Source organism: Oryctolagus cuniculus, chromosome 6, assembly GCF_964237555.1.
Source record: "Oryctolagus cuniculus chromosome 6, mOryCun1.1, whole genome shotgun sequence".
Classification (NCBI taxonomy): Eukaryota; Metazoa; Chordata; class Mammalia; order Lagomorpha; family Leporidae; genus Oryctolagus; species Oryctolagus cuniculus.
Window position 1 is genome coordinate 110806459 of NC_091437.1, and position 144179 is coordinate 110950637.

Consider the following 144179-nt stretch of genomic DNA (forward strand, 5'->3'; position numbering starts at 1 on the left):
GGAGTTGAGATGACATCAAGATACCATGAGAGGCTGGATGTACAAGTAGGCACAACACCTTGTCCTTGTTTAATGTGTCTGTTGAAGTGCAATGACTTCTCTTTCCATTGTCTTCAGCATTTTAACTACTCTACCACCTGCTTTGTTTAACTGTGAGTTAACTTGGATATGTTGTTTCAATATTTGAATTGTAGTGTGGACATAATCTTAACCAAGCAAAAACTGATTCTAAGGGGAGCCATTACCAAGATTTCAGTGAAGCTGGTTACATTGTGGCACAACTGTGTTCATTCCCAGTATGAATACTTTTGAGATGTCTCCTCAGATCCAAGAAGTTCATCTCATAGGTCCAAAACATCATAAATGACTGAGCGACAATGTATACTACTCATTTAAAAGTTTTCTCTACATGCCTACTACACTGCCCTTCAGTTACCTTTGTAAATTCTTTGTCTACTTTGCCCAGTGGGAAACATTTGAAATATTTTTGAATTTTCCAAATAGGCTAGATCTTTACATAATGTTCCCTTTGTTCTTTAAAGTGCTGAATTATTTATTTCTAAATCAAGTGTAACTTAAAAACAACTTTTGTTTTGTTTTTCTCTATTTTGACTTCATGTAACCTTTCAAAACCTTATTAGGGGATTTGTAACAAATGTATCTGAAATTTGACTTGGATATTTAACAGTCATGGGCAGTGTGGACTACATTCTTTTTTTGTTTCCAGATTTATTTATTTAACTATTTTAAAGGGAGGGAGGGAGGGAAGAAGGGAGGGAGGGAGGGAGGGAGAGAGAGACTCTTCCACCTGCTGGTTTACTCCCTAAAAGCCTGCAAGAGTTAGGGCAGGACCAACCTGAAGCTAGGATCTTGGAACTCTATCCATGTCTCACATATGGGTAGCAGGGACACAAATACTTGCTACTTCCTGGGTGCCTTAGCGGTGAGTTTGATAAAAAATAGAGTAGTCAGCTGCAGGTCTTGAACTGGAACTTTGATATGGGATGTGGATGTTCCAAGTGATGGCTTAACCTGATGTACCCCAACACCTGCATTGTATTGTTCTTACACCTCTCTTTAAAAACTCTTTTGTTCATGCTTATCATATCTATCTTCCTATACCTAGGTCAACTGGGCTACTTGATCCAAGCTCGATCCCACTGGTCTCTAAAACTCACCCTGACTTTAAGTAGAGAGATATGAGAAGCTAATCTTAACAACTTGTAACTCTACACTTACTCAACTATGAATCAGTACCTACTGCTATTGACCATGTGCTCTGGTTTGAATAACTGCTCCTTTCAAAGTTCTGGGTGATGAATTCAGGCTTTGAGAACCCAGATTCCCTAAGTATGGAAAATAATGATTTTTTATTCACTTTTCAGTCTTGTAAATGAAGACTTGTTGCTTAATCTCAGCTTTGGGGTTAGGGCTTTTGGTTATGTGTTCACATTTTTGATGATCTGTCCAGTCCTGGATTTCTCCAAGGCACAACATTATCTTGTGTTCGATCTTTTAGCACAAGCTTACTTTTCTTTGTCTGTTGCCTTACTTTTTACATATCTTATTTCATATGTCAATATGTATTTTCTTTAATTCACTGAAATTGATATATTCTCCAAGCATATTCCTCAACCCAGGTGAAAAGGCTGATAACAGATTCCATAGGCTACCTTTGTGTTAAAACTTGTTGAGCTGGTTGATTGTGTTCAACACTTGATCTTAGCCAAAATGCTGAGAATCGATGATTGTGTTCTAAGATAGGCAAATTTGTAGCTGATAAACTAGTAGCAACGCATTGCTGGACAAAGAGCAATAAAAATCAAAGTTAATCATTCTTCCACTGCTTTTATGCACTTGGTTGTACATTTATTATGGTATTCATTCAGTTGCAAATAACATAGTTATTTACATGGATGTCCCAACCCTGATAGGATTGTGAACGTCTCTGACAGGGTCTACTCTTATTCTTTCATTCTATATCCCCTGCAGTGAGAGGATAGTTCTACTTTCCAAATGATAAACACATAGTAACTGATAGAAGAAATATGAAACTAGAATTTCCTATTATGTGTTTTTTTTTAAGATTTATTTTATTTATTTGAAAGACAGTTACAGAGAGAGGTAGAGACAGAGAGAGGTCTTCCATCCACTGGTTCACTCCCCAGATGGCTGCAATGGCAGGAGCTTCGCTGATCTGAAGCCAGGAGCCAGGAGCTTCTACCAGGTCTCCCAAGTGGGTGCAGGGGCCCAAGGACTTGGACCATCTTCTATTGCTCTCTCAGGCCATAGCAGAGAGCTGGGTTGGAAGAGGAGCAGCTGGGACTAGAACCAGCGCCCATATGGGATGCCAGGGCATTAAGCTTCTGTGCCACAGCACCGGCCCCTATAAGTGTTTTTTTTTTTTTTTTCAATGGAGAAAAACTTTTTATTTAAGGGACATAAACTTCATACATTTCACAATTACAACTTTAGGAACATGGTGATTCTTCCCATGGTACCCACTCCTCTTCCTCCTCCCTCTCCTATTCCTGTGCTTATTTTTTACTAAGATCTATTTTCAATTAACTTTATACACATATGAGTAACTCTACGTTAAATAAAGAGTTCAAAAAATAGTATGAATAAAAAACTGTTCCTAAACAGTAGAGACAAGAGCTGTTCAGAGACATTGCACTCAGAGTGTCAATTTCACCTCTGTAGATTGTCTTTTAGATGCTTTATTAGTTATCACAGGTGAGGAGAACAAAGAGTATTTATCCTTTTGGGACTGGCTTATTTCACTAAGTATGATGTTTTCTAGTTTCATCTATTTTGTTGCAAACACCATTTTTTTTTAATCACTGTGTAGTATTCCATGGTGTACGTATCACATAACTTCTTTATCCAGTCTTCAGTTGGCATACATTTGGGTTGATTCCATATCTTAGCTATTGTGAATTCAGCTGCAATAAACATGGGGGTACAGATAACTCTTTCATATGCTGATTTAATTTCCCTTGGATAAATTCCCAAGAGTGGGATGGCTGGGTCATATGGTAGGTCTATATTCATATATCTGAGATATCTCCAAAATGAATTCCATAGTGGTTTTATCAATTTACATTCCTGCCAACAGTGGATTAGGTTACCTTTTTCCCTCATTCTGGCCAGCATTTGTTGTTTGTTGATTTCTATAAGAAGGCCATTCTAACAGGGGTGAGCTGAAACCTCACTGTGGTTTGAATTTGCATTTACCTGATTGCTAGTGATCCTGAGCATTTTTTCTTGTGGCCATTTGGATTTCCTCTTTTGTAAAATGTCTCTTTAGATCCTTTGCCCATTTCTTAACTGGTTGTTTGTTTTGATATTGTTGCGTTTCTTGATCTCTTTTGTATTCTAGTTATTAATCCTTTATCAGTTGCATAGTTTGCAAATAACGTCTCTCATTCTGTATGTTGCCTCTTCATGTTGCTGAGTGTTTCTGTTGCAGTACAGAAACTTCTAAATTTGATGTAATCCCATTTGTCAATTTTGGCTTTGATTGCCTGTGCCTCTTGGGTTCCAACAACTCTTTGCTTGTGCCAAGATCTTCACATTCTAGTATTAAGGTGTTGTCTTCTTTTGGGGGTGTCATGTTGTCTTCCATATTCTTTTTCTTGAATTGCTGCATTTAATATTAGGCATTTGTGGAGATACTTATTGGTTTCTTTCTTTCTTTCTTTCTTTCTTTCTTTCTTTCTTTCTTTCTTTCTTTCTTTCTTTCTTTTTTCCCTGTGATGGCTTTTATCTTTGGACTATACCTCTGGGGTTTAGTGGAGTGTCTGCTTTTTCAGTGAATACCCAAAGGTGTCTGCTTGGTGTGGCCAGGGAGCTCTGTTCAATGCTCCAAGGTGAAGGGAATGTCAAAGGTGACACCCAAGTGGGGTATAAATCTCCTATTTTTTTTTTTAATCAGAGGGGTGGTTTGTTCTGCTCTGTAGGTGTAGTTTCTTGCTTACCTCCTCACCTCAAAGGAGACTAGTGCCTGGGTCCTAGCCCCAGTGGGTACAATTTTCAGCCACCCTGCCACAAGAACCACACAAAGGATCTGTGTGGTACTTGGTGTAAGCGTGGATCTTGAAGCAATGACCCTCAACAGGGAATCAGGGAGCCCCAAGCATGTGGAGCTGTCCACAGTAACTGCCCAAAGTCCCAGCCACACACCCTGCAGCCTCCCATGCAGCTACAATATTTTCACAGTCCTGGCACACAAGCCTCCCACAGTCATGAGCACATGGCTCCCTGTCAGTTCTCCCAGCCAAACTCAGGCATCTCTGCTCAGCTGGTTTGCTAGGTGTGAGGTCACGAGCTGGCACAGCTGTTATGTTTATCCAAAATGGTGCCTGCCCTCTCTTGGCTTGTTACAGGACACTGGTGCAGGGTTGTTGGGGAGAGAGAAATGTGCCCCCTCTATTTTCCCCCTGGGTTGGCAAGTACACTGTCCCCGATAGGGGTCCAAGCTGGACTTGCACTAGGCTCTTCCTGCAGCTTTAATGCCAGTGGCTTGGGCTGCTGCAGTCTGGTCTCACCTTACTCTTCAAAGCTGGTGCCGAGTCTTTCAGCTGCTGGGATAGAGTTAGACAGTGAGAGAGAGACAGAGAGAAAGGTCTTCCTTCCGTTGGTTCACCCCCCAAAATGGCCACCACGGCCAGCGCTGTGCTGATCTGAAGCCAGGAACCAGGTGCTTCTTCCTGGTCTCCCATGCGGGTGCAGGGCCTAAGCACTTGGGCCATCCTCCACTGCCTTCCCAGGCCACAGTAGAGAGCTGGACTGGAAGAGGAGCAGCCGGGACTAGAACCTGGTGCTTATATGGGATATCGGTGCCACAGGCAAAGCCAAGTGAGCCATGGCGCTGGCCCCCAAAGTTCTTTTTTTTTTTTTTTTAAAGATTTATTTTATTTACTTGAAAGATAGAGTTACAGAGAGAAGTAGAGACAGAGAGAGAGGTCTTCCATCCGCTGGTTTACTCTCCAACTGACCGTATCATCCGGAGCTGCGCCAATCCAAAGCCAGGAGCCAGGAGCTTCTACTGGGTCTCCCATCCAGGTGCAGGGGCCCAAAGAATTGGGCCTTCTTCTAGTGCTTTCCTAGGCCATAGCAGAGAGCTGGATTGGAAGTGGAGCAGCCAGGTCTAGAACCAGAGCTCATATGGGATGCCAGCCCCACAGGCAGAGGCTTAGCCCCCTCCTCCACAGTGTCGACACTTCTCCACTTTTTAAAACTATCTGTAAGCTCCCTCCCTATTCTTTCATCTTGGATCTCCCCATTTCCTATTATGAGTGTTTATCTCTTTATCTACTACACATTAGTTTAATGCTTTCCATATGGCAAAATACTTACGTAATAAAAATGTGGTGTCACTTTTCAAATGTAGAGTTAATATTGGATTCTACCATTACAACTGGAACATTCAGATTCTACAATTGGAGATGTGTCTCTCTCTAATGAACCCAGTTCTCACTTTTGACTGGATTCACTTGATACTACTCCTAGTCCAAACTTATCTTTGTTCCTCTTACCTTCAAGAGGGTGGTAAACCATTTTGAAATTTCCATTTGGTTCACAATGATGCTCCTAATATCCTGAAGAATATGTGCCGGGAATTCAGTGAATTCCATGGGATTCCCCAGCCAGTGCTCAGCAACAGTTGACGGCAGCAAGGCTTCCCATCCCAAGCCACTTAAGATCCTTTTCTTAGGAATCTGGAACTGGAACTAGTAAACATCTATTTACTCATGTTGCAAGTGTGAGGGTTCATTGAAAACTTTGTGAAAAAAAATGAAGCTAAAAAGTAAATTTGTAAAAAAAAAAAGAAAGAAAAAATACTATAAAAAAAGTAAATTTGTTTTGATGAAGAAATTTTTGAAATCCATGGATAATTTTTTTCTCACAATAAGAGGAGATTTTGAGAAAGTTAATACATAGTGTATATTATAAAAAACCTGCATGGATTTCAATTTTCTTTGTATCCAAATAACTTACCTTTTATAGTTTTCCATGAACTTTTGAAGTACCTTTATATACATTTCCATGAACATTTTAAAGACTCATATCTGTAAAAGGAAAAATGTAAGAAGTAGCTCATTATACAGGATTAGAAATAGAGACTTGAACCCAAGAACTGTGATACAGGCTGTGGATATCCCAAGTGATGTTTTAAGCATTATGCCACAATGCCTGCCCTCTTCTCTATTGAAAGCAAAATATATAAATACGAATACCACGATCACTTCTAATTTCTTTCAAGCATGTCATGTTACTTTTTTTTAACTTTATGCACCTTCCTTTAGCTTTACGATTGTGTCCGTTTAGGTCTGGCAGCACAAAACAACAATTTTTCTTTTTTAAATATTTTTTTTACTTGAAAGAGTTACAGAGGGAGAAGGAGAGAGAGACAGAGATCTTCCAACTTTTGATTCCATCCCCAGTAGGATGTGATGGTTGGGACTGGGCCAGGCTGAAGCCAGGAGCCAGTAACTTCTTCTGGGTCCCCCACATGCAATTCAGGGGCCCATATATTTGGGCCATCTTCTACTGCTTTTCTCAGACACATTAGCAGGGAGCTGGATTGCAAGTGGAGCAGCAAGGCATAGAACCGCCGTCCACATGACATGCTGGGATTGCAGGTGGCAGCTTTACCTACTACTCCACAATGTTGGCCTCAGCTATATTTTTATAATAGATTAAATATCCATGTCTGTGGTCCCATTTTGTTATAGTAGAGCAGTCTTGAGTAAATGCAATTATAGATTCATTTGTATCTATGTGTGTCTTCTGATCTCTTTCTTTGCCTATATGCTGAGCTTGAAAACAGCCAAATCTATGAAGAATGATAATGAAACTGTACAGTGTCTCACTAAGAACATTGGGTAAATAAACACTTGGAGTTTTTGACAATCGTGAAGACAGTGGTCATAAGTATTTCTGTGTGCTTTGAAAAAGAAAGGGCTTGAGTATAGAAAATATTGTTGGCTTTCAGAATGTTTTTGACCATTATTAATTTAATGGTTTCTTCTTCAGTTTTTTTTGTATACTTCTTTCCCTTTCATTTTTAATCTTTTGTTAGTTTACATACTAATCAGAAATTCACTAGGGTTTTGATTTCATTTCTTTTTGTGTTTTCTCTTCTACAATGAGACATATCAACTGTAAATTATATTTGGAAAGGGGAAAAACACTAAAAATGTAATTCATGGAATATACCAGAAATTTAGTGAAGTTCTGTCTCTAGACATCTATGAAAAATGAGATAGAAAATAATAATAACAAAAAGTTATTAGGAAAACAAGATCAAGAGAGATTTGGAGTTCATGACAGCCCCATTTTTTGTAGTTTAGAACAGCCCTTTGATTCTGAACTTCAGAAATGACCTTGTTGCCGGCGCCGCAGATCACTAGGCTAATCCTCCGCCTTGCGGTGCCAGCACACCGGGTTCTAGTACCGGTCAGGGCTCCGGATTCTGTCCCGGTTGCCCCTCTTCCAGGCCAGCTCTCTGCTGTGGCCAGGGAGTGCAGTGGAGGATGGCCCAAGTGCTTGGGCCCTGCACCCCATGGGAGACCAGGATAAGCACCTGGCTCCTGCCTTCGGATCAGCGCAGTGCGCCGGCCGTGGCGGCCATTGGAGGGTGAACCAACGGCAAAGGAAGACCTTTCTCTCTGTCTCTCACTGTCCACTCTGCCTGTCAAAAAAAAAAAAAAAAAAAAAAAAAAAAAAAAAAAAAAGAAAGAAAGAAAGAAAGAAAGAAAGAAATGACCTTGTGAGGGCAGAAAAGGAAAAGAATTTAGAAAATATTCTAAAATTCAGTGCAAATTTTTGGCTATATTTTATTATGTAAATTCATGGGTGAAGCATTTCGTAACTTTAATCACATATTTATAGGAGTCTGTAACCCCTGAATCATTGGTGTAGAGTATATGGAGTTATAATAAATAGAGATACACTCTTGAGTCCTATAAGGAAATTAATGAAGATACTTTTTTCCAGTTTTCCTTTGCTCTAATTCCCCTGTTGATGAATTTAATGTTTATCATGCTCTTTTGCTAAAACTAACATAAATGAACAATTTAGAAACATTTTAGCTTTCTGTATTCACAAATTGTCAGAGAGATGTTTAGCATGGTGTTTCTGCAGGTGGGTGGGGGATGAGATGGTAAACAGCACCGTGCAAAAGCACCCTTCTTCCATAGAGCCTGTGATGGGCCTCAGCGGCTGCCATCACCAACCTGGATGCTGAGAAGCCCACTAGATTTGTCACAAAAACGATCACGGAAGAATCTGAGCGTCCTTGCAGGATGTTCGAAAGTCTGCCATTTACCACTGCCAACAGGAGAGGGCACACTGCGGGCTCGTTAGTCAACAGAACATGAGCTAAAGCTCTCATATGAGCCAATGCCTAGTCCACATATCATCTCTCAACAGCTGCTTTTATCGGCTACTTCAGAGAAATGTAGAAAGCCCCCATGATGCACCTCGTGAGTTCTGCCAAATATATGAAATTATGGCAGAAGTAGTAAGAAAACAGGCTCACCATTTGGCATTTGGTTTAGGGATAAAGATTGATGACCACCATATATCTCCTGTCATTCTATTGCTCTTTCCATTATAAGACGTAAAGACTTACATATAAATTCTATAGTCTATTTTAACCTTCTTAAAACTATAAATGGATCATCAGGTGAAGTGTTTTTTCAGATTCTTCCTGTTTCTTCCTAAAATTATTTCTGAATTGTTAAATTTCTTTTCAAAAAATGTTTTCAAATATTATAGGTCTGAACATCTTTTGTAGATGTATTTCTCAAACTAAACTCATGTCCCGGTTTCTTTGGGTCTCAGAGCCATCTTTGATAATTTCAAAGTTAGAATCCTATCAATAAAAGGAAATAAATCAGGTGTAACTCTTTCAAACTTTCTCAATATTTACCAAGTGTAGAGTAATATCAGATTATGTTTGCAAAGAAAACATTGTACATGTACAGAGTGTTTATGAGACCAGAGCTAATATGTTACTTGGGTCTGTTACATTTTAATAAAGAGAATTCATTTAAATTCTGGGCCCCAAATCAAATATTTCAAAAGAAGTCTCTTAGTATGGTTATTAGTTGCAAAACAAACCTTTACAAAAAGCCTTTAGAAAATGGCTTCGACAAAGCAATGAAGAATCTGCTTGGGTGGTCTTTTCAACTTTGATTTTAGCTATTAAGAGATATTGGCAGATTTTGTGATCTTAGATATAACAAGAACATTGAAGTGGGCTTTGGTCTCTAAAATGATTTTTTAGGTTAGAAACAGCAAGACTCAATATTGGACATGGAATTTACAGAATTCTGGGTGTAGATATAGCTTCAGAAAAAAATAGCATCAGGTTAAATGCACATCTGTCTGAAAGATTTCATGATGTTTCTAGGCCCAAATGACTCTGGCAACATTTTTATAAATAATTCACTTGTAACTCTACTTCCAAATTGAAAGTACAGATTCTCCATGCAAATGAACTAGTTACAATAATAGCAGAAAGGCATTGGTCTTGCTCATATAAGGAGAAGATATGAGAGCAATATCCAGAAGCATCATTTTCCTATGTAAAAACTCATTTTTCTGGGGCTGGCACTGTGGCGTAGTGGGCTAACCCTCTGTTTGTGGTGCCAGCATCCCATAATGGTGCCAGTTCAAGTCCCGGCTGCTCCCCTTCTGATCCAGCTCTCTGCTACGGCCTAGAAAAGCAATAGAAGATAACCCAAGTGTTTGGGCCATTGTACCCACATGGGAGACCCAGAATAAGCTCCTGGCTTCTGGATTCCGATCAGCTCAGCTTCTGCTGTTGCGGCCATTTGGAGAGTGAACCAAGAGATGGAAGACCTCTCGCTCTCTCTCACTCCCTCTCTCTCTCTAACTCTGCCTCTCAAATAAATAAGTAAATCTTTTTAAAAAGTTCATTTTTCTCATTAGAATACAAATGATAGTAATGTTGGGTCAGCATAATAATATTGAACCCAGTCACCAGTTTAGCTATTACATATGTCTACAAGAGCAAGAAATCGAATTTCTCAATATTTCATTTCATGCTGCTCTTAGGTTATTTCAGTTGAGGCAAAATTAGTCTTTCAAGTAAGATACTTAAGATTTTCAATTGTAAATGAAGTACAAATTTAATGGTTTTGACAAAGAGCTCACAATAGACAAGAATTAAGAGCTAAAATTAGTTTATTCGTGCAATGAAACTGAACAAATGCAGAATAGGAAACAAATCACTTGGTTACAATTTTAAAGAGCTTCAGAAAATAAACTTTAAGCATAAATTTAAGCTCACAGATTGCTATTTGCAGCTTACAGAATACTATTTTTAGTTAAACATCAAGAACTAAAACTAAAGATTTTGGTCCTACAAATTAAATGGAAATGAACTTATTTCTTAAAAGCGATTATTGTACTGGATCATGTTGGTGGCGAGGCTGCTTTCTTAAGAGGATAGGCTCCTCTTGCACCCATCAGAATGAAGCTTTCACAGTTCTGCCCTTCAGAGGCTGGGGTGGTCGGTTGTTGTGCAGTATGGGGACAGCAGCCTCACCTTCAGCATTCGATAGAAGACTGCGGAATTGTGCCAACTGGAAGGGCGGAATATTTAAATAATTAGACAATATTAATGTTACACAAATTTCTTTATTTCCTGTACTAGTAATGCACCGGTAGGTATAAAATTGAGCTGAGGATTGAAGTAGGAAGGAAGGAAACCCCAAATCCTTCACTCTCCTTTGTAGTAGTTATTTTACTTCAATTGTTGATGATGGTGCTTATTTCATTGGGTTATTATGAAGATTAAAGGGTTAACACATGTCAAGTACCTAGAATGATACTTGGCACTAGCATGTGTTTGATAATGTTACTTAATGATGGATTACAATGCTTTTCTCCTAGGCTTGTCATGAGCATTGACTCACAAAAATATAAGCAAGTCTCTAATAAGAGTAGTTGCTCAATAAAAGATAATTATTATGATCATCATTATAAAAATAATTGAGATATTTTGTTAGATGATTAAAATTGCAAGTTCCAAGAAAAAGAACAGGAAAATTTTGCCAATTTTCAAAGTATGCCCTTTGAGAGTTAAAATTCATCATATCCTTAACGGAACTTCCACTGACAGTTTTTCCTTTGTTTTAGAAACTTTTCAGAAACGATCTAACAATATGAGATTTTTCCTTATATTGCAGGAAAGAATAGTGGGAGTGCTGAATCTGATTTTTTTTGCATAAAATCAAAATGGTATTATAAATGTACTCTTTCTGATACTATAATAGACCCATATCACATGCAAATAATTTTTAATTAGGAAAATATTATTGAAATATTAATCTCCTTTTGTTGATGTAGAACTCCTCTACTCTCAAGTCTCGTTCGTTCACCTGTGATACTCTACCTGCTCAGAGCTGATGCTGATGCTGTCCTTACAGATGAGCCAGGTCACACTCTCGTGAAGAGGGGGATGAGTCAGAGAGCCAGAGTAGGTCCAGTAATCCAGGGACGGAGGAAGCAGAGTGGAAGGGTCAAAGTTCGTGAATGAGGCTTTTTTGCCCTGAAAGAAAAAGAAAGGTGCATGTCATTATATCATAATATCAAACACTATACCAAGATGTAGTATACATGTTATGCTATCTTTTTATGTTATTTAGAATTTGAGTTAAAATTTAATTGTATTTTTCTACCATATAGCATTTCATGAGTGCTGTGTTTTGAGGCTGTACTCAATAAAAACAATGGAAGGGAAAAGAAAAAAAGGACTACATAGAAATTTTAACCAAAAAAAAACCTTCCTTCTTCACTTGGCTGAAGCAACAATTCAAAAAACTTGTGGTCTTTACTCTTTGACACTTACTTAACTTGCAGTATAAAACATTTCTTGTTTCTTTAAGAATGATGGCAAATTCAGTAATAAGGCAAAAATATTATTGGCAACCATATTGTTTATGTTTTAGTCTTATTTTATTTATTTTCATTATCTTTCCTGAATGATTATTACTGATATATAGGAAATAAACTGATATTTATATGTTAAATTTTTATGCAGCCTACCAGATATTTTTACTGATTCTGTTTTTTTTTTTTTTTTGCTGATTGTTTTAAATTTAAATTTGCTGATTGTTTTAAATGGTTTTAAATTTGCCAAGCACTTGCCAATTATCATATCATCTGAACATAATGATGGTTTTGGCTTTGCTTTTCCAATCTTTGTTCTAATATATCATTTTATTCATTTCATTATTTTATTGCATTGATTGGGACCTTCATTAAATATGTCCAATTGTGATGGAGACAGTTGGCCTTTTAGTCTTGCTCCTGTTTAAAATGGAAAGATTTCAAGTGTTTCACTATTAAGTGTGATGTGATTCAAGTGATGTTCTTTATCAAATTCAAGAAACTCTAAGAGTTTTCTTTATCTTCATTTTGTTTTATCTTAAGGAATTGGCATTGATCTTTAAGACATAATTTTTAACTATCTAACAAGTTGATACTATGGTTTTTCATCTTTTTTAAAAAAGATTTATTTATTTATTTGAAAGGCAGAGTTACGGAGAGGCTGAGGCTGAAAGAGAGAAAGAATGAAAGAGAGAGAGAGAGAGAGAGGAAGAGAGCAAGAGAACTCATTTGCTGGTTTGCTCTCCAAATACTTGCAATGGTTGGGGCTGGACAGGAACCAAGAAGCTTAATCTAGGTTTCCTCAGGTAAATGACAGGGACCCAACTACTTGGGTCATCAACCATTACCTCCCAAGGTGTGAATTATCGGGAAGCTGAAACTGGGAGTGGAACTGGAACTCAAACCCAGGCACTCTGATATAGGATGCAGGCATCTCAAGGGACAGCTTAACAATGTTTTGAGTTTTCCTTAATAAATACAATTTGACTATTCTTTTCATTTAGTTTTAGGTTCTCAGATTATGTATATTTTCTGATTCCTTTTGAGTTAAGTCTCATATCTGAATTTTCTTAGAAAACTATCCATTTTATCCAAATTTTTAAATTTGTTGTCACAATGTTAGTTTTTTTTTTTAACCTTTCTTCTATGGGTCAGACATTCAGTGCAGTGGTTGGGATGCCCAGCTGGGATACCCATCTCCCATATTGGACTGCCTGTTTTAGCTGCTTCCTAGCTCCGATTGTTATTTTCTGCTAATGTGCAGAGCTAGCAGGTGATGGCTCAAGAACCTGGGTTCCTGCCACTCATGTGGGAGACATAGAATGAGTTCCTGACTCTGGGGCAGTTGGAGAGTGAATCACGATGGGAAGTCTCTCTGTCTTTGTCTCTCCAATTAAATGGAAAACGAAAAACTGTGTATGTGAAATACATGAAATTTGCTTCTTTTATATAAATAAATTAAAAAAATTAATGAAGCAACTGAAATTTGTCTTAGCTATTTCCCATTTTGTTGCCAAAATGTCTGCCTTTTTTGTTGGTTCCAAAGAATCAATTTTTCATTTTATTGATAAAATTTTTTCTTATGCTTAAGTCATCTCTTTCTACATTTCATTAGTTTTTGCTTTCATCTTTGTTAGTTGCTTTCTTTTAATATGTATTTTTTATGTTATTGAGTTGTCATTTTTCCTTCTTTCTAAATTTAATACACTTATTTAAAGTTTAATCTTTCCTCGAATCATCACGAACCATATTTAATTTTCATAAAAATATACCTTCTTCACACTGTGAAAGCAAATGACAGCTTTCTGACCCGTGGTTTAATTATTTACTGTTAAAACAATATTGCTAAGCATGGATATATCAGAACACACATCCTATTTTTCTATAGGATTTCTTCTGCTGAAACTGGTAAACAATAACTATGCAAACAAAAACCAAAACATTGGACTTCCTCAAAAGCAGCCAACTGTAAGTTGTATCTTGATTTTCAGATTGTTAAATCTTCAGCCTTCTTACTCCCCACATCAGATATGAAATGTAATGAGTTCATTGTTTACTTCAATCTCTCTCTCACAGCAACATTTTTTCTTTTTTTTCATTGTATGTATCTCATAAATACATTAGGAACATAGTAATTCTTCCCACCTTACCCGCCCTCCCTCCCATCCCTCTCCTGTTTAGTCTGAGAAAGAAAAAAAAGAAAGAGAAAAAAAAAGGAATAAAACTAAGAGACCTATTCCTCAACAATCTAGACAAGGGCTTTTCTGTGTTATTGCTTCTCAAAAATGATTTTGCTTTTTTTTTCTCTTCCTCTTTTCCCTTCCTTCCTAGCAATCCTGAGCATTTTTTCATGTGTTTCTTGGCCATTTGGATTTCTTCTTTTGAAAAATGTCTGTTTAAGTCCTTTGCCCATGTCTTAACCAGATTGTTTTGCTGTTGTTGAATTTCTTGATCTCTTTATATATTCTGGTTATTAATCCTCTATCAGTTGTATAGTTTGCAAATAATTTCTCCCATTCTGTTGGTTTTCTCTTCACTTTGCTGATTGTTTCTTTTGAAGTGTAGAAGCTTCTCAATTTGATGTAATGCCATCTGTCGATTTTGGCTTTGATTGCCTATGGCTCTGGGATCACTTCCAAGAACCATTTTTCATCCATGCTTAGTGAAATAAGCCAGTCCCCCAAAGTCAAATATACTATGTTTTCCTGATTTGTGGCAATTAATACACAGAGTACAAAAAGTGTAATGTGTATGAGTGAAATTGACATTTTGAGATTTGATTGTTATCTATAGCCCTTGTCTATACTCTTGAGGAACAGTGATTTTTCTACTTACTCCTTGTTAAATTCTTTATTTAATAGAGGATTAAGCTTGTGATTATCAAATAAACTGAAAGTATGTCATTGTAAAAGTTAGAAGAAAAAATAAGAAAGGAAGGAGGGAGGTGGGGAAGCATGGGAGGAAGGGTAGGATGGGAAGTCTCATTATGCTCTTAAATACGTATATGTGAGATTTTTAACCTTGTGTAAATAAACAATTTAGAAAAATTTTAAAAACTGTTTCAACATTTCTATAGACTACTGCTCTGTGATCTAAATTAACTTATTTACCCATTAAATTAACTACTTACCTTAGTTTTAACTGCACTCAGTGCATCAAGAACTTTCTGCAGCTTGGGGTTGGCCTGACCAACCTAGAGATAAAAAATATGAAATCAATATTATTACCAATCAAGCACTGGTTAGCTTAATTAAAAATAGTTTCAATTATGATGAGAGGTAAGGTTATTTTTTTCTCTGCTTCAGGGGAGTAAATTTTGCTAGGTGTGTCTTTGTGGGTTCTTTCACTCTACAAACAGTTTATTAGGTGCAACCACAGATAAAGCAACAGTCAAAAAGTTTGGTTTAAATTTAATTATAGACAAAATATTCCAAGTTATTTAAGATAAAGTCTAGAAAGCTAGCAAAACTGTGGTGCAAAACCTAAATCTCTCACTTTTGATCTGTTCTATAACTAGTGATTTTTGCTAGAATATAAGAGCTCAATAAAAGTTAGCTGGAATTAGTATAATCCCAAAATTTACTTATTCAAGCATACCCAATTAAATAATAATATTCCTATAGAACTTTTTAGGTTCTCTAACAGAGAGGATTTGACCAACATCTGCCATTTACAAAATCAATTTTTTTTTTTTACTTATGGGAAAAACAGTTTTCACATTTTTCCCTGATGAGATAGTAAATTGGTAAATTCTCAAATCTCTCAGATAGGAAATTTAGAGGAAAGGGAATGAAGGAATTTGGAACATCTGAAGAACAGAAATTTTTTTTTCAAGTGAGGATCTTCCTATTTTGCCACCACCTGAAGCTGGGAAAACCAGAGAGAAAACAAAACTGCAAAGTACTAGGGAACTGCTTGTTCACTATGTCATTGGTGGAATGTGAAATTTTCCAAGATGAAAACCCAAATGTCTTTTGGTATTTGTCATCCTCTGTTGAGATTCATTTGGTAAGAAAAAGTCGAGTTGTGTAACAATCTGTAGCTCACCTTCAGAAAAACAGCAACAATCGCCAAGCCATCAGCCTTGGAAACAGAGTCAGCGATGTTGGGGTACTTCCCAGAATTCCAATGAACAAGGTGAAGCTAAAAATGGTATGTGGTTAATTAATTATTTATGCCAGTGTAAAAATAAAAAATAAGTTATGTTAATTTCTACCACGTGAAGATGAATGTTAGCTTTGAGATACTCAAATTAACTGAACCTTTACACAGAGGTTTGGGAGAGTTATGTTCTCGATCTGAAAGGGTGAACTCTGCTCTGGGTAGGATAAGTAAACTGCAAGTCCTGGAACCAGAAAGTATCATTTATTTTTCTATAATATTATTAACTATTAAACATTTCTCATTTAAAAATTAACTTTCTTTGGCATGAAAAACTTAGGAAATTCAACGAGCTTTAGGACAAAAATCAAAGTCTTTCTCTCACATGAGGCACTTTGTTCTAAAAACATTCCTAGAAAACCTTGGAGTCTTGGCCAAGATCACATTGTCATGCACACAACAATTTCCTTTCCAAATACTTCTCAGCTCATTACCTCAAGCTTCTTCCCTCTGTGGAACTCTAGACTTGTCCATCGGAGTACCTATATGTAAGTTGTCTTGATATTTGATTGATATGTTCACATGGATGTTTAATAGATATCTTGGGGCACAGCGGGTAAAGCTACCACCTGCAGCACTGGCATTCCCATATCAACTCTGGTTTGAGTCCTGGCTGCTCCACTTCTAATCCAGATCCCTGCTAATGCATCATAGAAAGCAGCTGAAGATGGTCCAAGCACTTGGGCCCCTGCAACCCTTGTGGGATATCTGGATGGAGTTCCTGACTCCCGGCTTTGGTCTGGGCCAGCCCTGGTCATTGCAACCATCTGGGTAGTGAACCAGCAAATGGAACACCTCTCTCTCTTTCACTCTGCATCTACCTCACATTCTCTGTCACTCCGACTTTCAAATAAATAAATAAATAAATACTCTTTTTTTAAAAATAGATATCTCACACTTAATTTGTCCAAAACAGAACTCCTGATTTCTTCCTTGCCAAACCTCTTCCTTTTCCCTATTTAGGAAAAGATAGCACAGCCCATGTAATTTCTCAACAAAAAAATGGGGCAGTTATAATTACTTTCTTGTTTTCTATCATTCATATCTCACAGATTTTACCTCCTCACTTGTTTGTAATTTTAACTCTTTGCATTAACTATTGATTTTCTCTAGAAATCCCCCTCGCCCATAATCTTTGAAAGGTAGGCTCTTGTCTTGTTTTAAGGATGAATTCAAATGTCACTCCTCAACAAATCCTTTTCTTGTACTCCAGTATGAAGCAATCATCATAAATCAAATAAAATTTTCCCATGCTATTTATCTAATTTCTTTCCCTCCCTTTTTACCATCCTTTCTCCCTTTTTCCCTTCCTTTATTCTTCTAAAATACTTCTTTCCCCTATCAAATGTTAGCCAGTCTTTTTTTGACGGGTAGAGTGGACAGTGAGAGAGAGAGAGACAGAGACAGAGAGAAAGGTCTTTCTTTTCTGTTGGTTCAAACCCCAATGGCCGCTGTGGCCGGCGCAGAGCGCTGATCCAAAGCCAGGAGCCAGGTGCTTCTCCTGGTCTCCCATGGGCTCCAGGGCCCAAGCACTTGGGCCATCCTCCACTGCACTCCTGGGCCACAGCAGAGAGCTGGGCTGGAAGAGGAGCAACCAGGAGAGAATCCGGAGCCCTGATCGGGACTAGAACCCAGGATGCTGGCGCCACAACAGCGGAGGATTAGCCTAGTGAGCCACAGCGCCAGCCCTAGCCAGTCTTTTTAAAAATAGTATTTGGCATATTATAGATGGTTGATGATTATCTGTTGAGTGGAAAAGAACCATTAAAACAATATATCAAGAGACAGCACTTCACAGTTGAAATGTCATCTCATTGTTATTTCTTCTGACTGTGCCACTCTAGATTGTGTCCCTGTCCTTAATTGACTGCTGCTGCATCTGTATTTCCATGGTGCTTGAGAATAGTGAGGCTGTCCTTTACTACCGTGCTTATTTAATCACTGTCCTTTTGCCTATACCATCCTGCTTGAGGAATGCTTATTTGTGATTTGTCTACTGAAATGTAAGTAACATTACTAAGTAGTTACATCACAAAAAGCATTGGCCTAAGTGTGCTTTATATGGCTTTCTTATTTCATCTTTTCAACAACCATATGAGAGAGATACTAATATCATATTAACTTGACTCTTAGATGAGATGTTGGGGGACAGAATGATTTCCTCAAAGTTATACAGCTAGTAAGTGGCAGAGCTTTGACTCAAACCCTGACAGTCAGCTAATGAGCTAATATTCTTCACCACCAGGCTATCTTGTCTCTTGAACCTGGTGTGTCATGGGTACCCTGTGGAGGCTTGCTGAATTGAATTGAAACACATGTTGAATTTTATTGTTTAGTGTACCTAATCTCTAATCTGCATTATTTCTACTTTTATAGATTTAGATGACAGGATCATTGATTTAAGTCAGTTGGACACTAGCAATTTTTCTTCCAGAAAGATAACATTAATTTTTGGTCCTATCTCATTTGATTTTACTTTACCTTCAATTTTTTGGTAGAAGAATTGGGAAAAACATATAATAGATTTCTGCAGTGTTGAAAGGTATAAGCTGCACAATATAACAAAATATTTATGTATATCTGTATACTCCAAAGCCTCTTTAAGAATAAAAAATAAACACACTTTAACCTAGCAATCTCTCTTATGAAAATCGGTACTACATGATTTCTTCAGCTTGTGTTTAAGATATATGCACAGATATAGTCACAGACATATTTTGTTTGTAAAGGCAAAAGCCCAGACTGAAGACAGGAGATTAGGAAACTGGAATTCCATCCAGGTCTCCCATGTTGGTAGCAGGGGCCCAGGGAGTTGGACCATATTCTACTGCTTTTCCAGACATAGTAGCAGGGAGCTGGATCTGAAGCAGAGAAGCAGGGATTTGAACTGACACTCCCATACAGGATACTGGCATCGCAAGCAGCTGTTTAACTCACTATGCCAGAATGCCAGCCCCAGCACCAATGGAACAAAAATAAGAAAACATTGTTATTGTTATTGTTCACCAGTAGGGACCAGATAAACAAATTCTGATGTACTCATCCAACGGAAATACTATACTGATATTAAAAGACTATGATAGAATTAAATCTTTTGACTTGGGAAATGACCATAATAATGGTAATTAATAAAAGAGCAAAATTATATGTCCTATACTATTCATTTTGTGAAAGTAAAATTAAAAAATCAACTTGTACATATGGGTAAATTATATTATGTAATTCGTTCATACACAGTAAAAAGCAAAATTTCTCCCCTTCTAATATCTGAGACCCTTTGTTGACAATTTGATGATCACATGCCCATATTTTCTATGTCTAAACAGACAATAGTGTCTCGAAATGGAGCACACATTTCCAGGGGAGGGTAAGTCAAGAGGCTGTAGGGCGATGGTTTGCAGTCAGGGACCTTCACATTCTCATCTAAGCGTATGCTACTCTGTGTGAGCATTGCTACGGTTAAACTTGGGCTCTTGGTGTCTTATTAAAGCATTCCACTCTGGTTACACTCATACTACTGGTGTATCAAATATGAACATTTAAATAAAAAAGGGAGTGATGGTATCTTCCACTTGTAGTGAGAGAAGTAAACAAGATCAGTGCCACCCCCCAAAGTGGACAAGATGTCAAGGTGAGTGTTTTAAAAAGACATTCTCGGAATGGTGAATCTTAGGGTTAGCAGTTCAGTTCTAAGTTTAGTGGCTGCTTACCACATGAAAATTTCCTCTCTATTATCAGAGTGTATCTATGTGTGATTTTTAAAAATTTTATATTGGTTTTAAGTTACTTTAGAGCCATGGGGGAGAGAGAGAGCGAGCGAGCGAGCGAGCGAGAGAGAGCTGCTGGTTCTGTCTCTGCAGATACCTGCCATGGCTGAGGCTGAGCTAGGACCAGAACCAGGAGCTGGGAACTCAGTCCAGGTCTCCTACATGGGAGGCAGAGACCCAATCACTTGAACCATCACCTGCTGCCTCCCAGAGTTGAAACTGGCAGAAAGCTATAATGGAGAGCTAGTGCTGGTAATCAAATCCAGGCACTCTGAAATGGGATGGGGCATCTTGATCACTAAGCCAAATCCCACCCCCTGAGTGAGATATGCTGTAAACTCTCTGAATGCTAGAGTATGTAAATCTGTTCCTTTCTTTCTAGCACCTGCTATAACACATACAACACTCAATAAATGTTGACTTGAATCCAATTATTCACATCTAAATGACTCATGCTATAGCTAAATCCTGGTTTTCTTCATTTTAATGGAGGCAGGGTGTTCCTGACAGAGAACAGAATGTTCATTTCTTTCAAGCCCTTATGGTGGTATCTTTTGTAAGAAGAGAGCTGCCCTGGGGAGGACTCTCAGTGTAATTATTTCTCATGTACTCAATTACATTACCTCTGCAGAGAATTTGGCTCCATCCACTGTGTGTTCAGAACCATAGTCATCTGTCTTGCCCCAATGAAAATGGAACTGAGAAAGTCGGTAGTTGTCAGAAAGAGGGCCGCCTTTCAGCACTGGAAGGAAAGGCAACTTCTGTTAGGCTTACGATCAGAAACCAGCTTATCACAGCATTTGATGTAAGCCAACACTAAATGACATTGAATAGAAATGAAAGTAAACAATATTACTGAAGTTTTTATGTAATTTTTTAATCCCTCCACATCCATGATCATGACATTCATGGGAGTACGTATGATGTATCCCTGACAATGGCACTGGTAAGATATCCCACAAGTTGTATATGATCTTCAGCATATGGGCCAGAATTTCATCTATTTTCTACCTCCAAGACACCATACTGCAAGGTGAGTAAATTATATAATTGTAAGACTTTCATTGATATCTCCTTTAATTTCCAAGTTTATACATTATTTCTTTAAATAAGGTATATAGATAGTATGCATCAAAATATTTAGTAGTTTATTTTTAGTAACAAATTACTCATCTCATATTTTGTACCTGACGAGGACACAACAGTATATTGTGATAGCTTTGTTGAGAACTCCTGGAAATAGGGCTGGGGGTCACTTTTAAAAATTTAACTTTGAATGACCTATCACTTTATTTATTTATTTATTTATTTATTTGACAGGTAGAGTTACAGACAGTGAGAGAGAGAGACAGAGAGAAAGGTCTTCCTTCCATTGGTTCACCCCCCCTCCCCCAATTGGCTGCAACTGCCGGAGCTGCGCCCTGATCCGAAGCCAGGAGCCAGGAGCTTGCTCCTGGTCTCCCAGGCGGGTGCAGGAGCCCAAGCACCTGGGCTATCCTCCACTGCCCTCCCGGGCCACAGCAGAAAGCTGGACTGGAAGAGGAGCAACTGGGACTAGAACCCGGCACCCATATGGGATGCTGGTGCCACAGACGGAGGATTAACCAAGTGAGCCACGGTGCCAGCCCCAATGACCTATCGCTTTAGAGTGTACATCATATGAGTCCTTAAATGCATATTATGCCACACCTGATCAATATTTATAAATGACATAGCCCCAAGGTGCCTAAAATTCAGGCTAAGCACATTATACAAAAGTGCCAAAGTGAGTTTGATCTTTCAAGTCTATAGCACTGTCTTGTGGAATTGTCACTTAACATATTATTCAATAAGCATTTATTAAAAGCTGATTATGTTGCAGGAAATGTGCTAGATTCCAAGGGGTGAGGATAATTCAGTCACTCCATTGTCTCTCTTCTACTGTGATCCCTCACCCTCATCCCAAGCAGACTATGTTTGCTTTTTCACTATCTGCATTCATGGTTCATTCACTAGACCTTTGTAGGAACAAAAAGGCTTACTCACAGTGAATTAAGTGAACATAAAGATAGTGGAATGGCCAAAAGAAATGGAAAGGGAAAAAGTACAGAGATTTCCAAAGCTACCTTCTCCACTTGGCGCACTCCGGAAGTCTCAGTCTCACCAGATTACAGCAATGGGACACACATCAGAAAGACTTAGGATGGATTCTTGATATCAAGCCCCGTTGTTCACGTCTTCCCTGTCAACTCTAAGGAGAGATATCAGAAAGGTCTTCCAACTCACCTGATTGGCTGTCATCTTCAAAATTGACATGGAAGGAATGTCCCACATTGATAATTTCTTTGGCAGAGGCTGGATTGTAGGAGACACTGAAAGGTTTCAGAGAGGTGTCATGTTTCACTTCGCTGCTTTTAATATCAACAGGAGACTGCTTATTTCCATTCGCAATGGGGTACAGCTTGCTCCAGTGCTCAGGACCTACCACAGTAAGGATGTGTACAGTCAAAACGTTATCAAATGCTTGATTCCAGGTTTATCTGTTATAAAGGTTACTAAATTATCATGTTTGCTTTATTTAGGTAGTCTGTTTAGCTTAATTTAAATTCTCTGTTTGATTATGTCCCTTTTTCTGTACTATACTACGAAACAGTATACTTATAGTATACTAAAAACAGTACACTGTGAATATAGTTTTTACAGTCAAACTACAAATATTTTCCTGTGAGCAATCAATTTCTACTACATACTCTTAAATATTGAATAGATTTTATATACATCCATACTCTAAAGGCAATTGCTAAAAACATGCAAAGGAATTATTAATAATTCAATACAGGCAACTCAAACCATTAACCTACATGGTAAAGTTATTTTAAATGCTTAACATTTCTGTAAAAAAGAAAATAAATCATTATTTCAAATCATGTAACAGAAGAACTCTTACCATTTTGGCCATCATATGCCCAGTCAGAACTTGCCATGATCTTCTACTTTGTTTTATTTTTCTGAAAAGAAAAATAATGAATGCCTAGAGTAACTGCAACCACAGATGCAGTAGATACCTTAAGCTGTCACTTGAGGCTTTTTATAGAAACTTCTCTGCCCTTAAAAGGCCACTATTTCATCATCTTTGCTTATCAGGAAGTGTATATACCTTAAAAAAAAAAGGTGTTGTAAAAAAAAGTTTACAAAAGTTACATCAGTTTTAATTGTTTTATTTGCTTATGTTGTAATAGAAGAATATCAAAATTTTTTATTTTATAAAGCAACCACTGTTTCTCTCATAATAGTAGAAAATATGATTGAATATATATAATTATTTAGATTTTCTAAGTAAAAAATGTTCACCTTTTCTTTTCTTTTTTTTTCTTTTTTCTTTTTTTTGACAGGCAGAGTGGACAGTGAGAGAGAGAGACAGAGAGAAAGAGAAAGATCTCCCTTTTGCCGTTGGTTCACCCTCCAATGGCCAACGCGGCCGGCGCACTGTAGCCGGCAAACTGCGCTGATCGGATGGCAGGAGCCAGGTACCTATCCTGGTCTCCCATGGGGTGCAGGGCCCAAGTACTTGGGCCATCCTCCACTGCACTCCCGGGCCACAGCAGAGAGCTGGCCTGGAAGAGGGGCAACCGGGACAGAATCCAGCGCCCCGACTGGGACTAGAACCTGGTGTGCCGGCGCCACAAGGCGGAGGATTAGCCTAGTGAGCCGTGGCACCAGCCTGTTCACCTTTTCAATTTTTACCTGTTCAGGCTTCACACTTACAGGCTGATTTGAGCTGGTATCATTATTTTAATTTAACATTAGATAATAAAATTATTGATAATTTATCATACATTAGTTATGGTATTTTTTATATATAGGGTGGTATTTTATATAGATAAAGATAGGTAATAAAATTACTAATATCTCATCTATTAGTTAAAATACTAGGATAATACTGCTTGATATGGAGCAATATTGGAATTCACAAATGGAGTTTTTATTAATGTTAAAATTAAATATGGCTTGGGGCTGGTGCTGTGGCGCAGCGGGTTGATGCCCTGGCCTGGGGCGCTGGCATCCCATATGAGCTCCAGTTTGAGTTCTGGCTGATCCACTTCTGATCTAGCTCTCTGCTATGGCCTGGGAAAGCAGCACAAGATGGCCCAAGTGCTTGGGACCCTGCACTTGGGAGACCTGGGAGAAGCTCCTGGTTTCTGGCTTCGGATTGGCACAGCTCCAGCCATTGTGGCCATCTGGGGAGTGAACCATCGGATGGAAGAACTTTCTTTCTCTCTGCTTCTCCTCTCTCTGTATAACTCTGAATTACAAATAAATAAATAAATCTTTATAAAAAAAAAACAAAAAATAAAAAATAAAAATTAAATATGGCTCAATATTTACATACCACATCAAATAATTCTGTCTGAACAAGAGCCTTCTTTTGTAGAGTTCTATTTATAAAGTACAAAGCATTTTCATACTATTTTATTTCACTCTCACACAGAGATCTTATAAAATAATTATCATTTTGTAGTTAAGAGATATTAAACAAATTCACCACAACTAGCAGGAAGCCAAGAAGCCAATACAATTCAGTTGCTTTCTTAACAATACAGATGCTCTTACATCTACTATAGAGTTATAATGGAAAGCCTAGCTTACCTTAAACCTGCTCGGAACATATACGTTAGATTGAGGATGGATGTTGAGATATCACATATGACGTATCATTAACCCTGGCAAATCAAAATTCAAAAATTTCTACTGAAAGCTCATCACTTTGGCAGCATCATCAAGCCAAAAAGCCATAAATTGAACTCATGAGTTAGAGACATATTTATCTCTGCCAAATGCCACACTGGTTGAGCTGTGATGTAGGTGATCCCTCTTTATTCTTTTTTTTTACTATGTTCACAGTTCTTTTAATTTAAATTTAAATTTAAGCCTGGGCCAAGGAGACATCTGTTGAGTGCTCAGAAAGTCCACATGGCTTTTGAGAGGCATAGAAATGCATTAGGATGTGTTGGACTATGGCTAAGTACATACTTTCAGTGTTTTAAGCAAACTCGGAGGAAATGCAACATAAAAATAAGCTTTCAAAATAATTTTCTTTCATGTGATCATAGTTGTACCTCCTTCCACGCTGTACAATTACCTGAGATGCCTCAGTTCCTAAAGGAAGAAGGTGCTCAGGAGGAATTTTACAAGGCTGACTTGGAGAGAGATTGTTTCTTCCTTTGCGACTAAAGCAGTGCAGATGGGGCTGCAGTTCATGAACATTCACAGAGTGGGAAGGGATTCTATGGCTTTAGTACACCCAAGAAGATAGTGTTTAAAAGGGAACCTTTTAAAAAACTAAATTTTAAATTTTTTAATTTGACAAATGATATTGTATGTCTCTATTGTGTACAATATGATGTTTTGAAGTGCATACACACACTGTATGGAGGTTGAATTTACTTAATTAACAATTGCTTTGCCTCACATACTTATTTTTGTGATGAGAGCCCCTAACATCTAGTCTCTGCATTTTTCAAGAATACAAAAGGAATGACATTTAGCCTACTGGTTAAGAGTCTGAGGTTCCACATTGCAGGGCCTGGATTTGATACCCAACTCTGGCTCCAGCTCCTGACTCCAACTTCCTGTTAATGTAGACCTTGGAAGCAGCAGGATATGGCCTCAGTAATCAACTTTCACCCCCCTTCTCTGCCTACCATGGGAGACCTGGATTGAGTTTGCGGTGCCCAGCTTCGCCCGCACCTGGCAGCTGTTATCAGAATTTGGGGAGTTAATCAGTGGATGGGAGCTCCCTCTCTTTCTCTGCCTTGCAAAAAGTTATTAAAAAGGGATATAATTAACCATCATTAACTATAGTAACCTTGCTGTACAAAGATCTCTTGCACTTATTCTTCCTAATTCTTATGGTGTATTCTTTGACTAGCCTGTTCAAACTACTAAGTAAATCAGCGTATTTGAAAAACTCAAATCCTTTTTCATTACATGATTGCATGATGATTCAACACTTGAATGTTTTAACATTCCTATGGAATGATAATTTATCTAAAGTTTTAGATGCAAAATTACTTTGAACCCTAACTCTTGTGACCTTTTATCTTTATTATGTGCCTACAGTGTGCTTGTATAGTTTGATAGGGAGCAAATTAAATAGAGGGAGGATGTAAAATTTAATGAGCACCCATAGTTTAAGTCCTAACACACTCCAATTTACCTTTATTCCTTTTTCTCTTCATAAACTTTGCCTCTCACAGTTTAATATCTATATTAAATCCAAGATGTTTTATCTCACATTTCCTTCTCTTACCTTTGGCCTCCTCCCATTATGTTCTTTAAGGATTGTAATCACTGGACTGCTTTTGCATACCAAGAAGAATTTTAATCAACACAGCCTTTGCTCCTCTAAACTAACAGTTTATTCCCGAAAGCCATCAAATGTGCAAGCACATATGGAAAAGGGCTTTTTGCTTTTCCGGAGAGAAACTATTCTGAATAAATCTGTATGCATTTGAAATTGAATCATGAGCAACAAGATTGATGGAAAAACTATATTTTTAGAAAAGTAATGCACAAGTACATAAATACTCCTGCTAGCTAATTGCCTAATTAGGAACATTAACAAGTATCAAGAATGCTAAAATATTTCCCACAATTATTACATAGAATTATTTCACAATATACTCATGTTAGGGAATGGTAGTGTAAGTTCAAAAAGGACTACTTTATTTATTTATTTATTTATTTATTTATTTATTTTTGACAGGCAGAGTGGATAGTGAGAGAGACAGAGAGAAAGGTCTTCCTTTCTGCCGTTGGTTCACCCTCCAATGGCCGCCACGGCTGGCACACTGCGACCGGTGCACCACGCTGATCCGAAGGCAGGAGCCAGGTACTTATCCTGGTCTCCCCTGGGGTGCAGGGCCCAAGCACTTGGGTCATCCTCCACTGCACTCCATGGCCACAGCAGAGAGCTGGCCTGGAAGAGGGGCAACCGGGACAGAATCCGGTGCCCCGACCGGGACTAGAACCTGGTGTGCCAGCGCCCCTAGGTGGAGGATTAGCCTAGTGAGCTGTGGCGCAGCCTAGGATTACTTTATTTTGAATGGCTTCCATCAGTTGTGTCCTTTAAAATTAAGATCTAATTCAATCCTCATAGTAGACCTAGGGAACAGGTTATTATCCCTCACTTTTCTTTCTTTCTTTTTTTTTTTTTTTAAGATTTATTGATTTGAAAGTCAGAGTTACACAGATAGAGAAAGAGAGGCAGAGAGAGAGAGAGAGAGAAATCTTCCATCCTCTGGTTTACTCCCCAATTGGCTGAAACTGCCAGAGCTGTGCTGATCTGAAGCTGGGAGCCAGGAGCTTCTTCCAGGTCTCCCATGTGGGTACAGGGGTCTGAGAACTTGAGCCATCTTCTACTGCTTTCCCAGGCCATTACAGAGAGCTTAATCAAAAGTGGAGCAACCAGGACTCGAACTGGCGCCTATATGGGATGCTGGCACTGCAGGCTGCAGCTTTACCTGCTATGCCACAGCACTGGTCCCTATCTCTCACTTTTCAAGAGGAAATAACTCAGCTGGCGCCACGGCTCAATAGACTAATCCTTCACCTGTGGTGCCGGCACGCCAGTTTCTAGTCCCGGTCGGGGCACTGGATTCTGTCCTGGTTACCCTCCCTTCCAGGCCAGCTCTCTGCTGTGGCCAGGGAGTGCAGTGGAGGATGGCCCAAGTCCTTGAGCCTTGCACCCACCTGGGAGACCAGGAGAGGCACCTGGCTCCTGGCTTCAGATCAGCGAGGTGTGTAGCGGCCATTGAGTAACACCAATTAACTTTGTTGAAAATCCTTTTAATGCCCTAAAATATTTTTAAAAAGCTATCAGTTCCTCAGTATATTACAAAATTTAAAAACCCATTGTTTATCTGATTTTAAATGATAGTTAAGAACCTTAGTGTTTATTATTTTAACTTTTTCTAGTTCCTCACATATTTATTTTTCTCTAATTTATAATGTAATAGTTTAAAATTAAATTGTGAAATCCCATGGAGATAAATTATGAGTTTTAAGTTTAAATTTATAATTAAAAATAATTCTTTAAAACTTTCAAGATAGTCAATAGAAGTGCCCAGAATTTGTTCCTGCTACATGGAAAAGAAACAAAATATCAAATAAATAGCTACATTATAAGATATGCACCCAACACTGGAGCTGAGTAGGATACCAGTAAATGAACTGAAATTCACATAATTGGATTTCACAAGGGAGAGGATAAGAGAAAAGGCACAGAAGCCTATTCAAGGAAATAATAGCTGAAAATTCTTCCATCTGGTGAAAGATATGAACATCTAAATATAGGTCCAAAGCACCCCAAACAGACATAACCAGAAACAATTCTTCCTATGACACATAATTGTCAAATTTTCAAAAGTACAACACAAAGCAAGGTTACTTTTAAGGAATCCCCATTACAATAACAGCATAGTTTTCATCAGAAATCTTTCAGCAAAGAGGGAACATAATTATATATTCCATGTTATGGAAGAAAAGAATGTCAGCAAAAAACGCATTATCTAGCAAACTATCTTTCATAAATAAAAGTTTTTCAAGGCAAATGCAGGGAATTCATGATTACCAGATCAACTTTTTAAAAGATGTTTATTTGTGTCCCAAATTCATACAGAAAGAACACAACTACCATTATGAAAATTATGAAAGCATGAAATCCTTTAAAAAAAAGACCAAGAATATTCAAAATAAAAGAAATTTTGACCAAAAACAATGACAGGACTAAACCATCATTTGCCATTAATAACTTTGAGTGTTAATTAACTAAATTCTGCAATAAAGGCACAGATTAAGTAAAGAACAAAAAGCCAACTGTTAGTGATATGCTGCCTATAAGAAGCTCACTTCAAAAATAAAGACAAACCCTTAATGAAGGTGAAAGGGAGGCAAAAGTTATTCTATGCAAATGTAACAAAAAACGAGCAGGAGTAGCTATATTGCTATCAGACAAACCAAACTTAAAGACAAATACTGGGGCCTGGCATTGTGGCACACCAGGTTAAGCCACAGCTTGTGATGTTGGCATCCCATATGAGCCCCAGTTCAAGGACTGGCCGCTCTACTTCCAATCCAATTTCCTGGTAACTCACCTGGGAAAACAGTAGAAGAGGGGGATGTACTTAGGCCCCTGCCTCCCATGTGGGAGACCCAGATGGAATTGCAGGCTCCTGGCTTTGGCATGGCCCAGCTCTGGTTGTTGTGTCTACTTGTGAAGTGAATCAGCAAATGGAAGATCTCGCTCTCTCTCTTTCTGTATCCTTGCCTCCATGCCCCTGCCCCACTCTGTCTTTTAAATAAATAAACCTTTTTTAAAAAAGACAAAAACTGTAGAAAGAAACAAAGATGATCACAGTATAATGATCAGGATCAACTCAGCAAGAAGATATGAGGAACATGACTGCATGTGCACTAAATTCAGAGCACCTGGCTTCATGAAACAACAATGACTACATCTAAAGGGAGAGCTAACTCCAACACGAGGGCGGCTTCCACACCCCATTTGCATTGCTGGGCAGATCATCCAGACAAAAAAGCCAACAAAGTAGTATTAAAGTCAAACTTAACACTCGTGGCTAAATTGACCTAGCAGACATTTACAGAATGTTCCATCAATAACTTCAGAGTACACATAGAGAATTCTCAAGGATAGGCTATATATTAGGCCACAAAGGGTCTCATCAAATAAAAAATGTTGAAATCATATCATGTATCTTTTCTGACCACAATGGAATAAAATTAGAACTGAACAACAAATGAAACTAATGAAAATGGAAACACAATACACATCTTTTTAAAAAGATTTACTTATTTATTTGAAAGTCAGAGTAACAAGGAGAGAGAGGGAGGAGAGAGACTGTCTTCCATCTGCTGGTTCACTCCTCAAATGGTTGCAATGGTTGGGTCTGGGGCAGGCAGAAACCAGGAGCCAGGAATTTCAACTGGGTCTCCCACATAGGTGCAGAGGCCCAAGCACTTGAGTCACCCTCTACTACTTTTCCAAGTGCATTGGGAGGGAGTTGGATTGGAAGTGGAGCAGCAGGGACTCTAACTGGTGCCCATATGGGATGCCAGTGCTGCAGATGGCAGTCTAACCCACTTCTTCACAGTGCCAGCCCCCAAAATTTATAGGAGACGGCAAAAGCAATACAGAAAGGGAAGTTTATTTAGTTATTTTTCAGAAGGGAAGTTTACAGCAGGAAAGTACCCATATCAAAAAAGAAAGAAAAATGAAAGAAAGAAAAAGAAATTAAGATACCAAATAAACAACCTAACAATGCGTCTCAGAAAAACAATAAAAAATAGAAAAACAGTAAAAACCAAACCCAGAGCCAGTAGGAGGAAAGAAACACTTAAAGTTGAGCAGAACTAAATTAGAAGCTAAAAAAAAAAATTAATTAAATGAAGAGTTGGTTTATGAAAAAATAAGTAAAATTTATAACCATTACCTAAATTAAGAAAAATAGAGCAGATTCCTAATAAAATCAGAGATAAAAAAGAAAGTACTAAAGCTGATACCATAGAAATACAAGAGATCATTAGGAACTATTCTGAACAAATAAATGTGAAAAAATTAGAAAACCTACAAGAAATAGATAAATTCCTGGTTATATATAACTTACCAAAATTGAACCATGAAAATACAGAAAATCTGAACAGTCCAGTAACCAGTGATGAAATTGAATCAATAATAAAAAATCTCCAAAGACCAGTCTAATAGCAAATTACTTCACTGCCATATTGTAACAAACTTTAAAAGAAGAACTAACAGAAATTACCTAACTATTAAAAAAAATGGTTGAATGTAAGGGAACTGTTCAGCACTCTGACAAAGCTAAAAATTTCCTTGATCACAAAACCAGACAAGGACACATAAACAAAAAGAAAATTATAAACCAATATCCTTGATGAACAAAGATGCAAAATTTCTCAAAAAATATTAGCAAACTGAATTCAACAATACACATGTGGCATTTATCCCAGGATGTAAGGATGGTTTAACATACGCAAATCAATAAACATAATACATCAATAAAAGATAAAAATCATGTGATTATGTCAATAAATGGAGAAAAATGATTCAATAAAATTCAAATCCATTGAAGATAAAATCCTACAACAAAATAGATAAAGAAAGATCATACACCAATGTAACAACATTTTGAATGGGGGAAAGCCGAAATCATTTCCTTCATGCTATAGCACCAGACAAAGATGTTCACGTCCATAACCATCTCTAAAACGACATTTTGTGATGATAGGACTTTGACAATTTTTCACCATTGTGTTCTTTTCATCTATAGCATGCCTAGAAAACAGTGGCACTCAATAAATACTTATAGAGAGAAGAATTAAATGGTTTTTAAAACTTAGAAGGGCCAAACGCTCAGAAGAGACTACACCTACACAAATGTAGTTTTCTGAACTCGGAGGTGTTACACACTGGTATGAGGGCATGGGAATGAGCTTTGCTAGAAGTAAACTCATGTTCATATTTGGGCTAAGGAAACTGAGCCTTCCTGTCACTGTTCTATTAAGGGAGGAATGAGGTAACCGACTGTGTCTGTCAATCATTGTTGGGAGACTGAGAATGCTGCTCTTTGCCAAGTATCAAATTTTTTGACACTTTCCAAGTGTAAAAATCTAAATCTTTAAATCTTAAATCTAAGTTTAAGAAACCCTTAATTGTAATGACTTTTATTACTGTAATTAAAGAAAATGTTCAATATTATATTTCTTGCAGGATATTTTATTTTAAAAAGCAATTTTAAAAACTGCTATTGAGATTTATTAACAACTAAGCCATCTGTAATAGATAATTTTAATTCACAACATAGAGGTATTTATAGTGTCTTTCAATTTTATAGTTTTAAAAACATTGAATTTTAAATCTGAGGGTATTTCAACAAGTTCATGAAAAATGAAATTAAAATATAAATTTATCTTGGTGAAAAAATTTTGAAATCCGTGCATAGCTTTTTTTTTTTTTTTTTTTTTTTGGACAGGCAGAGTGGAGAGAGAGAGAGACAGAGAGAAAGGTCTTCCTTTGCTGTTGGTTCACCCTCCAATGGTCGCCGCGGCTGGCGCACTGTGCTGATCCGAAGCCAGGAATCAAGTGCTACTCCTGGTCTGCCACGGGGTGCAGGGCCCAAGCACTTGGGCCATCCTCCATTGCACTTCCGGGCCACAGCAGAGAGCTGGCCTGGAAGAGGGGCAACCGGGACAGAATCTGGCACCCCGACCGGGACTAGAACCCAGTGTGCCGGTGCCACAGGTGGAGGATTAGCCTATTGTGCCATGGTGCCGGCCCATGCATAGCTTTTTAATAAATCACATTTTCCATGAACTTTTTTAAAAAAAAGATTTATTTACTTGAAAGACAGAGATACAGAGAGAAAAAGAGAGAGAGAGCAAATCATTCATCTGATGGTTCACTCCCCAAATGGCCACAATTGGCCAAAGCCAAGAGCCAGGAGCTTCCTCCAGGTCTCCCACATAGGTGCAGGGGCCCAAAGACTTGGGCAATCCTCTGCTGCTTTCCCAGACCATTAACAGGGAGCTGGATTGGAAGAGGAGCAGCCAGGACTAGAACCGGCACCCATATGGGATGCTGGCACTGCAGGTAGAGCCTTTAATCTTCTATGCCACAGTGCTGACCCCACCACAAACATTTTGAAGACCCATCATTTGCGTGGATATCTAGTTGACTGTTGGGTTTATTGAAATTACTGGTTGCAAGCACTTCAAAATGCTCATGGAAAATGTGTATTATAAAAAACGCATAGTTTTAAAAGTCCTCTCACACTGAAATAAACATCTTTTTTTGTTTTAAGATTTATTTTATTTATTTGAAAGAGTTAAAAAGAGAGAGAGGTCTTCCATCTGCTGGTTCACTCCCCAGATGGCAGCAACAGCCGGAGTTGTGCCAATCTGACGCCAGGATCCAGGAGCTTCTTCCCAGTCTCCCACGTAGGTGCAGGGGCCCAAGGACTTGAGCCATCTTCTACTGCTATCCCAGGCCATAGCAGAGAGCTGGATCAGAAAAGGAGCAGCTGGGACTAGAACTGGCGCCCATATGGAATGCCGTAACTTCAGGCCAGGGCTTTAACCCTCTGCGCCACAGCACCAGCCCCATAAACATATCTTTTAATTCCATTTGTTTCATGAACCATTCCAAGCACTGTTGTAAATTCTGAGAAGACGTCTGTGAATTTTTAACCTAATAATTAGGAACCACTTCGTCATGAATTGTTAGCCTGGGAAGGTTAACTGTACCACCCTCATCCCTAAAATGGGAAAATATCAATGTATCTTTTACAACTAGTTAGAAAATGAATGAGCCCATATGTAACCACTATTAAGCAACATATTTCAATAAAAAAGAAAATAATATGCGCAATACTGTATAAACCACAAATATTGCCCAAGCTTCAGAAAGAATTGGATTTTCTCGAATAGATGATTATGTAAAATAAAAATAGTTCAAGTGACCAAAATTCAAATAATTGTTTAACAGATATCCTACATGTAAATATGAAAAGAGGTTAAGTTTTCAAGTGCAAATTTAAGGGAAATGAAGGCCCACTATATCATCATCTTGTCATAATATTTTCACCCACCTTTTTGAGGGTCTATATTCCTAAAATGATATCAATCCGCTGTTGACTTCTCCCCAAATTTTGTTAGCTTCTAAACTCTTTTATTAAAGACTAGGTTTCTTAAGTCCATTTGCAATTGAATATGTCCTTTCTTAAATGAGTGTTTCATAATGTATAATTTACAGACCACCTGCTTCAGACTCATCTAAGGATGATAGTAAAGCACACAGGTGGGACGGGCATTTGTCTCAGGGGTGAACATGCTGCTTCGGATACCCGCGTGCCACATTGGAGTGCCTGGGTCTGAGTCTCTCTGGCTTTGCTCCTGATTCCCGCCTTCTGCTCATGAGCGCCTGGTAGGCAGCAGGTGATAACTTAATTACTTGGGTCCCTGCCACTCACGTGGAAGACCTGGACTGAGTTCTGGGATTCTTGCTTTTAGCGTGGCTCAACTCCAGCTGTTGCAGGCATTTGGGGGAGTGAACAGTCACTGGAAGATTTCTCTCTTTCTCTTTCTTTATCTCTCTCTCTACCTCCCTCCTTCTATCCCTGCCTTTCAAATAAATAAATACTTTTTAAAAATTAGGGGCCGGAAGCAGGTAAAGCTTCTGCTTGTGACGCCAGCAACCTATATGGGCACTGGTTCAAGTCCTGGCTTCTCCACTTCTGATCCAGCTCCCTGCTAATGTGCCTGGAGAAGCAATGGAAGATGACCTAAGTCCTTGGGCCCCTGAACCTATATGGGAGAATTGGATGAAGCTCCTGGCTCCTGGCTTTGGCCTGGCTAAGCCCTGACCATTGTGGCCATTTGTGAAGTGAATTTCTCTCTCTCTCTCTCTCTCTCTCTCTCTCTCTGTCTTTCTTTCTTTCTCTCTCTTTCTGTCTCTCTCTCTCTCTTTCAAGATTTTTTATTTATGTATTTGAGAAATAGAGTTACAGACAGAAAAACCTTCTATTCGCTGGTTCACTCCCCAAATTGGCCACAACAGCTGGAGCTGAGCCAATCTGAGGCCAGGAGCTAGGAGTTGTTCTAAGTCTCCCCATGCAAGTGATGGGGTCCAAGCACTTCTACTGTTTTTCCAGGTCATAAGCAGAGAGCTGGATCAGAAGAAGAGTAGCTGGGACATGAATTGGCACCCATATAGGATGCTGGCACCACAGGTGGAGGCTTAGCTCACTATGCCGCAGTGCTGGTCCCGTAACTCTACCTTTCAAATAAATAAATCTTTAAAAATTTTTAGAGGTGCACATGTGTGTATTTCATTCAATGTGTTACTTCTGTGACATGGCCCTAGCCAATTTAGATGATTAAGAAACATCCCTATTTTTCATTAGTCTTGTTAGAGGTATCTTGAGGCTATTCTCTACCCCTACAATTTATTACCAATGGATACATTTCAGTGAAAGTAGATTTCTGATGAAATCCCCCAAATTTCTGTGTGTGAGTAGCAGACAACAAATAGTTACATGACTTTTATGGCTTCAGAAGGGCTGGCTGCAAATGAGGCTTACTAACCAGCAGCCTAGGTGAAAAATTCACTCCAAGCAGCCTTTGTTGACATCAGGGCTAATGATCCTTATTGTTGGGTCAGGCATCTGGGTTTATTGGGGCCTAGGTTCACATGCCACATCATTGTGTTCAAGTACTGGGGTTGTCTCCTTATATGTCTTTTTTTTTAAGATTTATTTATTTATTTGAAAGAGTTACAGAGAAAGAGAGAGAAAGAGAGAGAGGAAGAGAGAGAAAGAGAGGAGAGAGGTCTTCCATCTGCTGGTTCATTCCCCAGATGGCCACAATGGCCAGAGCTGCACCAATCTGAAGCCCAGAGCCAGGAGCTTCTTCCGGGTCTCCCACGTGGGTGCTGGGGCCCAAGGACTTGGGCCGTCTTCTACTACTTTCCCAGGCCATAGCAGAGAGCTGGATTGGAAGCAAAGCAGCCTGGACTAGAACCGACACCCATATGGGATGCTCCCACTGCAGGCGGCAGCTTTACATGCTACGCCACAGCACCGGCCCCCGTATATGTCTTGTCCATAGAAGATATATGGGTTCAGCGGCCAGCATTTTGGTGCAGTACGTTATGTCCCTATTTATAATGCTGGTGTTACATATCATAATGCTGGTTCCAGTCCCAGTTGCTATGTTTCTGACCTGGCTCTCTGGTAATGCACCTGAGAAGGCAGCATAAGGTGGCTGGAGTACTTGGGTTCCTTATACCCTTTTGGGAGTCCAGGATGAAATTCCTAGTTGCTGGCTTTCGCCTGGCCCAGAACTGGCTGTTGTAGGCATTTGGGAAGTGAGCCAGCAGATGGAAGATCTCTCTCTCTCTTTCTCTGTTGCTCTGCCTTTCAAATAAATAAAGATAAATAAATAATTAAATAAATAAACCTTAAAAATAGGAGTTTAGCATTTTTTCCTAATCAATTATTACTGTTGATATCACTAATTTTGTGAGTTCAAAATTATTTATAACATCCTATAACAAACCTTCTGCATTGATTTTGCTGCAAATAGCAAAATAGTCACCACTGAAGGTGCTATGTCCTGGTTAGGATGTGAATAAGCATTCCTATTAAACATTCGATTTTATGAGCAAATTCATTATTTATAGTGAAGTAATGTATAAATATGATGCTTACTGTTTTTTTAAACCAAAATATGAATGGTAGGCCTAAGAATCTGTGTTTTTAATGACCATTTGCAGGTGCTTTTAAAAAACGCACTTGGACACTTTTACAATCACTTTTCAAAGACACTGAAGGTTATCCTCCTGACTTGCTTTCGTTTAGGAAATACGCTGAATTAACATTCCCTTCAGTAGCCACTTCAAAAGACATCCACTGTGGGGCCAGTGTTGTGGGGCAGCAGGTTAACCTTCCACTTTCAACACTAGCATCCCCATCAGAGTGCTGGTTTGAGTCCGGGTAGTGTCACTTTTGCTAATGAACCTGGGAATGCAGCAGAAGATAGACCAAGTGCCTGGGCCAATGTCACCCATGTGGGAGGCTCTGAGGAAATTCCTGGCTCCTGGTTTCAGCCTTATTCTTCCGTGGCTCTCATGGCCATTTAGGAAGTGAAATCAGGCATCCCATATGGGCACTGGTTTTATCCTGGTTACTCTGCTTCCATTGCAGCTCATTAACGATGTGCCTGGGAAAGCAGGGGAAGATGATCCAAGTGCTTGGGCCCCTTTGTCCATGTGGGAGACCCAGATAGAGTTCCAGGCTCCCAGCTTTGGCCTGGCAGTCCTGGCCTTTGTGGATATTTGGATAGTGAAATGGCAGATGGAAGATTCTCTTGCAAGCTTGCTCCCTCCCTCTTTCTCTGTTTCCCTCTCTCTGTCACTATGCCTTTCAAACAAGTTAATTTTTACCCCAAAAAAGAGTGAACAAAGATATCATTATGTGCAGTCATATCTGCAGTGCTCCTTCAATCTGTAAAAACTTGTTTCATACCTACTTTCAGGTGTTAACATCAACTATAAAATTCTTTGTCTACCTCAATTTCTTTGAGCAAAGCTATTTCTCTACTGTGAATCTGGGTTAATAATAACAATCACTTTAAAGTCTTCTTAAAAAAGAAAATTAGATGGGAGCCAGTGCCGTGGCTCACTTGGCTAATCCTCCACCTGTGGCGCCGGCATCCCATATGGGCGCTAGGTTTTAGTCCTGGCTGCTCCTCTTCCAGTCCAGCTCTCTGCTGTGGCCCGGGAGGGCAGTGGAGGATGGCCCAAGTGCTTGGGCACCTGCACCCATGTGGGAGACCAGGAGGAAGTACCTGGCTCCTGGCTTTGGATTGGCACAGCGCTTGCCGTGGCGGCCATTTGGGGGGTGAACCAATGGAAGGAAGACCTTTCTCTCTGTCTCTCTCTCACTGTCTAACTCTGTCAAATAAATTAAAAAATATTAAAAAAAAAGGAAATAAAAAAGAGAATTAGAGACAAAGCCACATACCAGCTATATAGTGATATCTTTTGCTTATTACTGAGTATACTACTAATAAGGAAAAAGTGGGTGGGCTGTAGTTGAGTAGGTTGAGTGAATGCAGCTGAGAGTTGAGGAGGACAAAGCCTTAGGTCAGAGCTTCCAAGCTTTGCATGGTGAAGTCTGTTAGCTTTGAAACTGCAGGACCTAAACCTCACTTGGGCTTTTTCCAAGAAATAGTGAAGAATACATATAATGATTACAGGTGCTTTTCAAGAATTTCTTTCTTTTAGAATAGTTCCAGATAATGGAGACGTTTGTTATCCTTGTAAAAGTCAGATCTGATTTATAATTTTTTTTTTTTGACAGGCAGAGTGGACAGTGAGAGAGAGAGACAGAGAGAGAAAGGTCTTCCTTTTGCCGTTGGTTCACCCTCCAATGGCCGCCGCAGCTGGCGCGCTGCGGCCGGCGCACCGCGCTGATCCGATGGCAGGAGCCAGGAGCCAGGTGCTTTTCCTGGTCTCCCATGGGGTGCAGGGCCCAAGCACCTGGGCCATCCTCCACTGCACTCCCTGGCCACAGCAGAGGGCTGGCCTGGAAGAGGGGCAACCGGGACAGAATCCGGCGCCCCGACCGGGACTAGAACCCGGTGTGCCGGCGCCGCTAGGTGGAGGATTAGCCTAGTGAGCCGCGGCGCCGGCCTGATTTATAATTTTTAAGAAATCTAAATATAAACCTACCACATGATCCAGCCATCCCACTCCTGGGAATTTACCCTAGGGGAATGAAATCAGAAAATAAAAGAGTTATCTGCACCCCTATGTTTATTGTTTATTCACAATAGCCAAGACATGGAGTCAACCCAAATGCCCATCAACTGTAGACCAGATAAAGAAATTACGGGATATGTACACCTTGAAATGCTACTCAGTGGTAAAAAATAAATGATATCCAGTCATTCGCAACAAAATGGATGAATATGGATAACATCATGCTTAGTGAAATAAGCCAGTCCCAAAGGGACAAATAACATATTTTCTCCCTGACCTGTGATAACTAATAGAGCACCTAAAAGGTAATCTATAGAAGTAAAATTCACACTTTGAGAAGCAATGATTTGAACAGCCCTTGCCTTGACTATTGAGAAATAGTTTTTTTAATGCTATTTGTTGAAATCTTTACTCAACATAGAGTAAGCATTATGTATATAAAGTCAATTGAAAACAGATCTCAGTAAAAAATATTGGGATTAAGGGAGGAGGAAGAGGAGTGGAAGGGTGGGCATGGTGGGAGGAATCACCATGTTACTAAAGTTGTAATTATGAAGTGTATTAAGTTTATAACTGTAAAACTGTATAGTTCTGTACATTCCTATGGCCTTACTTCTAAGGGTATTGTTTAAAAACTTGCCATGGGACCCCAACTCTCCTTAAGCTGGGTGGTAAAAATACCATCTTTTTTTTTTTTAAGATTTTATTTATTTATTTGAGAGGTAGAGTTACAGACAGTGAGAGGGAGAGACAGAGAAAGGTCCTCCCTCCGCTGATTCGCTCCCCAAATGGCTACAACGTCCGGATCCAAAGTCAGGAGCCAGGAGCTTCTTCCAGGTCTCCCATGTGGGTGCAGGGTCCCAGGGACTCAGGCCATCTTCTACTGCTTTCCCAGGCCACAGCAGAGAGTTGGATTGGAAGAGGAGCAGCCAGGACCAGAACTGGTGCCCATATGGGATGCCGGTGCCACAAGTGGAGGATTAACCTATTGTGCCACGGCGCCAGCCCAAAAATACCATCTTAAATGTTAAAGTGATTTACTAAATAAAAGCTTTCTATAAAAAAATTTTAAAAATAAAAAAATGTTAAAGTAGTCATATGGATAGAATTGAGTGTCTGGTAATAATTATTATTAGAATTAAAAAGGAGTGAATGCTCCAACACGGAAGCAGTCCACATAGACTCATAGAATGACAATTGCTGTAAGTAGCATTGTGACCTCAGAATCAGTCCTTAAGCCCTTCTGGTCTGAATGAAAAGCCCATGAGGGCATTTCAGGCATGGAAAGCCAAGACACTGTGGCAAATATATGTCCTATATTAAGGACCTCAGTGGGTGAGACCCTAGTAGAAAGAAGTGGTCATCAAAGAAGGAGGTACTTTTCTCTGAAGGGAGGAGAGAATTTCCATTTTGCTTATGGCCCTGTCTAAATACTGACAGAGTTTGTGGATTCAAAATGCTCCCATAGCCTAGGCAGTTCATGCCAAGAACAGCCCTTATCTTGACTGTTAAGGAACAGTGTTTTTTTTGTGTGTGTGCAAACTGTTCAACACTTTACTTAGTATAGAGTTGGTCTTCTGTGCATAAAGTTAATCAAAAATGGATCTTAGTGGAGAATGGGACTGGGAATGGGAGAAGGAGGAGGATGAGGGGTGGGAGTGTGGGTGGGGGGCAGATATGGTGGGAAGAATCCCTATATTCCTAAAGTTGTATTTATGAAATGCATGAAGTTTGTATTCTTTTTTTTTTTTTTTTTTTTTTTTTTTTTTGACAGGCAGAGTGGACAGTGAGAGAGAGAGACAGAGAGAGAAAGGTCTTCCTTTTTGCCGCTGGTTCACCCTCCAATGGCCGCCGCTGCAGCCGGCGCACCGCGCTGATCCTGGCAGGAGCCAGGAGCCAGGTGCTTTTCCTGGTCTCCCATGGGGTGCAGGGCCCAAGCACCTGGGCCATCCTCCACTGCACTCCCTGGCCATAGCAGAGAGCTGGCCTGGAAGAGGGGCAACCGGGACAGAATCCGGCGCCCCAACCGGGACTAGAACCCGGTGTGCCGGCGCCGCAAGGTGGAGGATTAGCCTATTGAGCCACGGCGCCGGCTGAAGTTTGTATTCTTTAAATAAAAGATTTCTTTGGGGGAAAAAAAGAAGTCTGTAGAGCAAATATCTGTATCTCTGTTTCAAAATAAAGAGGTTTTTGCAGAGGAGGAAGATAAGTCACTTATGCAAAGTCAGATGTAAGCATTAGATGTAAGTCAAGTCTTCAAACTCTGTTGGGAATTGTCTCATTTATGACAAATTACCAAATGAAACAAACAACAGCTTTTCTTTCATTCTTTTTTTGCTATCACAATAGAGTTTAATCAAAAGGGCTGCTATTATCTCAAAGTCACTGTAGTCTCCCTAAATAGATCCCGTAGTAGCTACCTAGACAAACTTGGTCTGGTCCCTGGGTTAGGTGGTAGGGAGAGGGCTATTATCTCTCCGGAATGAATGTGTACAGTGGTTTTTCATATTAGCATAGACTGCCCCTGGCTGTGGCGCTATCACATATATTCCTGCTGAAGCTCCCTCACTGGCCACTCCTCCTTTGTTTCTGTGAAGAACCCAAGCTGCAGATGGCTTCAGTTTCATAAGTGTAAGATAGTGGATGAGCACACCTTTCCACAATTCCATGAAAATCTACTATATTTCTTCCAGTCCTAAGGACAATGAATCAGAGCACAGGGTGGGGCAGAATAGGTCCTCCTTCCCTCCAAGAAAAGAAGGAAAAACTCAAATCAATAAATTTATATTTGTGTAACTTATTAACAGTGACCTACACAGGAAGAACGCACAAGGCTTCTCCTGTGGTTTTTAGGACTACTTCAGCCTCTGGCATCTGAAAACATGGAGAGCCCTCCAGTGACTACGAAGCTGTGACTTCAAAGGCCCTGGACTTCAAACCTCCAGGGTAACCAGTGAAAAGGTCCAGAATGAAAGGTCTCTTCCCCTTACACTTAGTTGACCTGGCCCTTTGGTGAAGTTCCTTAATAGTAATACTTGGCCCTTGCAATTGGTTTTCATTCCTTTAAGACTGTCCCAGATTCTGACTTTAACTAGTTGGTAAAGTTCCACATAACCTTTGTGCAACTGCCTGAAGTTACAAAGTGAGGGAATGACACTTTGGCAACTGCCTTGGTTTTCCATCATCACCCAGGAGGCACTTTGGAACTGGTCTGGTGAGAAAGAACTCCAGGAAAAACACTTTCCCAGGTTCATTTCAATAATGCTTTTAAAATGGATACCCTGGGAGCCCAACAGTGACCTAAAGGCCCTATTGGCTAAAAAAGCAAGCTCCAGGTAGAGTGCAGTTTTTGAGTGTTGGCTTTTTAGAATAAATAGAACTGATTTTATGCAGTGATTTGATCTGGGGAAGATGAATTCCTGGCAATATTCTCAGTTCCTCCTGTTAATAATTCCTAGGGTGCTAGCTAGCCAGGCCTCATGCCTGATGTTCTTACAATGTGGTCTTTTGTTGCTCCAGTCACAGGCTCCAAGAGTTCTCGTAAAGTGCCCAGCAGAATTAGACAGAATTTTATTGTGTGGCTGCTTGCAGCTGGCACCAGCTGTTGCTATACTTTATTATTTTATTTAATTTTTGTGTGTTAAGTTTGTGTTTCTAGCCTTCCCCTCACTTCTGACACTACATATATAGTGCTAAGTTGTTTGCTGGTGAATGTGACATTATTAGTAAAGGGTCATGGATTCTTCCAAGAGAGAATTGGCTATTTTCATAAAACCACTTTCAGGTGTGGAGCTGACTGTTAATATAATGTTGGTTAATGTAATGTTTTTGAAAGGATCATTTTGACTTTGGAATCAGAGGTAACAAATAAAACTTCACTAAGGATTCAAAACCCTGGAATGTAAAGTTGGAGTGGTAAAGAAGAAACAAATTGCCTTTTAGCAGCAGCTGGTTTGAAAAAAAAAAAACAAACAAAGAAATGGTGTCTTTTCATAGATCAAATATTGACAGCAATGTTCTGGCATGATGGACATGCCTTCTGTGTGAGATGAGTGTGACACCCACTCAAAAAACAGCCCACATGGGAAAGAAATGCCAACGATAATAGAAGTGACCTTTTAGTGCCTTGGCCATTGGCATTGCCCGAGGGTAATCCTAGATCACCCGTTTTTCCATTTGGATGTAATGGAGACTGACAGGGCAGGTGTCCTGCCTAAATCAATTGATTTATGGTCAGCTTTCAGCCTCTTTCCTACTTGCCTCTTCCAGCTCTTTTCACTGTCTGTAAGGCTTCTATTGAACTAATACAAAGATTGATGATAAATTGATGAATTTTGGAGAATTTTAGCATTGGTGTTGAATTCAGTAATATTAAAATGCAGCTACTGACATGGTGCTTGAACTGCAGTGCCTAGATGAGGCTAAATGAAGCACAACTTAATCTCTTCATCATAAGATGAACAAGGAACAAAACAAATGGTACCTTGGCAGTTGGATACTGTCTCAGGCACCACAACCTGTGGTTGTTGAAATTAGCAATGGATTGATTTTGTAACTCACAGTGGCTCGCACTGCTGTTGATGTCGATAGCTTGCCTTTCAAACATAATGGCTGTACCCAAAGCATTTAACCCACTCCCAGGAATGGTTGGAGAAAGTTTGTTTGCAATTCAGTGACCCATGGTTTCTTGGGTTGTAAAATAAGGGTTAGGCAGCACTGAATGTAGGAGGGGAGAGAATCACATTTGATCTCAATCTAGGTTACAAGTGGTACTGGCAGAATTCTTTCTCTCTTAAATTTTCTCAGCAGGGGGCAGATCTGTGGTGTAGTGAGTATAGATAGCCACCGCCTGCATCAGGGGCATCCCATAGCAGGGCCAGTTGGAGACCCAGTTGCTTGACTTTTTAAAAAAATATATTTATTTATTTATTTGAAAGTCAGAGTTACACAGAGAGAGGAGAGGCAGAGAGAGAGAGAGAGAGATAGAAGTCTTCCATCTGCTGGTTCACCCCCCAGTTGGCTGCAACAGCCGGAGCTATGCCAATCCAAAGCCAGGAGCCAGGAGTTTCTTCCAGGTCTCCCACGAGGGTGTAGGGGCCCAAGGACTTGGGCCATCTTCTACTGCTTTCCCAGGCCATAGCAGAGAGCTAGATCAGAAGTGGAACAGCTGGGACTTGGACCAGTGCCCATATGGGATGCGGGCACTGCAGATGGTGGCTTTACTGGCTACATGACAGTGCCTGTCCCCTACTTGCTTACTTTTGATCTAGCTTCCTGCTGATGTGCCTGGTAAAGCAACAGAAGATGGCCCAAGTAGTTGTGCCTCTGCACCCATGTGGGAGACCTGGAAGAAGCTCCTGGTTCCTGGCTTCAGCCTGGCTCAGCCTTGTCCTTTGTGACCATTTAGGGAGTGAACCAGTGAATAGCAAATTTCTCTTTCTCTCTCCCTCTCTCTGTAACTCTGCCTTTCAAATAAATAAATAAATAACTCAATTTTTTTTTTCTCAGCATAAAAAAGGGCTGAAAACCCTTCAAAGGGGACATACCCTAGTTATATCCTGGAATAGCCATGTTTGAATTTTTTTTTTCCTTATACTGGATTCAGGTTTACTTGAATGTACGCCTGGTCTCTCACAGATGCCCTTTGGAACAACATTACTCTCCAAACCTCAGCCACAGTTCTCCAACCTGGACTCTGACCTTGTGTCTGATTTATTGTTGGCCTTACATCACAGCCACTGACTGCTGTCTGTCTCCAAACTCAGGACCTTGCCCTGCCCATCTCTTGCCTGCAGGCTCAGCCCAGATTCTAGTACAGGATTCTCTTTGCCCACTCTGTTCCATGACTTGATATTGACCATTGGTTGAGTCCAGGCCTAAATGACTACTTGGTCTGGGAGGCATACTTTGAGGGATTCAAGCCACAGACAGGGATTGCAGACTGGCTTTAGCTAAGAGCAAAGAGCATTGGGTGTTCTCTGGTGGTTAAAAAATGTAAAGAGAATGATCTGCCTAACTGAGAGGAAAGTGAAATCAGGATTGTGAGGCACTTACATGCCACACTAACAACTAATATGAAACCACCAACTCAGCTGACTTGGGTAGCATTTGCATCTTAAATTTCCCATGAATATAAAAAAATCACCTGTGGCTATTTTAATTTATAATATCAATTTAATTTTTTGAATGGGTATGCTCATAGGCTTCTAAATTCAAAGATATAAAGAGTAGAAAATAAGGACATATCTCCCACCCTCTGTCCCAGAGAGGACCAAAGATATTAATTTCATTCATATTCTTTTAGGGACACTTGACACACACACATGGGAATGATTTTGTGTATTATTAAGCACATTGAAAAAATACAAATATTGTACATACATTTTTTATCTTTTCTTAATATGTTATCTTTTATTTTTGTCATATCACTAGGTTAAGAGTGTTTCCTTTCTTTCTTTTCTTTTTTTTTTTTGATTACAATATTTTTATTGATTGCCTTTATTTAGCCAGTGCCCAGCTGATGGACATTTAGATGATTTCTAGCCCTTTTACATGATGTTGAAATTAATGATATTACTTACATACTGAGAGGAACATTATGGGATAAGTGAAACAGTGATAAAACAAACACTTTGTATGTGTGCAGATTTTTGCTCTTCTTAATATACTCTCACCTTCTTTTTACTTAGATTCTTATAATGGTCTTGAAAAGGAGGCATAGGGAATATATATCTATTTACATGAGAAAAAATACATATATAGAGAGAGGTGAGGTGAGAGCTTTCTTTAATGAGAAAGTTAAGCAGAAGGAAATTCATCATTTGGATACATCCCAGGAGAGTGCTTTTTAACAGAGCAATTTTTGCTTCCAAGAAAGTTGAAAAAACTAAAATCTTGTTGAGACAATTTTTGGTCTTTAGTACTAAAAACATCTGCTTTCTAACACATATGAAAAATGAAAGAAAACAGGTACAGGCATTTGGTTTAGCAGTTAGTTAAGACACAGATTGGGCTAACTGCATCCCTCTATCAGAGTGTCCGAGTCCTGGCTCTGCTCCTGACTCCAGCTTCCTGCTAATGTATACCCGAGGAGGAGGTAGTGATGGTTCAAGTACTTGGATCCTTGCCACCCTTGTGGGAGACCTGGATTGAGTTACCGGGCCCTGGCTTTATTTTTTTTTTTTTTTTTTTTTTTTTTTTTTTTTTTTTGACAGGCAGAGTGGACAGTGAGAGAGAGAGACAGAGAGAAAGGTCTTCCTTTGCCGTTGGTTCACCCTCCAATGGCCGCCGCTGCAGCCGGCGCACCGCGCTGATCCTGGCAGGAGCCAGGAGCCAGGTGCTTTTCCTGGTCTCCCATGGGGTGCAGGGCCCAAGCACCTGGGCCATCCTCCACTGCACTCCCTGGCCATAGCAGAGAGCTGGCCTGGAAGAGGGGCAACCGGGACAGAATCCGGCGCCCCAACCGGGACTAGAACCCGGTGTGCCTGCGCCGCAAGGTGGAGGATTAGCCTATTGAGCCACGGCGCCGGCTTGGGCCCTGGCTTTAGACTGTTAACAGGTGTTTGGAGGATTTAACCAGCATATGGGAGATCTCTGTGTGTCTCACTCTGTTTCTCTTTTAAATAAGTAAGTAAATAAGAAAACTTAAAAAAATTGAAGAAAAAAGGAAAGGAACAAGGAAGACAGGAACACTTTCAAGTATGCTGATGAAAAGCTCTCTAGAAAAATTTTAGTGTTGAATCTGAAGAGAGAAAACCAGAGCTCTGAGGACAGTGTTGACAGCAATAAATAGCAAAGCAGAAACCTTAGATCACTGATATCAGAGAAAAACTGCCAAGGATGAAGGGTTGATATGCAGACACACAGAGAAACCTCATTCCAAATTTGCTTTTTTTAACTGTAAGAGTGATCATACTACAGCGCGGTGCGCCGGCCGCAGTGCGCCAGCTGCGGCGGCCATTGGAGGGTGAACCAACGACAAAGGAAGACCTTTCTCTCTGTCTCTCTCTCTCTCACTGTCCACTCTGCCTGTCAAAAAAAAAAAAAAAAAAAAAGAGTGATCATACAAAGCTTAGTGAGCAACCAGACATCCATTATGCACTTATTTAATTATATAGCTTTAAACATTTTACTTCCAAAATAAATGTGTTTATTTATCAAAAGTATAAGTAAGCAAAAAAATGTTAAATCTGTCTAAGAGCTAGTATATAAAATTTAAAATATGCATAACAATGCAACATATAGCACCTGGATCGATATCCTGTAGTAATAACATAAATACTATACTTGGGAAAAGTAACCACCAAGTTCAGGTGATTGTATCCCCTAAGGAGGAAAACAAGGAAAGAAAAGGGAGGCATTGTTTAAAGACTTTCACTGTATTCAAGTTCTTATTTATTTATTTTAAATGAAGCAAGTACACCAGGTAGAAACCAAAGGAACTCTTTTCAAGATGGATTTGGTGAGAGCAGAGGCCAAAGTAAAGCTGGCTGAGGGCCCAGGTTACACTTGTAGTAACATGGGGAATATTTAGCCTGTTAGTTCACAAAGCACAATATAGCACCTTGAACCCCATGAGATAGGAAAGAAATGAAGTGTCACTTGAAACGGTGCCATTTTGCAGGTGGGAGCACTCATGGATTGTGCCTTACTCACATTCCGGTAACAGTTATCAGCAGCCAAGGTGGAGGGGAAGTGCCTGTTAAAAATGGCTTTTGACGTAAGAAAGGCTCTAGCAGGAAGGCCAGGTGGAAGAACAAGAGCAGACATGTCTCTGAGTGCGTGAAACATGCAGAAGGATTCCACTAGTTAACTGGAGGAAGTTTTGATTGAGGTGAGGGTGTGGGGAGACACTATTCCTGCAAGCCGGAGCTATGAATCAATGACCTCATTTGGTAGATGAGGCCTAGGGAAATTCAACTAGCAAAAATAGAAATACCTGTAGTAGCTAACACATAAATAAAAATAAGATGCAACCAAATGTAAGTGATGATATAAGAGCCCTTTTTATTTTGATTGGTGGAGAGGGCTTGAAAGGAGGAAGAAACAGAGTCTCAAACTCAGAGAATGGCTGGCCTGAAGGTAGAAGGGGGGAAGGAAGTGGAACTGGAGAAGCAGGAGAGGTTATTTTTATATTTATCTTTATCTGTGCAAAAACTCAGAAGCTCCATTCAATGGTATTTCATGTATTGTTGACAGTTTAGTAAAAGTTATAACATAGTCTCATTGCATTCAGGCTCATGCTAATGTAGTGCATCTATTGCCACAGACCATCGGCTTCCATGATGATTTCCCAGGGTGCTGGTGCTGTGGTGAAGCCAGTGAAGCTGTCCCCTACAACAACAGCATCACATGTTGGAGTGCTGGTTGAAGTACTGACTGCACTGTTTCCAATCCACTCATTGCTAATGCTCCTGGGAAAGTAGTGGAAGATGGTCCAAGTGCTTGTGCTCCTGCTACCCATGTGGGAGGCCTGGATGGAGTTCTAGGCTCTTGGCTATGGCAGCTCCAGCTATGGCAGCCATTTGGGGAAAAAACCAACAGGGGGGAAGATCTCTCTTTGTATATTACTCTGCCTTTCAAAGAAATAAAATCTTCTTCAAAAAGATACCCTGGGACCTGCTCCCCTCCCACAGATATTCAGGGTAAGACTGGCTGGCTGAAAACCCATTTACTAATATTAAATATGATATATTAATGAGGACACTGCATTCCTTGGAGGGACATGGAGAACATGTGCTGATATTCTATCCTGATCATGGTCCTGGTTGTAGCATTTGGTTAAAAATAAGAAATTTAAAAACAAAACAAGAGGTAAAGATATAGAAAAAATGGTTCAACTATCATTATATTCTTTCAGTCAGTCCTTGGGAACAGATTCCACAGCTTTTTGTCTATTAATCCTTCCAGAAGATTACAGAATATGAAACTTTGTAGCCTTATACCACTTTTGAACTTACTTGCTTGACATATTCACTAACTCTTTGTCTTAAAGGAAAATCAAGCCAAAAATGACAAACATTGCATATGTAAAATATGTTTAAAAGATAATAAAGGAGAAAAAGTTGAATAAATAATGTATGTTAAGCACTTAGTGCAATGTCTGAGATGCAGGGGCTCACTGAGGGGGAGCTCCAATTGGATTCCACTTCCTGCTTTCTTCTCTGAACCACTGCTATTTATCACTGATTCTGCAACTCTGGGCAGGCAGTACACAACTCTGTAGTCTAGAGTTCATAGCAAATCATACACAGAGACAAGATGGTACTTTTTCATTGCTACTGTAACAAATTACCAAAACTTCAGTGGCTTAAAACAATATAAATTTCTGAACTTTTTGCTTCCAGAGGTCAGAAGACTGAAATGCACATTAGTGCTAAATTCAGCATGGTGGCAGCGTGGCATTCTATCTGACAGCTCTGGGTGAAATCTGTTTCCTTGTCTTTTCAAGTTTCCAGAAGCTGTCTGGATTTCTTAGCTCCTGGCTCCTTCACCCCCTTCATAACCAGCAACAAAGAATCTTCTCTCTCTATCTCTTCTCTTTCCCCCTTATAAGACCATTGTGATTACATGGTGCCCATCACCTGGATGATTCAGAATGATCTTTCTATGTCAGGACATTTAATTTAATCACATCTCCAAAGTCTCTCTTGCCATGTAAGATTACTTATTCCCAGGTTCTGAGGTTTATATGTGGACATCTTTGGGGGCCATTATTTAGTCTACCATAGATGGGGAGCACAGAACAGCTTCTCAAGGACTCATTGAATGATGGTGGATAGAGGTGGAGGTGGATAGGGTATCAATAGGAAATAGGTCAAGTGGGGAAAAGAGATGAATTTCAGGCCTGGTGTGATTGGATACACATATTTGGGGGGGAGATTCAAGGAAAATAGTTGCATATTGAACAGAGAAATATGAAGAGATTTTACTTTCTGAAATGTGGGCACAACTGTGTGTGTGTGTGTGTGTGTGTAAAGAGAAATAGCAAGGAGAGTTAGTGGTGGTTGAAATAATGTGATAAACTAATACTTTTGTTACTAATGAAAGAGTATCATTTTTTAGATAGCATTCAATTAACTAGCTGAAGTAGCAGAAAGGTGTTCTAATTGGTCATCTATTAACTCTATTGAATTTTGTAGGCAAATAGCATGTTATGCATTATTTTGAGGAAAATGCTAATATTAACAAAAGATACATGAGAAGAAGTGATTCTGAAGAACTAAAAATATGTGTTTTGGCAGAATTGTGTAGGCTATTCACCTTTAATTCCCCTGTGGCACAGTAGCAGCAAGGTGAGTCAGATTGATTTTGAAGTGAATTTTATTTTTATAAGGGCTATTAAGTCTACAAAGGTTTGCTTAGTCATCATTTTGTGGCATGCCCATTCACTTAAAATGTAAGGAAAATGTGAAGGGAACATTTTCTTTTCTCAGCACTTTTGCTTCACATAGCCCTTTGTTAATTTTATTATTAATGAGAGAAACTCCAGTTTTTCAATAGTTAATTTTAAAACAAACCTTTTTCCATATCTTTTCAACCCTTGAAGTGCCATGCACAGAGCACAACATAATAAATATATCTGCTCATGCAAGTGATGAATGTTGTTAAGTGTTCCATTTGATAATCAGTTAAGAAGTGCAGGTTTACATGCATTCAAGGCACATCTGTGAAAATGTTTCTCCTTTAAGTACAAACTTATCTACTCAGTCTTTTTGCTAAAAGGCCAGTACTGTCAGAGTGACTTGACCACACTCTGAATTCTTTGTACCACCAGATGAACCAATGATTGTTTTTCTCTTGCCTCCTACATGTTGGTTCTTGGTGCCACCAATATTGAATAGGTCAGAGTTCAGGCCCACCTACCAGGAGTTATCTCTGTCACTTGCCCTCTCACTAGGTTCCCATTCATGTCGATTTCATTTCTGCAACCCTTCTGGCATGCCTTTCAATCTTCTCATTCGATTGTCATCACTTCTCACCTGCTGGCATAAAATTGCTTGTCTCCTTGCCTGAGTCTTTTTTTCCATCAGCTCCAGTTCAAAGTCTTACTGAAGTATAATATCCCTGAAGCCAGTTCCGGTGAGCTCATTCATGGTCCATGGACTTTCAACAACTTCCCATGGTTTTGCAATGAAAGGGGAACACCACCACCTCAAATCTACTTTTCTAGGTTTGTGTTTTTACATTCCTTTTGTGTTGTACAAATATATACTTATTTGTCCTACCAGAAGATGTGATCCTTGAAATCAGAGATCCAATCTTTTCAATCCTAGAAATCATTCATCATCTTTCATAAAAACTAAATAAATATTTATTAGATAATAGATTGAGCAAACAAGTGAATTGATTATATTAACTTATTTCCATGGGAGTTAGTGATGATGTGAACAAACAGTTTGAGCCCACTCAGAATAAGATCTCTTTGGAACTGGAATACTAGAATTTCAATCAGAGAAGACTATTAACAATATGCACCAAGTTATGAAAAATCTAGTTTGTCCAAAACATGCCAGAATATTCATACATCATTTTCATGAAATAGATACCATCTCTTTACCTAAGACTTGGTCTAAACTTAGTAGCAGAAAACTGAAACCTCCTAACTGGAGAATAAGTAAGTTTCAATTTTTAATATATCATAAATTGTGACAGAACTTGGAGTATCAAGTTAGCTCAAGCATTAGCCACCCTTCAGTGCCAATGAGGGGCATGTGGAGACAGAGGTCCTGGGTGGGTGTGATGCTCAGATTCTAATCACAGTACTGACAGCAACAACTGCATCGTGGCTCAGAAGGCAGCCCTCTGCTCTCCATCTATGGCCAAGAGATGGATGAGAAAAGCTGCAACAGCTAAGAGAGTAAAGATGAGATGGGGCAATGGGTGGTCAGATACAGTTTGAGGGGAAGATTTAGGTCTTGGTTGAAGATGCAATTGAATTGTTTGAAGCACATTGATCATTATCAATCTATGGAAGGGTAGGGAATGTAAGAGTGTTACATGAGTTATGTGTAAGGATAAATGTTGTTTCAGAAACAAATTACCTGGTGAGTTATCTTACAGGTGCCACATTTCATAACAACATGAAAAAATTGCAGACCCATAAATCTAGAAGCACATAGCATCAGCTCCACCATAATGGATGATGAAAGGCGAGATTAAATGATTCTGAAACTTTGCCTGACCTGATAAACCTCTGTGACTTAAGAAAGTAAACCCGGCTTGGCTGGCCACAGCCTCTCTAATATTATGGCAAAAGGAATTTCTCACATTGCAGGCTTTGGAAACCAAATATGGTTTTCTGTCAACAGTATTCCACACTCATCCATACACAGAGCTTTTGCTTTAAAAATTAGTGTATGGATGAATTGGTAAACCACTTTATTCAGTTTGCTGGTGTTTTATCCTAAATCAACTTCACTTAATTCCATGGCGTGAAACAGGAAACATTCAAATTACGTGATTGGAAAAAAGAAAAACAAATTTAAGGATAAATTCTACTGCACATGAAAATTGGCTTCTTGGTCCTTTTAAGCCAGTGGCTCTCAAATACAAAAATCTTTTTTTTTTTTTTTTTTGGACAGGCAGAGTGGATAGTGAGAGAGAGAGACAGAGAGAATGGTCTTCCTTTTGCCGTTGGTTCACCCTCCAATGGCCGCCACAGCAGGAGCGCTGCGGCCGGCACACCGCGCTGATCCAATGGCAGGAACCAGGTACTTATCCTGGTCTCCCATGGGGTGCAGGGCCCAAGGACTTGGGCCATCCTCCTCTGCACTCCCGGGCCATAGCAGAGAGCTGGCCTGGAAGAGGGGCAACTGGGACAGAATCCGGCACCCCGACCGGGACTAGAACCCGGTGTGCCGGCGCCACAAGGCGGAGGATTAGCCTAGTGAGCCGCAGCGCCGGCCGAAATACAAAACTCTTAAAACAGTGTCCAACCTCACCATCAGAGTGTCTGGGTCGGTAGGTTTGGGATGAAAGCTGAGGATCTGCATTTCTAGCAAATTCCAAGGTGATGCCGCTGCTGGCTAGGAACTCCATAGAGAACCATCACCTTACAAGTATTCCTTACATCCCCTTTATTAGAAGTGACTGAGATTTCTAGAAGCAAGAATAGAAAGACAAGCAAGATATTCAGAAGTCATACCCGGTACTGAGATTGAGGGTAGGTAGTTTAAGCAAAATCAAGACTGAAACCAAGCTCTCTGTTTCACTTTGTATGCTGTGATACCATTTTGCATATTATATAAGACAAAACACTGAAAAAATCCAAAAGATGTAAGCATAATTAAAAATTATTTATTTATTTGTATGTAGGTAGAGGGAGTTTAGAAGAGATTTAAATAACCCTGTCAGGTTCATTGACTCTTCCCCTTAGAGTTAGCTGATTCTGTGGTTTGATCCTGGTGTTTGGGGGTTCTATCTTGCCTATAATCTGAACTTAAGCTTCTGGTTTGATACTGAGCCTACTGCTCCAGGCTGTCCAGGTCTGTCATTCTTAACTATTTTTGGTCATGCATTCTTTGAAAATCTGATGAAAGTTACGTCTGACTCCTGACAACAATTATACTCTAAGGAACATGCATGTGAGCACACATAGGTACACACACACACTCACAATTTCAAATACAGTTTCAAGACTTTAATATCATACACTCCCAAGCAGAAGTCAGCCTCGTTGAGACAGCATACTAAATCACATGTCACTAATCTTGTCTTGCTCTCTGGGGCACTAGAATCCTGACTGCAATAGTCAGGTTAGGTCCACCCAATGCAAATATTTGTCCAAAGCAATACTCAGAGAAGTACTATGATTTACAATTTTATGAGAAAAATAAAATCATTTTCTGAGCGTGAGTGAGGCTACTTGAGGCAGTGAGAATAATATAGATTTCACTATCGCGATAAGGGCTGAATTGCCTCATTGAATTACAAAGCAGCAAAGCTCTGTTATTTACTTGTAGTTCCTCTTTACTGAAGAATGTTTTTTTTTTTAACTTTTATTTAATGAATATAAATTTCCAAAGTACAGCTTATGGATTACAATGGCTTCCCCCCCATACCGTCCCTCCCACCCACAGCCCTCCCCTTTCCCATTCCCTCTCCCCTTCCATTCACATGAGGATTCATTTTCGATTCTCTTTATATACAGAAGATCAGTTTAGCATACATTAAGTAAAGATTTCAACAGTTTGCTCCCACACAGAAACATAAAGTGAAAAATAATAGATGATTTTTTAAATGATGATGAAATCAGATCAGACCTATTGTCATGTTTAATCCCAGTGAGAGTCAAGTTGGGAATTGATAATTTCTTCTTCTTCTTCTTTTTTTTTTTTTTTACAGAAGATCAGTTTAGTATACATTAAGTAAAGATTTCAACAGTTTGCACCCCCATAGAAACACAAAGTGAAATATACTGTTTGAGTACTCGTTATAGCATTAAGTCTCAATGTACAGCACATTAAGGACAGAGATCCTACATGAGGAGTAAGTGCACAGTGACTCCTGTTGTTGACTTTACAAATTGACACTCCTGTTTATGGCATCAGTAATCTCCCTATGCACCAGTCATGAGTTTCCAAGGCTATGGAAGCCCCTTGAGTTCTCCGACTCTTATCTTGTTTAGACAAGGTCATAGTCAAAGTGGAGGTTCTCTCCTCCCTTCAGAGAAAGGTACCTCCCTGAAGAATGTTTAAATGCCTGTATTCATTGTGGCTAAAAGAACAGTAGCCTGCATTCCACAGATTATTTCAAATTCAGCCATCAAACATTCATTAAATACTGGCTGTGTGTCAGTCCCTAAGATGAGTGTTGTGAATCAAAATATGAGTATACTTTTCACTTGTTGAACATTATGGTGAGTGGTGCATTAAGCATGTGATTATAAAGTAAATTGAAAGTATGTTTATTGCAAAAATTAAAGAGAAAAAAGAAAGATAGGTAGGAAGGGGGATAAGGAGAGAGGGAAGGAAGTATGGTTATCTTCTTAGAACTATATCTATGAAATACATGAAATTTGTTCTCCATTAATAAAATTTTAATAAATAATCATATAGTAAAAGAAAAAAGGATTTTGAGGAAAGAAAAGAAGGGAGGGATAATTTCTTTAAATCACGAACTCTCATAATAGAAACTGTATTATAATTCATATACTCTTGAAAATTACATTTATTAATAGCATTGTCTGTATTAATAAGGACATTATTTTGGAAAAATATGAGTGAGGATTGCATAGTGTAGTACAAAAAAGCGACATACAAGTAAATAATGATCAATGGTATTGGCTACTTCCTCAAGGGTGGCACCCAGGCTAATGGAGTCACATTTATGGGGACTATAGAAAGTTCATAGAAAAGGGAACTGAAAAATTATTTCTTGGCACAAAAATTTGAAATCCATGCATAGTTTTTTATAATTTTTTATAATTTGCATTTGAAGACCTTTCATATATATTTTTAAAGATTTATTTATTTATTTGAAAGTCAGAGTTACAGAGAGAGGAGAGGCAGAGAGAGATGCTCCATCCACTGGTTCACTCCCCAATTGGCTGTAATGTCCAGAGCTGCACCGATTCAAAGCTAGGAGCCAAGAGCTTCTTCCAGGTCTCCCATGTGGATGCAGGGGACCAAGGATTTGGGCCATCTTCCACTGCCTTCCCAGGCCATAGCAGAGAGCTGGATTGGAAATGGAGCAGCCAAGACTCGAACCAGCACCCAAATGGGGTGCCAGCACTTCAGGTGGTAGCTTTTAGCAGCTATGCGACAGTGCCGGCCCCGACCTTTCATATATTATTACCCCAAATCTTCAAAACAATTATTGTGGTAGGTTTGCTGTTATTTTCATTTTACGTGAGAGGAAATGAAGTGCCAGAGAAGTAGGATAAATTGATCATATACCACAGCAGAACTGAAGTTCAGGCTTAAATCCAGAGATAACCAAGGTTTTTAGGAGACTTCCTTTAAAAACAAGCGTGTGCTTCACATCCTTTAGACGGCTATGAAAAACGAAAACCATGAATAACCAAGTAAAAACCCACCAGAAAATAACAAATGTTGTCTATGAAGTGGACAAACTTGAAGCCTTAAGCATTTCTGTTGGGAATGTAAAATGGTGTAGCCACCATGGAGAATGATATGGCATTCCTTAGAATGTTAAACATGGGGGGGGTGTTTGGTGTAGTGATTAAAACACCACTTGGGATGTCTGGTTTTGACACTAGGCTCCATTCCTGATTCTAGTTTCCTGCCAACAGACACACTGGGAGGTTCAAGTATTTGGGTCCCTGCCATCCCTGTAGGAGGCCTTGATTGAGTTCCAGGATCCTGAATTTGGCCTGGCCCAGCCCTGGCTATTGAAAGCATTTGGAAAGTAAACCAGCAGATGGTAGGTCTCTGTCTGCCTATCTATCTGTCTCTCTTTTTCAAATAAAAAAAAATAATTAACTAAAAAAGTAAACATAGAGCTACCATATTGTCCAGCAGTTCTGCTTTGCAGTATAAATCTGAAAGAAGGGAGAACAAGGTCTTCACAGATATTTGTGCACCTATATTTATAACACTAATATTCTTGATAACCAAAAGCTAGGAACAAAACATGTACATATTGACAGATTAATGGATAAACAAAATGTGGTAGATGCATACAGTAGAAACTTATTCAGTCTTTAAAGAAAAAAATACATTTGACAACACAAATCAACCATGAAGACACAATGCTAAGTGAAATAAGCAGACACAAAAGGACAAATATTGTATGATTCCATTTATATTAGGTAATTAGAATAGAGTCATAAGATAATGGTTACCAGAAGCTCAGGGAGGGAGGAATGGGGAGTTATTGCTTAACGGGTTAAGAATTTCAGTATAAGAAGATAAAGGAGTTCTGGAATAAACACAAGTGTTGGTTTCACAACAATGTCAATGCGTTTAATGCCATAGAACTAAATGTAAGTTAAAATGTTTAAAATTCTAATTTTACAACAAAAGACTTTTATAACTAATAATAAAAGTGAGTAAAATGAAAGTCTATTTAGGACAAGAAAAAAGCCATAATAAACATTAAAAATGTTAAACACACAAAAAAACATGAAATCAGAAAATAATAGAATATTTTATATTAACTAACTGCCTGACACCATTCTATCAATGCTCTATCTGCATTTCAGGTCCATGGAATCCTCAACTGTCTTCAAAAGGCAAAAAATTTATATCATTTTCTATAGAGAAAACAGAAAGATACCTTAGTCTTACTTTTGGCATGGTTGATTAATTTTTGTTATTATAGTGAGATGTAGAATACTTCATACACGTTTGAAGTATTGGTACAGACTTGTGCCTTAATACACAGGATTCATTAATTTTGTACACTTTCCTCCAAAAATTTAAATGCATGATGTTATTTTAATAGTAAATAAAACACCCTCAGATATATTCCTGAGGAGATAGAACTTCTGACTTGATTAGGTGTCCAATGAGAATCAGATTCTCTGCCTACAGTTTTACATACTTGTTGAAGTTATTTTCATGGATTAGTTCTGTCTCTGTACATTTCACAATCTGTTTAACAACTATACATTTCTGAAGCTGGATGCCATTAGGATACTTTCACATTTTGTTGTGACTGTGGCTGTACATATTTATTTTGGCACAATGGGTGCTACCCAGGATGGCTAGATTATTAACATACATAAATTACTGTGAATCAAATAAATACATACCATTAAAGCCAAACTAAAATTATTCTCTATTATACTTTCTGCATCTGAACCTCGAAAATGCCTGCAACCTCTATACCACCACGTAACACAGGAAATAAGATGCTGGGAAGTCAGAATAAAATGATAATAGACTTGATTGATTGAGGTTAAATATTTTTGTCAGTGTATGACTACATGAACATATTTCTAGGGCCCTACAGGAATCTTGGAAGAGGATCAAGCAAGTGAATGTTTCTAAAGCTTCAGTATCATTATGTTCACAAAACTCCAACTCTGATTAAGTTGATCTGAGTCCAATAATGTTGCTTCTTCTTGCTACTTTTCCACCTCAGATAATTATCAACTGCTGCAGTAAGAACAATGATCAAAACCCAACTAGACAGAATACAAAAGCAGCTCTGGCTGAGGAAGGGTCCACGGTGAAGAATTCACCTGTACCGGGACTGCACTGCTATATCATGTGTTTTATTGCCACTCTCAGAAAATTGACAGTGCCAGCTCTGTCCCACTACCACTTCTAATTCTGTCCCAATCAGCTGTCCTATATTACCTATGGTTCCATAGAAGAATTGTTTCTTTTTCTCTCTTTTTAAAAATAATAGTGATTACAATAAGTAGAACAAATGGAAACATTAGCACAAACGTTGGCATGAGGGAAACAATGAATAAAACAAGTAACATCATCCCAAGAGACTTATGTGCTCTAAAGAAATTTGAATCTCCTTGAGGGAAACTTCAACAAGACAGATGAGCCATGACAGCAACTCTGAGAAACAGATATATTTTTATCCAGTTCTATAATCCTAGTTTTTAACATGGAGTATTTAGTCCAATTACTTGTAATGCTATTCTTATAGTTTTATAGCTATGATTTTGTCATTTTACTGATATTTTACTCTTTTTATGTTCTATGTATTTTCTTTTCTTTCTTTTGGATTCATCAAATACATTTTTCAGCATTTCGTGCATTACTTATTATATAATTCTTTCCATTATTCTCCTACAAAGTTAGATTATGTCATGCATGCCTGAGTTTACACATTTTAGTATGTCATTACTTTTATCATTTCCCAATACTGCTAGGATGCTATAATTAGGACACTATATACCACTATTTTTCTGAATCTGTATATATGAAATACATGAAATTTATATACCTTAAATAAAATTTAAAAAAGACTTATTGTAAAACATAATAACTTTACAAAAACTAGCTTTTACTATAAATCTTTTTTTTTTTTGAGGGCTTAGAAACATCATTTATTAGCTATGACAGGGAAGATGAACAGTAACCATTGTGAAATAGGATGAAAACCATCTTCTTATTTAAAGGCTTAAATGTGAATCGTTTAAATATATTCATTAAAAGATAAAGATTGACAAAGTGAGTATAATAACAATATTCGGCTACCTCTTGTCTTTTGGACATTCACTAAATATACTGATTCAGACAAGTTCAAATAAAGACTCTGTTAGTGGCCGTACACAACACACAGATGCTCAGCTAGATGAAAGGCAGAACATTTTGTTACTTACAGCTCCAAAGGGCAGAAGGCAGCCAGGCAGGGCCACACAGGGGAAGGTAGCTGAGGACCGAGTACAAGCAAACTCTAGTGGAAGGTAGTAACTTATATAGGCCAAGCAAGGTAGGGTGAGCTTATTTCGTAGGTTCCCCATTGATTGGCTGATTTGAATAATTTTGGAGGGATCTGGGACATGGAGGATGTAATAGTTGTTTGGGGTCTGGCCCTGTGATGATTAGGGCAGGTAAAGAGGGACTCCAAATGTGAAAGCCCGATAAGGGAAATGGTTGCAATGTGGACTTAATCAGCTACTCCAGAAGGGGAACTGAAAACTAGATCAAGACAGCACATAAAAAGGGAGGAAAACACATATAAAATATATAGTAATTGATATCTTTACATACATCAGCTTTTAGCTCAGTTATTTGGGGTATTTGAGTGGCCCAAAGATTTGAGATTTCTAGAGAATAGAGGATAGGGTCTGCAAAATTTTCCAGTGATAGAATAAATTGTGCACAGGAAACATGTTATTATGATAGTACAAAGAAAGGAACCAAGTAGAATCATGAAGGGTTCCTGAAGGCTGGCTTGTAACCAGAATCCCCATTTGTTTGATGTTAACAAGGAAAGTGAATTAGTTCTGACAAGGGCCTCCGGGAATCTTTTATTTGTACTACAGGTGTATTAAACAGATGAGTTATGTTTGTTTTTATCATATTATTTAGTGATCCAAGAGTTCTAATTGAGTGGTCATTTCATGATATTGTTGGCCTACATACAATAAGAAGCACTAATAACATAACAAACACATCATTAACTAGTCAATAGATAATTAAAAACAAATTTATGGTCAAATTTTTTTTTACCAGGGTTCCTTGGCCTTGATAAATCAGGCCTAATATCTGTTATACTTAAAAAAAATAAAAAGTATTTGGGTTCTGGACATTCGTAGATTATAGTCAATGATTTTTTGATGTTGAGTTATAGCAATGGTCCCTCTGACCATTACAGAAAGTCCTAGAGTACTGGGAAATTCTGATAGTATAGGCATTATTATGGCACATCAGTGGAATTTGGCAGAGACAGAGGAAAAATGATTAACATTTATATTTATGGGAAGGCCTAGAGAGGCCAGAATGCATCAATGTAGTTCCTGCTTGGAAGTAACAGAACAGGAAAATTGAGAAGACGAGAATTTTTGTTTTTTGTACCATAATGTAATTCTGTGATTTTATATTTTGATGAAAATTTATTTATTTGAAAAGGAGGGAGAGAATGAGAGAGAGAGAGAGGGAAGGAGGGAAAGGGAGAGAGAGAGGGAGGGAGGGAGAGGGAGAAGGGGGAGAGAGAGAGAGAGAGAGAGAGAGAGAGAGAGACTATCTTTGATTTACTGCTTCACTCCCTAAATGCCTGCACTGGCTGGGCCAGGCTGAAGTCAGGAGTCTGGAACTCAATCTAGGCGTCCCACATGGGAGGCAGGGACACAAGTACTTGAGCCATCATGAGCTGCTGCCCAGGATGCACATTAGCAGAAACTTGGATCTTCAGAAGGGAGTAGACAGGACTAAAGTCCACCCTCTCTGATATGGGATGTTGGCATTCATAATGCCAACTTAACTGCTTTGTCAAACACCTGCTCCTGGATGCTACTGTTTTTATTGGAAAACTGTATCTCACTGCAGGTTATCAGGAATTACTAAAGAATGGAATAAAAGGGAGACAGTGATTTTTCTTAAGTGTATGCAAGGGTAAAGAGCTGTTTATTGGGTAACTCACAGGAAACATGAAAGTCATTGTTACCCACCATAGGTTGAGGGGAGAAGATATAGGGAAGGTGACAATTTAGAAAAGGTTTTAATTTCCCAATATTTTTCATCCCTTGGGATAAAGCAATTGGGTAAACGTACGATGTAGGATATGTGGAAGCAGACTGATGGCAAATCCAACAGTTAAGAATAGTCAATGAGTTTGGATTCTACTTGCCATGTAGTCTTTTGAAGAGCAAGTTCAATAAAAGTTGTTAGGGTAGGAGCAACTTAAATGAAGGTTGGGATACTAAATATGAAGGAAAGAGAATGAAGGGAATGAATGACTGATCTAAGCAGTTGGAGGCCAGCAGAATTCTCCTGTAATACTTAGGAGAGGCCAGAGATGGAGATGTGGTAAGGTTACTCTGCAGCATTAGAGGTGAGTGGCAGTATCTTAGAAGCGTGAATCTTGAAAACATGGAGAAATTGGCCTTGGTCCCACAGGAGCCTAACCGAATGAGGTTGAATTACAATTATAGGGGGGAAGAACTCACAGTTTTTGAGTGTAAGAATATTACAGTGCAATGTTGAGCTGTGGTGTAAGCAGACTCCAATGCCTGGAAAGTCAGACAAGGTAGGTTCCACCAAACTTAACTCAGCAGTATAATGAATAACTGGAGAATCAACAGTCTGGAGTCTCTTGTGGATGTTGAAACTTTCAAAGTTCCAATGTAGTCAGAACTCCTGGCAGGAAGTCGAGAGGTAGTTTGGGAGGAGAAGTCATCTCTAACAATGAAGTATTAGCCTGGAATGATGGAGTGCCAGAGTATCTATCACACATAAATATTTGGGTTGCTCTGCATCATATTTTTTGTAGCTCTATGATCTTATATGATTCTGAATATTTGCTGTTGATGTAAATTAGTGTAAAAGATTTGAACCAAAGCCAATAAGTCCTGGGCTCTGGGTGACTCTCAGGGCTATAGTTGAGATCACATGTAAGGACTCAGTGTATTAATGGAATTTACAATTATTGGGATAAGATACTTGAAATTGTAACATTCTATAATCCTAAGTGCCATAGATGTAATATAAGGCATCTGGTCATTTTGAGGTAGCAGAGGTTTAGATGGAAGTTAATGAGCATTGAATTTAATGGAAGAGCTCATGGGAAGCTATGATGATTGCTTCTATTAGAGGCTAAAATTTGGAAATTCAGATGGAATTGTGGATTAGGATCTCTGAAGTGGTTATCATAAAAGTTTCCTCTCCCTGAAGTGATATGCATTAGCAGACTGTGTAAAAATGGTACTTTAGACAGACTGCAAATGTCTGAAGTAAAAGACTATTATTAGGAGAGATCTCTGTGTAGGTGTTGGTTAACCAGGTAAAGTCTTGAGAAAGCAAAGGCAATCCCATAGTTGAGAGGAAAAGAATGATTTGGAAAATGGCTGGTAAAATGCTGAAAGGCAGATGTTATTGTCATGTTTATTCCTTCAATGATTTATCAAGTTTCTATTATGTAACCATGTACCAAATGAGGTTCAGAGTTCATACTCCGTCTAAGATGACAGAGGTAGAAAAGCTGGAGCTAGGATTCAAGACAAGGTCTTCTGACTTTCCAGATACCATGTTCTTTCCTTCTATGAATGCTGGTGAAGGAGTTCTTGAATGAGATAGAAAATTGGACCAGATAGCTGACAGGCTTTGAGACTGTGTTCCATGAATAGCATTGCTCAAGTGCTTTGATTTGGTAAATAAGGCTTTGATGGCTTCTGGCACTCTCGGAGTGCTCACCCATGACATCTGTCTGTAGACACTTAAAAATGGAGCAGTTGTTCTTAAAAGTTTCTGAAATAACTGAGCAGTGAGTGTCAACTTCAAACACTCACAGAGAATGTTTTAATATCCTATTCTTATGTAAATGCCAGGACCAGGCTGGATGAAGGTCACTGGTCAGGACACAGGCTTGACATAGAGGATTTGACCTGGGCAATATTTGAACTCCATGGACAACTACACTTGTTAGGGGTAATGGCAATTGTGATGGTCTGGAATTGAGGCAGACATTCAAAGGAAGGAACAAGATCTTAGGCTGAGACTCCAGGAGTCAGAAATGTTATGAAAATATAGTTTTAAATTTACTTTGAGCCACAGATTGCAATCTCTTTTGTGAGAAATCAGATTGCTGTTTAATTTAACACCAAAAATGACTCATTCTAATAAACTCTCTATATTTTTAGTCATTTACATGTTTATTTATTAAAGGCAAAGAATATACCCAACAATATCCATCTTTATATGTTTATTGCATTTTAGAATACTGATATATTCTGAAAGAATATGTATGTACTCAAAGAAGCTTCTTCACACTTCTTCAAAGTTTTAACAGGAATGGATCAGCATGGTCAATATTTTTCAGAGGATGTAATATTCTTTCAAGGTAATAAAACAATGATTGACCCAATGGTCAAAAGGAAAGGGAACAATGAAAGATTTCACTTGAGGTAGCAGCTGTGAGAGAGCAAAGCTTGGCACATGAGTCCTTCTTTAGGAGGGCTACTGATAGAAATTTCTATAGTCTTTGAAACATGATGCTTAGAGAAGAGCCAGAACCTCTATTAAATCAAATGCAAAGAAAGGAAAGTTTATTAGGGAAGTGTGATGTGTTTTCTCCTACACATGCCAGGAACTCTCCTAACTCATAACACTACTTCCATCATTCCACGGCACTCCATTAGAAGACATTTTAATCATTATAATAAGATTTTTACTGCCAGATCCATTCTGTAAATGAAAAATATAATCCATAAATAGCTGGAAAGCAGTCATGTTGATTTCAAGCTCCTTTCTTTTAAAAATATCTTTTTTTGTGGTCAGTTAGCACTGTTTGAACTAATCAACTCTTTTATTCTCTAGAACCTGTTTTCATTATAGATGTGGGCAAAATCATAAAATTCATAAAAATAAGTAGGATAGAATTTTTTCTACCTCCTCAGCAAGGGAAGAGTAGGTGTTGGAAAGAAAGTAATGGGGATGTTTGAGAAACGTTTCCTTCATTTGAACTAAGTACCCATGCATTACACAAAATGCCAGACAGAGGAACTAATCAAAAGGCTATTGGGACACCTTAGATATTGGGACCAACTCTAGGTTTATTCTTGTGCTTTCATGACACCAGGGCTTTGATGCATTTAGAACAGCCTCTTCCTCAATAAACACTGACAAATTAGATAGTCCCATAACTCCATGTATGGTGTATAGTACACTCTATAAATGTGAATGTAATGTTTGCTAAGAAAAGTGCAATTTATTGCACATTGTTCCAGCAAATGATTACTTTTATAATTGTTAAAACTTGAATTGGATTAGTATCTTATTTTCATGTGCAAATGAAGCCTTATGAAATAAACAAATATGACCAAGAAAGTAACAAGGTGACTGTGTTTGTGAGTCAGTGATGTTCTTGATGCTTTGTGTTGCCCTGTTGGACCCATGAAATAGTAATGAACATTTGTTCTGAATTAAAAAAAAATTCCTTTTTGCAAAGCTATTTCCTCATTCTCTATGCATCTCTTAACCACTCGTCAAAACCCAGGTAGAACAAGAGAAGAAAGAAAACCCAGAAAATTTGCAAACTCCATGTTCAGCTTTTAATTTAGAATTGCTTAAAAATATCTGGGAGATTATTTATCCCACATTTTTAATAATCATAATCCTTCATATGTGAGTTACCATTGAAAAATATTCACTCTTTGGTATGATTTTCTGAATTAGTCCTGAAGTAAAAGTGTCACTAAACTTAAGCATTATTCTTCTATAAATAAAAAGAAATTACTCATAAGTCTCAGAGGGTAGGAAGAGGTGAGAGCTGATTACTCTAAATCATCATTGTGAAAATTGCCAAAGCTGCAAATGTATGTACAATTGATCTTACTCTTGTGTTCCATGACTATAGAATTCAGATGAAGCTCTGATAACAGATTTTAACCTACAATTTGCAAGTCTCTCAGGATTTGGGACTCTCAAGGTAGGGTTTAGGTGACAGTTTTATCTTCAGACTAGTGACCCCACTTGAAATTTAAGTCTGGCTTCAGGCTATATTTAATACCCAGTATCAGATCATCATCATTAGCTACCTCTGACCATCTTGCCTTTTATGAAATATGATCACATTTTTATATAACAGTGTTTGCTTCTACAAAAGGAAAGGTCAAAAAGATTCCATCATGTGCTTTAGAGGATAAATGGTGAATTAAAGCAATCTAAAATGAATAATGTAGAAAAAAAGTCCCTCTTCTATAGCGACAATTTTACATTATTAGTTACTTTATTCAGTATCATGTGCTCATAATATGTTGACAAGTATTAATTATTAGAAGCCCTGAAGTCAGAGGCTCCACAGTGAACCAGTCAGTTGTGGTTGTAGACCATTCACAAAGATCCCAGTCTCCCAGAATGAGTTTGCTTATTTGTGAAAGAGGAGTTATAAATATCAACTGCATCGGGTGTTTATGAGGCTTGAAGATGGTAATGGTTTTAGGTATTATCACAGTGTCTATAATCCAGCAAGTTCTAAATAGGCTGTTGTTGCCATTATTTTTTAAGACTATAGAGACTGTGTACATTTGTATGCATGTCCTTTGTGTTAAATTGCTTTTTCTAGAATGTTTGATTAAGAATGTCATTTGTCCACAAATAACAACAATTTTGAGGGTGGATTCCATTTAGATTCAAAAAACCCTGCTAATTTTTGTTTTGTTTGTAAATATAGTGACTTTTCACAAAATCCTTTGCTTACCTTCAACAAAATCTTCTGAATTCTAATATACTGTATATTAATGGGACACTGTATAATTCTAGTTTAAATAATTTACAAGGACTGTAATTTTTTTTTGACAGGCAGAGTGGACAGTGAGAGAGAGACAGAGAGAAAGGTCTTCCTTTGCCATTAGTTCACCCTCCAATGGCCGCCGCGGCCGGCGCGCTGCGGCCAGTGCACTGTGCTGATCGGATGGCAGGAGCCAGGTGCTTCTGGTCTCCCATGGGGTGCAGGGCCCAAGGACTTGGGCCATCCTCCACTGCACTCCCTGGCCACAGCAGAGAGCTGGCCTGGAAGAGGGGCAACCGGGACAGAATCCGGCGCCCTGACCGGGACTAGAACCCTGTGTGCCGGGTGTCGCAAGGCAGAGGATTAGCTTAGTGAGCTGCGGCGCTGGCCTGTAATTTTAACTATTATACACACATTATACAACATCTATGTAAATTTTCTATGCTTTCTTTTTCTGTTCACATTTATTAATTTTAATTGGCAAACTATTTTGTATATTTATTGGGTATAAGTGATGTTTTGATCCACATATACATTATAGAAAAATTCAATCAAGCTAATTAACATATAAATCACCTCACCAATTACCTTTTCTGTTGAGAAAGTTAAAAATATATTCTTTTAGCAATTTTGAAATACACAATACATTATTATTAGCTGTAGTCACCATGTTGTGTAATAGATCACTAAAGTTTATTCCCCCACTCTAATGAAAACTTTGGACCCTTTGATCATTGTCTTCTATTTCTCTGTCCCTGCCCCTCTCTCCTAGCTCTTCCTATTCACCTCTGTATTCTGTATTTCTAAGGGATCAACTTATAAAAATTACACATATAGTGAGATCATGCGGCATTTGAATTACTGTACCTGGCTTATTTCATTTAGGATAATGCCCTCAAGTGGCAGAATTTCCTTTTTACTTTATTAAGCAAGTATAGTATTCTATACTGTATATATGCCACATTTTATTGAGCTATTCACCTGCTGATAGACACTTAGGTTGCTTCCATATCTTGGCCACAGTGGGTAATGCTGCAATGAACATGAGAGCACAGGTATCTCTGACATTGTGATTTTGATTCCTTTGGCTGTATACCCAGTTGTGGGATTGCCTGACCATATGGTAATTCTATTTTTAGATTTTTGAGGAACCTTCATACCACTTTCCAATATAGCTGTACTAGTTTATACTACAACCATTGATGTATGGGTTCCTTTTTCTCACATCCTCACCAACACTTATCATTCATCATTTTGATAAGCTTCTTAACAGGTGTGAAGTTTTTATTTGCATTTCCCTGATTATTAGATATGTTGAGCTTTTTGAAATATATTTTTTAGCCATTCATATCTCTTCTTTTGAGAATTGTCTGTTCAAGTCCTTTGCCAAATTTTTTAATTGGGTTATTTGTTTTCTTGCCATTGAACGTAGGCATATATGAACACATTGCTATCTGAGATACATCTAGGTAAGAAACTAGCACCTCAGTTTATAACATCAATTCAAGGAATTATAGCATTATAGATTTTTCATTTAAAATGGCAACTATCTGTTGGATTTCTTCTTCCCTTATTCCTTCCCTCTCTTTTCTCCTTTATTGTGACACAGTACGTGGTTACCTTTCAATTCACCAAAGTATACTATTGGACGAATTTCCAAATTTTGTTTACAACATTTCAAAATTTATATTTGAGGACCTGAAAAACCTGATAAAATTTCTTAATTTCTCTAATATTCAGTCCTCTAAGTCCCTCTGTGATTGCCAAACTCCCAGAAAGTATCTCAAGAGTTATGAAGTTTAAATATAGATTGCATAATTAGGCCAGGAATGAATTCTAGCTCATTTCTGTCAAACTTTATGGCTATGTCTGCTCTTCCTAGAGAAACCAGAAACAGAAAGCATTCTTCTCCATTATCACAAAGGTAGTAATAAGGATAGCCACTCAGGAGTACTCAGGGGGAAAATAAGGAGTAGGGATAAAGTTTGGGTGTTGCAACAAATGTTTAATAAATGCTTGGCCAGTGAATATCTCTACGGTGTGTGCTCCCTGGATCTATTTCCTGATTTGTGATTATGATTTTTTTCACAGACCATCAATCTTCTTAACCTTCTGGCTGAGAGTGCCAATACTCAGAGGTTTAAGCTTGGTTCTAAAGTAGCTTGCAGAGCATGCTCAGATGTCTTGGCACAGGGACCGACTTTGTACTCTAGGAAGCCTTCTGTCCATGGTGTCAAAGAGGTTTAAGAAATCAGATTTGTAAAAGAGAAAAGGAAGCTGCCAGTATTGGAGAGGGCTCGGGGTCACTTACAGTCAGCTGCCAGAGCCTGTATAGGGCATTCAGTAATAGCACTGTGAAGGGAGGAGGGACAGAAAGATCATCTAACTACATAGACTTGTGTCCATAAACAGCTGGCAGAACAGGCTCTTTTCTCTGCCCCGGGATTACAGAGACTTACGGTGAAGAAAAATGTCACTTCAGATCCCTCTACTATTAGCTGTTAAAGGATCCTTCAGAATGGATGCAATGTATAAATATGATAATGTTAGATAAATTATAATTCATAGTGCTTTATGAAAGGAAATTTTATGCACAGTGATTTATAATTTTCCTGAACTTTATATTTTGGATAATAAACACAACTATCAAGGAAATGTGTGATTCCATTAACCTAGTATAAATACATATATATATAGACACATATGTATATACACATGCACATATTGGAAAAGGTTATGAAAATGAGATAACTGAGATCAGGAAGGTAATTACAATGTACACCAGTGTTATATATTGAAATTATTGGGCAACTTGACCCTAAAGGATGCTAACTTTTGATGATTCCAGTCCCCAAAAGACAGATATCATATGTTTTCCCTGATCTGGGGTGCCTAATAGAGTATTTAAAATGTAATGGATAGGAGTGAAATTGACGTTTTGAGATTCTATGATTGTTTGCAGTCTTGTCTCTACTGTTGAGGGACAGTTTTCTTTTTCCTCATAGATTTGTTGAACTCTTCACTTAGTGTAGGGTTAATCTTATGAGTATAAAGTAAGTTGAAAGTAGATATTTGTAAAAATTAAGAGTGGGAATAGGACAGAGAGGAGGAAGAAGGGTGGGAGCATGGGCAGGAGGGAGGGTTGAGTGGGAAGAATCACTGTGTTCCTAAAACTGTATGTGTGAAATACATGAAATTTGTATACCTTAAATAAAATTAAGAAAAAAAGGTTAATGGTAGGAGAAAATATCTAGACATTTATAAGTAATATGAGAAATGTAAATGAACTTAAATTAATTCATTCATTTATTCAAAATATAGTTTTTGAGTTCCTATAACACTATAGGCATACATCTAGGTACATAGAGCCCTCACCTAAGAAAGTTTACAACTAGAGGAGAAAACATGCTGACATATGATAAAAGTGCAATGTGACTTCTGCTGTTGTAAAGACACACCTTTTTTTCAATGTAGGAGTTTCTATATCATTCTAGACTGGAGGAGGTAGCACCTGGATAAGTAAGTGAACAAATAAAAATAAGGAACCTCATCAGTGGGAAAAAATTGTAAAGGCATGAGACACGAGAAAGCATGTTGGGTATCATAGTTAGAATTTTTTTTTTATTTTTATAAGGAATAAAACCATTTCTAGTTAATGAGAAAAGTAACAAATTGAAAGAAAATTGTCTCCCCAAATCCTCAGGAAGCCTGAAGAACCAAGCACAGTATAGAGCTGAAACTAAGAGCGACTGGCTAGCTAGAGCCAAAGCTGATGGACCCTGGATGCCTCCAGTGCAGTCCTGCCATTACTGGCCTCATCCTGTTGCCGGTCACTATTACTTCCTGTTCAGAGACCATTGTCCCTTGACACTGGATTCCACCACTGACAGAGTCACAACAGATATAAATTTGGCATTATCCTTTCTTTGCTGATGTCATTCACTCCAGAAATAAAAAAACTATTCTAGGGCCAGATTGTGACATAGCTGGATAAGTCACTGACTGCAGTGTTGGCGTCCCATAAGGACACTGGTTCGAGTCCCTGCTGTCTGATTTCTCTCCAGCGCCCTCATAATGCGCCTGGGAGGACAGTGGAGAACTGTCCAAGTGCTTGGGCTCCTAAGCCCACATGGGAGACCCAGATGAATCTCCTGGTTCCTGGCTTTGGACTAGTCCAACTCTGGCTGTTGTGGCCATTTGGGGAGTGAGCCAGCAGATGGAAGACCTCTCTCTGTGTATCTCTCCTTCTCTGTCTGTAACTCTGCCTTTCAAATGAACAGAATAAATTAAAAGAGAGAGAGATAGAGACATAAAGCAAGAGAGAGAGAGAGAGAGAGAGAGAGAGAGAAATCCCTGCCCCCCTCCCCTTTTTTAAAGTCGCTCTCTCTGTAGCTCTGTCTCTATCATCTATAAGGATATATTCTTTTGGCTGAACTGAGGGTCTTCTGCTGCAGGGAGCTCAGAAAGGGAATAATAACCCCTTCCTCCTTATCTTTCAGAGTAAGAAGCAGAGCTCTACTTCCCATCAATCCTGGCATTCCTTCAAATAGGAAGGCTGTCTGGAATCTAATTATTAAGCAGTTGTTCCTCTGCTCTCTGTTTAGTGGTGCTGGGGCTGGGACTCTGCAACTACTTTTCTTCCTTGCCAGTTGGACCACTATCAGATTCTACTAATAGGAGACACCAGCAGAAGAATAGAGGTTGGAGAAGGAAAAAGGGACCTGTTTCTCCCTCTATTGCTACATGTTCCTGCCAGGAATCTAACTTTAAAGTGGGATGCAAACATCTCAACACTACCTAGCTAAATGACTTCTCCATTCCTGATTCCAGCTTCCTGCCAATGCAAACCCTTGGAAGTAATGATGATAGCTCAAGTAACTGAGTTCCTGCTACCCATTTGAGAGACCTGTATTGTTTCTAACTCCTGGCTTCAGGCATTTGAAGAGTGGACCAGCAGATGTAATCTCTTCCACTTTCTCCCTCCATTTAATTGTCTCTGAGATAAATAAAAATTATGTAAATAACTTTAAAATGAAAGAAAAAATATAGAAAAAATATGGTTAGGATTGAAATTGAGAGTTCATATGAATGCATTATGTTTAGTTAGAGGAGAAAGATGTGTGTGTGTGTGTGTGTGTGTGTGACTGTGTATATGTAGACAAAAAAAGGAAATTGTGCAAGAAATTTTGTATCTTGGAGGTATCAAATAGTCCAAGAAGTTTAAGCCTGTAGATTCATTTTCTCTGAAAATCACGGTGGTAGATGGATGGTTGGCAAAGTATGGGGCTTAGATGACTGTTGTGAAGAGCAAAAAAAGATACTAACGATAATAGAAGAGGATTTTCATAGACTTACTAGAGCATGATTAAATTCTTTTATGTGAGTGCCAAATTAGTATTTGGGAAAGAATAATGTCAACCAGTTGGAAGACATTTTTGGAGTTTCCTATAAAACTAAACCTACCATATAATCCAGCAGTTTGGGTCCTTGTAATAAACTTAAATGAATGGAAAACATGTCAACACAAAAACCTGCATGTGGAGGTTTACAGCAGTTTTACTATGACTGCCAAAACTTGGAAGTAACTGTGATGTCCCTTTAGTTAGTGAATAGATTAAAAAAAAAAAAAAGACTGTAGTACTGTGGGGAGCAACTCGGACTAGACTAAGTTACTGGAATTAAGACTTATTCTATGCATCTGTTCTCCCACAATATGGCGCTGAGAAGGGAGAAACAGCTTCTACGCAGCTGCCTCCAGTTCAACCAATAAACTGTAGGACCTACTCCTGATTGGAGGAGAGCAGCGTACTCGGCGTGTGGGTAGCAGAGTTGGGATTGGTGGAAGAGGACTATAAAGGAGGAGAGAGACAACATGCACCAGGAACATCTAAGAGGAACATCTGAGGGAACACCTGTGCAGCCCCCGAGAGAGCCGGCCGGCAGTGTGCCGCTCCCCCGCGGAAGTGGGGAAAAGTGGCAGGGGGAACTGCCCTTCCACGGAGGTGGAAGGGACAGTAGCCAACCCGGGAAGAACCAGCAGCAAACCCGGGGATGGCCGAGCAGACGAAAGAACAACGCAGGGTCATGTGTCGTTCCTCCTTGAAGAGGGGGAGCGACATAGTACATGAAGACAATGCACTATTATTCACCACTAAAAGAAATGAGCTCAGAAGCTGTGAAAAGACACAGAGGAAGCCCTAATGCAGGCTACAAAGTGGAAGAATCCCATCTAAAGCAGTGGCGTACTAATTATTCCAACTTTATGATACTCTGCAAAAGGCAGAACTATAAAAAAGATCAGGGTTTATAGTGAATAAGTGGAGCACAGAGAATTTTTAGGGCAGTGAAACTGCTCTGTGTGACCCAACATGGATCACATGATACGGTGGTCACATGCTGTATATTTGTCAAAATCCATAGAGTGTGTAACACTGAGTGTGAACTGTAATGTGAACTATGGATTTTGGATGAAAATGATGTGGTAGTGTAGATTCATTGATCATAACAGATGTACCACTCTGTGCAAGAGGTTGATAGCAGGAGAGTTGTGCATGTGTGTTGGTAGAGGTACATGAGAAATCTATTTTCTGCTCAATTTTCCTGTGAAATTTAAACTTCTCTAAATAACGAAGTCTATGTTAAAAAAACTATCAATCAATTTTTCCCCCCCACAGGTAGAGTTATAGACAGTGAGAGAGAGAGAGAGAGAGAGAGAGAGAGAGAGAAAGGTCTTCCTTCCATTGGTTCACCCCCCAGATGGCCGCCATGGCTGGAGCTATGCTGATCCGAAGCTAGGAGCCAGGTGCTTCTTCCTGGTCTCCCATGAGGGTACAGGAGCCCAAGCACCTGGGCCATCCTCCACTGCCCTCCCGGACCACAGCACAGAGCTGGACTAGAAGAGGAGCAACTGGGACTAGAACCCAGTGTCCATATGGGATGCTCGCGCCGTAGGCGGAGGATTAACCAAGTGAGCCACAGTGCCGGCCCTATATCAATAAAAATCTTAAAATTTTGCTAAACTCTGTTCTTGAAGCAGAGACAAAGATAATGAAGGCTCCAGAAAAAGTGTAAATACCATTCTTCAATCTCAGACTGACACAGCATTCTCTGTGAAAGGAGTAAAACAGTTCATCTCAGGGATGACCATGGCCTTTGGGGAGACCTCTGTAGAAGGCCTTAGTCAAATGTGAAATAGTCAGGCCAAACAGGTCCTTTCTCTCAGCACATGAATTTAGAAATGTGAAAAATCAGTACTGAACACTGGAGCAGAAATTGATTTCCAGAACTTGATTGGCCACGCTGAGAGATGATGAGTCATGAGCAGTTTAATTAAGGTGTAAACAGACACACTGGGGAAGGAAAACGAAAGTGAGTAATGGTACATAGCCCCAGGGAGGGTAGAGTGGAAGTAAGTTAATGACAGAAACGTGGAGACCTTTGCTGAAGGCACAATTCACATGCATTTTTACCTTTCCATTCTGCTGGATAAGGCTGTCTGTTGTTCCTGTCTTGAATTTATTCAAATAAGGTCCTGTCAGACTTAATCCTAGTATCCTTAGAGTTATCCTCCATCACTTGAGCTGTCTAGATGGAGTCTCAATTCCACACATGCAAAAGAATCCAAATACCATGGTTGCTACAAAAAGTAGAGAACACATTGCAATACTGGAACAAATTCGAACCATTTTGTGAATTTATCATCTCTCCTGGTCAGAAAATGTATTTTGAGAGGAGTGTATATAATGATCAAACATTTTTGCCAAGACAGAATTACTTTAACTCTTTTCTACTTCATCTCCTCTTTCTTAAATATATGAATTCCAATAAGAATATAACTTAGTTGAAGAATAAAGCAAGAATTTGAGAAATCAGACCATTTTATGGTTGCTAAACTCACAAATCTTTATGATGACCTTAACATATATGTTTTATAGGTGGTTTAATTATTTCATTATAGCATGAATGAATCTTCTTAATGTTTATTTTTTTTATTTGCATCTACTTGAAAGAAAGGAAGTGCAAGAGTACAAGGCCAAGAGAGATTAATCTTCCATCTCCCGGTTCATTCTTCAAGTGCCCAAAACAGCTAACAGCCAGGGCTGAGTCAGACAGAGCTAGGTGCCAAAAACTCCATCGAGGTCTTCCACATGGATGACAGGGATCCAAACACTTGAGTCATCATCTGCTGCCTCCCAGGGTACAACAGGAACCTGGATATGAAGTGCAGTTGCCAGAACTTGAACCAGCACTCAATCAGTAACTCACTACCCTGGGGCAAACTTTCAATAAAACATAAGCCATGAGTTGTTTTTCTAGTAGTGATTCTTTGTGGTTGCCAAATTATCCACATGCTCTTATTGCTTGTGTTTTATCTCCTGAATGCAAGCAGTGTCTGTTTAGGGATCCAGCCTGACTTGACAACATTCAACTTGATTGTAACTACCATCTTGTTCTTTTGGTGATCCTGACTATCATCCCAAATCCTATGGGATAGGCAAAGTTCTTAAGATAACCTACCACTCCTATATGTTGACTGGAATGTTGTATAAATGTTAGGATTTCTCTAAAAATACAGGCACATTCTGGTTGGCCATGGGATAACTTTTTCTGCCTTAGGGTGTGTTGATCCTTCATCCTGTGGCCACCCAATAAATCCCTAATAAGTGGCACCTGGATTTAACTGCATCTTCCTTTGGTATCACAGCACTTTCTGCCTTGGGTGGCCAATTCTCATATACTGGGTTTTCCCCAAGCAGCCTAACACATAAATGGCAATCATTCTCTCTTGTATTGTGGTATATTTCTCTATCTTTATTTTTATGAATGTAGTTTCATTGATAAGAAATAGACTCATAGTGAGTTGAAAATTAAAACAGGCATGCATCTAAAATGTGTGCAGTACTTGTCCTAGGTCCTGGCTGCTCCAAAATGAATGGCATGGTTTCTCTTTTCAAAGAAATTACAGTCCAGTAGAAGAGAGCAAAGTGTAAAAAATTCAATATAATGTGACAACTATTATAATGTAGATGGATGCCAAGTGCTAAGCAGCACAGGGGGAAAAGGAGAAACATTGAGGTGTGAAAGACAAAGATGAGGAAAGGAGATACTTTAATTCACCACACTATTGCTGGGTTTTGCCTGGGGAATTCAAGTTGCAAGGTCTTGAAATGTAAGTAGGATTATCCCTGGGGAACCTGGGTGACATATTAATGGCTGCAAACTGAATTGAGTCTCATTCCAAGCAACAAAAATAGCTTCTTTAAAACCAGTGAAGGGGTGAAAATGTCTATATTCAGGAACCGTAAGAAGTTTGGTTTGTGTGTCCCTTACATTTTCTCACAAACAGCTACGTAACAAAACAGCCCAAATCCATTAGCTTATTAATAACGAATTTTTGCTTCTCCTGGGAATGCTGTATCTATCTTTTGATTTGGCTGCATTCTGTTGATTTAAGCTGGATTCACTTGGCTGGGAACTGGCTGGTTTTAAATGGCCCGGGCTGGGAAGACTTAACTCTGCTCTATGTCAACTTTCCTCTTCCACTAGGCTGGCCTGGGCTTGTTTTCATGGTAGATGCAAGGTTCTCATAGATAGCTAAAGCACACAAAGCCAGACTTGTAACAAGCACAGCACCGTGGTCTGTAAGGCAAAGCAAATCACTAGGCAAGGGCAGAAGCAGAGTGGGAACTAAAGCAGCAGATGCTATATAGGCACACTGCAATGTATGGAGGGACGGGGAATTAGGGTCATTTCGGCTAACTCCATGTTACTATGTAGGGATGAAAGGAGCATGTGGCAGAGTGGTGCAATATGAGTCTGGGAAGTTATATAGGACCCAAGGCTTTGCTAATGGAGATGAGAAACATGGACTGAAAGAAAGGCTTGAAAGAATGAAAAGCAGAGCAGTGGAAGAATCAGTTTCTCACTTTAGGAAAATAACTTTGGCAGCCACAGAGAGGATGGGTTGGAGGGATCCAACCTTTTCCTTGTAAACAAATATCTGATATGGAACTCTGCATAGTTATCTATTTATTTATATCCCACTTCATTCCAAAAAAGACATGATGCCACAACTCTTCCATAGTTACTATCAAAAATATATGAATTTATGCCCTGTCTACTTTTAAAAAGAATCTGAAGCAGCTCTATTTGAATTCTGTCCAAAGGCCATCTTGGAAGTATGTCGGTGTCTGACTTAACAGAGCTACCAGCAAATGAAGTACCAGAGCTTCTAGCCAAAGAATATTCCTGGAGGCGAAATAAACAGAGGTGAATTTGGCTGTTTGAAAACACATGTAAGCTCTTTATTTAGAACTCTGATTCCATGGTGGCTGAAGAGAAAGAAAGGTATGGCAAGCAGGGTGAGTTCAAAACGAATATCTACCATTCCAATCATCTTAGAAAACGCTGCAACAACTTCTGCTTAGCAAACACAAAAATAGGCTGGTAAAACTGAGCGCCTGCCTGCAGCAAAAAGCTGATAACCAAGAAGGCCTTGTAGAGATTAAACAAGTAACTGGCAAAGCTGAGGTTGCTTTTCAGCCGGTTGTTAAAGTTGGAACACATTTGAAATGGTCTACTTCGCTTTCACTCTTACATCTGCATATGAAAGCAAAGTAGAAGTGAGCCTTAGCAACGCTTTCAGATTTTCATGGGAAATTCTTTCTTGGATCTATTTTTTTTAACCAAAACGAAAATTCATTTCTATAACTTCAACATTAGTCAATGTAGCAAATGCTATCGTTTCAGGGTTAAGAACCTTTCTGCTACCCTTACATTAACCTTACATACTGAACTGAAGATGCATTGTGTAGATGTTTCAGAGATTACATGTAAAATAAGCTTTTTGTTCTTGAGTTGCTCACTGATATGCACAGAAGAAGGCAAATAGCCACAGATCTCACTAAGTGCCCATACCTAATTATGAACAAAGCGCTGTGAAACCATAGCTGAGAGCAAAAGCCTCAGTTTTTCTATAATACTGCCTTTTGTCTCAGGTTTCATAATCATAGGAAAAAAGGTAACATAGGAACAAGTGTTCTCACTTGCAGTGTACTAATATGTCCAAAAGTTCATTTAATTGTGGACATCTGATACTCAGACAACAGGCAAATTCTGGCTGGTACTAAAACATAGACTTCTTTCATCTGAAGGGATACCAGAAAGCTTGTACCATGACATGGCATGTACATGTAGCTTAGATGTTGGTCTTTCATGTTTACAAAGATGATACCAACAGCTAGAGCAACATCAGCCCTCCACTTGCTGGTGCACCCCCGCCCCAAGGTAGATGCCAGTTATCCCCATTAAGTTACTCATAACAGCTCCCTCAAGAGTTCAAGTTTAAATGATAAATTGTATGATCATTATTCTAATAGTAGCAGCAAACCATCAAAAAAGCATAAGCTACGGGTTGTTTTTCCAGTAGTGATTCTTTGTGGGTGCCAAATTATCCACACTCTCTTACATAATGTCTGAGCGTCTTTGATCAGGGATGTGAACTTACATAGTGCCTGGCCCATGGTTAAGAGTGTTTGTGATACTGCAACCAGTTTTCTTAGAGCAGAGCTGAATACTCTGTGTAGAGATCATGACCATCGGGACCCATCAGTGCCCAGCACTATTCAAGAGGAAAGCTGGCTCCAGTGACAGCTTCATAGCTGCAACTTTGGCAAAGGGACAGAGATATACTCCCGTTAGTAAACTTTGCACCAGAATTCTAATTCACATGCCAACTGATTAACTTCAATAATGAATTTGTCATATTTACTGAAATATGCTGACTATACTTGTTATGCTTCCCAAATATTGCTGAAAATAAATGTTTCAAAGATAATTTTATAAAGTAATGAAACAAAACATTTTGTGCTTGTTTTTATGGGGAGTAGGGTATTTTGACCCCCTGTTCTTTTTTCCTGTCAAAAGTCATGCATTGATTTTTCATGAAGATTGATGATTCTTCAATTAACTATCCCTTGGATACTTTAAAAGCTATGGGTCACTCAATCATTCTTTGGCTAGTAAGTTTTTATGGTTTGAATTTCTATAATGACTGCCATTTGGAATGGGTTTGAGTTCTAGTATGACATGAACAACTAAAAAGAGAGATGAGGGCCTTAGACTCATACGAGTTACACAGAGCCCAGATTTGCCAGCCTACAGCTGTATGACTGGAGTAAGCATTTACCTTTTTAAACCTATTACATTATTTGTTAAATGAGGATATCAGGGTATAACTCATTATGTTGCTGTGAGAATCCTTACATATAGTAGGTGTTCAATAGATTTCTTTCTCTTTGCATGATACTAGAGAAAATATAACTTACAAGCTTTGAAATGCTCATGCTTATAAAACTCCATGCAATAAAAAATTCTTTGACTATAATACCTTAGTTCACAAAAATATCCTAGAGGAATGTCACCAATGGTTCTCCTGTATTCAGGTTTTGGAGACACTTGCTAATTCCAACAAAAGTGTGTATCTGAATGAAATTTTAAAAACTGGTAGGCTGCTTTACAATTGTGCACATACAATATTGGATTTCACATTTGTTGATTAGCTTTAACATTGTATTTTTAAATTAGCTGGAATTACTTTTTAAAAATTAAATCATACAAAACAGCAGGCTACCCCTGTGAGAGAATCATGGCCCATAAAATATAATCGAAACTGGCACCTTGTTCCGGAATATATTGCAGCATGTGAGGAAGATTTGGAAGGGTGAACTTGGAAAGCATATCCAAAAGGGGAAATTCTTCAGAGGACATATATCTATTATAAGGTTCTCATGATATAAGTCAAATGTTTTTTTTTAAAGTGTCACTTGGGGGAACAAGTATCTCTCGTGTTGTGAGAAAACATCCTCCATAGTAAGCCCAGTGGAAAGATATTTGATGAGGACTGGAAAGGAGACAAGTATGCATGGAAGTGTTAGAGGTGGAAGAGGCACACACAAGAAGCAGGGTGCTGTTTGACATGGGGTAGAAAAGCAGGTGCTGCATGTCAAAGGGAGACTTTGAAGAGGGAAACATAGAGTGACACCCATTCAAAAGGCGAACTGTGTCCTAAAAATATCTTCTAGTTATTTGTACAAATGTCATCATTCCAGGGAATCACATGGCCACTCTTTGTGAAATGATGTTCCCATATTTCTTCAATTCCTGTTTCCTTTTTCTTTTTCTTTTTTTTTTTTTTTTTTTTTTTTTTTTTTTTTTTTTTTTGACAGGCAGAGTGGACAGTGAGAGAGAGAGACAGAGAGAAAGGTCTTCCTTTGCCGTTGGTTCACCCTCCAATGGCCGCCGCTGCAGCCGGCGCACCGCGCTGATCCGATGGCAGGAGCCAGGATCCAGGTGCTTCTCCTGGTCTCCCATGGGGTGCAGGGCCCAAGCACTTGGGCCATTCTCCACTGCACTCCCTGGCCATAGCAGAGAGCTGGCCTGGAAGAGGGGCAACCGGGACAGAATCCGGCGCCCTGACCGGGACTAGAACCCGGTGTGCCGGCGCCGCAAGGTGGAGGATTAGCCTAGTGAGCCACGGCGCCGGCTCAATCCTGTTTCCTTTTTCTATGAAGCATTAATCACATATTAGTATGCCTTATCATTTACTTTTCAGTTCTGTTTGTGGCCTATCTCTCCTCACTGGAATGTAAGTTCCAAGAGGGCAAATATGTCCATTTTTCCTTTTGTTCACTTTTGTATCCCTGGCATATGAACATAAGGACGTTGTAAGTGGATAAATGAAAGAATATCTGTCTTAGGACGGAAAAAGTGATTTCTTCCAGGAAAAGGGAATAACGCATGTTAATTTGGTTCAAGAAAATTTACTGAGATTTGTGCTCACGGATGGATATTTTCTAAAACTGAAAAGCCTTATTTTAATATATTCCTAGAAAAAGCTTTCTTAGAGGGAATCTTTTGGTAAGCTGCTTTGGGGACAATTAGTAATTTTGTTTTTCTTTCACAGTGTAAATATTACTGATATAGCAGATCTTTCTCTACTTGATACAAAAATATGTCCCAGACATGAAAGAACCAAAAACTTGTATGATTTTAATCTTCAAGAGGGAATCCTATGAGAGGTCACAAATACTGGGAACAAGGTCAGATGGAGAAAGAGATACACACAAACACATGGTATGGAATGCCCCATGCTTTTGGCAAAGGTAGTTCCCATCTTTGTTACCACATCCTCCCCTCCGCAACAATATAAAGGACATAGTTATGAACACTGGTAAAATATTTATAAATTTTTTATGCCGAGCACAGGCATTCAGTTAAGGGCAGAGGCATACAAAACTAAGAGTTAGGTAGGAATGTTACATTCAGAGTGTAACATTCAGAATTATGTGGGAATGTAACATTCAGAAAAACACATCAAATAACATTAGCTATTGTGAATGACTTAGGTCAAAAGTAGTAGTAATCAACCATGTTTGTTTGTGATTTATACTAATCTAGGTATTTTTGAAAGGTTCTAACTACCTCTTAGAGATGATGGTGAAATTTCAAAGTAATAAAAGGCAATCAGCTTCTATTTTATGGCAATGGGGGCATGATCTCTAAATTGTAAAGGGTAGAACAAATGAAAGGATTATAAGAGAATACAATGAACAGGTGTATGCTAACAAACTAAATAACCTAGTTGTGATGGGCAAATTTCTAAAAGGCCACAAACTACCAAAACTAATTGAAAAGAAAAGAAAGTCAGCATAGTTTTTTATTTATCTACTTTTAAAGATTTATTTATGTATTTGAAAGGTAGAGTAACAGAGAGGAAGAGGCAGAGAGAAATCTTCCATCCACTGGTTCACTCCCCAAATGGTTGCAATAGCCAAAGCTGAGCCGATCCAAAGCCTGGAGTCTGGAGCTTCTTCCAGATCTCTCGTGTGGGTGCAGGGTCCCAAGTACTTTGGCCATCTATTGCTTTCCCAGTCCATAGCAGAGAGCCGGTTCGGGAGTGGAGCAGTTGGGCCATGAACCAGTGCCCATACGGGATGCCGGCACTGCAGCCATATGTCTTAATATGCTCGAGGTATGTGCCTGTATGCATTTAAGTTTTCTTCATTCAATGAACAGTTATTCAGGTTTTTAAAATATGTGGAAAGCAGAACTGATGGAATTTTATTGAAATTTTTAAATATAATTGTGGCTATTTTTATATTAGCCTTAGAAAAGTCAACAAATGGTAAGTTTTTAAAGATTAGCTTCAATATAGAATCTAAAACCATATTAATAAGTTTTTTTGCACTGTTACATTAAAATCCATGTTTTCTTGCACTTGGATTATTTACCCATATATCATTTTGTAATTTTCTTTGGTTATTTGGGAAATATTGATTCCCTGAGTTCCTAGTAAACTGAGTCCAATAATATAAAAATTATAAGCTGTAACTAAGTAGAATTTTTCTTAGAATGAATGGTTGTTTCAACATTTGAAAATCAATCAACATAACACACTATATTAATATACTAAAGGGTGAAAATAACATGATTATCTTAATTGATGCAGAAAATCATATATTAAAATCCACCACCCATTCATGTTAATAGCTTTCAACAAACTAGAAATAGAAAGAAACATTCCCCATCTTATTGAAGGCCTCTACAAAAACCCATAGCTAACTCACACTAATGGTAAAAGACTGAAGCTTTTCACCAAAATCAGGAACAGGGTAAGGATGTCCACTCTCGTCACTTCTATTCAACATTGTATTAATGATTAAGCTAGTACATGAGGCAAGTAAAGGAAAAAAAAGCATCCAAGTTGGAGAGAAAAAAGTAAAACTATTTCTATTTTAGATTACACATACCTTATGTATATGTCATATTTTAGATGACATATACCTTATGTATAGAAAATTAAAATTCTAGGGAAAACACAAAATAATAACTATTGGTGCTAACAACCTTGTTAAAGTCACAGGATACATGATGATTACATAAAAAGTTAACTATGTTTCTAAGCAATATCAATGAACAATCTGAAAGGAAATAAAATCACAATTCCATTTATAATAGCATCACTAAAATAAAATACAAATAAAGTCAATAAAAGTAGCTTAAGACTTCTATTTTGAAATTTCAATATATTGCTGAAGGAAACTAAAGAATGCCTAAATAAATAGATAGGCATCCCATGTTCATGGACTGAAAGACTCAATATTGGAGCCAGTGCTGTAGTGTGATGGGTTAAACTGCTGCCTGCAATGCTGGCATCCCATATGAGGGCCAATTTGAGTCCCACCTGCTCCACTTACAATCCAGCTCCCTGGTAATGTGCCTGGGAAAACAGCAGAATATGGGTCCCTGCACCCCTCTGAGAGACCTGGAAGAAGCTCCTGGTTCCTGGTTTTGGCCTGGCCCAGAGCCTGCTGTTGTGCCATTTGCAGAGTGAAACAGCAGATAATGTAAAATCTCTCTGCCTCCACCTTCCCTCCTGTAACTCTTCCTTTCAAATAAATAAAATAATCCTTTAAAAAAAGACTCAATATTAAGATGGCAATACACCCCAAATCAGTTCTACATAGTCAATGAAGTTCCTATCAAAATTTCAGAAGTCTTGTTTCATAAACAGACAAGAAAATTCTAAAATTCATATGGAAATGCAATAATAACCTGAACAGTCTTGAAAAAGAAGAACAAGATAAAAGACTCATGCTCATCAATGTCAAGCTTACTATACAGCTATAATGCTCAAAAAATGTGAACCGAAAAAGGACAGAAAATTAGAGCATTGAACATAATTGAAAGTTTAGAAATAAATCTTGCATTTATGATCAACTGATTTTCAACAAGGATGTCAAAAATATTCAATGGGGAAAGAATAGTCTTGTCAACCAATGGTGCTCAGGTAATTGGATATCCCTCTGCAAAAGTATTAAGTCGGCCCACTGTCTCACATCTTAAAAATTAGCTACAAATGTACCAACACATAAATTTAAGAGCAAAAGCTATAAAATTCATAGAATAAAATATAAGCATAAACTTTTATGACCTTGGATCAGGCCATAGTTTTCTTAGATATGACAACCAATCAAAAGCAAAAACAATGAAGATAAATAAATTAGATTATATAGTTAGATAATAAATTAGTTTTTTTTAAAACTTAAAAACTATTGTGGCTGGCGCCACAGCTCAGTAGGCTAATCCTCCTCCATGCAGCGCCGGCACACAGGGTTCTAGTCCTGGTCGGGGCACCGGATTCTGTCCCAGTTACCCCTCTTCCAGGCCAGCTCTCTGCTGTGGCCAGGGAGTACAGTGGAGGATGGCTCAAGTGCTTGGGCCCTGCACCCCATGGGAGACCAGGAGAAGCACCTGGCTCCTGCCTTCAGAAAGGTGCAGTGCGCCGGCTGCAGTGCGCCAGCCGCGGTGGCCATTGGAGGGTGAACCAATGGCAAAGGAAGACCTTTCTCTCTGTCTCTCTCACTGTCCACTCTGCCTGTCAAAAAAAAAAAAAAAAAACTATTGTGCCTTAAAAAAACACCATCAAGAAATTCAAAGGACAACTCACAGGATGAAAGAAATATTTTCAAATTATGTATCTAATAATGGATTAGTAGCTAGAATATTTTTTAAAAATCCCCTTGTAACTCAACAACAAAAAAATTGAAAAATCAGCAAATACTTTGAATAGGTATTTCTTCAAACAAGTTATAGAAATAGTAAACACATGAAAATGTTCAACAGTAATAATCATTATGGAAATGGACATCAAAATATGAAGACATCACTATATACTAAGATGACTGTAATTAAAAATTAGAGAAATAGTAACTGTTGCATAGGATGTTGAGAAATTGAACTCTCTTATTTTGCTATTAAGAAGGTAAAAGTGCAACTTATTTGAAAATAACTTCTTGGGGTGGGCATTTGACAGAGAAGTTAAGATATCTGCATCCCATATGGGAGTGCCTGATTTTGAATCCTGCTCCCAGTTCTAGCTTCCTGCTAATGTGAACCCTGGGAGGCATGAGGTGATGGCTCAAAGAATTGGGTTTGTGTCACACATATGGGAGACTTGGGTTGAGTTCCTAGCTTCTGCCTTTGGCCTGACCCAGCCTCTTCCATTGAAGGCATTCGGGGAGTGAAACAGCAGGTGGGATCTCTCTCTCTCTCTCTCTCTCTTTCTCTCTTTCTCTCTCTTTCTGTATCTCCTCTCCCTCTCTCTCCTTCTCTGGCTCTCTGCCTCCCAAGTAACAATAAAACAAGGGAAAAAAATCCCTCAAAAAAAGTTAAATATAGTTACCATATGACTACTGATTCAACTGGTAATAATCCATTTTAAAGAGGAAATATAGGCCGGCGCCGCGGCTCACTAGGCTAATCCTCCGCCTTGCGGCGCCGGCACACCGGGTTCTAGTCCCGGTCGGGGCGCCGGATTCTGTCCCGGTTGCCCCTCTTCCAGGCCAGCCCTCTGCTGTGGCCAGGGAGTGCAGTGGAGGATGGCCCAGGTGCTTGGGCCCTGCACCCCATGGGAGACCAGGAAAAGCACCTGGATCCTGGCTCCTGCCATCGGATCAGCGCGGTGCGCCGGCCGCAGCGCGCCGGCCGCGGCGGCCATTGGAGGGTGAACCAACGGCAAAGGAAGACCTTTCTCTCTGTCTCTCTCTCTCTCACTGTCCACTCTGCCTGTCAAAAAAAAAAAAAAAAAAAAAAAAAAAAAAAAAAAAAAAAAAAAAAGAGGAAATATATATTCACATAAAAACTTGTATGTAGATGTTTATATGACCATTTCCCATAATAGCCCCAAAGTGGAAGCAATCAAATGTTATGAATTGATGAATGAATAAATACGACATGATCCATCAATACAATGGAATATTTTTGGACCTAAAAGGAATTAAGTACTTATAAGTAATAAGATCTTGATGAATTTTCAAAATACTATAATAAGTGAAAGAATATAGTCACAGAAGACCATATAGTAAATGACTCCATTTACATAAAATGTCCAGAGTGGATGCATCTGTAGAAATAGAAAGTAGACTATGGATTGTTCAGGGTTGCATTTAGAAAGAAAATGTGAGTGACTGCCAATAGCTGTAGAATTTTTCTTCAGAACGATGAAAATGTTCTAAAATTAGATTCTAGTGATGTCTTCACAACTCTGTGAATATATCAAAAGCCACTAAATTTCACAATTTAGGAGGGCAAATTTTATTTTATTTATTTATTTATTTTTTTGACAGGCAGAGTGGACAGTGAGAGAGAGAGACAGAGAGAAAGGTCTTCCTCTGCCGTTGGTTCACCCTCCAATGGCCGCCGCTGCAGCCGGCGCACCGCGCTGATCCGATGGCAGGAGCCAGGAGCCAGGTGCTTTTCCTGGTCTCCCATGGGGTGCAGGGCCCAAGCACCTGGGCCATCCTCCACTGCACTCCCTGGCCACAGCAGAGAGCTGGCCTGGAAGAGGGGCAACCGGGACAGAATCCGGCGCCCCGACCGGGACTAGAACCCTGTGTGCCGGCGCCGCTAGGCGGAGGATTAGCCTAGTGAGCCGCGGCGCCGGCGGAGGGCAAATTTTATAATATATGAATCACATTCTAATAAATAGAGATATAGTGATTGTCAGGAGCCCATAACAAATGCTTAAAAATCAGTAATATTGGGCTGGTGCTGAGCGTAGTGGGTAAAGTCACTGCCTGCAATGCTGGCATCCCGTATGGGCATTGGTTGGAGTCCAGGCTGCTCCACTTCTGATCTAGCTCCATGCTGGTGACCTGAGAGGGGCAGTGGAAGATGGCCCAAGTGCTTGGGCCCCTGCTACATGCATGGGAGACCTGGAGGAAGCTTTTGGTTTCTGGCTTTATTGGCCCAGCTATGGCCATGGCAGCCATCTGGGAAGTGAAGCAAGGATGGATGATCTCTCTCTCTCTGTAACTCTGACTTTCAAATAAATGAATACATCTTAAAATATTTCAAGAAATATTATTTATTAATTAAATAATAAGTAATATTAATTATTTAAGAAATATATTAAGGAATATTTTATTAACTTCATTTTCTATCATTTTTTCATATGTGAACTAGACATAGACAATGCATCTTGGTTTAAACAAATAATTTATTTAAGTCATTGCTAATTTAGTTTTTGGTAATCCACAATATGTTGCTAATATACTAAAGTTGTGACCAAAGCTATTGGAAGTACAGAAATCAATGAGATATAATAGTTTATGAAACTACCCAATGAATTAAAAACTACTTTAGGGCCGGCACTGTGGCAGAATAAGCTAAGCCTGTACCTACAGTGCAGGCATCCCATATGGGTGCTGGTTTGTGTCCCAGCTGCTCCTCTTCCAATCCAGCTCTCTGCTTATGGCCTGGGAAATCAGTGGAAGCCGGCCTAAGTGCTTGGGCCCCTGTACCTGCATGGGAGACCTGGAGAAAGCTCCTGGCTCCTGGCTTTGTACTGGCCCAGCCCTGGCCTTTGCAGCCATCTGGGGAGTGAATCAGTGGATGGAAGACCTTTCTCTCTGTCTCTCCTTCTCTCTGTCTGTAATTCTACCTCTCAAATAAGTAAATAAATCTTTTAAGAAGCTTATTTTATAAATTAAGAAAAAGATTAGATAAATAACTGGCTTGACATTATTCTTTCATACATACGTACACTAGTAAGTGACAAAGCAAGACTATGAACCCAATTATATATGACCGGATGATGGACCATTATTTCATGCTTTTAACAGCAGCACACTTGTAGATAAGAACTGAGTGGCAGTGTAATTAGGGAGATTCACAAGGAGTTGAGCTGTATGCTGAGAATGTTACTTATGGACTGACCTCAATATTGAAAACATTCCCAGAGTTGTCACAGATTCTGCCTGTGACCAGATACTATTTGATAGTCTTCTCAACAGCATAAATGAAGACATAAAAGGCACATTTGTTGTTGACACAAAGCTGGAAGTCATGGTATGTTCAAAGAAAAGAATTAGGATTCAGAAAGATTTTACTAGACTGGAACTATGGCCTGAAATTAATACAGGGTTCAGGGGTAACTGGATTAGCAGGAATTCACATGAAGAAGACTTGGATATTTTAATTGACAGCAAGCTCAATATGATTCAAAGGTGTGAGCCAAAAAAGCTAAGTCACTCTTATCATGCATTAAAAGAAATATGGTGTCCAAGAAAAGGAATGTACTTGGACTTTGGGCACTGACATTGTTGGATAAATTCTAAATTATTTTGTTCAGCTTTAGGTAGCTATTATTGAGAAAAATTTTGGCAAAGTGGAGCATGTTTAGAGAAGCATGGCCAGGAAAATAAATCTGTGTTGTGAAGAACGAAGGATGTGTAGTTTGGAATAGGAAGACTTGGAGAACGCCAAGGGAGGTGGAAAAGGGAAGTAAAACTGCTATTTTCAAAGCTTTGAAGGAGAGCCTTAGGGCTCATGGTTCAATCTCATTCTGCAACTGTAACACCTATGAAACAGGCAGTCACATTTCTGATACATTCCAAATATTTGAGTTGTGGAAAATGAAATATTTTGCAACTTAATAAGCAATTGCTCATTGGAGCTATTCAAGAGGAATCTGGAAGATCACTGGTAAATAATTTAGAGGATATACCTGGAACTTCACTGAAGGTTGGTTCAATGACATTTAAGATTCATTTGAACTCAAATAACTAATAAAAATAATAGTAAATTGTTATGGAATCAACTAACATGAACTGAGACAGCCACTATAGTAAATATTCTGCATGCATTATTACATTTAGACTGAAAACTTAATGATCTGATGCTCTCACTTTATAAATGAGAAACTGACAGGCTGAGCAAGTTTCTCAAGAATATGTGGCTTTCAGGTGGTAGATCCAGCTTTCCAACTCAGCACAGCCTGATTTCAGAGCTTTGACTCTTAACTCTTCCAGTCGCTCTGTTTTTTAATGTTACAGTATGTTGATTATATTTGTGAGGTAATTTGACTTGAATTCTATCTGCTAGAGTGAACATATATGGGGGAGGGTGTTGTATTGTTAGACATCTGAATGATTCAAGGTCAGTAGGAACTCTTTTATCTTTGTGGAGAGTAAATACTGGGCCAAGGGAATTTTAGGATTGACACGTTCAGTGTTTAAAAAAGCAAACAGCTTAGCTCATATTTTCATTCTTGGATTATTTCAAATGAAGCAATGCCAGAGTACACAAAAGCAGATAGCTTGGTTTCAGATTTTCATTCCTGAATTGAGATTTCAATATGCATGCCATGCTAGTGGGTGCCTACCAAAGAACAGAACTAGCTACACAGATGAATTTTCTGCAATATGCATGGCGATTTTATTTGCCTATAAATAATAAATGCATGGCTAACAAGTGCTCTCTGCATATAGCAGAAAACATATGTTTAACATCAATTTGTAGGCCCTACCACAAAGTTTGTCTTTGGCAGCAGGGAAGAACAGTAGTGTTTTATTTCAATGAATTCTTATTTGTTGAGAATAAATTTGAGACAGTGAAACCAGAAATCAGTTTATTCATTCATTCAAGTAAAGAGATAAATGAGTAACAATAGATTTCAATAAATGGAAGAAAGGATATGTATATGAAGGTCTCTTAAAAATTAAGAGGAGAAAATTTACTTAGATGGAATGGTCAAAGACTGTCACTCAGAATTGGTAGCTTTTAAGCTGAAGCCTGATGACAGGAAAGAATCTGCACCCACAGAGCCTAGGGGAAAATACAGGATATGGAAGCTTAAAAGGCCCAAGGTTAAGAGTTTAGTGCATTCTAGTCACACACAGATGTGACAGATGGCAATGGTCCAGATGAGGTATATCTGTTGCTTCCATGAGGATGATAGCAGTGGAATGCAGGGAAGTGGATACACGGGAGGCATGTTTCAGAGGTTGTAACTACTCAAAGGATTCTATGGCTTATGGGATAACCTTTGTGTATCACACATGTGTACAGTTGCAGAATCACTATTCTAGTTCCACAAAATTTCAAGAACTCTTCAAGACAGTCTTTTATCAAAATCTGGAATAGAAGCAATTCCTTTTCCTTCATGTGAGAGAAGGTAACAACCTTCCTGACAACTCATTTGTTAGTAGCTCCCTTCCTCTCCTTCCCTCTTTCCTGGTATTCCTTTCTACTTGCCTGCATACCTTCCTCCATAAGTGTTTTTTACACAACTACCTGGAGTCAAACACTGGGCTAGATTTCAAACATAGAGTTATGAGCAAAACAGTCCTCATTTTTGCCTGAGATTTTATTTTAATTAGGAGCTGAGAACCCAGGACAGAATTTGATCAATTTTATATTTCCTTTTCCTTTTGTTTTAATCATTATGAGACAATTATTAAATACCAGAGTAAGCTAAACACTTTACATGTATGATTTTTTAATTTTTATTTTCTGTGAGAATTTTCCACTTGAATACTAAAATTTTACTATAAAGATAATATTCAATGGGTTGCTTGTTTCTTGAGTCTGTATTCCCTCCTTTTGAACACACAAGTGATTCACAATCATTTATAATGATTCCTGCAAACCCAGTGGACATATATGGAATCAGCCTTAGGGTTCAAATATATCCTGAGAACAAAAGGAACACACACCTCTCAGAATTCAAAAGGCAAATATTGCCTTTAGATTGGGATGATGGCTCTATGAGACTAGTCCATTTTTAAGAGATGAAGTACAATAACATCCTTTATAAGTTTTTTGTAAAAAATTTTTAGTGCTCAAAGTGTTCTTTTTTGTCTTTTAAATTCTCTACTTTGTGACCATTTAATTTTGTTAACACATAAAATTGTATATATTTAGGATGCAGAACTTGATGTATTTAAAAATATTATTCATTTGTTTATCTGAAAGGCAGAAAAAAGAGAGGGAGAGAGGGAGAAAGAGAGAGAGGAAGGAGGGAAGGAGGGAAGGAGGGAAGGAGGGAAGGAGGGAAGGAGGGAAGGAGGGAAGGAAGGAAGGAAGGAAGGAAGGAAGGAAGGAAGGAGATCTTCACCCATTGGTTCACTCCCAAAATGGCCACAACTGTGGGACTGAAACAGTCTGAGACCAGGAGCCTAGAATTCCATCCGTGTCTCCTACATGGGTGTCAGAGGTACTTGAACCATCCTCTGCTTCTTTCCCATGTGTATTAGCAGTGAGCTGCACCTGAAGTGGAGCACATAGAACCTGAACAGGGGCCCTTATGGGATGCCAGAATTGTGAGCAGTGGCTTAACCCTCTGCACATAAACATATCGGCACAACTTGATATTTGATATGCATATACATTGTGAAATCATTACCACATTCCAGTTAATTAGCATGTTTATCACCTTTACCTGGAGGAACCATTTGATCAAAATTATCCTATTCATTCCTCCCCTCAGTCCTTCTCTGCTTCTATGAATTTGATAATTTAGATTCAACATGTCAGTGAGATTAGGCAGTTTTTCTGTGTTTCACTCATTTTCTTAGTATAGTGTCCTGTAGCTCAATACATGTTGTTGCAAATGTCAAGGCTTCTTCATACTTTAAGACTAAAAAATATTCCTGTGTATATCATATTTTGCTATTCATTCATCCATTGAAGGACTTTTAGGTTGTTTCTATATCTGACTATTATGAATAATGCTGCAGTGAGCATGGGAGTGCTGGTGTATGTTTGCAATCTTCTTTTTAATTCCTCTGGATATATAACTATAAAAGAGATTGCAGGATCATGTGGGAGTTATATTTTTAAAGTTTTGAGGAACCTCCAAATCATTTTTCATAAAGCTGTACTAATTTACATTGTTAACAGTAGTGTATACATGTTTCCTTTCATCCACATCCTAATCAACACCTTTTATCCTTTGTCTTTTTGATAATGGCCATCCTAACAGATGTGAGGTGATATCTCATTGTGGTTTTAGTCTGCACTTATTTGATGATTAGAAATATTGAGTCTTTTTTCATTTATCTCTGGGTTCTCCATTCTTTTTCATGGGTCTATATGTCTTTTTTTTTTTTTTTTTTTTTTTTTTTTTTTTGACAGGCAGAGTGGACAGTGAGAGAGAGAGACAGAGAGAAAGGTCTTCCTCTGCCGTTGGTTCACCCTCCAATGGCCGCCACGGCTGGCTCGCTGCAGCCGGCGCACCGCGCTGATCCAAAGGTAGGAGCCAGGTGCTTCTCCTGGTCTCCCATGGGGTGCAGGGCCCAAGCACTTGGGCCATCCTCCACTGCACTCCCTGGCCACAGCAGAGAGCTGGCCTGGAAGAGGGGCAACCAGGACAGAATCCGGCGCCCCGACCGGGACTAGAACCCTGTGTGCCGGCGCCGCAAGGCGGAGGATTAGCCTAGTGAGCCGTGGCACCGGCCTTATATGTCTTCTTATTTTATGCTAGTACCATGCTTTTTTGATTACTACAGCATTGGAATATAATTTGAAATAAGGAACTGTGATTTATCCAGCTTTGTTTTTCTAATTCAATAGTGTTTTGGGGATTTGGGACTTTCTATGATCCCATGTGAATTTTGAGATTGTTTTTTCTACTTCTGTGAAAAGCATCATTATAATTTTGATATGGATTACATTGAATTTTTAGATTATTTTAGGTAGCATGACTTTTCTAACAATATTAATTCTTCTGATCTGTGACCATGAAATGTCTTTTTATTTATTTGTGCCATTTAAAGTTTCCTTTATCAATGCTTTATAAATTTTAGAGTCCATATTCTCCATTTCCTTTAAGTTAATTCCTAAGTATTTTTGTTGTAAATGGGATTGTTTTCTTAATTTCCCTTTGGAATAATTATTGATGCATAGAGACTTCAATGCTTCTTTGCATGTTGATGTGCTTTGTGTGTGTGTGTAGATTCTAGGAATATCTACATAAAAGATCATACCATTTGAAGACAGTTTATTTTTTTTCCTTGTGATTTGGATGTGCTTTATTTCTTTTTCTCGCCTTATTGCTCTGACTAGAATTTCCATCATTATACTGAATAGCAGGGGTAAGGGTGTACGTCCTTGCCCAGTTGTCCCAGATCTTAGAGAAAAATCTTTTAGTATTTATCCATTGATTTCAATGTGACTTGGGAGTTTGCACGTATGATCTTAACTCGTTGAGGCAAGTTTCTTCCATGTATATGTTTGAGACATTTTTTAAAAAGATTTATTTATTTATTTGAAAGTTAGAGTTACACACAGAGAGAAGGAGAGGCAGAGAGAGAGAGAAAGGTCTTCCATCTGCTGGTTTACTCCCCAGTTGGCCGCAACGGCCGGAGCTGTGCTGATCTGAAGCCAGGAGCCAGGAGCTTCCTCCAGGTCTTTGATGTGGGTGCAGAGGCCCAAGGACTTGGGCTGTCTGCTACTGCTTTCCCAGGCCATAGCAGAGAGCTGGATAGAAAGTGGAGCAGTTGGGACTTGAACCAGTGCCCATATGGGATCCCGGCTCTGCAGGTGGCAGGTTCACCAGCTACGCCACAGCACCGGCCCTGAGACATTTTTTTTTTTTTTTTGTAATCATGAAAGGATGTTAAATTTTGTTGAATTTCACTTGATTTTGGTATACTTCTTTAAATATGCAGTTGAATTTGGTTTGTTAGTATATTTTTGAACCCATGTTAATTGAATCCGTAGTTCTTTTCTCATGCTCTCTTTGGCTTTGGAAACAAGTTTATGCTGACTTAATAAAATGAGTTTATCCTACTTTTTGGGGGGGGAAAGTTTCAGAGGGATTGGTATTAGTTCTTGACATATTTGGTAGAATTCACATGTGGAACAAGGTGGTCCATGGATTTCCTTTGTTGGAAGTGTTTTGCTTTTGATGTTGATTTACTTATTTGAAAGGCAGACTGACATTGAGAGGGAGGGAGGGGGGAGGGAAGGAGAGAGAGAGAGAGAGAGAGAATCTTCTAACTGCTGGTTCACACCCCAAATGGCTACTCAGGGCTGGCATTCCATCCAGGTCTCCAAACTGGGTGACAGGGGCCAAATACTTGGGCTGTCATCTGTTGCTTACCCAGTGCATTAGCAGGGATCTGGATTGGCAGAAGAGCAGCCAGGGCTCAAACCAGCACTCCAATATTGGATGCTGGCATCACAAGCAGTGGCTTGATCCACTGTGCCACAATGCCAGCCCCTGTTAGAAGGCTTCTGATTACTGATTTAGTCTTCTTGTTATTTGTTCAGGCTTTCTGATTTTTCTTGATTCAGTCTTGGTGTGTTGTATGTTTCTGGAAATATATATGTTTCTTCTGTTATCCAAATTATTGGTATATAATTGCTCTTAATAGTACCTTATTATACCTTATATTTCTCTGTCATCTATGTTTAATGCCTCCTTTTTCATTTCTAATTTTATTTGAGTCTTCTATCTTTTGCTCAGTTGGTATAGGAAAGAATTTGTTGATTTTCTATCTTTTCAAAAAGTTAACTCCTAGTTCTATTTTTCTAATATCCATTTCATTTATTTCTACTGCATTTTTATTTCTTCCCTCCTTCTGTTCACTTTGTGTTTAGTTTGTCATATTTTTCTAGTTCCCTTGAAGTGTAAACTTAGGTTGTTGAATTGGTATCTTTTTTCTTTAATGTAGTGAATCTGTTGTTGTACCTGAGCAAGTGTTGACAGAGGAGCACCGCACACTGATAGATTTTAGAGTCCTTTACTGCCAATGGCTGAGAGTGGGCTCATGCCCCAAGGAATTGTCAACCCTGAAGTCCAAAGCAACAGGGTTTATAAGGCAAAAAACAAAACAAAACAAAACAAAACAAAACACAAAAACGGGGCGGGGGGACACTTGGTTGCCAGGATCAGGGGGAATACATGGTTATTAGAGTCAAGTTGACCTAAGGCCTGTGCAAAATTAATGTCAATTACAATCTTGACAATAGACAAACTACAATCTTTAACATTAATCCAGGTGCAGCCTATCTGTGTTAACTTTGCGTGATCATACTAGGGAGGTTCTGTGTTCTGCCAAGTGGGATGCAGTGTACTGTTAGATAATAGTTTCAGACCAGAGTCTCATGGTGGGGGGTGCTTTCTCAAGATGGAGTCTCAGGTGCTCTAAAATGGAGTCCCTACTGACAAGGTGTTACTTCACTACCAAAGTACTTCCCTCTTAATGTTTCTTTTGCTTCATCTCATAAATTTTACTAAGTTACATTTTCATTTTGTGTGTCTCAAGGTGTTTTTAAATTCCTTTTAATTTCATTTTTTTTTACTTGTTTGAGTGTTTTGTTTAGTTTCCACATATTTCTGAGTTTTCTGGTTTTTTTTTCTATTATTGTATCTAGTTTCATTCCACCTGTGGTTGGGGAAGGTACTGGGTAAGACTACAACTTCTAAAATTTGTTAGGAATTATTTTGTGAAGTGTGCTGGAGGATATTTCACAAGCAATTGAGAAGAATGTGTGTTCTGCTGTTGTTGGGTGGAAACTTCTCTGTATGTCTGTTAGGCCCATTTAATCTGTAGTGTTGTTCAAGTCAGCTGTTTCCTCTTACACTATTGTCAATTTTTCCTTTCAGATCTGTCAATATTTCTTTATATATATATATATATATATATATATGTACTCTGATGTTGGGTGCATATGTATTTATAACTTCTTGGTGAATTGAATGTTTTATAATTATATAAGACAAATTATATATAATTTGTCTCTAATGAGAGAGTTTTTTTTTTAAAGATTTATTTATTTATTTGAAAGTCAGCATTACCCAGAGAGAGGGGGAGAGAGAGAGAGAGAGAGAAGTCTTCTATCTGCTGGTTCCCTCCCCAGTTGGCGGCAATGGTCGGAGCTGTACTGATCTGAAGCCAGGAGCCAGGAGCTGCTTCTTCTGTGGGTCTCCCACATGGGCACAGGGGCCCAAGGACTTGAACCATCTTCTACTGTTTTCCTAGGCCATAGCAGAGAGCTGGATCAGAAGTGGAGCAGCTGAGACTTGAACCAGTGCCCATATGGGATGCTGGCACTGCAGGTGGCAGCTTTACCTGCAACACCACGGCGCTGGCCCCAAGAATTTTTTTTTAACTAAAGGTTGTTTTGTCTGATGTAAATATAGCCATCTTGGGAGCTGGTGCTGTGACACAGTGGGTTAAAGCCCTGGCCTGAGGCGCCAGCATCCTATATGGGTGCCAGTTCTAGTCCTGGCTGCTCCACTTCCGATCCAGCTCTCTGCTATGGCCTGGGAAAGCAGTAAAAGATGGCCCAAGTCTTTGGGCCCCTGCACCCACATGGGAGACCCAGAAGAAGCTCCTGGCTCCTGGCTTCAGATCGGTGCAGCTCCGGCCATTGCAGCCAATTGGGGAGTGACCCATCAGATGGAAGACCTTTCTCTCTCTGCCTCTCCTCTTTCTGTGTAACTCTGACTTTCAAATAAATAAATAAATCTTTTTTTTTTTTAAAAAAAAAAAGAATAACTATAGCTTCAGAAAGAAAAAAAAGTGGCAATAGTAAATCTTTAACTATCAATAATTACTTTGAATGTAAATAGATTAAAATAACCAAAGGGCATGTAGTAGCTGTGATTGGATAAAAAAGTAATATCCAGGGATACACTATCTATGAAATATAAGATATAAGAACAGACTGAAAGTGAAGGAATATGAAAGAATATCTTGTGCAAATGTTAACCAACAGAGAGCAGAGATGGCTATATTTATTTTTTTTTTAAATGCTTGATGGTAATTTTTTTTTTAAAAGTTTTTTAAAAAAACGGCCCCTATAGTTATTCTTTTCTTTTCTTTTTCTTTTTCTTTTTTTTTTTTTTTTTTTTTTTTTTTTTTGACAGGCAGAGTGGACAGTGAGAGAGAGAGAGACAGAGAGAAAGGTCTTCCTCTGCTGTTGCTTCACCCTGCAATGGCCGCCACGGCTGGCTCGCTGCACCGGCGCACCGCGCTGATCCGATAGCAGGAGCCAGGTACTTCTCCTGGTCTCCCATGGGGTGCAGGGCCCAAGCACTTGGGCCATCCTCCACTGCACTCCCTGGCCATAGCAGAGAGCTGGCCTGGAAGAGGGGCAACCGGGACAGAATCCGGCACCCTGACCGGGACTAGAACCCTGTGTGTCGGCGCCGCAAGGTGGAGGATTAGCCTAGTGAGCCGTGGCGCCGGCCCCCTATAGCTATTCTTAATAGTTTATTTTTTTTCAGTTTCTTTTCAGGGTTATAGATAATTTTTGCACCAGCATTAGAGTGTATTTTGAGCATGGCATTATGGTGTAGTGGGTAAAGCTGCTACCTGCGATGCCAGCATCCCATATGGATGCCAGTTCATGTCTTGGCTGCTGCACTTCTGATCCAGCTCCCTGTTAGTGCACGTGGGAAAGCAGCAGCAGATGAGCCAAGTGCTTGGGCCCCTGTCACCCATGTGGGAGACTTGGATAAAGTTCCTGGCTCTTGGCTTTGGCCTGGCCCAGCCCTGGCTGTTGTGGCCGTCTGGGAAGTAAACCAATTCATGGAAGAGCTCTCTTCTCCCTCTCTCTCTCTCTCTCTCTCTCTCTCTCTGTGTGTGTGTGTGTGTGTTTCTCCCTCTCTCTCTGTAACTCTGGCTTTCAAATAAGTAAATAAACATTTTGAAAAATAATCCGTATTTGACACTATATTTACTTATATTTGTGAGCTTTATGCTTTCTTATGCCTAAGCATAGCTGTTTATTGTGTTTCAATTCCATTTGAAGAACTCCTTTACATATTTCTTTTAAGGCAGGTCTGGTGTGACAAATTCCCTCTTTATGTTTGGAAAATATTTTAAAAATTTCTTTTACATTTATAAAGTATAGCCTTTCATGGAAAGGAAATAAATTGTTTTATTGGTTGGAAATAAATTCATTTTGTCAATACTTTGAATATATCACTCTACTCTTTCCTGATCTGTAAGATGTCTGTTGAAGGATCCACTAACAGTCTTACAAGAAGTTCTTGTTTATGTCAAAAGTCACTGTTCTCTGGATGTTTTAAAAATTCTGTTTGTCTTTGAGTCTGCACAGTTAAGTTATAATGGGCATAGGCATCTTGGTGTTAATCTAATATTTAGAGTGTGATAGGATATCTATTTGTTAATTAGATTTGGGAATTTCTAGGTTATTAGTTTCTTTAAGTAAAGTAGTTCTCAGTTTTCTCTCTTTTCCTTTTTGAACACCACAATGTAAACATTAGTTTGCTTTGATAGTGTCCAATAAATACCATAGCCTTTCCTTACCTCTTCATTCTCCTGTTCCTCTGACAATAATTATAAATGATTTGCCTCCAAGTGCACTGATTTTTCCTTCTGCTTGATTGTGCCTGCTGTTGAAGTTCTTCACAGTATGATTTTTTTAGTTCAGCCATTGTATTTTTCAGTGCCAGATTTTCTGTGTGGTTCCTTCTTTTCTTTATGTTAAGCTTCTTCTTTTGTTCTTAAGCTCAGGAAATTTATTGGCCCAAACCCAGTGGCAGAGTTGTCTTGGTCCCAGGTGTCTGTAACTCTGAGTTCCAGCTTTTGTTTGCAATGCTTTGTGACCTTTCTAACTGTATTTTAACCAACCAAATACGTAAGCGTAAGCATCGAGTGAACAACTAGTTGCTCCAGCATCACTGTCTTGCTAACCTGGAGCTTCTGAGCTCATGTTAGTGGAAAGGGATCTGAACACATTTGTGCTTCCCCTTCACAGGGTGTTATGGTCTTCATATATTTTATATATATTTTAAGAGAAGTCATAAAATGGGGGTCATTGAGGGCTGTATCAATGACCTAATAGTTAGCCTGAAACTCTGACAGCTAATTTCCATTTCCTAATGTAGGAAAATCAAGACTTTTTCTTTGTTTCCATTGTTCTGTTTTAATGGTAGCTACATTGAAATGCAAGGTTGAGCTTTTTTCTCATTTTTCCCTCCATATTTAGCCATACATATGAACTCTGAGCTTGATAGCTTAATTATATGAAGAAAATATGTTTGCTAGAGCCATAATAACTCAAATTATTTTTTTTAAGATTTTATTTATTTATTTGAGAGGTAGAGTTACAGACAGTGAGAGGCAGAGACAGACAGAAAGGTCTTCCTTCCGTTGGTTCACTCCCTAGATGGCCGCAATGGCTGGAGCTGCGCCGATCCGAAGCCAGGAGCCAGGTGCCTCCTCCTGGTCTCCCACGGGGTGCAGGGCCCAAGCACTTGGGCCATCCTCCACTGCACTCCCTGGCCACAGCAGAGAGCCTGGAAGAGGGGCAACCGGGACAGAATCTGGCGCCCCAACCGGGACTAGAACCCGGTGTGCCGGCGCCGCAGGCGGAGGATTAGCCTAGTGAGCCGCAGCGCCGGCCTAACTCAAATTATTATGCCCTGTTTGCTTTCTGCCTCTATTTCCACTCCAGTCCACATGGCCAATGTAATCTGCATAAGTGAATCAGGCTGTGTTTCTCCTTTACTTTCTAACTTGGCATTGCGCCAAAGTGAAAGATAAGCCATCCACTATGGCCGATAAGGCTTTGCATACCCCCTATCTGACATCATCTTACATTATCCTCTGCCTGGATTGCAACATTCCAGCCATCATGGTCTTGGAGTTCCCACTACTAGGAATGCTCTTCCTTGAATTCTTCGAATGCTTTTTTTTTTTCTTTTTTTTTTTTAACTTTTATTTAATGAATATAAATTTCCAAAGTACAGCTTATGGATTACAATGGCTTCCCCCCCATAAAGTCCCTCCTACCCGCAACCCTCCCCTTTCCCACTCCCTCTCCCCTTCCATTCAAATCAAGATTCATTTTCGATTCTCTTTATATACAGAAGATCAGTTTAGCATACATTAAGTAAGGATTTCAACAGTTTGCTCCCACACAGAAACATAAAGTGAAAAATAATAGATGATTTTTTAAATGATGATGAAATCAGATCAGACCTATTGTCATGTTTAATCCCAGTGAGAGTCAAGTTGGGAATTGATAATTTCTTCTTTTTTTTTTTTTTTTACAGAAGATCAGTTTAGTATACATTAAGTAAAGATTTCAACAGTTTGCACCCCCATAGAAACACAAAGTGAAATATACTGTTTGAGTACTCATTATAGTATTAAGTCTCAATGTACAGCACATTAAGGACAGAGATCCTACATGAGGAGTAAGTGCACAGTGACTCCTGTTGTTGACTTTACAAATTGACACTCCTGTTTATGGCATCAGTAATCTCCCTATGCACCAGTCATGAGTTTCCAAGGCTATGGAAGCCCCTTGAGTTCTCCGACTCTTATCTTGTTTAGACAAGGTCATAGTCAAAGTGGAGGTTCTCTCCTCCCTTCAGAGAAAGGTACCTCCTTCTTTGAAGACCTGTTCTTTCCACTGGGATCTCACAGAAATCTTTCATTTAGGTTTTGTTTGTTTGTTTGTTTGTTTTGCCAGAGTGTCTTGGCTTTCCATGCCTGAAATACTCTCATGGGCTTTTCAGCCAGATCCGAATGCCTTTAGGGCTGATTCTGAGGCCAGAGTGCTGTTTAGGACATCCGCCATTCTATGAGTCTGCTGAGTATCTCGCTTCCCATGTTGGATCACTCTCCCCTTTATTTATTCTATCGGTTAGTATTAGCAGGTACTAGACTTGTTTATGTGCTCCCTTTGACTCTTAGTCCTTTCATTATGATCAATTGTGAACTGAAATTGATCACTTGGACTAGTGAGATGGCATTGGTACATGCCACCTTGATGGGATTGAATTGGAGTCCCCTGGTATGTTTCTAACTCTACCATTTGGGGCAAGTCAGCTTGAGCATGTCCCAAATTGTACATCTCTTCCCTCTCTTATTCCCACTCTTATGTTTAACAGGGATCACATTTCAGTTAAATTTCAACACTTAAGAATAACTGTGTATTAATTACAGAATTCCATTCATTAGTTCTATTACTTTGCCCCCTCAAGGAAACTATCTATACTGATCATATCCAGAGAAGATTCCTCTTTCTCAGTCTCACCAGCAGTTTATGCCCATCTCAGGGGTTTATGCTAGCATGTGTCATGAACCATAAGTTTTATCTCTCTACCTACTTTTGTTCAGCACACAGCATTAGAATGTCAGCTTAATGAAAGGTGTCTTCCTCTTGCTCATTGTTATACTTTCAGAGCTTGGGACATAGAAAGCAGTAAATAAAATGATGAATGTATGGATAGATGATATTCTTTCAGTTACATTCTTTATATGTATCTTTAAAACCTAATGGATTTTGCCAAAGTATTCTGTTTGGAAATCATTGAATGTGGTATATCAAAGGTACCCATAGGAACTTCAGAAGTAATAATTACTTCCTTAGCCACCTCAATCAAAGGATGTAGAGAATTGTTCCAATCATTAAAATAAATACACTTCTGAACTATAATGACTTAAAATTTATGGAATGAAATATGGTGTCCTCAGAAATTTGTTTGTTGACTGACAAAGAAAGACTGAAGATTTGTGCCAAGATCTGAGGTGTCATTTCTCTATGTATATAGCAAAATCCAATTGAAAGATATGTTCAAATAAACCATAATTCATTTGTAAAATAAATTATGATAATTTATATTTTATTTGAGTTAAAAACTTACATTACAGGCTTTTTTCCTTTGTCCTTGTGAAAAGATCAATGAAATTTCTTACAGAGAAGCTAAGAATGAACAACTTTTTGTACTTTATCACTGCTAAAGAAGGATTCTCCTTAATTTCCCTGAAAAATATGAACTTAAAAACAGTCAGCATTAGACATTAATAATACAAAATTTCAGTGTTTGTGAAGAAACGATTGTTCCTGAATCAGAACTATGAATTAATTTTTTTAAATTATTAGTATTGGGATTATGCCACTTTTTAATTGTGCCAAGGGGAAAGTATGCACAGTAACAGACGCACAAGGTGGCCATTTATTTCTTTCATCACCCTGTCCCAGAAAGACAGTGTTGGTGATTGCAATCTTAGTACTGAACCGCGGTCAGCAATGCCCATTATTCATCCCCTCAATCAAATATCAGTGTGGGAAGTTTGTAACTTAGGCCGAAGATGAAAAGATCTGACCACCTGTTCCTCTCAGGCTCAATTCTGATCCCTGTGTGGAGGGGAGGGGGGAGAGGAAAGAAAAAGAAGAGGAGGAGGAGGAGGAGGAGGAGGAGGAGGAGGAGAAAGAGAAAAGGACATCTTAGAAAAGTAACTGTGAGTGCTAACACAATGATTGCCAAATGAAGAATCCAGCCCTGTTTATTTTGGAAGAACCATGTGCATCAATCTGGCTGTGAGCAAGGTATTCATACAAATGAATACACTTTGCCCAACAGGGCCAGGGAGCTTCATCTATCTCATTTGAATGGAATTTCTCTGTGTGAATTGTTTGTCTTCCCTACCCTGGCACCTTCTGAAAAGATGAACGTTTTTAATGTCAATAATAAATGATGGCTTCTGTGAGTGAAACTAAAAACCAACAATTTGGTCAAACTTGCTACCTTAGAGGATTCTGACAGTATAGGGGGATAAACTGTCCTTAGGGTTAACCTTAGTAGAAGCTAGGAGTTTAATGAGGGATTAATGGAGGAGGTGGCAGGATAGATCTTCAAGCAGCAGGACATCTCTAGTCTCTGCATCATATCATTCCCCAACCGACCCACATTTTTTTGACTGGTTGTTGTCTGTCTTTCTTATGTGTCAAGTCTAGATGAAAACTTTCTTGTCCCTGAAGAGATGCTTTCCAAACTTTCCACTTCATTGACATTTATTAACTAACAGTGAGGTGATCTGCTCTAAAGAGTGAGACATGCGATATCTTGATTGCTGTAAATAAGCTTCTCTAACATTTCTGAAAATTGCAATTTACTCTTATGTGCCATGCAATTACTTTTCTTTTAGTTATACTCTTTTTTCAGTATGATACTCTGAAAATTGAAGACTATAAAGAATAGCTCTGGCATCTCTTAAGTCATATTGTGTTTCAAAGCTAAAATATATATTTGATGTTTCAAGATAATATACTTAGTGTTGAATCTAAATTCTTCAAACGTTTCTGAATTCACATGATACTTCTGATGTATGAAGAAAAACACATTTTACTCATAGTTAATATAGATGTGGAACTATAAGTCCAAAGATCTCAATTCTAGTTACACATTGAGTTGGCTCCATGAAAACATTTATATAAGCATGTAACAAAATACATCTGTTTTAAACATCAATATTTATATTGATCTTTCAACATTTTTAGTTTTATAAGACTTCATATCTTTAACTATTTGTATTGCATTGTGCTTTTCAAGGATACAGGAAAATAACACTGTATCTTTTTCTTGGGAGGTTTTGAAATGGTATGTGAGAAGATATATTAAAATGTTTGTTAAAAGTATCCCTGTGCTAAAACAAAGAGAATGTTTATGTCCCAGAATACACAGAAACAGATAGCTCAGTGTAGGTATTCACTCTCAAATTAGAATTTCTCTTTCCTAATTGTGTGCTCCTTTTCAGTGAATAGGTATTATAATCACCTCAATGACTATGTAGTTTACATATCATAACCCATAATTGCATTTGTATTTACAATGATTATTGTTAACAAAGAAAATCTCAGATTTGAGAAAATCTATTTAGGGATTTAATACTAATTTTAAATTATTTAAAGATCAAATCACATGCCAATACATTTGTAAGATTTCAATTGACTGCAACTTATAAGAGTAATGAATAATATATCGTAGTAATAAATTATAAATTTCTTCAAAAACATTATAATAAAGGGGATGGATTAGTTTGAATAAAACAAAGTAACAAACTTCAGAGTCATATTTGAAGAGAAAATGCATTTTAAAAAAAATGGCAAGATGCTCCTTGTCATGTAGAGGCAAAATCAGAAATATCCATTAACCTTTTCTAAAGATAACAAAAGCTAATCCTACCTTAATCTCCAGAGTTTGAAGTATGCTAAGACACAATTTATGGAATTTTAATAAGCATGGTGCCATTGTTTAGTTGAAAGCATTTTGTATTAATGCAGCATAAAATAATAGTTTATCTTTGAATCAGTGGAGGAAATTCAGGTATTGAGTAGCATTTCCTATGGAAGGAATTTTATTGTTAAAGTACTGAAAATGGTTCATATTATTATATTAATATTTTGAACATTTAAAAATAGATTTTTAACATTTACTTGTCTGAAGTAAATAGGATAAAATACCTATGTGGTACATTATGCTAATTGAAAGATTCCCATTAGTTTCAATTACTAAAATAAAGAAATAATGATATTAAAGGCTATAAAAATTTAAACAATCAATGCAGCTATATTCTTCTGCCTAATTATTTGGGAATTTTTATTTATTTATTTGAAAGGCAGTGTTACACAGAGAGGAGAGGCAGAGAGAGAGAGAGGTCTTCCATCCATTGGTTCACTCTCCAATGGCCGCAAGCCCGGAGCCGTGCTGATCTGAAGCCAGGAGCCAGGAGCTTCTTCCAGGTCTCCCACGTGGGTGCAGGGGCTCAAGGACTTGGGCCATCTTCTACTGCTCTCCCAGGCCATAGCAGAGAGCTGGATAGTGGAGCTGCCTGGTCTTGAACTGGTGCCCATATGGGATGCCGGCGCTTCATGCAGGTTGTTAACCTTCTGTGCCACAGCACCAGCCCCTAATTATTTGGGAATTTGATGAAAGGAGATATCCAATGTCACTTAATGTCTTTAAGATGTTGCTCAGTTTTAATTAGGGTTCATTCCCCAGAGGTTTTTGTGCTAGAAGCCTGGTCCCTGGTATGGTAATGTTGATAGGTGATGGAACCATTAAAGGCGGGGCCTAGTGGGAACTCCTTAGATCACAGGGGTTCCTCACTCATGAATGAATTAATGCTGTCATTAATTTGAGTGGGTCAGATATCCCGGGACTGGATTAATTCCCCTGAGAGTGGGTTGTTATTGGTGAGTCTGGCGCTTACCCTGAATCTTTTTTCTCACTCACCCTATTCAACAGTCTTGTGCGCTTTCCCACCATTGTCATCCATCATGAGGTCCTCACAAGAGCCCAGCAGATGCAAGCTCCATGTTCTCAAACCTCTTACACTGAAAGCTAAATAAACTACTTTTCTTTATAATGTGCCTAGCCTCAGGTAGTTTGTTAGAACAAAACAAAATGGCTTAAGAAAGATTTCATAATATTAGACTTATCGGGGCCAGCACTGTGGTGTAGCTGGTAAAGCCGCTGCCTGCAGTGCCAGCATCCCAGATGCGTGCTGCTTCTAGTTCCGGCTGCTCCACTTCCAATCCAGCTCTCTGCTATGGCCTGGGAAAGCAGTCCAAGTCCTTGGGCCTCTGCATCTGCATGGGAGATCCAGAAGAAACTCCTGGCTCCTGGCTTCAGATCAGCTCAGCTCTGGCTATTGTAACCATCTGGGGAGTGAACCAGTGGATGGAAGACCTCTCTCTCTCTCTGCCTCTCTATAGCTCTGCCTTTCAAATAAATAAATGAATCTTTAAAAAAAAAAAAGACTTATCACACTGTGCCTTGCAAAATGGCACTTATAATTTGTATTTCTTCCTGCATTAAACTTCTCAATTCTTAAATAGTCATTTATTCAATGAAGTTTATAAAATGAGATTAATGATAAGTGCAAATTATTAGTTTTCAAGTAATTCCACATATACTTCTTCATTTGGTGCTAGGCATAGAGTGAAGTGTTCAGGGCAGTTATTGTTATTCTGAAAAGTTAGCTCATCAGCCTATGGTAACAATGCTTTATAGGGAAAGCTAGAGGTGGAACTGAGAATCTTTTTCCCTCACTTCTCTAGAAGTGATGTTGGTCCTTGGATTTTTCTCCCTAGGGAAGCAAAATAATTTATGCCCCAGTGAGAACAAAAATCCCCACCTCTCCAATATAAGTCAATGCAGCTTCACCAGTGGCCTTGTCTTGAATAGGAATGGCAGCAGGGAGCAAAAGCAAGCAGGTATAGAAGACAGCTGGTCTTACAGATGACAACTTTTATGTGTGAAATATTACTTACTACCCAGTCTACACAATTGTTGATAGAAACTGTTCAAGTTTATCAGCGCTAGAAGAAGAAATGGCAAATTGAGACAAAGGGAATACTATACAGATATACTATATGGCACACAGGTGGGAAAGAAGAAAGCCCACGAAAGGAAGAATGAAGATGCTGTGTAGCTGAAGCAGAGGGCTGGTGAATTTGGATGACAGGAAGGGCATAAAGCTAAGAAGCAAGTAGGTTATATTTCAAACAAATCCCAAATGCCATTTAGGTGAGTTTACTGTTACTTAAAAGCTTTTTAAAAAATTATATGTCAAAGAAGTTTTAAGACTTATAGGAGTTATATGATATTTAGTTCATATCAGCATGCAATAAATGTCAGTTAATTTTGCTAGATTAATGCATGTTGGGCATAGCTGATCACATATGATTAAAAAGATTAATGTTGACTCCCACTATGGGAAGGATCATCTGGTGATTAGGTCGAGCAGCTCAAAACAGTTGAAGGACAGAATGAATGCTGTGGATATTAAATTTTATCTCACGCAAGCAGGATGGGTCCTTCAAGGGATGTCTGTGGGTTAGCACCCACGCTTTGTGACATGCACAGAAGGCACTGCTTATAACCAACAAGGAACAAGGATTATTTAGGATAAATAGCACTGAATCGTTGGGGGACAAACCACATAGAAACCATGGCAGCATCTTAAATACAAACATTAGATATTACTTTTCTGCCAATTTCAAATAATAGGGCAGAGAGAAATCAGGTGAAATGAACAAGGCCAGAGAAAGGCATTAACTTTGCTGAGTGAGTGCTAGCTACACTAGCCAGAGCTGTGATAGTGCCTGACATACATTATCTCAATGTTGCCTTCATTTACAGATGAGGTACCCGAGACCAAAAACATTTTAGGCAAATGTCCACTTAAATGCTTCTGAAATGTCAAAACTGAATGAAATTCTATTTGTTAATAATCCAAGCAAATAACATCGAGGTATTGAAAACTAGACTTGATCAGCTATATTCGAAATATATCATAAAATTTAATTGATTTTCCTATATTTTGGATGCTATTATTTATTTTAATTTTAATTTTAATTTTCATTTGTTCCATCCACTGATTCACACCATAAATGGCTGATGCTAGACCAGGCTGAATTCAGGAGCCTGTAAATCAACCTAGGTCTCCCCTGTAAGTGGTAAGGATCCAAATACTTGAGCAATTACCTGCTGCCTCTCTGGTGTGCATTAGCAGGAGGCTGGAATCAGGAGTAGAACTGAGACGTGAACCCACGCACTCTGATGTGAAACATGACATGCCAATGTAACTAGTGCCTTAAGTGCTGGGCCAAATACATACTCCTTACTACTGTATTTAAAATGAATTTTTATTTAGGAGAAAATAGTTTGAATTCATGGACTCTAATGATCAAATCTGTACTCCTACTCTCAAATAAAGTGACATTCTCAGACGATACACTGCAGGGAGGGACAGCAATTGGACAAAGCCTCAGTCTGTTCTACAAATTGGCCAGGAATAGTAGCCAAAATACAAATAAATTCTGGTCAATGTGGCCCACCTGCCACTGGTGACAAATACAGGAGTATATTATCTTTTCCCATTGAATATGGTTAGACAAGCCTTGGAAAAAGCATCATCATTGTTATTTATGATAATGACATACATTAATTAAAATTTTTAACTTTTATTAGCCATTTTCATGTCTCTTTCCTGGAGTTTATTCCATAAAAATAAAAATGTAGTACAAAATAGGTACCACTATTATATGTAAAATATTTAAGCAAAACAGTGCAATTACTTCAAATCCTAATTTATGCTTTATTCTCAGAGGTGAATAGTAGACTTCTTACTCATTGTTTTCTAAATCTAACATAACAGAAATACTAAATGGTATCAATGTGCAGAAGATCTGAGTTAGCTATATTACCTGTAATAAAATGTTAAATTCTTAGCAAAATATGTTTGAATGATAACACCTTAGATCTTTTACATTTGTGATTCTTAGTTGAAATACTACCAAAAACTTATGTTTACCCAAATTTTCCTTCTTGCTTGTTCTCTCCTATGCCTCATCCTCAATACATGTACATTAACTTTTTTGGAGGAAAATCTTTCAAATTGCCCAATGTGTCACCATTCCTATGATGGCACTGGGAGAAAGACTGTATTCCATGATAGGAGATTATTTGTGGTTTAATCATTGCTAGCTCTTTTATCTTTCCTGGAATTACTTATCTCAGTGTATACCAAGCAGCTTTGTTTTTAAAGCCAAGTCCAGAAATTGCAAAATCATGGACACAGTGTAGAACTGTCTCTTTGCTCTGCTGAAATGAAATTTAGCAATTTATACACAAATGTGCTGAACTAAATCAATTAAAACATAGATGCAGCTGAGGTTCTTGAAAATTATATTTGAAGATAAACTCAAAGTTTCTAAAATTTTATTGTGGTATAAAATTACAAACATAAGTTGTATTCCAATTTTTGATTTTTATTTACTTATTATAGGAAAACACAATAAGGGAGAGGCATTTGGGTCAGCAGGTAAATCACTGCTGGGGACATCTGCATTTCACATCAGAGTGCCTGGTCTGAGGCACAGCTATTTTGCTTCCCATCTGGCTTCTTGTGGATGTAGACTTTGGGAGGCAGCAATGATGGCTCAAGCGCTTGGTTCCCTGCTAATCAACATGGAAGGCTCCATCTTAGTCCCAGGCTCCTGGCTTCAGCTTGGCTTAGGCCTTGCTGTTTCAGGCATTTGGAGAGTGGACCAATGGACAGGTTATCTCTGCCTTTCTGTCTCTGCCTTTCAAATAAAAGGAAAAGGAAAAAAAAGTAGAATGAAAGCACCAATTATCATTGTCTTAAGGCCAAACATCTAAAGCTATTAAAATACTTCACTTTGTAAGTTCTTTTTTTTTTTTTTTTTTTTTTTGACGGGCAGAGTGGACAGTGAGAGAGAGAGACAGAGAGAAAGGTCTTCCTTTTGCCGTTGGTTCACCCTCCAATGGCCGCTGTGGCCAGCGCGCTGCGGCCGGCACACTGCGCTGATCCGATGGCAGGAGCCAGGAGCCAGGTGCTTTTCCTGGTCTCCCATGGGGTACAGGGCCCAAGCACCTGGGCCATCCTCCACTGCACTCCCTGGCCACAGCAGAGGGCTGGCCTGGAAGAGGGGCAACCGGGACAGAATCCGGCGCCCCGACCGGGACTAGAACCCGGTGTGCCAGCGCCGCTAGGCAGAGGATTAGCCTATTGAGCCGCGGCGCCGGCACTTTGTAAGTTCTACATGCTGTAGGATTATTTGAAATTATGTTCCATTGTGCACATTGTTCATTTACAAATAGTACATTTCAGAATTCTCCTTCTATAGAGATAGATGTCTGACATAGCAGTTGAGATGTCATTTCAGATGCCTGGTTCCCTACTGGAGTCCTTGGGCTCACAGCTTAGCTCTGCTCCTGATTCCAGTTTCCTGCTAATGTGCATCTTGGGAAGACTAGGTGATGGCTCAAGTTGCGGGATTCCTGACACCTGTCAGGGAAACCAGGATTGGGTTCCCAGCTCCTGGTTTTGGCCTGGCCCAGCCCTTGCTGTTGCAGATATTTGGAGAGTGAACAAACAGGTGGGAGATCTGCCTCTATCTCTCTGCATTCCAAATAAATGAAGTAAAAGAAATAACTAGTATACATAGATAGTAGTAATATGATACATTTTTAGATTGGTCCTGATATACATGTTATTGTATGACTACAATTCAAAATAACATGAATCTTCTTTACCATATGTCTAACCACATGCTCCAGAGACACAGCGATTGCAAAAACTCAACGGATTGGAATGAGATTATGGTTTACACATAGAAATACTTGCACAATAAGAAATATAAACACCTCAGTTAACACACTACAGCACTACCCAATCACAGTAAAGCAGAAAGCCGGCCTAATAACCCCAAGTCTGTGGACTTTCTGGTCAGTGACGTGGTTGAGCTCAGAGTCTGCATTTGTTCTGCTGCGTTTGCTTGAATTTTCCGAACTGCCTCGGTTCCTGCTGCCACTCTGCTATTGTGTGGATCAAATAATCCCTGGTCACAAAAATACCCCAGGGAGTGACTCCCCTGGCGTCCAGGTTATGAGTGTGGTCAGTCATTCCACATGCCTTTGGGATGAGCTATCTTTGCCATGATGAGAGATTTCCTTTTCAACTTTTGTAATCCCCAGATACAAAATACTATCAATAAAAATCAGAGCAATTAAGGAAAGGTATATTGAAATCTTTTTCAAGGCAGCACCAAAATTTTCCTCATTATCTTCTAATAAACTATTGCTGACTTAGAAGAAATTTTACAGTGTATTCCTAGAAATTAATATCTTCTACGCTGCCACTTTGATGTAAACCACCATCAGACATTTAAAAATAGACTCTTCCATGAATACATTGCATCTGACAGTTTTCTTCCTCTTTGTGTAGTTCACTGGATTCTGAAACCATTTAGCAGGGGGAAAAAAATTAAAAAGCTATTCTGTAAACCTTTCCCTCTTTCTTTTCTTCCAACCCTTCATCATATCTTTGAGAGTGAGATCCTAAGTTTTGAGCCTTCGCTTCTTTATGTGGGGACTTCCAAGACTTGAGGGTCTTCTCTGCTTTTCATAGGGGAGTACAGGGTATGGCCAAGTCAGTCCCAGCCTCCGATTCTGCCTGAGCCTGGAATCCAAGCACCTCTGGCTTCGCTGCCCTCCGGAGATCCAGCCCTGGGCGTCCTGCCCACCCAGGGGACCCGCTAGGTTGTCAAAGGCCATCCTATGCAGGTCCAGGGATAGGGCAAGCTCCTTAAGGATAACGGGACTAGAAAGCCTGCACTCCCAGCCTCTTTCTTTCCATTCTTTGTTCCTAGGGTTTTCCAAGCAGCCTGCAAACACGGGGAAACAAACGTGTGCCTTCCAGCCTCTGTAACCGGAGAGCTGCATCGGAATCAACTGGCAGAAGCGTCCAAAGAGCGCGGCCAGCTCTCCAGCCTGAGAAGGAAGCAGCTTCCAGGGGAGGCTGCAGGAACCGCCGGGATGCACTGCTCCAATGCCCCACGCCGCCCCCCTCAGCACTCCCGCAATGCACCAGCAGGGAGCGAGGACCAGGCGAAAACCGCCCGCATTTCTGCACGTCGGCCGGTTAGAAAACACTGGAGTTTTCGGAGTCGCGACTGGGAGACCGGAGGGCCCGGAGCCAGGTTTCCAGGGAGAGGGCGGGCAAGGGGTGCGGGCCCCTGGGGCCACCTCCATCCCGCTCACCCCGACAGCTGTCCCGCTCTTGGAATTCGTTGGCTTCCCCATACCACCACAGTCCAATTTAGCCCCCTGCCCCACCCTCGCTGACCTAATAAGGCCATGCAGAGTGCGGGGGACCCGTATAAAAGGCGCGGGCTCTAGGCGACTCTGCACGACACTGGGGAAGAGCAGTCATGAGTAGTCCGGTGACAGGAAAGGCCACGTCCAAGGAGTGGGGCTACGCCGACCACAACGGTGAGTGTAGGCAGGGCTGTGGCGGAGGAGCCGGGGCCAGGTTCAGAAAGCCAGCAGCTCTGGAGAGAGTGCTGGAGTGCGGGCAAAGGAGTGTATGAGAACCAGCCGCTCCTGAGCCCTCCCCAAGTGCGGAATGATGCTGGTTTCTGTGCCTTGGGCTCATTTGTTCTTCCCCCGTGTGGAGCTGTTAACTTCCCTTGCAGGAAATGGGGACTCACAGAAGCTCTGTAAGTTCACGTTGCTTCCAAGGAGGTCCAGGTCTGAGTGCCTCTCATTCCGTGATATCAACCAAACACTTAACCTCTCTGAGCCTGCTGTAGGCACAAGAATCTCTGCCTGTGCCTAACCCATGGGAAAAGGAATGGGGGTGTGCACTGAAAACTACAAAGTGATGCCCAAGGTTTTGTGGTCAATGTGACTTTATTGACCTGTTTGTTGCAAGGTGGTCTTGGCAAAATTGTGATGAAGTTCATTTCAAAACAGGACTTTGAGGCTGTGTTCCTGAGCAAGCAGAGGGAATACACAGTGGTAAATACAATCTCCAGGTACATTAGTTACAAATCTATGAACAGGTATTGAATGTTTTGCATTGCCTAATCTGAAACCCAAGGCCTTTTGGTAGTCACTGTCTCACTTTCTGTGTATTTTGCTGGTTTAGTCAATTAGAAAGAGGCCTTGAGTTCTATTTTTGCCAAAACATAAATCCTCTGAATTTTATTTCCTAGGTCCTGATCACTGGCATGAACTTTTCCCCAATGCAAAAGGAGACAACCAGTCACCCATTGAGCTACATACTAAGGACGTTAGGCACGACCCCTCCCTGCTGCCGTGGTCAGCGTCCTATGACCCTGGATCTGCCAAGACCATCCTGAACAATGGGAAAACCTGCAGAGTTGTATTTGATGACACTTACGACAGATCTAGTAAGTACCACACTTAGCTGGGGGCACACAGATGCTCCCAAGGTCTGTGCTGTCAAAATGATTCATGACACAGTAACAGAATTAGGGAGAAGAGGGAGAGTTTCAACTCTGAAAATATAGATGATGTTTGACTTTGCTTTGGCTGTAAAGAAATATATTTATGCCTTGAAAAGGAATGTCTCACCCTCCAATCTTGGTCACTTTGTTGTCACAAAATGGCACAATGCCCCAGCTAAGAGTTAGCAATGCATTCCTGAAATGGAGCTTGATGGGGCAATGATAGCAATAAATCCAAATGAGCATTCCTTAGACCCTGAGGGTTTACAGCTGAGAGTTCTTGTGCTCCTTGACCATGACCCCAACTCCCAAGTTTGGAGAGATTACATTCTACAAAGCAAGAAATGAAACAAAGAAGCAAAGTAGTCACTTTCTTCTCCTCTGCTGCCTGCGAGGGGACCAATCCCGGAGAGAATAGGGCCATTATATGAATCAAGATAATTTGCCTTCTTGCTTCTGTGGGCTGCTTCTGATGAAGGGATTGGGTGAGTGCTTTTGAAGTATCTGACAATTTTTTTCTTGAAGTATGTGCGCGCGTGTGTGTGTGTGTGTGTGTGTGTCTATGCACGTGCTCGCGTGTGTGTGTGCGTGAGAGAGAGAGAGAAACAGAGACTGGAATATAGCATGGTTAAAAAAACTACTTCAACTACATAAGTAAGCAAGTCACAAATGAAAATCAAGTAAATTAGAAATGTTTTATTGCACTGTAAATGAGATAAGAAATCTTTAATATTTTGATACTTTGTGTAAAATAGTCTTTGTAACGACATTTCTAATATATTTAAATGTTTCTTATTGATGTACATAAATGAAAATTTCCAGTGTTGTAATAAAGAGTAAAAGAGTAAAGTAAGTCCGACTTACTTGGAGGTTCTACGTAACATAATAGAAATTGACTCTAATTAGTTTTTTTTAAACTTTTATTTAATGAATATAAATTTCCAAAGTACAGCTTATGGATTACAATGGCTTCCCCCCCATAATGTCCCGCCCACCCACAACCTTCCCCTTTCCCACTCCCTCTCCCCTTCCATTCACATCAAGATTCATTTTTGATTCTCTTTATATACAGAAGATCAGTTTAGCATACATTAAGTAAAGATTTCAACAGTTTGCTCCCACACAGAAACACAGAGTGCAAAATACTGTTTGAGTACTAGTTATAGCATTAAATCTCAATGTACAGCACACTGATTCTAATTAGTTTTTTCATGTTGCTTGCTGTCTTTTCCTTTTTTCCCCTTCACCATTTAAATCCAGTTACACTTTGGAGGAACAACAGTGAAATTAAATATATCTTTTAGTTTTAACTGTATAAAAATGACATTTCTGTAAGCAAAAGTAGATGAACATTGACAACTTCATGTGGTTCATTCTAACAAATTGGACTCATGTACAGATAGTAACTATTTTGACTGGACAGGGCAAATGTTGATGAGTTAAACCACTTTATTCCTACATGATCAAGCTCATATAGGCCTAACATTATTGTTTTAGATCTATGCTATGGCTTTCTATCTGCCACTTAGCATGACCAATCCTTTCTAAAAGAGCTACTCTCTGAATTCTATTTTGATCTAATTTATTTTGCTAAGCTTTACATTTAGGGTTTCTGCAGTTTCCAATCTCCTCTGGAAGGTATCTGAATCTCTACGTCACTCCTCACGCTGAGACCAAATTAAGTGACCAGTTGAGGTATTTATACAACCCCAAATTAATGTCACTGAGAATTACCTAGCTTAACAGTCTGCACTGAGTAATTTCTTTGGAAATTTCTGAGTCTTGCATTTAATCTAATTTGAAAAAGCATAGGCTGAATTCACTATGTATGAAAGTTCTTGCTTGTAATCTTGAAGAAAAGTATAGTAGAAAACAGGACACAAGGAAGGAATTCACATTTGCACAGTGATCACTGTGCGGGTGCTGTGGTGGGCACTAGTGGTGTGCTTAATCTTATTTAATCTTCACAGCAGCTCTGCAAGTTTGGGATTATTATCACCTTCTTAAAGATGCAGAAAGGAGTTCAGAGAAGTTCAGCAACTTGCTTGAGGTCACGTAACTAGCTTTGTTTGAAGCATAAATCTGTCTAGCTTTCAACTGTTCAGTTCCTTCCTCTGCATCACACTATTGACCTTAACTTTGATGTATGTATCATTTTTGACAATCTGTTATTTTAACTTTATTTTTATAAACTTTAAAACCATATTCCAAAAACCAATAAAATAATTAAATGAAATAAAACATAAAAAGGACTATGAGTTTCGCGTCCATTAAGACACCCAAATCTCACACTAGAGTACCTGCATTTGATTCCTAACGCTAGTTCCTAACTCTAACTTCCTGCCAATGCAAACCCCAGGAGCAGTGGTGATGGTGACTCAAGTAATAGAGTTCCTGCCAACAACAAAGGAGACCTGGATTGCATTCCCAGCTCCTGGTTTGGCCCTTGGTCAGCCCTGGCCATGTGGGCATCTGGGGGGTGAATCAGCAGATGGGAGCCTTCTGTCTATGTCTATCCCTGTCTTTCTGATTCTCAAAATGAATAAAGAAAGAAAGAAAAAAAACATTTTTTAATGTCCCAACTTCATTTTGTGAGGAGTCCAGTTTACTTGGACAAGGCTACATACAACCCCCTTGGTCCATCAAGCAGGTGTAAGAGCACCTGTTTAAAGTAGACTCTGCAAGAGAAGCATGAATCCACTGCTGACCGAGCTTCTTTGAATCACAGTGCTGAGAGGTGGTCCCCTTCCTGGACCCTACCGACTTCGCCAGTTTCATCTGCACTGGGGCTCCTCAGATGATCATGGCTCTGAGCACATTGTGGATGGAGTCAAGTATGCAGCGGAGGTAAGAACTATTGTAATGGACTCTGGGTCTCACACAGTGAAAAAACCTGAGAAAGTAACAACTACAGCAACAAAACAGCCTTCACTGATTTTCCTTCAAGCCTGTATTTGTGAGAATGGCTATATTTAAGCTGCTCGACTTTCTAGGGTAGATGGTTACAAGGATGTAGCTGAGGTAGCACCGTGTTTGAAGACTTTCAATATTGTCTGCAGAAACTGGAGAGCTATATAATATTTTTAAAAAGCCCAGTTCCCTAAATGGAACTGGAATAATAAGGATAGTTAACACTTGTCTGGTGCTTGCATGTATTAACTCTGTTGATCATCTTAGCAACCTTGAGGTAGATTCTGGATAAGGAAACTGAGGCACAGGAACATAACAAAGTCACACAGTCAATGAGTACTAAACTTGGTGCTATACCTTATGTAGACCAGCTCCAAAGTTCATCATCTTACCCAGAGTTCCATGTCATAAGGAGATAGTGTTCTAGAAAGAGCTTTCAGTAATTGTGACTAATACTTATGTCCTAATATTTTAATGAAGGGTGTGGATAAATACATATATGTGTGTTAGACACACATTTTGATAAGATATACACATCCAATTGAATGTGAGCAAATACTCTCCTCTGTCTTATTTAACTAATTAAAGAAAAGCATAATTTGTAGCTCCAATCAGGGCTTCAAACTATAAAGGAGGAAGACAAGCTTTCTACAGGTTCTGTTTATACAGTCAAGCCTGTATGTGTTGATAGTTGCCCCTGGAAGCGAGGATCAATTCATTTTTCCTGCCTCACTCTTTTCTAAGGGCAGGCTTAGATAGCACATGGTTAGCATAGGGACTGTCAGAAAAACCTGAGGCACATGTGGGCATTCTTCTAAGAGGAAAAATCAGGCAGCATAACTGTTGGTTAAATTCAATTCCGGAAAACCCAAAGTATTTTACTGTGATCATTCCATTTGTCTACAATCAATCCAAAGAACCAGTGGCAGGATAAATTAACTATTGAGAAATTGAGAATACCTTCTAGGCATCTTCTACACAAATGGGGAAAAGTTAGTATATTTCTTTCTGACATGGGCAAGGCCTTCAATTTGACCTTTGTATATAGGATTATCTCACACTTTTGACTTTGAATAAAATATTTTTTAACTACTCTGTAACTCAGTATGGGAAACTTGATTAGCTTAGCTGGTGCTCATGTTCTAAATTAAGATAAGGTTGCCACTGTGTTCCAGAGCCCTAGATAAAAGGAGGTAGATAGAGTTAGACACTTTTTATTTGAACTTGAAAAATGTCACCAGAATATTGCATGTTGGTATTTGTAATTTTGTCATCTTATTTGAGTGTTGTGCAACTTCAGCCTGCCTAATTGTTTGGTTTGCCATCCTTAGTCCAGCATTTACCTTATAACCTGTGCTTCACCATTGTAGCTTCATCTGGTTCACTGGAATCCAAAGTATAACACTTATGGAGAAGCTCTGAAGCAACCTGATGGAATCGCTGTGGTTGGCGTTTTTCTGAAGGTGAGGTGAAAAGAGACTCTCCTTTTTCTTTCAAAAATTAATTCCTTATCAATGCTCAGAATAGCATGACTTTCATTCCCTCTTTTTGCTGAAAGTGCGGGGGGTGGATCTATTCAGTCTCAATATCCTTTTTATTATTTGTGCAACAAATCCAAATATTTCTGCTAAGATCAGCTCAAAATGTTTTGCTTTTCTCCGAAAGTGTTCCTTTTGCTAGAGTCCAGTAACCCTAGCACATCTAAATTTTCTGAAAGTGTGGGATGTGTGTATGGAGGGGGAAGGGGATGGTGGGGAGGTTGGGGACAGAGACTTCAGAGGCAGGGGAGCTTATATGGTTGTGCTCAGAGCAACGGAGGCATTTTTTTTTTTTTTATCATCTCCCACTATTCCATTGCAATTGCACTGGAAACCAGAAAAGCCAATGTTGAGAACCTCAGTGGTGCCAAGTCCCTGGCTAGACATCCCCTTGGCTTAAAGTTGCCACACCCACATGATCCCAGGCTAAGATAGCACATGGAATGTGTGTGTTGTTGAGCCAGCCTTGGTTTAAAGAGGACTTAGTGTCATTAACACATGAGTTTAGTGGTAACATAATCTAGAGTGTAAGCCAGAGGTGAAAATCTGGCTTCTTTCTTTTTGAATGACCTAATTTGTTCTATGTTCTGAATTCATTGGGTCATTTTCAATGCTTGGCCACAGCACAACAGGAGGTGGAGCAGGTCTGAGAGGAAAGACAATGAATTTAGTTTTGGATACACAGAGTCCATTCTAGCTCTAATTCTATTTAAAAAGTGGAGTGACTTTGCAGAGAAGGTCAACAACACAGTAATAGATCAACATGTTATTTTGTGGTTTTTTTGTACTCAGAGGCCTGGAGTTTAGATCCGGAAATCTATACTATGTTTAGATCAGGAAATATAGCCTCTGAAATCTTGAGGGCAGAGGGAAATAAATTTATGTTTTTGCTTAGTACAAGATATTCTGGCAGATTCATAAACATCAATTGCAGACATATCAAAATCAATTTTTATAATTTTTTTTATTTGAAAGGCAAAGTTAGAGAGAAGGACACATACACACACATATAGGGCGGGGGGAGAGAGAGAGAGAGAGATTGAGAATCTTCCATCCACTGATTCACTCCCCAAATGGCCACAATAGCTGGGGCTGGGCCAGACAAGGAGGGAGCCCAGAGCTTCGTCTGGGTCTCCCATGTGGGTGCAGGGGCCCAAGCACTTGGGCCATTTCTATTGCTTTTCCAGGTGCATTAGCAGGGAGCTGGATTGGAAGTGGAGTAGCTGGATCTTGAAGAGGCACATGTATGAGATGTTCATGGCACGGGCAGAGGATTAACCTGCTACCCTATAATGCTGGCCCATCAAAATAAGTTTCAAGGCAGATGTAAATTATAGGGAAAGGAAAATACCACATTTGGATTTCTATTTTCTTACAGATAGGACGTGAGAAGGGAGACTTCCAGATTTTCCTTGATGCACTGGACAAAATTAAGACAAAGGTAAAAAGAAATAATTTTCCCTCCTAACATGTATAGCAGTGAATATTCATCTCTTTTTTACATTTTCAAGTTATTTTCTTTCACCTAAAATCCATTTATAAGTTTGATGGATAATATATATATGGTATTATATATATATACACACACGTGTGTGTATGTGTGTGTGTGGATTGCATTTTTATGGCAATTTCAAATACATCCATTTATTTAATTTTCACAATTCCCCATTGGATAATTCCTTTCTTAACAAAGTGGATGAAAGTCAGATGTTAAGTGGCCACTTCTTCCTCCCCAACACACAAACACACGCATGTCTCATGCATGCACACACACAACCACAGAGGTACTAAACTTGAGCAATGGTGGGCTTTGCAATTTTGGTGTTGCCTTTCTAGGTAGCACTTACATACTTTAAAATCTTAACAGTAGACTCTTCTAATTAACAGACACATTTTAAGGACTGTTCTAATCAAGTGCTGTGAAGTTTTATCACCAGAAAAAAATATCGCAAGTATAATATTCAATAAAAATGTGAGCTTGGTTTTTTTTTGCCATCAAGCATGAGACATTACTTTACATGAAATAGTTCTGTTAAATTTTAGATGCAGAATGAGTTTCTCCTTTTTCTTGAGAAGTGACAGAATTTTGGTTCTACACACAGTTAATAAGGAATAAAATATAAACGTGATTGTGTCAGATTAAGTCAAACCAGCTTAACCTCTTTGCCCCTTATTTCTGAAAGGCCTATACTTTGTTAAAAAGCTTCAATTTCCCAATTTCACAAGGAAAATTGTGAGGCCGTTGGTGGGGCTCACCGCACCTGCACTCTGATCTCTCTCAGGGCAAGGAGGCGCCCTTCTCGCACTTCGACCCCTCCTGCCTGTTCCCTGCCTGCCGGGACTACTGGACCTACCGCGGCTCCTTCACCACGCCGCCCTGTGAGGAGTGCATCGTGTGGCTGCTGCTCAAAGAGCCCATCACCGTGAGCTCCGACCAGGTGAGCGGTGCCTAGCATGCGGCACTGAGAGCACTGGCTGATAGAAGATATAGGTGCTAAGTGTAAAACAGACAGCAGCTCGACGGCTGACTGCGGGATGGCTCCACAACCAGAGATTTCATGCTTTGCTCCGGTTTATTGGAATCAGCTATTTCAACTTTCTAAAAGTTGCCTTCCTGAGGATACCACAAATGCAGATCATTTAGAGGTGACTGAGAGAGTGAATGTTATCTGGGATTATGCTCCATAAACATGTAAGGGTTTAGATTGTTCTGAGTGAAACAAATACATATATATATATATACACACACACAAACAAATGCAACAAGTGAAACAAATATATATATATATATAAACAAATGTAAAAAGTTCAAACATAGAAGTTTATATTTGAACCGTATTTGAACCGAAACAGTGAGTTCTGGATGGGAAAGGAGACGGTATATAGAGGCTTGAAAGGAGAAGGATTCTAATGGAAGGGATTTAAGGTATTTGTGTGGTGCCTGTTGTTTCTCCAGTTTTGCAGATAGATACCTTGTAGCTCAGCAGGTGAAATACTTTGCCTGTGACCTCACAGCCAAGGGCAGGAACCTAATCCCAGCTCTGGTGTGAGTGCTTGCAGTACTTTTTGGCCTCTCTTCTCAGACCTCCTTTCTTATTGTTTGTCTAAGGAGTGTCTTTGCAACCTTTATTAAAGGGACTTTCAAGGAAAACTGTTTAGGAAAATATAAGTGTGGAAACATGGAGAACAGATTAAAGTGAGTCAACATCACAGGAACTCAGAGGATAGAACATGTCTATCCTAATGAAATCTGTTTGCTAGTATACCTGCCTTGCTTAAGGTGGCAGGTTTTTTTTTTTTTTTTTTTTTTTAGATTTAGTTATTTGTCTGAAAGTCCGAGTTACACAGAGAGAGAAGGAGAGGCAGAGAGAGAAAGGACTTCCATCTGCTGGTTCACTCCCCAACTGGCCACAACTGTTGGAGCTGTGCTGATCCCACACCAGCAGCCAAGAGTCTCCTCTGGGTCTCCTGCATGGGTACAGGGGCCCAAGGACATGGACAACCTTCTACTGCTTTCCCAGGCTTTAGCAGAAAGTTGGATTGGAAGTGGAGCAGCCGGGATTCGAACCGGCACCCAAATGGGATGCCGGTGCTGCAGGAGGCAGCTTTATGCCACAGTGCGGGCCCCAAGGTGGCAGCTTTAATACATCTACCAATTGAGGATACAAGTATAGATGCTATTTTTATTAAAATGTCAGGTCTAATGATTTTGTTCGTTGGTATAAACTATTTTGAAAGAATAATGAGATTTTCCTAGGGAGAAGAATTAAAAATAAAAATCTATACAGAAATATAGTGTTATTTGTGAAAACTTCCTATTTTCTTATCCATTAAAAATCAGCTTAATATTTTAAATGTAGGATGACTGATTTCTTTATGCTTATAAAATGATGGACTGCATATTCATACAATGAAGACCTACTAAGCTTATTCTTTTGCATTTTAAAATTTAATTATTTGACTTATTTTTAAGCAGAGAGATGGAGAAGGGAGGGAAGGAGGAAAGGAGGGAGGGAGGGGGTGCAGAGAGAGTGAAGTGGTTCATTTACCATACTCACAACAGTTAGGACTGTGTCAGGCTTAAACAAAGAGACAGGAACTCAATGTTCTGTGTTAGTGGCAGAGATCTAACGGCTGTAGCTAGCATTGATGCCTCCAGCATGTGCATTAGCATAAGCTGAAATCAGAAATAGAGACAGGACATGAACTCCAGTATGGAATGTCACAGTCCCAAGTGGCATCTTAACCAGTACCCCATGCACCTGCCCCAGCTTATTCTTACTTGCACTGAAGTATTAATATTTTCATCCCCTTCAATAAAACTGTAGACTTTGGGGCCAGCATTGTGGCGCAGTGTGTTAAGCCACCATCTGCAGCACCAGCATCCCATTTGGACACTGGTTTGAGTCCTGGATTTCCACTTCCAATCCAGCTCTCTGCAAATGAGCCTGGGATGGCCCTTGCACCTATGAGGGAGACCTGGATGAAGCTCCTGGGTCCCAGCTTCAACCTGGCCCAGCCTTGGCCATTGCAGCTATTTGGGAAGTGAACCAATGGATGGAAGATTGATCTCTCTCTCTCTCTCTCTCTCTCTCTCACTGTCTTTCAAATAAATAAATAAAATCTTTTTTTAAAAAAAAGGTGTAGACTTCACATTGACCCCCTTGAGTTGAATTGTTTAAAAATTCAGGAGCAAAAGATTTTGACTAGAGAGTATGGTGATCCTGTATAAAATAAAACAAAATGCTTTTATACATTAAAAAATGTATAGTCCTCAGGCTATACATTTTACAGGAATGTAAATAGCTGCGGAGTGAACACTGAGGCAGGTTTTGTGGTTTGCTTGTCTTGCTGAGGAAGCTAGTGCTTCCAACACTGTTGTATCATGTGTCTGTGAAGTATGAGTGTCTTGCTAACAGTCTGTGACTGCCCTCTGCAGATTGCCAAGCTGCGGAGCCTCTTCTCCAGTGCTGAGAACGAGCCCCCAGTGCCCATGGTGAGGAATTGGCGTCCTCCACAGCCCATCAAAGGCAGGGTGGTGAGAGCCTCCTTCAAATGAGGCCTCGGGATCTTGCCCTCTTCAGGAAAGGAAACCTACTGTTGGCGAGCATGGCTCCTTGTCTCCTGGTGCTCCTTCCTCCAAGCATATTTGATGTCTCTCCACTGAGCAAGCAATGTGGGAGATTTCAAGATACCAAAGTTGCTTTTGATAAACTCTGATGTGAATGCACAAGTTTCACACTTGACCTTTGTAATATCACCTTTCCTAATAAAAATACTATTTCTAGTAAGAAGAAACATGGAAGAATAAAAATACGAAAAAAGGCTATTGGACACCATTTTTTGGTTATCTTAATTTCACAGATCTTCAGTTTTCCTATTTTCATATTAAAAATTATCAATCTTGAAGCAATGATGAGTAATTCTATATATGGGAGTAGATATGTATGAAGATTATGTAACAATTAAACATAGGCCAGAAATTAAAATGGCTATGAACACCAAACATTGAGATGATGATGTGTTTTACCTCTTAAATAGCACAAGGCCTATCATCTATTAAAATTTAGCTGCAATTAAGGTTATCTGGCTTTGATTATCAGTGAAAGTAAAAGACCAAATGTTTTATAAATTTTGATCCCAAATTTTAATTTCTTCTTCATAAAGTTGGTTGACTCTATCTTAGTAATTTTCTTGACCTGAAGGAGGGCCATTTTTTTTTTAATTTCACTACTTTTATCTTTGCATGCCTATTAAAATAAAGACTGCCTCTGATGTATTTTCAGCTCAAGGCTGGAATCATTGATTCCTAATACATGATGGAGTGAATGATGGCACTTGAAGTAAAAGCAGTTGTACTGATTCCAAAACAATAAAGACGTGAAAGCAAAAAGTTGGGTACTGTGTTTTATCATGAAAAAGCATCATAAATGACAAAAATGAAGTAGAACTAAGAACAGGGAGTTTTGCAAGTTAGTTTGATAACTGAAGGGTAGCAATATGGGACTCAGGTTCTGAGGTTGTATGCCACATTCTTTAAGAAGGAGCTCAGGCAATTAGTGAGGGCTTTCTGACAGAACTGCAGATAAGAAGAGAAACGTGTGATCACACATCTGAGAGTATGAATTAGTTTCCAGAGGCCTCAAAGTTGGATTAAGTTTCAAACTGAGGTTCAAACTACTGCCATGGGCCCTACTTAGGGACACAGAATCAAGTCAGACTATAAACTTTTGTATCCATAAGCATGCAAATGCACTGGGGGTGACATTAGCCTAATACTGTAAAAGTCCATCTATGCTGTATTTAGACCTTTAAGACATTTAATGTCTTTATCTGTAAAATCTAATTTTGCAGCTAGTGGCTTTGATACACCTTTCATCACTTCATTGGCCAGCATGCTTACTGACTTTAGAAAATGACAACATTAAGGTCACCGTCTCAAAGGAATGAAAACGGTACTGAGTCAGGAGTGTCCTGAGATGCCGGAAGTCAAGTCACATAATGGAGTCCTGTGGGGCTAAAGTTATTTAATAGATTATCACTTGGGTGAAGTAAAACCAGGTTGGTCAGTGCGAAGTGGATGTGTTAATTAAATCCCTTGAAATTAGTAGGCATGGAACTTTGATCATTAGTGGTAATATGCCATTTGATTCTCTCAGGGTACTTAGTAATGCTTAGAGCACTGTAAAAACGTATCCAATGTTCATTCTGTGTGTGGGAGGAGCATTTAACCCGGTACCAGCTGTGTATGGTCCTTCCAATACACAGGCTGGACAAGGCTTGAGCTCTTGAGGGAAAACACCAGAACAGAAAAGGCTGTCTCCCAAAATTGCACACAGGAAGGGGTGGATATGGATCTTACACACTGACATTCACCTTACTCCCTATTCCTGAGTGTAGCATGTAACAAGCATTCAATCAATATTTGCTAAATAAATGATGTCATGACCATAGATGAATCCAAGAAAAATACTCATCTGTTTGAATAACACATAGCACCACTGATCTTGTTGTTATTGCTGCTCATCTTAGTTTTAGAGCTCTTTTGAAAATCATTTTATTAGCTTCAGATGAGAACTTTGCAGAACATATTTCCCCCACCTGGAGCTTACAATGATACCTAACTAAAAGCTTCCTCCTATTTCCCTGTCCCCAAAGTGCTGCTTTACAGTAAATATCCATACTCATGTTTAGTGTTGAGGGTCATTATTCTGATCAAGCACAGGTCTCTAAACACCCCAGGCAAACATAGCCTAAAAAGGGGCATGGCTGTAAGATGCCATATTGCAAAAGTTTAAGCATCAGTCAAGCTTTGTCCATCAGGGTATAGCTGCTACAGCTATCTTAGAATTTCAAAACAGGGCAGAAGCCAATTTGAACTAACCATTTTCTAATACTCAGATGATCACATCCTTAAAAGTCTATGAATGGGTAGCATCAACACAAATTTATTGAAATGTAATATTACTAGGCTTTTAAGGTTCACTTCTCTACCCTTTTAATGGAAAAACAGAAGATATATTTGTAAAATGGCAACTAATTATTCAAGGTCATTGATCCAAAATTCTTTAAAATGTACCAGATAGATGAATGGGAAGTATTGTACAAAACTTCAGCTTTCAGTATCTGACTGTAATCATTTATGCAATTAGTAAATGCAGTTCAAATGAGTCAACTCTAAATAAACTTGGATACATGTGAAAAATTAGTATGTCAGTCAATATGAATTGGCACAAAAAATTGATCTAAAAGAAACATATATTCAAAAACCACATAAGGAGTACACATATAAAAGTTGACTATGTTCTGATTTCTTCTAATGCCCTCTGATTTGATATTAAAGAGGAACTCTGGACATGAGTAAAATATATTACTTTGGTAGAGAAACAGAAGAGATAAGAATAGTTATAACTGTGAATATCATATTTTTACAATTTCAAATCTAATGCTTGTAAGTTTAATGATTTTTAAAAATTACCCATAAGGTAGTAATTTAAAGACAGTATTAAAATACAAGTAACAAGGCAAAATTGTTTGCATGTTCTTTTCATTTAAGCCACTAGATGGCAGCAAAATATTTTAAAACTTCATATAAGTCACTAGGTGGCAGCAAAATAATTACAAGAATGAAATTAAGTTCTGCTTTTTTTATTCATGTTAATCGCAGAGCAATGAGGTTTTTTTAAAAAAAAATTTGAACTGAAATAATATTTTTTCTTAAATGTTTATAATTGATTGTTACTGTTTTTCTTCAAAAGAAAAGATGGCAATGTATTCTTATATATTCTTGGAAATCTTTATAGCCACAAATCAAGTCTGAGGGAAAAAAGGATAGTGGTTATTCAACTGAAAAATAAATGAGAAACAAACATGTGAAGTTTCCAAGAGGAGCGGGATCCAGTCATATAACACTTGCTGGATATGAAACCTCTGTTCCTCTTCTGAAAATAGGATGATACCAGCACCTGCCAAGAGAGTTAATGCATGGAAACCTCTAGAATTGTCATTTTGACATAACTCTTAATAGGAGTTAATTGTTATTTTTGTAAATATTTATTTGATTTATTTGAAAGCCAGAGTTACAGAGAGAGAGAGAGAGAGAGAGAGAGAGTTCTTCCATCTGCTGGTTCACTCCCCAGATGGTTGCCATGGCTAGAGCATAGCCAGTCTGAAGCCAGGAGCCAGGAGCCAGGAGCTTTTTCCAGGCCTCCCACATGAGTTCAGGGGCCCAATAACCTGGGCCACCCTCTTCTGCTTTCCCAGGTACATTAGCAGGAACCTGGATTGGAAGTGGAGCATCCAGGACTCAAACCAGCACTCATATGGGATGCCAGCAATTCATGCCATGGCTTTAACCTGCTGTAGCACAGTACCAACTTAACTGCTATATTTTATAAATTAACTTTGCTGTAACTAAAGAAATGCTAATGGTTTATTCAATACCTAAAATCACGTTTCTTTTTTTATGTATCTATTAGTAATCACAACCCCACATATTGTTAATTCAGGTGATATTAGAAGAGTTACTATCATGGGCTGCCTTCTGTTTCTTATTGTGGGGAAATGGTATTTTGAAAAGAACAACTGTTGTCCCACAGGAAAAGGAAGCTGTGCCCACATTACACATCAGCAGGTTGTTAGAAGAGGCTTTTTGGAGGAGGACCAGATAATTTTTCTTGAGGAATCTTCTGTTCCAGCAATTCCACACTTTACCTGAGGAGGTGTTTAATTATAAAAAAAAATCCATCAAATACACTAAAGAGAGAATCATAGCATTCTTTTGTTCAATAACATCTTGATTTTTTCAAGTCATAGTTCCAAGGAGTACTGTCTGAAGTGGAAAATCTGTCTTACATTCAGTATAGAAAGTCTACTGCCATGAAATTGATTTTACATGAGTCTGGGCATGTCACAAAATCAGTCCTGGATGAGATGAACAAGTCACACCAGGGAGTAGAGTTTATACTTTAGGGGCTGATTCAACTCCAGTTGAACTACCGGAGATAAAACAATTTAGGTATGCAATCCAGGACCAAGCGATTGACTAGAGTGCTAACGAATTAATTTAGATGTGAAGATGTTTGGCAGGTGCAGGAATCTGACAACCTGACCAGGTAGAAAATCACAGATAATCAACAGGAGTAAGAGCGAGTCTAACGAACTGTGCAGCCACAGGGGACCAAGCGCACTGCAGCAGCATAAAACCCAGTGATTTAAAAGCTAATTTTAGCCAGGTGAGAATTGACTCTGTGCAGTAAACAGGGCATCAGATTCTCTCTTGTATTAAAAATCATTCCCAGGTAGAGGAGTCCAGAATTTCAGAAAAATAGTTTTGCCATTAAATATACATGTTCTCTGCTCCAACATGTCCATAAATTTCTGTAATGCTCTGTCAACTAGTTTGAAATTTGGATAGATCCAAACAAGTTTGTTCAAGGGAAGTCATTCCCTTAAGGGCAACTTGAGTCCCATGGAAGTACAACACAAATGGACGTGTTTGAAAATACTGGGCTCGTAGAATTCATACTTCTGTTCCTCTGTGTGAGCAGTTTACACGTGGCCCAAGGCAGTCACAAAGGCCACCTAGATGGATTAGGACCCCGAAGAGGGGGATTGCTCTATCCAAGTACAGCCAGTGTAAGGGCTGGTCCTGGTGAAAGGAAGAATTGAGAATTAAGAAGTAAGAGAGCTGCAGTTCAGTGAATAGTTAAGTGGCACAGGTTCTTGCCATGGGAACTAGTATAGGAATAACTGTAATACTTCTAAATTCTACCTGTAATGTAAGCTAATTTGTGTGTGTGTGTGTGTGTGTGTATGAGAGAGAGAGAGAGAGAGAGAGAGAGAGAGAGAGAGAGAGATAGAGAGGGAATAGTGGGTAAGGAGGTTTTATGAAGGTAAGGACTTTGTCTTGATATACTGCTGGAGCCTGAGTACCTAACACAGATCCTAGTGAAATCTCAAAAACATTTACTGAATGTATGAATGGAAGGATAGAAGGGTGGAGGGGTGGATGGCAGGCAGGAGTGTGATACAATGAGACTCCTGCCTAAAATACAGAATGACAGCCTTGGTGCATGTGCTTCTGGAAGCTCCTGCCACATCCTAGGAAGAGACCAGCATCTCACAGAGTCTAGGAGGAATGCACAGATATTACTGCAACCAGGTTTCTCTGTAAAGTTACTATGAATGGAAGAAGAGACACAGCTTGTTGTCTACCTGAAACTTAGCATTTGCAAGTTTAGATTTTAAAAACTAATTTAACTTACTATAGGAGGGACATGTTTCAGGAGATATAAAAGAGGGTTCTTTACCCGGATATTTATCTCTTTTTGCACCCATGCGTCTAATTCTAAAGTTGAAGAGGAAGGTTGGCAATGAGCCTGGACGTTAGACTCCAGTGATACTAATTGGCATGAGTCATGCTGGTGCTTGAGTTTTCCCGCTTTCTTTTCTGTAAGTTTGGCTTAAATTTCTTGTTAGGGTGTTAGCTCCCCATTTCATTTAGTTCTGTATAATGAGGTTTATAGCAATTCCAAGTGTATATTACATGCACTTCTTTCTGACTCAAATGCTTGTTTCATGATCAGAGATGAGCTATCACCTTTTTGAAAATGCAGTAAACATTGAAACTCTTGCATAGTTTTTTTTTTTAATATACAATTGCATAAACCTTTTGAATCAAGTCTCATATATTCAGTACTTGTAATTACAACCTAGAGGCCACTTTGTAATATGGTTGAGAATTTTTTGGAAAGAAAACCTTACCATTGACTATGAATGACAGAATTCAGGGTCTATTTTGGAAGTGGTGGTTAGAGAATGAGGGTGCTACTTTGTGAATAAACTCATATTGTGATATGTAAGTCTCTGGCTGTCTGCTATAAACTGTTTTCATTTAGTGGAGTGTTTTAGTGACATTTCATCAGAGAAGGTCTAATGTCTTCCTCTTATTTTGTTTTCTCTAACAAAAGGTCTGTTGTCAAGATTGCAGGGTGTACTAAATCTCTTGTCCTTAGGATCTTAATTGATATGAAGCATTGATTAGGTCTCCAGAGGGGTGGAAAGTTTCAGAGGAACTATGAAAAAACCTTAAAGCACAAGGAAGAAATTTTACAACTGGAGGATAGTGCTGTTAGCTGAATAAATTCATTCAATATTTGATATACAGCTCTTATAGTATATACACTTCAAAAAACCTCTTTGTGAAAGGATTTTATGCTTTTTAAAAGTGTCTATGTATCAAGTATGGAAAAAATGAAAAGGTCAAGGAACTATGTAGCAATATCAAGAAGAAGAAAAAGTCAGAAAAGTGTAACCTTCAAATATACCCAAGAGAAATTTTACCGAAGATAGCTGTGGCTGCCAATGGGAAGGGCTTATCTGGCTTGAACACAGTGTTCAACCCATTGCATGCAAGATACATGTGCAATAGTGATATTAGCATGGCTTGCAAGAAGGTGCAGATAGCAGAACCAATAGTACAGGAGACCTCAAAACACAGCTCCAGGTCCCTGAGCCACTTGGCCACAGGGCCAGCAATGGGATTCTGATTATTTTTGGATAATGTAGGCCTGTGGAGCACAATTCTTGATCACCATCATCATCAATAGAGAATTCTTAAAAATTATATACATATAATGTTGCATTACTGTATATATTATAATATCTAAGCAATGAAGAAATTTTCAGAGGGTGAAAATTAACTAAAAATAGATGTTCTCACAGTTTCTTTCTGCCATGGAATGACTGATGCTGTGTAGCCCTGAATGGATACAGACAGCTTGTGCAAAATTGTATGGTATTGAGGTCAAGTTATAGAGTCTCTTGTCAACCAGTCAGCTGAGTTCTGACCATGCCTTTCCACTGTCTAATTCACTGTCTCACTGAGTGACAACTACTTGAGGGTGAAGTAGAAGACAATGATTCTCCCAGTGATCTTAGCAAAATGGTGCACAGGGAAGCCTGCCCTCAAAAGTGAGAGGTGAAGCACACAATTCTGACTTACTTTCGGATGGGTGATTTTTTAATTGGTTTTAACTTTTTCAGTTTTGGTCAATGATGGAAAAAAAATAGAAGAGGAAAGAAAAAGCAATTAATCTTATATCATAGGTAGGTGGAGAGAAGGGACACTTACTATACTCTTCCTTCTATCCATTAAAATATTAAAATGGCATTCATTTTTTTCATTCTGTTGTATGTTATCTTCCAGTCAGGGTAGCCATTTGACACAGTAGTTAAGACAACAGTTGGGATACCCAGATCCCATATTGGGATGCCTGGATTTGGGGCTTGACTCTACTCCTGATTCCAAATTCCTGCTAATGTGCACCCTGGGAAGTAGCAGGTGATGGTGTGGGTAGTTGGGTCTTTGCCACCTGTGTGGGGGTTCTGGTTTGAAAGTTCCTGACTATCGGGCATTTGGGGAGCTAACCAGCCAAGAGGAGCTTGTTCAGGACACTGGGAATCTGAACTCCTGCTTGACCAGGAAGAAACACATACTTATAATGCCTGCCGTTCCCCTTGCAAGTAGAATTTGAAGTTGTTCATGTTACTCAAACAAAGTCAGAACCTATATGAAGAGATGATTTCTAAGCAAAAGAGAAGTTTAAACCTGTGATAAAGCTAATGTTAACACAATCAAGCTATTATGCCCTGGTAGAAAAGTCATCACTGGAAGTGTGTTGAAGCTGAGTGAACAGACAGTGAGCTTAAGGTACAAATGCAGGGTTTCATTTTTTCCTACCCAATCTAATATACAAAAGAGTGAGAGAATATTATGGGAAACACTATCCTAGAATTTTCATTTTGCTAGCTACATACACACAAAGGTAATTCAAAAGGCTTGTAGAAAAATGGAGTCAAAATATAGGCTTTTTTGGTTAAAAAAATTTTGAAGTTCATGCTTTTTGCCATAATCCATTTTTCACAAGTTATTTGAAGACCTCTTATATATAAGCTTTTTCTGAACTTTTCAAACACATTGCCTTATAAATACTCTTAAGGTAGGGTTTCACACTCTTGGCACTATTCACATCTTGGACTAATTTTTTTGTGAGGGACTGTGCTAAGCATTGTAGGATGTTGAGCAATATTCCTGCCACATACTCACTAAATGCCAGCAATACCCTCACTCCCATTGAAAAGCAAAACTGTCCCCACACTTTGTCAATTGCCCTGTGGGACAAAACTGACCCTAGCTAGGAAGCAATGCTCTAAGGCCAGGTGGACTTTTACTGTCACAAAGAATGGATATTTCATAGTGCCACATGTAGCAGTTGTCCTGGCACACACAATATTTTGTGTGTGATTTTCGTATTTCGATGTAATTGTTCCACTTAATACATTTCAGTTGTGGTTGAAATTGGAACTTGATAACAGTGTTTGAATCCATTGACTACTTTTCAAAACTAAGTAGATGTTTTTATAGGTGCAGAAAAGTTAAATGTTACTAGGTATCATGAAAGAACAACACCATTGAGGAACTGCACTTTTAAAAGCCTGAAAAGCAGTTTACTAAAGAAAGTGAAACTGAACTTTATTAGATGGAGAGTTAGTTTTATCTTCTGCCACCAAAGTTTAGAGGAAGTGTGGCAGAAAACTGTAAAAAAAAAAAAAAAAAAAAAAAAAAAAAAAAAAAAAAAGCCAGCATGTTGATACTACGTTTTGTTTTTAGAATAAACCATCTTAATAATGAAGTATGGCAACTTCAACTTCATGAGCTGACTGTCTCAAGCTCTTGAAGGCACAAAGCTGGTTCTTAGGAGACCACATAGTGAGGACTGAGAGCTGCAACGCTGGAGTAGAACTATGTGGCTTCACACCTGGCTCCATGGTTCCCAGCTGAATAAGCTGGCTCACTTACTCCTCAGTGTCTCTGGCTGTAAAGTGGAGTTATGTGACACATTCCAAACTGTATTGATGCATAATCAGTATTCAGTAAGTGCTAATTATTTTATAGAATAAGAGCTTCAAAAATAATGAAATAATTGAAGATTTTTTGTTTCACTCAAGTTAGAGAAACCAACGTCAATCTATCATTTTACATTTGGAAGTATTTTAATGACAATTATACTACTTATTCAATATAGAAAAAAAGTTTCAGAAATATAGCTGACATCTTCTAGATACTCCTTCTTAGAATAATGTTTGAGAGCCAGAATGTCTGTTCCAATTTGCAGCTAGAGTAAGTGAAGTTCAGAGGGATAACTGAGCTTGCTCAAGGTGAGGCAGCAAGTAAGTGCTGGAACCAGACTATGAACTCTGGTCTGTGTTATTACAAAGTTGGCTCCCATTGACAATCCTGTGTCTCGCTACTGAAATGACAATACTCCTATGGCAACAGGTAACGACATGCCAGACATTGTGCTGACACATGAGTAACTCACACAACTTCGCTATTTCATTGAACACTCTCCAGCCCTGGGTACCCCTGTTACATTTCACACATGGAAACTGAGGCTTGGGGAAGTGAAAGAAATCATCCAAACTTGTGCAGTAGATAAATCCTACAATCCATTTGAAACTCACAAAACGTGGGCTCTTGGCTATTGTATGATACTGTCCCCTATCATACCATAGAATAATGTCAACTTATGCAGAGGCTGAAAGGGAAATCAGAGCCAGGATTAAATGGCTTTATGTGTCAGGAGTATGAATTTTTTTAAAGATTTATTTATTTATTTGAAAGGCAGAGTTTCAGAGAGAAAGGAGAATACAGAGACAAAGAGAGATCTTCCATCCACTTGTTCACTCCCCAAATGGCCACAACAGCAGGCCTGGGCCAGGCCAAAGCCAGGAGCCAGGAGCCAGGAGCCAGGAGCCAGGAGCTTCTTCTTGGCCGCCTTCCACTGCTTTCCCAGGTGCATTAGCAGGGAGCAGAAATGAAAAAGGAACATCTGGGACTCAAACTGGTGACCATAAAGGATGCTGGCATTGCAGGTGGTAGCTTAACCTGCTACACCACAATGCAAGCCCCAGATGTTTTTCTAAGTGGCCTTAGTAGATGTATAAAAGCAAGGAAGTAGGGCACAGTATGACACTTGAACCAGTTTCCTCATCTATAAAATAGATCAGAAAACCTCTACACTTCTGTTAATTCTGAGGTACTGTATTGTTGCAATTCGTATTATTTCCTTTACAACCTCCCACTGGCATCCTGGTACAATTATAAAATCCTTCCCTGCCTGCCTCTGACTTCGCAACTTGTCATCTCTTCCTCTCTCACAATGCTCCAGCCACAAGAGTTGCTGATTTAGAAAGTTCCTTGCTCAGATTTTTACATTTGCTGTTTCCTCTGCCCTTCTGGTTCCTCAAATGGCATTCCTTCAGTGGACTTATGGAGTCCACCCTGGCATCTAAAGCAGCATTTCTTCCTTCATTAGAATCTACTTCCTTCCTGTTTTATTTTCTCCAAACTAATGTCAGAAATTCATTTTTGGTTGTTGCTCGGTTGTTCGTTTATTATGTACCACCCCATCCATTTCCATGTAAGCTCCATGAAGACGAGGCTCTTGCTGATCTGATGTATGACTGATGCCCTTGATAAGATATTCTACATGAGTGAATGGATGATTCATCGTGAGGAGTCCATATTGTGCATAAAAAATAGTAAGCACATGATAGGAGCTCTCAAAAAACATGAAGCAGTAATGATGCTAACAAATATTCATTACACTCCAATTACCGGCCTTATGCCAGATCCTTTACATACATTATATCATTTAGCCTTCATCATCACTCTCTGAAGTAGGTGGTATTATTATTATTATTATTATTGTCCTGGTTTTTCAGAGGAGGAAATTGAATCTTTAGCAAGATCAATCAATTTGTCTGTGGTGCTACTGAGTTCACCTGGATTCAAAGCCCATCTAATTTCATCCCAATGTCATTTATTAAATGGCTGGCTTCTGTATAGTGAAATTGCTGTTACCTCCGTTTGGATTGTTAAGACTTCATAATCCCAAAGAGTAGCTACTACATGTGTCCTGGGGCTCAGGCTAGGTAAAGGGTGCTAGGTGCCTAGGAGACAGAGGTAAACAACGCGCTACAGCTCCCAACCTCAGGTGACTCAATTTAATAAGGAAAATGAAATATGCAAATGTGGTAGAATGGACGTTTCCAAGGCACAAATACTTCGCCTTCTTCTGGTGCCCTGGCTCAAACATATAAACACATGTCATGTTGCTGGAGGCGCATGCCTCTGAAATTCTCCCCTTGCACCTCACCTCACCCAGGTGTTTAATTTTGCAATCATTTCATTGTCGTCTGTTTAGCACTGTGTAGGAGGAACTGAACAGCCATCCCTTATTGAGGGCCCAGAGGTGGCAGGTGATTTATATGTATCACTAGGTCAATTCTTACAACAACCCTGAGGTGGGTGTCATTATTTCTACTTTACCAATGAGCAGCCAACAGCTTACTGGGGCCAGTGGATTACAATCAGATGATTACAATGCAGTGTCTGATCAGAATGCAGTATCACAAATACTAGAATAAAGGAATTCATTCAAGGAGATAAGGGAGCTTCCAAAAGCCAGTAGCTCTTAGTTTTAATTGATCTTTAATACTACCATTGTTAGAAATATGAGACAAACCGAGCTTTTATTAGGCTTTTAGTTAAATATTTAATATGTCATGCACATTTCCCTTTGTAAAAAATCTAGTATTCGCAAAATCTTCACTGTTTTGGAGAAAGCAATTACATTTACTTTCATATTTTTAATTTTCACCAGGATTAACAGGTTGGAAGCATTTCATCATAATAATTGGATCACAGATGTCAGGATTTTTTAAAGCCCTATTTTTTATTTTTCTGTAATAGTTCACCCCACCCTGCCTCCTGCCCTGGGGCGGAGAAAGTGTCTTTCTTCAGGTTCTATGTAGTTTCTGAAATGGGCCAATCTTTCCCTCTAGGAGAAATGCAGATATAGGGTAAGGATTATTTTTAAAAATCCAATAAGAGAGTAGTGTCTTGAAGCCAGTGAATACCGACAGCCTGCTAAGAATGCCTTCAGCAGAACCAAGTTAGATTGAAGCTGATTAGTATGAAGGCAAAAGTCATGTCTATTACAAAAAAAGATGTCCAGAAAAAAAAAAAAAAGACAACCACTGTAACACCAACAAAAATGGATAAGAGAACATTTGTATCTCCTCTGATTTACCCAAATGTAAGCCCTTTCTGACATGTGGGGAGCCAAGGATTCTCTCTCTTTCTTTCTCTTTGTCTCAGAGCTGGGGTCAGGGGCCAGCTGCCCCTGAGAGTTAACTTTCCAGAAGGGAGAGATAAGAGAACAATCCCCTGGAGTAAGAATGCATTCACTGAACAGTGTTTGGTGGTGTTTGAAGTTTAGCTATTTAATAATCAGAACATGCTCCTAGTTCCTCCAGGTTGGTAAAGCCACAATTCAGGTCAGAGGAAATGAAAGACAAGGATTCCTGCTGATCTAATCGCCTGGCTACCTTCTCAGTTGCTTCACAGCCCACTCGACATTCAAAGATTTTGTACCCAACTCTTAGCATTTCTCAGTGCCATATCCACAGGGCCAACAGCAGACGTTTGCTTGGAAGATCCTGCCTTCCTAATTAAGTAATATTCTAAAATTATGCAAAGAATCACAATTATTTCACTATCAACTGAGAGACTATGCAGCTATAGAGGCATAAATAGCTACAAAGTGCACTTTATAATGTCTAGAAATTTAGAAATACATTGCTGCTCTTTTGCCTATGAATGCCCTGTGACATCTACCAAAAGCCCCAATACACAGAAATACACAGTTTTCTAGAGCCTTAGAACAAATACACCTCAATGTCAGTCATATTTGTGTTGAATTGACTGAAATAAACAGTAAATAATGATTTCCGGACCAATACTGCAGAAACTTACTCTAACATGGCATCCTTTTATTTAGCTATGGGTTGTTAAATATAAGTAATGTGATATCAAGGCTGTAAACTGATTCCCACCTTCCCAATTTTAACCCTAATAACATACCCTCAGAGATCCCGAGGACTACAGTCCAGAGGCCCCTGCTGCCCCTATGATTAATTAATTTTTTTTTTCTCTTGTAGCAAAGTCCCTTGTAGGAAATGCATTTTCTCTCCCTCTGAAAACAGGTTGACATCCCTTAAGCACAGGTAAGCAGCATGCGGTGCCTCCAGTCCATCGCGCTGTGAGGTGTCCACCAGAAGGTTTTCTTTGAAAATCAGAATAGAAAAAATAGGCTTTAGGTCAAAGAAAACGTTTCAATACACATTAAGCTATTAATCTTTTTCCTAATGCTGTCGGAAACGTGCTGTTTATGAAGAAAGAAACGACTAAAGGCAGAATGCCCAGGGCCCACAGCAGTCATAATGCTGCCTGGCCTTTCTGTGGAATTATTTGGAATGATTTCCCACTATGCCAGATGCACATTGCCTTCGCCAAACAGCCAAGGTTCTCTCCTCTTTGGAAGAAATACTCTGACCCGATTTTTCTAAGAAAAGTGATTTCTATTTTAGAAGTTTTGGTTAAGTCCATAGGTACTTAAGTAGGAAGTCTCCTGTCTCCACGTTAATTCTGCATGATAGGAAGGCAGACAGAGGAGGGAGATGAGCACTTCAGGCAAGGCCCTGCCAGCCTAAAAGGAAATGCAATTTCTCAGGTTTGCCTCGGTGCCGGCTGCAGGAGACACAGCAGGGAGTATTTCTCGCCTTCTTCCACGGCTGTCCAGCAGAGGGCGCATAGCTCCCAGCACCCAGGGCTGCTCGCTCCCCAGCGCCTCAAGGACCGTATCCCTATTTGCCCCAAGGTCATAGCTCCTAACCTAGCTTGCCAGCCCCAGGCCGGGGACACGGGAGAGCGAGGCCTCCGACTTGGAGACCTCAGCGCGAGTGTGGCCGATGGAGTGGGGCCGGATGGCTCCGAGGCCACCAATGCGATCATAAAGTGGACAGGAGATGAACGGCGCCGGGGGCCCGGGTCCCGAGCAGTCAGCGGCCGCCGCCAGCGCCCCGGAGGGGGATGGGTGCGCGTAAACGCTCCGCAGCCCGGGTCGGACGGAGGAGCCCGGGAGCCTCCGCTGCCGCCGCCGCTGCAGCCAACGCGCGCCGGAGCTGCGAACCTCGCTGCCCGCCCAGGGCCCCGGCCCCTGGGCCGAGGGGGAGCTGGGCGGCGGGAGAGGAGCTCCCAAGCCTGACCGACGCCTGCAGGGAGAGCATTTTCCCCGCCCTCGGCTCCTGGCCAGTCTGGCCCGCCCCAGCGCAGGGAGATCACCTCCGCCCGTCACCTCCCCCGTCGCTCAGGTCCACCCGGGGTTCCCTCCCCTGGGCCGCCCCCGAGCACGAAGTTGGCGGGAGCCTATAAAAGCCGATGACGGTGCGACCCGCGGACACAGAGCGCAAGAGGAACCCGAACGGCCGCTGCTAGACCGGCCCAACTCCGCCCTGCCCCGACCGCCGGCTCGATCATGTCCCATCACTGGGGGTACGGGAAGCACAATGGTGAGTGAGGCCGGCGTCCGGCGTCCTGGGCCCAGACCCTTGCCCACTCCGGTGGCCGGCCCGGGTCCCGCAGCGCCTGCACCTGCTGTTGGCAGCGGCCGCGGGCCGCGCGGGAGGTGCAGGTGCGCCGGCGATGCCCCCTTCGCCCGGCTCCAAGCCACTGTCGAGGAATCCGCGCGTGTGCAGGCGGAGCGCAGGGCCCTAGGGACGGGGCGCAGCTCGTTCCTCTCTGGGTTTCTGGAGCCAGGGCCCTCCTAAAGCCGGCTGCCAGAGAGCGGGCAGGGTTGTAACGGTGCAGTTTAGTTGTTGACCGCTGAAAAATTAAGGGACCCCCCCTCCTAACCCCAGACATCCCCGTCCGCTTCAGCAGCACCACCTGTGGCCAAGGCTCTCCGCACGACCTGTCCCGGGGCGTTTTGCTGAGCTGAGTTTTCCCTTCGTTTCTCAACCTAGAATGTTAGGGGTATCGGGCACCCGGACCCAGGCTTCATGAACCCCACGGGTCTGGGATCTCCCGGGAAGCGGAGCCAAGAACAAGATGCGCCTGGGGACCTCTTGCGCATCTTTGAAGAGTGCAGGGCTTCCCGGGTAGTTGGGACCTGACCACTAATGGAGCGAGTTCCCCGAGCCTGGGCGGCAGCTCTGTCCTTCCGTCCCGAGCGACGACACGAGGAAGGAGGAATCGGACCTGCTAGAATGGCTTAGTGAGCTTGCACATCCCAAATTCCAACCAGAAGCCTTGATGATATGAGTGTCTGCCCAACTTTAATTGCTTAATTTCAGTAAAAGGACCCTGCAAATAACTAGTATTTATATGACACTAAATATTGGTCTAAGAGCTTTACATGCGTGGATTCTAATTCTTACAACAACGTGTATGAGGTAAGGGCATAGTATTATATGACCCCATATTATAAATGAAGAAACTGAGGCACAGTGTTTTCCCAAAGATATTCTGCTTTTCGATGGTGCTGCCAAAATTGGAGCCGAGCAGATGGCTACAGAGTCATTGCCCTGTTTTAGGGGTCTGGGTGTACCGTTCTCCACACTGTGGGATTCATACTCTTGGTCTCATCCCCAGGACCTGAGCACTGGCATAAGGATTTTCCCATTGCCAATGGCGAGCGCCAGTCTCCTATTGACATCGACACTAACGCGGCCAAGCACGACCCTTCCCTGAAGCCTCTGCGTGTTTGCTATGAGCACCCCATTTCTCGGAGGATCATCAACAATGGTCACTCTTTCAACGTGGAGTTTGATGACTCTCACGACAAAACAGGTCAGTGTCTTGTAGCTTACGGCTGTTTTCCCAGCTTGATGGAGGAAATCAGGAGTGGTGGAAATCCTTTAACCACTACAGTCTGTCTCCATACTCTCAAAGGCTGCTCTGATCATCTTCATTAGGTCAAGAGGCTCCTGAGAAGTAGGCTAATTGCTCTGAAATGCCCCTGGGCTGTTTCTCCCTGGTAAAACTCCTGACTTCTATGTAGGGCGTGAAATAACTGTGACATGCTTGTGAAAAGTAGCAAAGGCAAGATTTCTCCCCCCACCAAGGTCAGCAGTGGCAATGATGAGACTCGCAAGGTATGGATTTTTAAAGATTCTTTATTTCTCTTTCAGGGTCCATACCTAAACATTAAAAATTACGTACCAATGAGTGTTATCTAGAAGGTAGCAGTGAGAAGGATGATGAAAACCTGACAATTTAAAATATTGAAATTCTCGGAAGACCTTGTATCTGTAAATACTTCTTTATATTGGTCTAGTGTGATGAAGGTGTTGGAGTGTCTTGGGATCTATCCAGAAATTTGTCCTGGAAACTAAGATATGTTAGAGTTGGTGGACATACATGGCCTGTTACTGACAAAACCAATTACTATAACTGATTTATAATAGAGCTGTTTACAGGATACCAACTGAATGCTTCTTCTTCTTTTTTTTTTTTTTTTTTTTTCCTTATTTAGATGCCAGAGAACAATCCCATTCTAACATAGTAGCTGCCTTCCTCCCTCATTACTTGGTTTAATTGCTGGTGCCCTATTTTCCCGAGCACTTTTCTCTGAATGTCATTGAATGAAATGGTGCTACAATCAGATGATGTTTGGTTTGGTGTGGGCGTGGGGAGGTGTTGGGCAAACAATGAGAAAAGATAGAGGAAACATTCAGTAAGGTTTCCCAAGTTTTGCAATAGTGACCCGCAGTATTAATATATTATACAATGTGTAATTATTACCATTAGGTCAAGTTGAGTTTTTTTCAGCAGTGATCTATATATTCAGTCCAGTTTTTGGAAAAATTCTTCTTTCCACTTTCCTTAATTCTTGGGCCACTTGCCTGTCTGAAAGAGCGTCTCTGGAAGTGGGGCAGACAGTGGAGATCCCTGGAGAAGTGTTTTCTAGATCCCTGTGCCTGTGTGCCCCCCTCCCGAGGATGATACAAACACGTTGTGGTGCAGGTCCCTAGCGTGTCGGGGTCCAGTGGAAGATGTGCACTCAAGCAGGCCTTCAGAGACGCTGCCATTTATTCTTCATGGGGACTCCTCCCACCCCAAGAAGCAATGCTAAAGTGATTAAACAGAAGGAAAATGATTTCTTTCTTTCTTTCTTTTTTTTTGCTTGTGAGAAATACCATTTATTTATAATATGGCAAGGCTGAAGGTCTCTTGGTATTGCACATGCAGAATGGATGCTATAAAATTTCACATTTAGTCATTCAAAAGCCAACAGAAGTAAGATGCTTTAGTCTGTAGCTGTTAATTTTTTTTAAAGAGTCACAGGAAAATCATTATTTTCAAAGGATGAACTATCCACAAAATTATATACCTCACTGGATGCTACATAGAAACTTGGAAACATGAGGAAACAAATGTCTAACAAATGCAACCAGATGAAGTAATTCCCTTACAAAACTGATGAAAGAAATTATTCTAGTCCCATATTACTGGGAAGTAGAATTCAGCAGATAGGCTGGTGCCTGGGAGGTTTAGCTGATGCCAGACAGACCTGGATTCAGGGATGATGGTAACTGAACCTTTTTAAGAGTTTGTGATTTTTGTTTTGTTTTGTTTTGTTGCTGTAAACAAAATTGGGGTGAGAGTGATACCTGCCACAGGGGAAGAATGAAAGCACCCAGCCCAGTGCCTGGCCATCCCTCGGTAGATGATCTCTGTGGTTGTCACTTAAAAATTTTATTTTGATATAGTCCAAGACATCCTGCTGATGTTATTAAATACGTACTGATTCTATAAATGAAGTTATTATACGTGCATAATAAAAACTCATGTGTTTTACCATGAGTATACTATGCTGTTAGACTTAAGTTTCTTTAATACACAAAAGTATAGCAGGTTTTTAAAATATTTTGTGTTATGTTCAAGCCACATATTATCTATCTATGGTTATCATTCAGAGAATTTTATTCTAATTCTATAAGAGCAGTAACTAATTAGAGCTAATCGCCGGGGCGCAGGATTCTGTCCCGGTTGCCCCTCTTCCAGGCCAGCTCTCTGCTATGGCCGGGAATGCAGTGGAGGATGGCCCAAGTGCTTGGGCCCTGCACCCGCATGGGAGACCAGGAAAAGCACCTGGCTCCTGGCTTCGGATCAGCGTGATGCGCCGGCTGCGGTGGCCATTGGAGGGTGAACCAACAGCAAAAAAAGGAAGACCTTTCTCTCTGTCTCTCTCTCTCACTGTCCACTCTGCCTGTCAAAAAAAAAAAAAAAAAAAACAAAAAAAAACAAAAAAAACTAATCACATTCTTTCAATTATTTGTTAAGAAGTTGGCAATGTTTGGATTGTGAGACAGAATAAAATCAGCTGGTTTGGAAAGGACTGCCAACCCAAGTCTGTAAAGACACATGTATTTGTTACCTATCTAGTTCCAATACAAAAATATCATTACTCACACCGGTTAGATGTGTGATAATCTAAGCATCATGAGGGCAAGGAGGCCTGGTCCCTCTCCTGCATTCCCAGAGCCCATACTGGGGGATACCCAAGTAAAAAGATACAGAAATAATAAGACACTGACAGTCACTTAGATAAGGACAAGGAGGAAGTACTCTAAGAACTATGGAAACATAAAGGAGGCTTAGGAATTGAACTGTGTAAGACAGGAAAGACTTTCTAGGGTGAATAAGGCTTCTGTGGATGCATGAATATTGATCCCTTTGCTAAGACTGCAAACAAAGGAAAGTAGGAAACAGGAGTTCACCAGATGTGCTCTAGAAAGAAAGAAGATATGAAGGGTCTTCAAAAAATTCACAGAAAATGCATATTATGAAAAAATGTGAGATAGAATTAAACATGTTAGTCTGTTAATTCTGTTTTTCCATGAACTTTCTGAAGCCCTGTCCTTTAGTAAAAAACAGGGTCAAGAATGGATATGAGAAAAACTTGTGAATGAAAGATTTCTTTGTAGCTTTGCCCATATCTCTTCCACATTTTCAGTAACTTTGGTCAAAGATGTGGACATATTTTTGTCTTAAAATGTGAATTCTAGGGGCAAATGCATCTGCAAAATAAATTTTCATAAATCATACCATGTGGAAAAAATAGCCTTTGGAACATTTTTTTTTCTTTAAGAATCGTAGACTCTCAAAGCTGGAACAAATGATAGAGATACTGTAGGCAAGCCCACTTAAAATAAACATGAGGAAACAGAAAGCTAAAGAGTTTAAATAACTTGCTAAGTTGCTTCCCTCCTAGTTTGCTAGAGAGTCTAAATGGCAATCACTTAAAAATAGAATTAGAATAAAATTCTTTGGCTGATAACCACAGTCAACATTCAGCTTGAACATAGCAAGTATTAAAAAACTGACACTTTTCTGTACAGTTACATCTAAAAATGACTTATTCATTTTGGTCACTTAATTTTTTTATATTAGCAATTTAGCACCCTTTATTTGGATCTCTTTTGATGATATACTTAATGTGTTTAGAAACCCTTTACCTCTAACTTTTCTGCATTTAAAGGCATTGGTTCTGACTTTTTGTGCCTCTCAATGATATTGTAATCTTTTAGGACTTCTCTGGATTCAGATTTTCCAGTTATGTCCTAACTGTTGTCTTATATCCAAATTTAGGAATTTAGGTATCAGGAACTGAGCTGATCAAGTTTATTGCTATGTTAAGCTTGTGCAAATTCTTTTAAAATATGGAGTTAAGAGGCTTGGGTTAAAGCTGTTACCAATCTTCTAAATTCCTTTACATATAAGCCACCTTAAACTAATGAAGAATTGCTAATCCTGTTAGTTTATTTTTAATTATTAAAAAGTAACTTTCCCTGCTTTTTGTATATGTGAGAGAAAAGAATAGTAGTCAAATTATTAATTCCTGCTAGCTTATTAACTTCAAGAACTCAGTTTAAAATGCTCCTGTTTTATTGAAAATTTAGGGAAAAATATTAAAAGTTAACATCTGAACTATTGGGCCAATTCACATGCAATTCTCAAGTCATTCCTGTGTTTTAGAAATTGAAATACTCATATCTGTAAATGTTAGTTTAAGAAGAAAAAAAAAAGGAAGCTGAATGAGTTTCTGCTCGTTTCAAGCATCATTGTCAGTGTGACACAATGGATCTTCACACAAGGGCCCTGCTTGATATTTAGGGACTTGCTTTTTGGACTCTAGAATTTTCCCTCCATAAGCAGTCGTAACAAATGAAAGGATTTGTCATGCACATGATAAATGGTCTCAGAAGACCTCTAAATGTCTAGAAAATGGACACAATCATTCTAAACACTGTAGTTACTGATGTTCGCATCACAAGAGCTTCTTTTTTTTACTCCTGTATAATTGTTTTCCAGTTTAAACTGAAACTTTTGTTCTCTTGAATTTTGACTCTATTTGCTCTAATGAGAATGACAGCTAAACATCATACTATTATAATGGAAGTGGAATATGGATGTCTTTTTCTCAGATTTGTCTATATTGGCAAATATAGGTTATTTGTTATGGCCAGCAAGCAAAACAGTAATACATGATTTAAAATTTTTCAGGTTATTCCAGATTGTTCAGCTTCTGAAAAATGCCATGTTTCCTGTAGGATTATGCATTTGAATGAATGAGATTTTAATGAGAATGATTTTAATTAATTGCAATCATTCATTAATGGGAAAAATTTCAAGTTTTAGTTTAAAGATTAATGGGAATAGTTTATTTGTATTTTGGATTTAAGGGAGATATTGATATTCACTAGTGCCTTTAGTTTGTTATTTGAATGCATCTTAATTAAGAAGTAATAATAACATTAGAAAATATTTAAAAATGTTAAATTTGCAGTTTTCAATGTGTGTGAATAGTCTGATTTATTTCAATGTTACTAATTGTTATTTATTTTGCAAAATGTTATTTGATAATTTTCCCAAACAATGTACTTAGGAAGAAGTATTTTTCTATAATATTATACTTAATTGATGTTTACATATGTGTGTTTCTCTCTTTATCTTTCTCTCTCTCTCTCTGTGTATAACTGATGACAGATGAAAACTAAAACTGGGGGATGCTCTTGGTGTTGAGATTTATATTGAAATTAAATTTTGGGAGTCTTAAGAAAACATTAGCATAGAAAACCCCACTTACAGATCTCTGTCCCTCAGACAGCATGCCACTGTGGACAATGAGTCATTGTCTCACTGACCCACTAAGATGGTTGGTTTTTGCAGAGGAAACAAGTAAGCAATAAGCAGTTTCCGCTGTTTTAAAAGAGATTATTTTTTCAGTACAAGAACAAGTTTCATTTTCACTTTAGAAATGTCATGTAATAATCACAATAAATACATATATAAGAAGTTCTGGAAAATAGCATTAAGTGTCTTATCTTTAACCGAAGTATTGTCTTCTCTGTTTTTCAAATAAGAAGGCATGTGCTACTTTTAGTAGAGTTTATTACAGTTTATTATTATAACAAAGTTTCTGAGGGACTCCACAGCTTAAATTCCTTGTTAAGAATTTTTTTTTTTTTTTTTTGACAGGCAGAGTGGACAGTGAGAGAGAGAGACAGAGAGAAAGGTCTTCCTTTTGCCGTTGGTTCACCCTCCAATGGCCGCCGCTGCAGCCGGCGCACCGCGCTGATCCTGGCAGGAGCCAGGAGCCAGGTGCTTTTCCTGGTCTCCCATGGGGTGCAGGGCCCAAGCACCTGGGCCATCCTCCACTGCACTCCCTGGCCATAGCAGAGAGCTGGCCTGGAAGAGGGGCGACCGGGACAGAATCCGGCGCCCCAACCGGGACTAGAACCCGGTGTGCCGGCGCCGCAAGGTGGAGGATTAGCCTATTGAGCCACGGCGCCGGCCCTCCTTGTTAAGAATTGATAGAGAAATAACCAACTAGTTAAAGACTAGAATTATTGTTTTCTATAGCTATTAGACTTTAAAGATTCAGTAACCTTTCCTAATTACAGTGAGTTTCTAATCTTCACAGAAATAAGTTTTTTCTAAGGTATGTGGTGATAGTAGATTAGTATGGAATGTGTTTAATCATTGAACCCAGAACACTTTTTTTTTCACTTTTTTTAATAAAAGCTCATATGTAATTTTGACTAATTCTAAATGCTCTCCAAAGCCAGTAAGTTGGGACATAGTTTTCAGGTCTGCAAGAGAGAGAATAAGAATAAGAAATAGCAGTAAGCCTTATTATCCTTAAAATTTAAGATCCCGGGCCAGAGTAGTGACATAGTAGGTTAAAGTTGCTGATGTTGAAGCCAGCATCCTTTATCCGAAGGCTCCTGCAAGTCTTGGTTGCTTCCAGCTCCCTACTAATGCACTTGGGAAGGGAGCGGATAATGACCCAAGTACATAGACCTCTGCCACTCATGTAGGAGACCTGGATGGTGTTTCTAGCTCCTGTCTTCAGCCTGAGCCAGCCAGGTTGTTGCAGCCATTTGGGGAGTGAACTACTGGATGGAAGATCTCTTTCTCTATCTCTCTATCAGTATGCCTTTCAAATAGATAAATCTTTAAAAAAATAAAATTTAAGGTTTTGATATGATTCCTTGTAGAATACATTTAGAAAACCAGTTCTCTAAGATGCTTAGTTTTATATAATTAGACTTGCTACTGGATAGAATTAATAATGTTACAAGTGACATTTGCTTTTTTTGATCAACCAATTGGTTATTGACTTTAAAGATTTAAGGGAATTTTTTATAGTTTATATCATAAACATATTCACTTTTAAGGGTGTATTACGAAAGCTATAAATTACTTCATTTTTGCAAAAACCTAGTATTGGAGAAAACATCAATTCTTTTCTTACAGAATTATCAGATAAACATAGTCTTTATTTTTAATTGTTTTAATATTTATTTATTTATTTGAAAGTCAGAGTTACATAGAGAGAGAAGGAGAGGCAGAGAGAGAGGGAGAGAGGTCTTCCATCTGCTGGTTCACTTCCCAATTGGCTGCAATGGCTGGAGCTTTACTGAACCGAAGCCAGGAGCCAGGAGTTTCCTCCAGGTCTCCCACGCGGGGACAGGGATCCAAGGACTTGGGCCATTGTCTACAGCTTTCCCAGGCCGTAGCAGAGAGCTGGATTGGAAGAGGAGCAGCCGAGACTAGAACCGATGCCCATATAGGATACCATGCATTCTTTTTTTTTTTTTTTTTTTTTTTTCTTTCTCCTAGCAAGGCTGAGCTGACAGTCTTGGTATAGAGAAGCTCCACTGCTTAAAAATCCTCCAGCCAGTTTTATCTTTTACTTTGAATAAATGAGTGAGTAGTACTACCATCCAACTTACTTAGGTGAAGTTAAGCAAACAAACTTTGTTATACGGACCCTGTCTTTTTGTTTTGTAAAAACAAAGTTTGAGACCATTATTTTATGAATTATAAAAATGAACTAATAATATAGTGATGGATGATTTAAATCCAATACTAGGAAAAAAATTAAAGTAGTAGAATTTAGCTACTTCTAAAAGCTTTGAAATATATCAACTTATTCTCATTAATTACATGTAGGTTAGGTTAAAAGTTTTGGAAGCATGATGGGGGAAACAGTGATTTTCCAATGTTTTAATCCTCTATCAAGACCCAAACTGTAAATTATTTACGGATAGTTTGCAGTCTGAGAATGTGTTTTATAGTATTGATTTTGCTGAATAAAGTTGCATTGATATCAGAATCATAGAAGCATGGGAAAGTTATTACCATTTGAATTTAAATTTTTTGGAGATAATGAATACATTATTATACTGTATACAGGAGACAATAAATAAATAATGAATTAATAATTGAATATCCATTTTATAGGGGAGAAAATTAAGGTTAAAGAGGTATAATTAAAATATTTAAGAGGACAAAAAGCTAGTTAGCAGTAGTATAAAGACAATTAAATTTCATATGTT

The 144179-nt window shown here is 39.3% G+C and overlaps 4 protein-coding genes across 7 annotated transcripts in view; 3 read left to right on the forward strand and 1 right to left on the reverse strand.

Annotated features, from left to right (window-relative positions):
• Nucleotides 1-10203: 10203 nt before the first annotated feature.
• Nucleotides 10204-58601, reverse strand: CA1 (carbonic anhydrase 1). 2 transcript variants are annotated; one of them, XM_051844608.2, is made up of 9 exons: nt 58448-58601; nt 24486-24559; nt 22786-22846; nt 22125-22319; nt 20483-20601; nt 15979-16074; nt 15062-15124; nt 11435-11590; nt 10204-10622 (listed from the first exon to the last, which is right to left on the reverse strand). In XM_051844608.2, exons 3-9 carry the CDS (start codon nt 22820-22822, stop codon nt 10506-10508), a joined length of 783 nt encoding a protein of 260 aa, XP_051700568.1. In that variant the 5' UTR covers nt 22823-22846; nt 24486-24559; nt 58448-58601; the 3' UTR covers nt 10204-10505. The 2 variants fall into 2 exon arrangements, with proteins under 2 accessions (XP_051700568.1, XP_051700566.1); XM_051844606.2 differs by lacking the exon at nt 24486-24559.
• Nucleotides 16428-109285, forward strand: LOC127482582 (uncharacterized). 3 transcript variants are annotated; one of them, XM_051844611.2, is made up of 4 exons: nt 20598-20892; nt 50226-50365; nt 75180-75282; nt 108811-109285. In XM_051844611.2, the coding sequence occupies exons 2-4, from the start codon at nt 50287-50289 to the stop codon at nt 109283-109285; spliced, it is 657 nt and encodes a 218-aa protein (XP_051700571.2). In that variant the 5' UTR covers nt 20598-20892; nt 50226-50286. The 3 variants fall into 3 exon arrangements, with proteins under 3 accessions (XP_051700569.2, XP_051700571.2, XP_051700573.2); XM_051844609.2 differs by lacking the exons at nt 20598-20892; nt 50226-50365 and adding an exon at nt 16428-16580; XM_051844613.2 differs by lacking the exon at nt 50226-50365.
• CA3 (carbonic anhydrase 3) lies at nt 108383-120753 on the forward strand. The gene is made up of 7 exons (XM_002710669.5): nt 108383-109432; nt 110158-110355; nt 113141-113259; nt 114693-114785; nt 116239-116301; nt 117143-117298; nt 119800-120753. Exons 1-7 carry the CDS (start codon nt 109372-109374, stop codon nt 119917-119919), a joined length of 810 nt encoding a protein of 269 aa, XP_002710715.1. The 5' UTR covers nt 108383-109371; the 3' UTR covers nt 119920-120753.
• Nucleotides 120754-134726: 13973 nt separating this feature from the next.
• The window catches only part of CA2 (carbonic anhydrase 2), a 16979-nt gene continuing 7526 nt past the window's right edge, over nt 134727-144179 (forward strand). Inside the window, 2 exon segments of the mRNA NM_001195708.1 lie at nt 134727-134840; nt 135922-136119. Of these exon segments, the coding sequence (NP_001182637.1) occupies nt 134807-134840; nt 135922-136119 (232 nt within the window). The 5' untranslated portion in view covers nt 134727-134806.

Bases quoted from the DNA above. Each gene is read 5' to 3' on its own strand.
- CA3 (XM_002710669.5), top strand. From the start codon at position 109,372: ATGAGTAGTCCGGTGACAGGAAAGGCCACGTCCAAGGAGTGGGGCTAC. The intron at 110,356-113,140 runs GTAAGTACCACA...TTTGAATCACAG, and splicing joins TGACACTTACGACAGATCTA to TGCTGAGAGGTGGTCCCCTT. The intron at 114,786-116,238 runs GTGAGGTGAAAA...ATTTTCTTACAG, and splicing joins TGGTTGGCGTTTTTCTGAAG to ATAGGACGTGAGAAGGGAGA.
- CA1 (XM_051844606.2), bottom strand. From the start codon at position 22,822: ATGGCAAGTTCTGACTGGGCATATGATGGCCAAAATG. The intron at 16,075-20,482 runs GTAATGTAATTG...TACCATTTTTAG, and splicing joins GAGCCAAATTCTCTGCAGAG to CTTCACCTTGTTCATTGGAA. The intron at 15,125-15,978 runs GTGAGCTACAGA...TTTTATCTCTAG, and splicing joins TTGTTGCTGTTTTTCTGAAG to GTTGGTCAGGCCAACCCCAA.
- LOC127482582 (XM_051844611.2), top strand. From the start codon at position 50,287: ATGGTCCATGGACTTTCAACAACTTCCCATGGTTTTGCAATGAAAGGG. The intron at 50,366-75,179 runs GTTTGTGTTTTT...TTCTGTCCAAAG, and splicing joins CCTCAAATCTACTTTTCTAG to GCCATCTTGGAAGTATGTCG. The intron at 75,283-108,810 runs GTGAATTTGGCT...CTTTGTTCCTAG, and splicing joins TGGAGGCGAAATAAACAGAG to GGTTTTCCAAGCAGCCTGCA.